Source organism: Aulostomus chinensis, chromosome 2, assembly GCF_037954235.1.
Source record: "Aulostomus chinensis isolate RoL2024-O1b breed Wild chromosome 2, RoL_Achi_v1.0, whole genome shotgun sequence".
Taxonomy (NCBI): Eukaryota; Metazoa; Chordata; class Actinopteri; order Syngnathiformes; family Aulostomidae; genus Aulostomus; species Aulostomus chinensis.
This window is the reverse complement of record NC_141321.1, coordinates 1,781,081-1,905,050: the sequence shown is the minus strand read 5'-3', so window position 1 is coordinate 1,905,050 and position 123,970 is coordinate 1,781,081. Positions and strand designations below refer to the sequence as shown.

The 123,970-nt window shown below is 44.7% G+C and overlaps 8 protein-coding genes across 13 annotated transcripts; 4 read left to right on the top strand and 4 right to left on the bottom strand.

The window, feature by feature from the left end:
• Nucleotides 1-3,269: 3,269 nt before the first annotated feature.
• znf414 (zinc finger protein 414) lies at nt 3,270-7,376 on the top strand. Its single transcript, XM_086222538.1, has 5 exons — nt 3,270-3,422; nt 3,583-3,693; nt 4,004-4,109; nt 4,177-4,712; nt 6,146-7,376. Exons 1-5 carry the CDS (start codon nt 3,272-3,274, stop codon nt 6,319-6,321), a joined length of 1,080 nt encoding a protein of 359 aa, XP_086078664.1. The 5' UTR covers nt 3,270-3,271; the 3' UTR covers nt 6,322-7,376.
• On the bottom strand, nt 6,870-14,146 carry mtch2 (mitochondrial carrier homolog 2). 2 transcript variants are annotated; one of them, XM_086222558.1, is made up of 14 exons: nt 13,829-14,146; nt 12,750-12,834; nt 11,810-11,916; nt 11,450-11,476; nt 10,566-10,622; nt 9,550-9,607; nt 9,407-9,458; nt 9,264-9,323; nt 8,913-9,006; nt 8,393-8,440; nt 8,229-8,296; nt 8,088-8,163; nt 7,644-7,748; nt 6,870-7,464 (listed from the first exon to the last, which is right to left on the bottom strand). In XM_086222558.1, the coding sequence occupies exons 1-13, from the start codon at nt 13,913-13,915 to the stop codon at nt 7,662-7,664; spliced, it is 906 nt and encodes a 301-aa protein (XP_086078684.1). In that variant the 5' UTR covers nt 13,916-14,146; the 3' UTR covers nt 6,870-7,464; nt 7,644-7,661. The 2 variants fall into 2 exon arrangements, with proteins under 2 accessions (XP_086078684.1, XP_086078677.1); XM_086222551.1 differs by having other exon boundaries at nt 6,870-7,748; nt 13,829-14,134.
• Nucleotides 14,147-17,847: 3,701 nt separating this feature from the next.
• LOC147268750 (hatching enzyme 1.2-like) lies at nt 17,848-22,644 on the bottom strand. Its single transcript, XM_086192158.1, has 8 exons — nt 22,611-22,644; nt 20,431-20,499; nt 20,198-20,353; nt 19,219-19,339; nt 18,955-19,133; nt 18,486-18,567; nt 18,072-18,196; nt 17,848-17,978 (listed from the first exon to the last, which is right to left on the bottom strand). Coding segments are annotated over exons 1-8 (768 nt in total). The 3' UTR covers nt 17,848-17,976.
• Nucleotides 22,645-24,420: 1,776 nt separating this feature from the next.
• On the top strand, nt 24,421-28,938 carry LOC147268749 (low choriolytic enzyme-like). Of its 2 annotated transcripts, XM_086222513.1 has the most exons (10): nt 24,421-24,512; nt 25,007-25,037; nt 25,145-25,210; nt 25,470-25,619; nt 26,551-26,668; nt 26,764-26,942; nt 27,167-27,248; nt 27,442-27,566; nt 28,426-28,483; nt 28,707-28,938. In XM_086222513.1, exons 1-10 carry the CDS (start codon nt 24,450-24,452, stop codon nt 28,732-28,734), a joined length of 900 nt encoding a protein of 299 aa, XP_086078639.1. In that variant the 5' UTR covers nt 24,421-24,449; the 3' UTR covers nt 28,735-28,938. The 2 variants fall into 2 exon arrangements, with proteins under 2 accessions (XP_086078639.1, XP_086078646.1); XM_086222520.1 differs by lacking the exons at nt 28,426-28,483; nt 28,707-28,938 and having other exon boundaries at nt 27,442-27,574.
• Nucleotides 28,939-29,973: 1,035 nt separating this feature from the next.
• LOC147268748 (hatching enzyme 1.2-like) lies at nt 29,974-35,423 on the top strand. Its single transcript, XM_086192146.1, has 8 exons — nt 29,974-30,051; nt 32,705-32,708; nt 32,794-32,865; nt 32,943-33,098; nt 33,957-34,077; nt 34,163-34,341; nt 34,729-34,810; nt 35,096-35,423. The coding sequence occupies exons 1-8, from the start codon at nt 29,974-29,976 to the stop codon at nt 35,421-35,423; spliced, it is 1,020 nt and encodes a 339-aa protein (XP_086048272.1).
• Nucleotides 35,424-43,291: 7,868 nt separating this feature from the next.
• Nucleotides 43,292-48,872, top strand: LOC147268747 (hatching enzyme 1.2-like). The gene is made up of 5 exons (XM_086222529.1): nt 43,292-43,725; nt 44,588-44,708; nt 46,791-46,969; nt 48,098-48,179; nt 48,740-48,872. The coding sequence occupies exons 1-5, from the start codon at nt 43,542-43,544 to the stop codon at nt 48,870-48,872; spliced, it is 699 nt and encodes a 232-aa protein (XP_086078655.1). The 5' UTR covers nt 43,292-43,541.
• A 1,102-nt stretch (nt 48,873-49,974) lies between these two features.
• Nucleotides 49,975-52,239, bottom strand: fadd (Fas (tnfrsf6)-associated via death domain). The gene is made up of 2 exons (XM_086192779.1): nt 51,821-52,239; nt 49,975-50,428 (listed from the first exon to the last, which is right to left on the bottom strand). Exons 1-2 carry the CDS (start codon nt 52,119-52,121, stop codon nt 50,142-50,144), a joined length of 588 nt encoding a protein of 195 aa, XP_086048905.1. The 5' UTR covers nt 52,122-52,239; the 3' UTR covers nt 49,975-50,141.
• Nucleotides 52,240-52,755: 516 nt separating this feature from the next.
• Nucleotides 52,756-119,254, bottom strand: ano1a (anoctamin 1, calcium activated chloride channel a). Of its 4 annotated transcripts, XR_015118998.1 has the most exons (27): nt 116,633-117,041; nt 99,259-99,398; nt 89,581-89,925; nt 86,769-86,867; nt 84,477-84,628; nt 82,465-82,519; nt 82,005-82,056; nt 81,176-81,231; nt 80,993-81,034; nt 77,844-77,908; nt 77,394-77,528; nt 75,912-76,072; nt 72,005-72,090; nt 70,768-70,779; nt 68,770-68,841; nt 67,597-67,671; nt 66,220-66,421; nt 65,418-65,529; nt 65,220-65,277; nt 64,607-64,707; nt 64,052-64,194; nt 62,286-62,438; nt 61,390-61,442; nt 61,117-61,301; nt 60,552-60,657; nt 57,378-59,911; nt 52,756-57,281 (listed from the first exon to the last, which is right to left on the bottom strand). XR_015118998.1 is itself a non-coding variant. In XM_086222504.1 (26 exons), the coding sequence occupies exons 2-26, from the start codon at nt 99,346-99,348 to the stop codon at nt 59,669-59,671; spliced, it is 2,853 nt and encodes a 950-aa protein (XP_086078630.1). In that variant the 5' UTR covers nt 99,349-99,398; nt 119,155-119,254; the 3' UTR covers nt 52,756-59,668. The 4 variants fall into 4 exon arrangements, 3 of the variants coding, with proteins under 3 accessions (XP_086078630.1, XP_086078614.1, XP_086078626.1); XM_086222504.1 differs by lacking the exon at nt 116,633-117,041 and adding an exon at nt 119,155-119,254 and having other exon boundaries at nt 52,756-59,911; XM_086222488.1 differs by having other exon boundaries at nt 52,756-59,911.
• Nucleotides 119,255-123,970: the final 4,716 nt, after the last annotated feature.

The window sequence follows — 123,970 nt, the reverse complement described above, 5'->3', positions numbered from 1 at the left end:
GTTACTGACTCCAGTGTTGGCTCACGTTTCTACTCTTAGAAAAATCTACACATCTGATCAGGTTCCAACTTGATCAGTGAGAACTAACAATTTCTACATCTTAACCAGTCGTTCCAGTGATGAAACTCTCAAGGTGCCACATCCACAAGCAGCCATCCTGGTGAATCCCATTCTCTGATGCTACGTGTGATGGTGAGAAAGACCTGATGAAATATTCAGCAGACTTTATCAGGAGGGTTGGACTCCATCGTCTCAAAGTTCAAGGAAATGATGGAATAATTGGGGCTCACAACAAGCACCAGGTAATAAATGTTGTTGTCATGTAGGACAACATCAGCAGCTGTGACAGCAAAGATGGGAAGCTGATGGGATGTGACATCAGCTGGGCTCATATTATGATGAGCAGCTGGAAATTCCTCATCTAATCAGTTGTCTTCCCTGTTCAAATCCAATCCATTTGATTGAAGCAGCACGACTGAAACAAACACAAGGGTTCCAAAGTGCAGTACAGCCAGATAAAAATACATGAAGTAACACAACGGAAGCACAATAAAACAATGAAGTCAGTAGGATGAAACAGAATGAAAGAAGATCAAACAAAAAGTCAAATCGATGAGATAAAAATAAAGAGAGAGAAAACACTGTACAATCAAATAAAAGCAAATAGAATCCATAAACTAAAAGGAAGTCAACCTCCTCCTGAGTGTTAAAAGCCAAGGAGAAGAGGTGGGTCTTTAGATGGGATTGAAGAACAGACAGAGAACAGGCCTGTCTGTCCTTTTTCCCTTCTTCCTCCCACTGCTAATCCTCCCATTCTTCCTTCTCATCAAACTCTTCCCACTACCCTCCTCCAGCTTCTCCTTCTCTCTCCTCCCACAGCTTCTCCCTTTTCACTCTCTCCTGCTCGACTCGTCCCCTCCCTCTTCTTTCTTTCCTGCTGCTCAACTCTTGTCCCTGCTCACCTTCCTCTTTCCCCTCCTCCACTACTCCTCCTCCTCGCATTCTTTCTTCGTTTTCCCTCCTCCTCCTTCCTCACATAAACAGTCGTGGTGGCCCTAACAGGTAGGATGGACTGGTCTAATTTCCTGCAGCCGGGAGGATATAAATGGCAGTCAGGGGCTTTTAATGTAATCTCTTTTTTGGTGTCTCCTCCCGAGAACGGCACTCATATTTAAAAGAAAATTTAAAGCCATTGCGGCCGATCCACCACACACCCTCAACCTCATCCTAACATGTAGAATTGAAGCTGAACATGTAGTTGTATTTCCTCAGGAGGTGCTTTTGTCTGACTGTTGAATTCGTACTAATCGACCAGTCCTCTTCACCCTGTACCTGCTTCCTCTAGGTCACATTATTAGGAAACACTTGATTAATTAATTAGGGCCTGAGCCAGAAGGTACTTCTGGCGAAGACCCTATTATGTTTGCTCGGCAGAGCAACACATTAGCAGCACTAAAAACACTAAAAACACACACTAAACAGTGTCCCAGGCCCCCCCAACACCCATGAGGCAACTGGGCCAGACGGCCCGGAGCCAGTTTTCACATACACACCCATTCAAAACCTGGTATTATACTGTTCTTGCTCTCAATGAGTGCGCGCTATATGCGCATAATGCGCATAACGCGCATAATCTAATTTGACCCCCTGAACATGCATGAAATTCGCTGAAATTTGGCACAATCGTTCGGTATGTCTCAACATTCACTAATCAAAAACAAAAACGCCACTAAAGTCTATAGCGCCACCTAGGGAGCCACACAAAAAAAAGATAATTTTTTTTAATTTCGCGCGCTATAACTCCTCACACAAAACTCCCACAGACATGGGACCAACACCGTTGGACTCGTCTCATCAAGACGAACAATTCTTACACTCTGACCCCTCACCTATCTCCAACAGAATGTCCACAAATTGGACAAAACTGTCAAAATCAGGACTTTTTTTACTCCCCGAACAAAATCTATCTCCTCCTAAACCGTAAATGCCAGGGCTTCCAAACTTTCACACATTACTCTCCCAACTGTGCTCTTCAAAAATCTTTAAAGGCTAATATACTACGCGCTCGGTTTGGATTTTATAAGCCCTCAAAGTGGGGGAGACACGTTTTACGCTTACAATGGAAGTCAATGGGGAGGCCGTGTCCTCTCATGGTACATACTCTCGAACAAATGCTTCTCACGTCTATACCATACATCGCACAGCTTTTAAAAACATATCACTGTATTCCTGACAAAAATCCCTACAAAAATATGGTATTTTGTGTTACTTTCCACCAACGTAGGCCGAGTTATTCAGCTTTTACACACTACATTTCTCTTAATCCTCCACTCTCTCCACTCTAGCACAGATCAAAGAAAGTGCAGCGGGGGAGGGGTTCTTAATGGGCCAGCTGGCAGCTCTGCTCTCAGCTCTGCTCTCAGCTCTGACAGAGATGGCAGAGATTTGTTTACTGTAGTCATGGAAACCACAATTGGCACTTCTCTGCCCTCATGTACATACTCTCAAACAAACACTTGTCGCTTCTAAATTAAAACACTCACACCTTCAGAAAACACACCATTGAATTCCTGAGAAAAAAACTCTACGAACTGATGTCTTTACATTACACTTTTGACCAACATATGCAGAGTTATGACTGTGTTTGTCAGTAAAACTGCCAAATCCTCCTCTACTCTCCACTCTGACAGAGATGGCAGAGAGCGAGCAGAGAAGGGAGGGGTTCTTAAAGGGCCAGCTGGCAGCTCTGCTCTCAGCTCTGCTCTCAGCTCTGACAGAGATGGCAGAGAGCGAGCAGAGAAGGGAGGGGCTCTTAAAGGGCCGGCTCTCAGCTCTGCACTCACACTGTGCAGCGCACTGAGGCTCGTATCTCCTAAACTACAAGGCCTAGGGATTTGCCGATTACACCGTTGGATTCGGGCCGGTGTCAAGGACGCGGCCGTAGGCCGCGCGGGGGCTCAGGCCCTAACAACGCTGCTTGCAGCTTTAATTTTCACTGTCATGCAGATGATATGCAGCTGTACTTATCGATCACTTCAGATTTGAATCTGAAACAAATAAGACCTCAAATGTCAAAATATATGTAGTGGTGAAAAGTGGAAAATGAATCATTTATTCAAAAAAATTATTGAAGTGAATCAAAATTATATTCAAACTGAAAGTTTTCAGTTTCAAATTTTATTTTTTCAAGTAAAAAACTTTTCTCCTCAATTTAGCTCCATACCTGAGCACCAGCCAGCAGGGTGAACGAACCCCGGGGCAGTGAAACTGCATGTCAATCGGCGACGAAGAAGAAGAAGAGCGCATGCGCTGTATTCATCGCATTGAGTTCCGTTCGGGTCGTCCAGGAGCCAGCGGGTCGCATCTCTTCACCATGTCCTGTGGCAGCAGCGTCCTGCCGACTGCTGAAACTGAACACGAAGGTTTTGTTTTAAGATTGAATATTTCAGATAGGCGCCATATGTGTACCATTTCCCGTCACTGTTTTCTAACACTCGCCTACCAGCCAGCACGCTAGCAGACATGCTAACTAGCCGTTGTATTAACATACGTGAGCACTAAGGTCCGGGTGGTCCGTTTCAGGTATCAAGAGGACACCGTGTCCGTTCCATGGTTGTAAGCGGGTCTACCCGGATGTGATCGCGCTGGAGAGGCACGTGAAGGACCATGAGATTCCCGCGCAGTCTCTTCCAGGTGATTCACCAACTGGCGTATCCTGGATATGCTACCCTCCCGACTCCCTTTCATCCCGATGTTCAATTATCTGAAAGCATCTCACGAGGGGCAGCTGTGTTATTCACACACACACACACACACACACCTCATTGATAGAACGCAATAATGTTGATTGGTCATTGTATTAAATGATCCTAAGAATCGTGAGTGTCAACCCTCTAATGGACCCGCAAGCCTGTTTGACCAGTAAAGTTCCCTGATGCGTTCAGAGGTGATGGAGTTGATGGCTGGTACCCGGGTCTGACAACAGATGTGTGCCCCTCCTCAGGGAAAGTCCTGCTGTGCTCCACCCTCGGCTGCAGTGGCTCCTTCCCCAACATGCAGAAGCTGATGGAACACATGAGGCACCACCACAAACCCAATATCTTCTTTCTGTGAGTTCCCAGCACAGATGTCCTGTTGCTTCGGGCTTCAGCTGTAACTCTGCTGCTTTCTGTGCAGGTGTGAGAACTGTCGCACAAAGTTGCGTTCCTACCGTGGCCTCCTGACTCACCTGCACACCTGTTCTAAGGTACCACGCGGCAAGACAAAGCCCAGTGACCTGCCTCAGTCAGCTGCTGTGACCAATCCCAACATGACCCCTGTGGCCATCAGTCAGAACTCACCGCAGCTGGATGCTGTGTCCACACCGCAGCAAGTGCCCTCTCATGTCCACAACCCAGACGGATCCTTTCCTGCTGCTGCTGCTCCACAACCTGATTGTTCGGCCCCCCCTGTCCTGACTGCACCCTGCTTCTTAAACCCAGAGACCACCTCTTCCCTCTCCACAGCTCCTCCGCACCTCACAGAGGCAGCCCTCCAGCCCCAGGTCAGGAACCCAGCCTCCAGTCTGTCTTCATCTCTGAGGCTGGAGGACACCCTCAATGCCCAGGGTCAGGCCCAGACCCAGACCGGAACCCTTGAGCCCTTCCTTCCTACTCCCACATCAGCTCCTCTCTCTCCGTCAGGGTCTGCAGTCATCTGGAGGAAGAACCAAGGTGAGCACGTCACTGTCCACTCAGGTGCTGAACTGAAAATGTTCATGACTTTCACAAGTTTGAATGTCAGCTGGACCTCCCCGCAGGTTGAGCCTCTTCTCAGAAACCATCATGGATCTTTAGTCCAGCAGTGAGACTGCAGATCAGTGGAGCTGATCAGTGAAACAGCCTGGAAGCTCCAGTAGCTTTAACAGTCATTTCAGCGAGATGTGCATGACATCATTGTTATGTCTCCTGCTTAAGTATCAGACAAACATAATAACAATGTGATTATCACGTCCCACCTGTTGTGAGGTGACGTCACTGTCGTGCCGCAGGTCAGCAGATCCCTACATAGCGAAGACGAGTTTTCTCCAACTGGTCCCCACCACTGAGCTGAAATCCCAGTGTCTAACTCTTGCTCGGGAATCTTCTCCAAACACCGATAGTTGTGCGTGACAGTGTTAATTTTGTCAAAAGAAACAAAAACGAAACATTTTCGTTGGCTACACTTTATTCCGTGACTAATTTGTGACGAGAACGTAAATACTCCCAAGTACTGACGACGAAAATTAAAACGAAATCGCTGTTCACTAAGAGCAGACGAGTAAAAACGTGAGGAAAAGGATGAGGGCGGCCGGCCGGACAATCGGGTTACAACCATCCTTAATGGCTTGATTTCTTTTTGTAACCAATTAATCATCTGAAAACAAATTTGACCTCTCAGTCCGACTTCTTGATTGGCGGGCCCCGACCCGCCCCGCCCTCCGCGGTGTTGCAGTGCACGTAGCGTGACGCAGAGACGCCGTGAAGACGAGCAGCAGACCTTCACCTGTGGCAGCAGCGTGGAAAGTTGGAGGAAAAAGACGAGCGGATTTACGGACGCATTTCTGTTATCATCCTGCCGAACTAAAGACGGAGTGTGTTGTTCCCGACAAGGATAGGGAGCGTTGTGGATTTAGGATTAGTGGAAAAAACACGACCAATTTAAAAAGACACCTGAAGGCCCGCCAACCCGCAGCTGGAGCTTTACTCTTGCGGCTTGTAAGTCAAACACAGAACATAAACAAGAACTTGCACTTTTTCGAACAGGCTTCTGACGTTTCATTATTATGATCTTTATCCTTATTAACAAGAGCAATGTGGTTCAATCTTAGTTTAAATGACTTAAAAATAGTTTAAAGTATGCTTTGAATGGAGTTTTTATGTAACATCACATATCCCTTTGCCAAATCTCAGTATAATAAAACGTATTGCTTCAGTCTAAAATGAGACTAAAACTAAAGACCCAAGACTAAATTTTAACTAAAACTGTTCTAAACTAAAAGACTAAGATGGGACTTGAACTAAATCCAGTCTTTCACGACTGACTTGAACTAACACAAAATTAAGAATTCTTGTCAAAATTAACACTGGTGCGTGATGCTAGTGTTTTCCTGTCATGTGGTGTGCAGGGATGGCCTGCAGCAGAAACGTCCTGTGGGAACACACAAAAGGTCGCTACACGTGTGTGCAGTGTGGTTACATGGTGACCAACCGCAAGGAGATGAATCAGCACATCAGCACCCACCACAGCGGCACCAAGCCTGCGGACGACGCTCACGTGGAGCGCAGGAACGACCACGCATGACGCAAATGTTCGGCGGTCCTCTGGATCAAGCCGGGGAAGGTGAAAGATGAGCGGATGAAGCTGCAATGTGAGGCGGCCAGCAGAAACCTCAGTACTGAAGGGTTTGTCCTCACTCAACAGCCTGAACCCACTCTCCTGCTTCCAGGGGACGACAGCGGGAGCTGTCCTGATGGATGCAAAAGGAGTGTTGACACTTTCCCTATGGTTACAATGCTGCTGCTCAAATAACGTCAGAAACCTCAGCTGATTAGAGCTGCACATCAGCGGGGGAGGGGCAACATCTGGACCAGAGTAACTTCAGAGAACATTTGCGTGAATGAAGAACCTCGTGTTATTTGTACCTGCTTCTATGTGTCAATAAATTGAAATTGTATGTTTGTGGCCTTTTTCAACGTAACAAGTCTGTTTGTTGGTTCTGCATCTTCCGACCAGTTCCATTTTCTTCATGTTCTCTCCAATTCTGTGTAGTGCCCCAGAAAAGCATGTCATCGATGAGCTACCAGCCTAATGTGAAAAGATGGAACGTTTGTCAAGAAGTGAAGGACACGCAGATTGATTCCTTTTATTGGAGAGATGGACATGTCAGCCAGCGACTTGTTGAACATCAAATCAAGCTCTAAGGGAAGAGAACGCGCGCGCACACAATCCTATGTATTAATTCATTTTTAGGTTGTTTTCAGGACATTAGCGTAGAGTTCCAACACGGCTGAGCCTTAAACCTTCAGTAGTCTCTTCCACATGCGTGCACCATCGTACATCAGATCAACATCTTTACAACATGGACAAGGTCAGGCGAGCAACTTCTATTAGGGTCAGTCGGAGCGAGTCAACACAAGCTCTTCTCTAGTCAGAGCGTGAGGTCAGTTCAGGCGCCTCTCCGTGCAAGAGCGCCGCAGTCTCTGCAGTTAGCATCACTAGCATTAATGAAGATGACAGCATGTGACCAGAGGTCCCACTCCACCATAAACATGTCAATTATGAGCCATCACCACATGCAGACTGCAGTGCAGTTTAAAAAAACATCCTAATGTGTGGAAGTAGAGTCACTGTTGATTTTGGGGTGGGGGGGGGGGGGGGCGGCGGCTCAACATGATCCGTCCTCCAGTTAATGTACATGAGGGTTTTCAAAGTTGCTGTTTCACTCTGTTAATAAAACAAAACTGCTGGAAATTAAATGGAACTAATTTGATTCACATGATGACTGGTTAAGAAAAAAAATCATAGGAAACAAGTGCATACAAAAAGATTGAAGTGCCAACAGTCTGACCCCCAGACCAGGCAATGGTGAGTGCTCATCTTTTTATTATCACAACTATGTTCACCTCAGTTCTCTTGGGGCTTCAAAAAAATCTCTTCTGATCAAGGGCGTATGTCTTTCCTGCTGGAAGGTTCCGGAGGAATAAACTGTTGCCTCGGCTCATGTTGCCCTGGAAAGATGAAAGAGACGCTTCAACACAGCGCTCACCTCCAGAGTTACAAAGGAGAGTCAGGGGTGTGGTAGCAGTGGTTCCCAGCATGTTAGCCCAACAGGAGAGTACTGGGAGCCTCATAGAGGTTTCACTAGCTCTGGAGCTTCACTGCTGCGTCAGCCTTGTTGATGAGGAGAACTAAACTCATCTGTGTCTCCGCTCAGCTTGTTAACTGTTAACGTCATTAAGGCTACAGGAACAAAGCCTGTGCTGTAGACATCAAACCATCTGATTGGTCTGGATCTAAAAATCATTCTGGAATAAAAATCAGATTGGCCTAGACTTCAGACCACGTACCTCTCTGCTTAGATGCCTCCAGCAGTCCACCCAGGTGGGGTATACTGATGCGTAGGGGGGGAGCCCTCCAGCCAACCTGAGGAGAACCCACATGTGAGTGAAGAGACACTTGTGGACCTAGTCAAGGCTTTGCCAACTCACCCGCAGTTATTGACCGCCATGAGGTTTGACACCAGAACAAAAGGGTACGTGAGCATGCTAGCGAAGAACTGGAAGAGAGAGCAGAGGGAGGGGAGGATGACTAATCCTTGGACACACGACCACACACACACACACACTTTACTGGCAAAAAGCAGGCCACTCACCCCTGTCATGGCCTGAGAGCAGTTCTTGATCTCTCCAGTGTGACTCATCTGTACAGGGGAACATGAAGGCCGTTAGTCCTGGACCCCCTGACCAAACCTCTGCCCCGCTACACCTTCACAGACTAGACCACACGCAGCACCACTCAGCGTCAGAGAAGCTTGAAGGTTGGTTTATCCACAAGTAGCTGACGACTCCTCCAGTTACCACAGATCACAGCAGGTGGTTGTGCACCTGTATGTGGTTTCTTGTGTGTGTTTGATTTAGTTTCATGCTCTTGTTTTGCTTGCATGCATCAAAGCCAACTAGCTGCTTCCATCAGCATGACAGCAGAGGAACGAACACACACACACACACACACACACACACACACACACACACACACACACACACACACACACTCACAGTAACAGAGACCAATACAAGTTTGAAAATCTTATTTATAATTTCAGATGATGGGTGTTTCAGCACTGAAGGATTCTTTTCCAGAGAGGAGGAAGGTGCATGCGAGCAGCAGCCTACCGAGTCATCGATGGCGTATGTATTGATGAGGTGAGCCAACAGGTTACAGATCCACAGTGACAGCACATCACCCAGCAGACGTGGAATTAAACCACTGGGAGAAAACAGAAGCAGAGTCATTTCTGAAATGGAGTCAATCATCCATGCCTCAAGTACTCCTGGCTCTGAGCGGTCCTGTACGGACAGCATTCAGACATGATGACGCTCCGCTGTACAGCTCAGCATGTGAGCTGATTTGGCTTCTTATCTTGAGACAAATGTACATGCTGCCTTCATGAGATGATCATTCAGCCTTCCAGCTAATCCATCAGAAATCTGGTATGATGAAGACAAAAGAGGAGTCAAACTTACGCAAAGAAGCCCAGAATGCCTTCCTCTCTGTAGACGGTGACGATGGAGTCAAAGACGCCGCTGAGAACAACACAAGAGCGTCTTAGTTGCTTTTCTTTTGGATGCTGAGAGCCACGAGGCAGGAGAACACATTCTCACTCTACCTGTATTTTGCTTCTCTTCCAATAAACTGGACCATACACCGCAGAGTGATCACTGGGAAACAAGAGAAGCAAATACAGAGTTGACATGTGGACAGAGAGTCAAAGCCCCTTCAAACCAACACGTAGGCAGAGTCCAGACGTACCATGAAAAGGATGTGTGACTATGGTGGCGCAGGAACGAGCGATCATCTCTTTGGTGGTCTGTGGAGACGAAGAAGACACCGAACCACTGAAGTGTCTCGTGCTAATCACCAGAACTAGCGTCAGGCATGCTGTAGCCTGAGAGACGATACTGCTAGAATGATATTTCTAGTTCAAGCAGCATTCTTTATATTCTTTATATTGATGATGCTCTTGTTGTGTTAACTGACACCTCAAAAGATCAAATTAGAGAATTTTATACTTCCGTCCAGGTGTGTCCCAGTCTGGTTGAGTTAATACTGCAAACTCCTGTTTGAAGGTTAGGTTGCTAATCGTAGCACATGCCCCTGTTATGAGGTCATGGAGGATTTTGAGCGACCCACTATGGGGACAAAGTTTGATGTGAAACGAGGGAGTTTATCAACCAGACTGGGACACACAGGACCAGTAACATGCTGAAGGGTGACTGACCTTTGACCTGGACCCACAGAGGGCGTTACAATGTGCTAATGGTTAGCACTGCACTGACTGACTAGCAGAAGGAGGAGCTGGGTTTCTCTCTGTCTGTCTCTGTACATCCTGGCTCCTGTAACCAAGAATTCTGAGCTAGCTTCTCGTACCTGAATGCAGCATGAGCTGCTAGCAGGAGTTTCATAACACTTACACAGCAGCAACACTCCAATATGAAAATGTTGCTTCATGGCATCCACACAAAACACAGAGAAAAATCATCACGTCAAAATAAATGAACATGAACTATGACTGAGTGACCTGGAGGCTTCTGGTGTCTATGTGTGGAAACGGAGTGTTGGACCAGGATCAACTTCCGAAGTATTTGTAGGCCTGCCTCTTACAGTGAACTCAGAGACACTTCCACCACTGGAAGACATGTCAGTCATCCCTCAAACGTTGAGCACGACAGCAGGTTTGGCTGGAGTCACTTCAACTGATGTGTTTGCTTGTTTTACTGAAGGTCATGTTGTCAGTGAGTGGTTGTACAGCCTAAACAGGGTCTTACCTCATTAACGACGTGCTGTAGGGAGCCCTCGGCGGCGTTCTGCTGGCCCCCCATCACCTGCACAACCACAATCAACCCATCAATCACGCTGACAACAGAGCCGCCAACTGATGTGTGTGAACGTGTCTCTTTGGATGAGGAGCTACTTTCTAAAAAGAACAACCCGGTCCCCATTATAACCCGAGCATCATTATAACACAATCCCCATTATAACCCCCCCCCCCCCCCCAATCATCTATATTTCACACCTGTCAAGTACAAACTAACAGACTCAGGTGCCTCTCACTGATCTGAGGTCAGCTCTCAGTCATAGAGCATAGAGCTCTTTGCCTCTGGGGACCAGGGGTACATTGGGACCTGGTCTTCAGGAGGCAGCTACACTTATAAAACTGCAGGAAAATCTTGGTCCTCAGAAAGCACCAGGAACAGGACCCTCAGCCTCAGACTCAAACCTGAGACCAGGTGCTTCATAACGGGAGGACGTTGGAGTTCCAGACCCAGCTTCTTGCTTGTAATTATATTAGATTTTTCTCTCAGACTTCTTGCTTCCTTTAAAACCAGTTTGTAAAAATCTATAATTACACAACAGATGGATTTACTGACAGCAGCGACTGGCTACTCACATGCTCTTGTCCCAGAAATAACTGCTGACAAAAACGTTCACTGCCAGTAGCCTGCTGATTAATCATAAACTGGTCGTTATATCTGGTGGGTGTCTGCTTCAAGCTACATGGTGTGACAGGCAGGACCAGCAGATGTAGCCCCCCCCCCCCCCCCCCCCGGGTCCTAATACACCACACACTGACAAACATGCATCCCTCACACATATCACATCCTCCCTATCTCCCATTTTTATATTCCAAACCATTAAAGTCCGAACTTACCTTAAGTGAGTCATTTTCCTGACATTTCTGTAAGAAAGTGAAATTAAATGTTAGAAAACAACAAAACTTGCCAGGCTCCAAAGATTTAGTACATCCAGATACACGTGTTTCTCCACACGTAAACTGTGTGTGTGAACAAGTCTCCTCCTAACAGGACAACATGGTGCAGCCGGATACACAACAAGATGTGACCAGGGGCTTATTCCAACTAGTGATCGAAGGTGCGGGACAGAGACACGGACGCAGCGGGTCAGGATAAATATTTCTCTCGGATCCTCACTCAACACTGTTGGTCAGCTAAGGGGGCCAGTGAGCGTGTACTGAAGAACCCAAACACACACTCACACACACCAGACCTACCTGCAGGACTTTGCTGTGCACCACGGTGCCGATGGTGCCAGCACAGAGCCTTGGACTGAGCCCTTTGAACAGACCCACTTTTCCATCGATCTTGATGATGTGTTTTGCTGAAATATCCAGAGAAACACACAGTTAGTCTGACCCTTGACCTCACCAGGAGCTTTCAGACACAACGACACAAACAAAACACATTTCTGTTTGTGTAGAGAGGGACGCTTGTTTGCTAGCTTTAATAAAGCCAGAGTCCAAACGAAAGCAGCTGACAATCAGGTCACTTTGAGGCCACTGGTAGCCAGCAGAGACGGGCTGCTGTCCTCTGGGACTGGACTGATTGACAGTCCGACACAGCTCAGAGTGAGGTGAGGGACCTCACAACACGCCTGACCCACCTGGACTCAAATCATAGCATCAGAGGAATCAAGATTTTTCTTTGGAGCCACTGAAGAGAGGAATCACCTCAGTCACCACACATTGGTGTGTTGCAGGATCTGGAGGAACCAAAACTATTTCTGCCCCGCAGAAGTGGAATGTATTCAACTGATGGTTCTTAAAGAGATACTTCACCCTAAAATGTATTTCATCTTTCAAGTACTCTCTAATAGAAGTATTGAGCTTGCTACGATGTATTTTTCTCTTCTTTCGGACTCCAGAACGGAGACTGACCGCTAACAACAGCTAACACTTGAAAGGAAGAACCACTTTAAGTAGCTCTGCTTAAAAGAACCAGAGCACCATCCTCAGAGCCTGTAGAGTCAAAATACCAGTAATGATCAAGAATCGATCTTCAACAGCCCAACCAGGTTTACAATTTAGAGTTAAATCTCTTTCTGGACTCCACACCTGGTCTGAGAATGTCTCATATTTGAATAAGCACTTGCTTTTCAGATCAATCCACACATGGGAACCTCTGCAGACTCTTCCTCCATGTTTGGAGTCTTACCATAGGTGAAGAGTCCAGGCAGCTGGTACACCTGCCTGCCAAACAGGTTTCTGCCCAGGGTGGGCGGGAGCGGCTCGTGTCCTACCTGACAACACACACGATAAGATCACACACCTGAACATCACTTGGGCTCTCTCTCTCTCTCACACACACACACACACAGTTCCCTTCTCTACCTGCCGTTTGAGAATCCGTGTTTCTTGTAATTTGAGATTGGTATCTTCAACATGAACCGACACAAAATAATCTACTAGGCTGTTTAAACATCTTCAAAGCTAAGAGGACGTTGGCTAATTAAATGATTTACATTAGCTCGTCAAAAACCGCAAGCGTTAGCTTGCAAGCTATTAAGTGGGCCAAAGGGCACCGAGCGGCCAGCGACACATCCGGGGTCTTCAGGAAGGGACTGAGCTAAAGAGCGCTTTAAGAGAGATAAATAATGGTAAAGTTCGAATCACGTCGGAGAGTCCAGTTAGCCCGGCCCTTGCACGAGTCACACGGGTCGACAGGGCAGTTAAGTGGACATGAATGAAGACGAGTGACAAACCCCGGCGGTGTGTGGAGGAGAAGCTAACGAGCAGCTGGCTAAACTTTCCCTCGTCCGTCTCCTCTTACAGAGAAAACGTAACACTTGTCCGACAGCGCGTCTCAGAGCGACATTAGTCATCTTCAAGAGGCAACATTCACCAATCACCAACTTGACGGCGCTATTAAACATCAACTTTCACACACAACTCGCTTCTGCCCACTTCGGAGTGTTTTGGTAGCAGAAGGTCATCGGGACAGCGCACCCTCGGATCATGTAGTCCATGTCATGATCGGAACACTGGCCGAAATGTTAATTAGGACGATGCTGAATCAAAGATGCGATGATAATAATTCATGACAGTTCCTGAACCGCGTTCCACGCCCTGAGCTCATTTACTAACAAGGGAGACAAGATTAAACTACATGTTCATCAATGGAGTTAAGCAGGGTTTTCCTAGCTGCTGGAGTCTGAAGTAGGCAGGCTAGCTAACAGCAACTGCAGCTCATTCCCCGGTACAGAACCGCCGCCTGGCCCGACCGTCCCCTCTTACCTGAACCAGTACTTTGATGTACATCAACGGGTGGGAGAGAACAGTGAGACCTGATCCGAGTAATACTTGGCCACACGTGTCCGCCATTTTTTTTTTTTTTACGGAGATAGAACAGACAGGAAGTTCTTTTCCTCTTCTGTCACAAGATATCGCGAGAAGGCCTTAGGCCGGAAGTACAACAGATACCTATACTATAGTTGCGTCCGAATTGCCAAGTGGCAACCTACGACCTACTGCCACGACGGAGGCTGTCCGAAACCACAACTGTCGTGAATTGCGACCTACTTAGCAACCTAAATTCCAGCCTAAATACGCTCACATTGTAGGTCGGTTCAGGTGCATCCTAGGGGCAACCTATTGCCCCCAATGCACCGCGGACTTCTTCCTCGTCCACTAAAAACTTGTGGACGCGCAAACTTGCGCCACCAACAGTCTCCCATTCTTATACAGCACCAACATTTACAGTTATTGTTGATGACTAAAGGCGTGTTCACACCAAACGCGACGTGGAGTGAACACACCTTTACAGGTGCGTTAATGTGCTGAATAGAGAATGAATGACGGATCCGCTCCGAGTGGAGTGCAGTACGACAGTCAAGCCAGCAGGTGGGGCTTTCGTTGGTGCTGTCTACCTAATTGCGATATCTGTGCTCTGCCAGCAGAGGTCGTGCTTCACCACCAATCTTTGAGGGTGTCTGAATTGTGCCGTGTACCAGGAGGTCGTAGGTTGCCACTTGGCAATTCGGACGCAGTTTATGGATACATACCCCGCAGATTTACGTCCCGCACACACACACTACAGGGGAGTAAAACAAGAACGTGTAAAAAGACCAGAACGTCTTTGTTTTGCAGAGTTCCTCAACCATTGCAGAGGCAGGAAACACAACGTAAAAAAACCCAACAACGGCCGGTATACTTTTAATCACCTGATAGTATTGTCTACGTGTGCAATGGAAACGCCCGACAGGGCAGAACGCAGCTACTTTCATTTAGTGGGTGAGCAGCAGACGATGATGCCCCCCCCCCACCCTACCCCGGGACATTCAGAGACGTGACCCTTCAGGTCCACACGGGACAGTTGGGTTTGAATCGCATCTTCCAGGAAAGCGACGCCTGAGTGGCCAACGGTATGTGGCCTTACAGTGGCCTGTAGCCGAGGTTGCTCTCCCCAGTAGGGCGATTTCCTTTTCCAAGTGCAGTTTAAGTTTTATTCGGAATCGGAGGAGAGGACGTCGAGTAAATACACCTTAATAAATTTTCTATATTATTTGGTGTTTATCATCTTTCTTTGTCTTTTTTTCCAGACATTCGCTTAATTTGTAATCATCAATGACGTGCACATGTGACTATTTGATTGTGGGCTTGAGGCGAGTACCGCAGGCTTCCACCAGATGGCAGTGATGTACCGTGAAAACAGTTTTCAAATTCAGTTCGAGAGCAGACGCAGAAAAGAGATCCTTGACTCGGAAGCCTTGGACACCTGCTCCACATTCTAAGAGATGAAGTTGTGTTATCCTCCAGCTGGATTACAACTCTGGTTTGTCGCCAGTTCTCAAGATTTTGGGATCTTTGCCTGCTTCTGTGATAAGAAGAACTGAGCCTTGCCTCACAGTGTTTGTTGTTGTTTCTTAGTCTCTTCAAAAGCTTTAAAAAACAGCACTTGACTGTCTTTTTTGTTGAAATGAGCTGTGAGGCCATCTGGACCTGGCAGATGGTCAAAGTTCAGGCCCTGCTTTGCTTTGAGCTGATTCTGCAATTTGAGGGACAAATTTTGTGAATTTTGTAAAAAGAAAATGTGAGAAGCTCGAGGAATAAAGATTGTTATAGATTGTTGGCTATTAGCTTTGGGTCAAAGTATTGATTATTGTTGATTACTTGTGCCCCCCTATTGTTTTTCACCTGACCGTCTTGTTTTTAAGTCAGAAAAGTTTGTCTCTCCTTCTTAAACCCATTTGGTTCTTGATTTGATTTGAGCCCCTTGTGTGCTCTGTGTAAACCCGAATCTGAATGAAACATCTATTAAAACAAAAATCCAAGGGAGATGAACTACGAGAATCATGAAATTACAATTTCAAGCATCTTACTTGAAACATAAGCACTTATAAAACCTTGAAAATATCCCATCAGCACTCGTGTTGCAGATGTCCAGCACCCATATGAAGTCTGCATAGGAGACTCTTATATCTGGACCAGCGTGCAGGTCCAATCAAGTTCCTGTACAGTATTTCTGTGTATATGCAGACAGTGGTTGTACTACTAATACAGTGAGTTGATGTTCTAGAATGTTCTGCATTGTTTCCACCTCCAGGTAGACCCTGTGAGTGAGTCCTGCAGTTTCAGCGTGACAGTCGTTTCACACGCAGCAGACGACGCGTCCAGTCAGAGAGGAAACGCTGGTTTGTTGCCATCAGGTGCTGTAATGAAGCTGCTGCAGTCAAAGTAGCTGCAGAAAGTTGATGGAGGCCAAAAGTAGTGGGTGATTTAGAGTTGATGAGTTCTCCTGATATTTTTATCGTCTGTCAAACAAAAATAATGCTTTTTTAAATATACATTTTAACATGTCTATTAATTGATGTCAAGGTGTATTATTGGTGCTATACCTATTTTATTTGATCATTTTCATCTTATGAAGTTGGCTTTTAACGAGGAGCTGAGAGTCAAATGTCTTTCCTCCTCACGTGACAGCAAGTGTGGTCGGACAATAAAGAATTCTTGATCTTTGAAACATGAACAATGATTCATATTTAATTGATGTCTTTTTGACAAACTATGTTTTCTTAGTTCTCACACTCGGACCATTGCTTTATTAATGCTTAGGTAAAATACATAATTGTATTTAATTTTCATCACAGAAATGCAAAATTTTGATGTATAATGTATATTGAAACATCAGTTAAGGTTATTATCTATCCGTCTATCTATCTATCTATCTATCTATCTATCTATCTATCTATCTATCTATCTATCTATCTATCTATCTGTCTGTCTATCTATCTATCCATCTATCTATCTATCTATCTATCTATCTATCTATCTATCTATCTATCTATCTATCTATCTATCTATCTATCTATCTGTCCATCTATCTATCTATCTGTCTATCTATCTATCTATCTATCTATCTATCTATCTATCTATCTATCTATCCATCCATCCATCTATCTATCTATCTATCTGTCTATCTATCTATCCATCTATCATCTATCTATCATCTATCTATCTATCTATCTATCTATCTATCTATCTATCTATCTATCTATCTGTCTATCTATCTATCTATCTATCTGTCTATCTATCTGTCTGTCTATATCTATCTATCTATCTATCTATCTATCTATCTATCTATCTATCTATCTATCTATCTATCTATCTATCTATGTGTGTGTACAAATATGTATCTCATGATTCCACTGAGCTTCACCCCTCAGTGGAGGGTTTTTGCTATTGTTGAGCTAACTTTGCTATTTTGCTATTCCAGCATTGGCAACAACTGCTGACACAACAAAACTGCATAAAACGGGACCCACGAGTGATAAAATGCTGTTGAGTTGATGTGCAGATGGATCAGCTCGATGCTGTCAGAATCCACATGTACACACGTGATTCATCCACCACATCGTGCTGCTTTCTCCAGCATATGCAGCCAGCGAGCACTGGCATGGACATCGACTCCATTTTCTTGAGTGACAGGACGGCTTCATTGTCTGTAGATGATGAAGACAGTCGCCTGTGTGCCTTCAGCATGGAGGTTTATAGACGAGTTCATCAGAACGATTTTCAGTGGTGACAAACTGATCCATGATCAGCCTCACTGATCCACAATCAGACTGAGGATCCAGACTCACGTTAGTGCTAAATTAATAAGTTCGCCACCACTAATTATCAACAGGAGGAAGACGTGCAGCCCATGACACTCTTGTGTCCTCCTCAAATCCCCCTACAGGCTCCTCATGAGTAACTGCATACACAAACACTGATACTCAATAACTTGCAGGAAAAACACATAAAAGGACGTGACTGTGGTGTCATACAATGAAAACTCAGTTTATTGTATGCTGAGTGAGTTCAGCTGCGTTGGTCTGGTGTCCAGTGAGGACGAGGAGGCGCTCTTCCTCTGGTCTGTCTGTCAGCAGGTCTGGACAGTCTTCCTCTGAGAGTGTGGACAGCACAGAGTGGTTCAGGTCAACACTGAGAGGAGCTGATGACTGGGAGATGCTGCTAATATGTTCAGGAGGACACTCACAGCACTTGTAGAGTGTGTTGAGCCTGGCGATGTCGTTGCGGCTCATCTCCTTAGCGTTGCCAAAGGACACGTTGGAGTTAGGAATGGGGACCATGGTGGGCTGGTTGTTCTTGGAGAAGGCATACCTACAAGCGGTCACACACACACACACACACACACACACACGCACGCGTGCGATAACAGCCCAGCACATCCTGCTCATAATGGCATTCAACATCATAACAGCAATGCTGCAGGTGAGCACTGATACTTCAGCACTGGTCTGACTGGGCCCAGCTGCAGTTGCAACTCTTAAACACTGGTTGGCGGCGAGGCTTCTTTGTGGCTGTGTTGAGTTCATGTCTCCAATCTTTATTATCACATAGGAGAGAAAATTCTTGAGCAGCCAGCTGAGTGGCTTGTCCTTGTTCTCACCTGTGGTACTGCATGACAGAGTTGTAGTCGTAGGGGGTGCCCTGGTTGAGGGTGGCGATCTTCCTGAAGTTGTGCTCCATTCCTCCAAAACAAAGAGAGAAAGTTCATGTTGGTTTGGTTTCAGGAGCTTTATATTCTAACTGCTGTCCAACAATTAGCTGCTTCAAACAATAGTTCAGTTAGACACAGAGGAAATAATAATTTGCAAAAAAGATGAAACTAACTGCATTTGAAAGTCTAGATTTCAGAATTTTACTTCAGCACAGGAACAGATGAATTAGCAAAGAAAAAAAGGGCTACAGAGGCAGGTTACTAGTCACACTGACAGCTAAGATGCTGATGCTGGGCATCTCATTTTAGTGTATTAGCTAATGGCTAAAGGCCTGTATATTAGCTTCATGTAGCTATTAGGGGAAACAGATGAGTCTGAGTGTGGTGGCTGGAGGCTATCAAGGAAGAGCTCTGTTACCAGACTGAACGTTCTGCAGCAGGACTTTGATGTGGTTGTCTCTGTCTGAGCGGGTCTGTTCATGGTTGAATCCCAGAGCGTGGAGCAGCTCGTGCTGGACTGTACCATGGTAGAGGCATCCTCTGCGGGCCAGGGACACCACCTGCTTACCGCCACGACGGCCGACGAAGGACCAGCATCTAGACAGGGTGAGAGGGACTTTGAGGAGCACTGAGGGCTGAGAAAGATTTCACCTCCAGCTCATCCTCTGCACCAGTCTCCTACCCGTCCTGAGACTCAATGCTCAGCCTGTCGCGGTCGCTGCTTCTGCTGGGCCTGAAGCGGATGCAGGAGAAGGAGGAGAAGGACTCCAGTCCACGGGTGATGATGGACTTCTCCCTGGAGGCTGGTGGGACAAGACACACATGCTTGATGCTGACACACTGGGCAAGAGTCTGTACAGAGCACCAACTGTAAAACCCAGTGATGAGGAACCTGAAGCTGACAGTCAAACAGGAATGATGTGTGCCTGCTGTGGTCAAACTACAAAGTTTTGAACATCAGCTTCCTGTACACCTTTGCCACTTACAGTCTTGCTGTTTGTTTCAAGCAGGCTACATAGGTGTGACTAACATTCCTTGGTTACCAAGGTTGAATGTCATGTGAAATCACTGGCATAGGTTATGGAAGACAGACGTATGTGAAGCCTACAAATCTACAACCGTTCATGTCGTTCTTCAGTTCAAACATGTGAAAACAAGTTGAACATCATGTTGCAACAGCAACGTCTGCTCAATCATCCTGCAGCAGCTGCTCCTTAGACTTCAGTCTCCCACTGTATTTGTGTCAACAACCAACAGTCAAATAGTGAGTTGCTAAATGTTGGAATTATGGGACAGAAGTGCCTCTGATTTCCTCATAAAAGCTAGTTCAGAGTGTTGAATACCAACACTTTATTCATATCACCGATTTGTGAAATCCAATGTTTTGTCTAAAATAAGTTACTTGACAATGTGTCTGACAAGGAAGTGATGTCAGGAGGCGTGGCCAGACTGCTGCTCCCATCTTGTTCTGTCCCACCCTCACAACCTTTAACCAGCCCATAAAGTTCTCCTGTGAGCTTCCCCTACTGGGGTGCTAACACTCGAGCACACCTCAACTGTCTGAACTGACAAATCATAAAGATTCTAGATATGAGTGTGATTGTGCTTTCAGCCTACGTGTGAGAATATCTGGCCCTTCCAGGCCTCCACCAGACACTTACAGAACTGCCCAGAGATGGAATAAGGAATGTAGACCTTCCCATCAGTCCACTTTCCCCACTTGCAGCTGCGGCTGGTGCAGGGGTCAGCGTTCCTCTCAGCATCACCGTCAATGGCGATGTCTCCTTCGATCAGGGCGGGTCCATCATCTGAACGCACTGAAACAGCCACCCTGTTTAGAGCCTGTTGGGCTGCTACTGATAATGTCATGAAGATGGAGAAGATGGGGACTCACCTAGATTCCTATTGGCTCTCTCCAGAAGTTCAGAGACTGAAAGCTCCCCTTGGTCCTCTGCAGCATCTTCTGCTCAGAGACAAACAATTCACCATTGCACTTGGCATAGAGAGACACGATAGTGGACAAATCACTAGAGTGATGGAGGACAGCATACCTGCCTGCTGGTGCAGCGTGGCGCCAGGAAGGAGAAAACAGACGGGGATGAGTAATACACAGCAACACACATTATTTAACTAAAAATTGAATTAAATTCTACTGTTTAATATTTATAATAACTTCTGACATTTAAAGAAAACACATTTTGAATTCAGCAGCTGTTAAAGTGGCACGTTTACCTTAAAACTGTTTTTCCATCAAGCTACAATCATGTGTGTTGTGGTCAAACCAACAACTGTGCAACATTTATACGTGACGGGGGGCTACCTGCTCATGGGCCCAGCAGCTGGCCGACAGCAGCAGCAGGGTCAGAGCTGATAGCCTGAAAACAGACGTACGAGCCATCTTTGCAGAGCTACAGGACATAGAGACAAACCAGAGGACTCATGCATGAGTGGGACCTGATATTTACTCCGAAGTCTCAAACACTGGAGGAAGCTGAACTCACCATAGATGTTCTGTGTGCAGCGGAGGTTTGGCTCCATGATTTATACCAGCTCCATCGGTCACCTACCCATATATGGACTATCAGACACCTGAGAGAACCCTAGAGGCAGCTGAACTTGCACACTTATTGGACACATAAGGTTCAAATGCATGCATGGGAAATACGTGTGGGAAAAGCACATTTGTAAAACAAAAACTGAACCGTCAGCATGAAGCGGTATGTCAGATAGAAGGGAGGCTGGGACGGCTTTATCAAGCGGTACTCCTGTCATGTGGTCACCACCACACTTAAACATACTACTGATAACATGTGTTTCAACAAATAATTATGCAATTAAATCTGAGTGCATTTGCATAAATTGAGAGAGGATAAATGCAAACACTGGATACCGATTTCTACATTTTGTTGACAAATTCAGGTCAAACGGAGGGATTGAGTGCAGTCTACTACTCAGAATAAAAGGAGGGAAGCGGCGTGTCAGACCTGGACCTTGATCTTGTGAGCTGATGGCCTATTTTAAAGTAGTCATGATGTGTAGGCTTATGAAAGAATAAAGAGGCAGGGTCACTATTTGGCCAGATGAGGCTTTGCTTTGCAACACGACTGCAGTTTTACCTCTCTAAGTAGTACACGCAAGTGATAATGCATTTACAATCATTTATTAATCCCTTATGAGGGCCGACTTATTGTAAAGAGGTACTGTAACAAGAAATTGTAATTAATGTTTACAACTGAGCTCCTGGAGTCGTCCTCCAGAGAACCTGTTCTCCCCAGTTACCTGAAGGTAGACGTCATCAGCTGCAGCTGCATCTCAATACAAATCAATCAGTGGATGACAGGAAACGTGCAGAAATGACCTGGTGTCTCTTCATAGTGGGACGTGTCTCAACAACAAGCCACAGACCCTTTATTTTGACACCTCTCACAGTGTGATGGCAAGTTGTTGCAACAGTGTGGCTCACACAACCTCCGTAGGCTGCACAACTACTGCACAACTACTGCACAACTACTGCATGGCCTGCAGCAATAAGAGACCAGACCTGAGGGTCTGAGGATAGAACACAAACCTTTGTTTGCTAACCCAACAGGCTTGGGGCTACAAGTCATCCCATGCTATTTTCATAAAGGTGTTGATCGACGCAGCCGTCGAGCTGCAGCAGAGGTGGTTCCAGGTCTGTGCAGGTTCACACTCGATGACATCATGCAGACTATATTTCTTTGTGTGATTCATTTGAGAGGGATGGATACAGTACAGATACAGACATGCTAAAACCAGCCATCAGATGCAAGTATCACAGTGTTTGTAGTGAATATAGCATTCACATGATTAGCAACACCCGTCCCAAGGTGACAGTTTAGTGGACAAATGTCCTTGAGTTGAATCCAGTGGAGGTCAGCCCCTCCAGTGGAGCTGCAGACCAGCACTCTCTTGAGGGTGGACTGCTGCTGACCCACATTCATCCCTCTCTTTTTCAACTTTCTTTTCCATTTAGTTAAAAAAAACCAGACAGAGAATACACTATCCAAGTTCAAGAACACTGGCAGGCTGAAGGTTTGACAGCGTGCTGCTCACCTTGGAGAGGTGGCTCCTCATGCTCAGAACCCATGACTCAGAACCCTGCAACACTGCCGGATAAGACCAAGCACACACATCCCCACAACCCCCCCCCCCCCCCGAACTGTGACTTAGTCAAAGCAGCAGAAGCTCTTCCACCATGTAAGACTCCTTATCAATGACGCTGGCTACTATAACCATGCAGTCTGTGCGTGTCCTCTAAATCTGTCTCTGTCCGAGTTCCTCTTCTTGCAAGACTTTGCAAGAGTGTGTGTAAAACCTTTGCTTGCCCACATTTAGAGAAGTCTCTCAAACACAACACGGTCTTGCAACTCTGATTTTGAACATGGAGGATTGCACAAATATACAACCAATAATGCAATCAAACAGGAGTCTGTAGCACTTTGGTGCGCTCACCATCAGATCTTTGGTGTGTGGAGACAGTTCAACGGACCCTTTGACACAGGGGAAATCTGAAGAAACAGTTGTCATCACACAGAACAATGAATCACACAGCGTCAAGGCATGGAAACGCTGGTTACTTGCAGCCATTAAACTCTGCGGGCACTGGGTCCGTTGACCTGTTTCTACACATCAGTAAAGCAGTACCATCAGCATGAAGACATCATCTGTTCAAATGCTCTCATACTGTAAAGGTTTTATAAGTGCTTATATTTCAAGTAAGATGCTCACACTGTCTGTCTACAAAACATTCCCTTGTTTTATTTTCAGAAAAATACTTAACATCTTTTCTAAAAATACACATGTATAACTTTTAAACGAGGTGGTCCTGATTCCACATGATTCTTCTAATTCTTTTAGCCCTCTTGGATGTTGGCTTCTATTACATAGCAGGAGTCCATTTTAATTTCCCTTCTTTTTGAATCACTCTGGAAGCTGGGTTCTGGAAATGGTTCCATAAAGGATATTATCAGGTACGATATTTGAGGAGCTTGTGCTTTTTGGTAGTTTAGTAATATATTTGTCAGTTTGGTTGACAGTTACATTGCAGATGAAGATTTGGCATCAAGACAAAAGTTCAGTTTGAGCATTGACATGCAGCAAAAGCGTCACAATGTTAAGCAGCAGAAATAATAATTCCCAGTAATCTTGTGTATGATAATACACCTCTGATGATGTCACTCGCATCCTTTTTACTATGTTTGACTCCTCCAACTAACACAGGCACACTTGAGTGTCGGTCCTCTACTTGTGATAAGACTTAATAACAACAACAACAACAACAACACGCTTTCACACATGTGAAAGAGCAGAATACTTCCAGCAGGTTTTGTCTCTGGAACCACAAAGACACAAGTGTCCTCAACTTTCAAAACCTGTCTCTGTTGCAGCAATAACGGTCGCCATGGGTGAAGCCATTTGAGTCAGTAGCTCTGTACTGAGCTGTGAGAGGATGCATCTAAGTACACAAGTACACTTTTAGACACTTGTACTGTCCCAAAGGTGACTGAATCCATTAACATACCACACTCAAATTACTGTTCCTTTTACTCCACTATATAAAGTTGGTAGATTTGAAATTTTAAATTAAAAAAGTGAACGACATGTAACAAAAGGTGGCATGTTTCTGTGAGTTGCTGCTGGTTCCATTAACGCAGATAATCGACACCTAATGAATGCTATAAACACAGAGCTCCTTTTATATACAGAATTGGGGTTATACTGGTTAAACTGGTGCTTCAACTTCAGTGAAGGAAGGAGTATTTCCTCCACCAGTGTTGTGAGCAATGTGCCATATTTGGACAAAACTGAGAGGGGTTTCCTGACTATATAAGCTCCAGCCCTCTGGTTTCAAAGGCATCATCTTGGTCGGCTGCAGCGCTCCTTCATCCAGCCATGATGCTCCAGGCTGCTGTGCTCAGCTTCCTCCTCTGCTCCGCCCACACCTCTCCTGTACAGGTAACAGTCAACAGATGCCTCGCTGCTGCCAGACGGAACAAATAAGTGGCGAAGTGCTTCAGAACGAGTGTGATTTAGTCTTCAGTTTTATACAATGCAAAAAAGGTGTCATCTGAAAATGAGGCAATATCTCCAGTACTTTCTCTGCAGTAATAGTATCTACAGTATTTTCTCAGTCATGTAATTCAGGGGGAGAAAAGACATCAAGAATCTTATTTGTCAAACCTCTGACTTTCGTTTTGTTCTGAAGTCCAACATTGAGCCTGGCTTGATCCGATTTCTAAATTTCTTGTCCTTCAAATCTAGTTACATTTGGGAATATTAGATTAGTTTATGCTTCATTTACACATTTAAACATCATTTCAGCAAACTTGCAATGAAAAACACAATGGTCTTGACCTTATCCACCTTGAGTGTCCGCCCCTCAACTGGCTGAACTCTGATGAAGCCACAGAGGCTCAATCCAACCTCTCTTTCTCTGTGTCCTTTTGCAGGATTCATTTGAGAAGAGTGAGGAATCCTCTGGTAGGACATCCCTGGCTTTCATGAAGCCAAAATTCATGTACTTGATGTGTAACAGTATCATATAGAGCTGCATGAGCTGACATTCAGAAACTGTGTGCGTTCCCCAGGCAACTCCATTGAGGACGATGATTTCAGCGTCTCCACGCTGATCGAGAAGGCCAATGTTAATCTCGGTAGGTTTGTGTCTTCACTGAGCAGATGAAGTAGATTCCTCACATTTCTCCTCATCTTTGGTGAAAGGATCATTTCATCCGTGAATACAGAGAACAAGACAGTCATACGTCATTCAACACTGAGAACTCATAAATGGAGTGTTATCAAACATAAAACTGAGCAGCAGTCAGGACCGCCTGCAGGGAGGATCAGCTGTCCTAGACCAGTGCAGACTTAGGATGACAAAGTGATGAAGCATTTTCACACGTCCTTCTGCAGGACAGAACCCGGATGACCCTCTGGTGTTTGGAGACATAGCAATGCCAACAGGCCTGCAGAACGCTGATCCCTGCACCTTGCGAGGCTGCCTGTGGCCTAAAGCCACTGATGGGAATGTCTATGTGCCGTACCGCATCTCCAGCCAGTACTGTAAGTCCAACTGAATCCATCAGACAATTCCAGTCATGCAGTAACTATAATTCACTATTCACATAGCCACAGTTCTACTACAGGTACACTCATACCAATAGTAGCCTAGAAGTGATGATGTAATTCTTATTATTGGATTAATCTACTAACCAGCATTAATAGCGTCTCCATAAACATATATGAGTAAACATGAACACCATTAGCAAATAATTACTAGAATTAGTAGTTAATTGTTACGTGTCAGTCAGTGCTACCTGATGTTGATTAATGGACTTTTCAAATTTTGTTGTATCAACAGTGATAATAAAGGCCAAAATCAAAATATATTGCTGTACACTAACATACTGAAAAGTAAAGAGGCTCCCTCTACTTCTTCTTCATGTGAAAGTGATAGTAGAGCAAGTGGCAATCATGTGACAACAGCAGCAATAGTTTTAGTATTGGTAATAGCAACAACAAGCACAGTCGCAGTCATACCTGTAGCAGTGGCTGTAACTGGCAGCTGATTTCTGATTCACATTTTTAAGTAAACTTTTCACACTTGTGTTTGACAAATAAGACTTGAACTAATTTGACTTTTGATAACTAGCTTCTTTATTCTTTCATATATTTATCTATTTGTATGGCAGCTTCAGTCCTCTGTGTTGTTTTATATTGGGTGTTGTATCTGCAGCCAGTGCATCACTTGGTTTTGAAAGGTCCAATATAGATACACACAATTTTACTGTCTTTATTTTTCTTTATTATACTTTACCAGTGTTAGAGATGGTCTACAGCACCTCTTGTATTATAATAATGATAACAACAACAAAAATAATAATAATAATAATAATAATAATAATAATGATTTGGGGAAGATCTGTTGACTCCTACTGACAGTCACAACTAGTAAACTCCACTGTTCACAGAATTTGTCTTATTTCCTTTCAAGCTTCTAGAGAGACAAACGCCATTGTTCAAGGTCTGCGGTCATTTGCTCAGTCCACCTGCATCCGCTTTACCCCCCATAACAGACAGAGGGACTTTGTGGATATCCAGTCTCGTGGAGGGTATGGACGGCACAGCACACCTGCATAGTCACAGGGTTCAATGCTGGATACACATTCCTGTTTGGTAACTGACGTTCCGCACTGCTCTGTTTCAGGTGTTTCTCATTTATCGGGCGGCGTGGTAGTGGTCAGGTAGTGTCTCTGAGTCGCCAGGGCTGTATTTTCCAGCACATCATCCAACATGAGATGCTCCACGCCCTGGGCTTCAACCACGAACAGACCCGGTCTGACAGGGACCAGCATGTGCAGATCCTGCTACAGAATGTAATTCGTGGTGAGATGTCTTAAACTGTCCTTGGTGGAGCAACAATAATAATAATGATGCTTTAAGATATAAAGGAAGACAAATTTACTATCAAGCCAACAAATATAAAACCAAATGAGTACTGTTTATGCATGTATATGTTGACTTCTATGATTATGAACCACTCACAACCAGGCTGACTGGCTAACTGTAACTGAAATGACAAAATAAACAAATAAGTTCATTATTTTCAGGAATGGAGTTCAATTTCCGGAGGATCCAGACGAGAAACCTTGACACTCCCTATGACTACAACTCCGTCATGCACTATGGAAGGTAAAAGGGATGCTGCTCAGATCTGCTGAATATCAGTGGTAAAACAGAACACTCATCAGATATCAGGGTCTCTTGCAGAGTTCTCCTGCAGATGCTGTGACCATTCAACACAAAAGATTCCATCTTTAGGAAAGCAAAGTTTTTTTTTACTGTAGCAGTGTCTTTAATTTTAAGCTGGGTCTTTGTCACACAGGTTTGCATTCTCCAGGAATAGGCAACCGACCATCATTCCCATCCCTAACAGGAACGTAGCCATCGGCAGAGCCACCCAAATGAGTCGGATAGACATCCTTCGGGTGAACCGCCTTTATGACTGCAGTAAGTAGTTCCTATCTATCTATCTATCTATCTATCTATCTATCTATCTATCTATCTATCTATCTATCTATCTATTAAGATACCTACATACTGAGCTACCTTTGTACTAATCCACCCGTCTATTAATCTAACTACGTTAGCTTAGTTTATTTAGCTAGTAATATACCCCAGCCACTAATGTACCTATTTAGCAAATACTTTACCTACCTACCTACCTTCTAAACTACCTTGCTAGCCACTAATCTATTTTGCAACTAATCTACCTACCAAGCAAATAATCTACCTACCTACCTACCTACCTACCTACCTACCTACCTACCTACCTACCTACCTCCCTCCTAATCTACCTGGTTCCTAATTTACCTACCTAGCAATTAATCTACCTACCTATCTTCTAATCTTCCTTGCTAGCTACTAATCCATTTAGCTACTAATCTACCTACATACCTTCTAAACTACCTTGCTAGCCACTACTAATCTACCAACCTAGCAAATAATCTATATACCTATCTACCTTCTAAACTACCTAGCTACTAATCTACCTACATACCTTCTAAACTACCTTGCTAGCTACTACTAATCTACCAACCTAGCAAATAATCTATCTACCTATCTACCTTCTAAACTACCTAGCTACTAATCTACCTAGCTACTAATTTACCTACCTAGCAAATAATCAACCTACCTACCTACCTACCTACCTACCTTCCAAACTACCTAGCTAGCTACTAATCTACTTAACTACTTATCTACCTACCCAGCAAATAATCCATCTACCTATCTGCCTTCTAAACTACCCAGCTAGCTTCTAACCTACTTTCCTGGTACAAGGCTTGTTCACTCTATGAGCTCGTTTCAGATTCCACCAGACGCAACTCCGTCCCCGAGCAAGAAAACTCTTTCCCCCAGAAATCAGAGTAAGTTACTAGTTCACACCATCATTGACATCATGAAAAGGTGAAATCAGGAGTTTCCATTTGAATCCACTGTGTAATAATAGTCCATTATGACTCAAGTTTATATATACTACTTTAATTAAAAGAAAGATCTAAAGAGCTTTTATCCTGTGTTTTCATGTTTCTGCACATATATTGCAGCGTGACTCATTGAAATGATTTTCCCTTTCCCCTCTTTTTTCAGGAGTGAGACCTCTACAGCTGTTAACTAACAAAAGTAAAAGAACGATAAAATGCCTTTCATGAATGAAGTTCTGAACTGCTTCAGTTGAATCAGATATTCTACTGATTTCTCGAGCTTTGTGTTCTCTTGCTGTTCCATATAACTTCCTGTGGACTGGAAGGAATGAATGAATAAACGTTCGTTTTCACATCCTGCATGAGTGCCTGTGTCAGATTCACCTCAATCATCTGTGCACCCACAAAGATCGGTGACCTCAGTGACAAGGGACCAAATATTTACATTCTTTTCAAGCTGATTTGTTACATAAACTTCTCAAGTCATAAACACACAAACACATACAAACACACCTATACACCTACCTACACATGTTGGTAGCCCTGCCTAGCTGGTAGCATGTGTGGTCTCTGTGGTAAATTAATCAATTAATCCAAGTAGATTTAAAGTTTATGTCTATTTACTGTTTAAACTAACAGGAAAATTTCTCTATTAAAATAAAAACTGAACTCCAATCAAATTACACAATAAAATCACAAAAAATGAGAAAAGTTGTCATAGACTTTGAATGATTTTACAAGTGTTAGCTCTGTTATATCGCTAAAACATTTTCATGTACTACTCTGTCGAACAGTTCTTCTGAGGAGAGTTTTCTGTTGTGTGTTGGATTTTGTGTGTTAAGCTTTAACAAAAAAAAAAAGCGTAATTTCTGAAATGGTGTCTTAGAATTGTCAAAAACCTAAAAAATGTATCGGACTGGAATGTCCCACTTTTTTGGCCACAATCTTTCATAAAAGATTATTGACTATCACTTGTACCAAATGTATGATTTTATTAATAATTACACAAAACAGCTGTTGTTTTATGTAAATAACATGTTGTGTATTTATTCTGACATCATGGAAAAAGATGATGTTTTCATGTTGTACTGTCGGAAGGTAAATATGGAACACATGTTCTTTTCCCACCACGAATGGCATTTCCCTGCTTCTGCCTCCATATGCAGCTGAGCAGTAAGGGACTGATAAGCTTATGAGTTCAGCGGATTCTTTAGGGTTCTCAGTACTCCGATTCTTCATAAATGACTTCACGTGAACATATATAAGTCAGTTGTCAGTTGCATGAGTTCACACCGTCAATCCAAGGTGAGTTCAGCTGTAAACCACAGCAGCAGAATGTCCAGTAAGTGTTGTTGACTGGCTTAGTGGGTGAAGATGTCAAAGTCGTTTCATGATCATGTGTCGCTTCTCTTTCCTCCTGCAGGTTTGGCAGAATGGCTCACATGTCAGTTTTCAGGTTCTCTGCTCTGCTTCTGCTGCTTCTGTCTGCCTGCTGCTGGGCTGACCAAGAGGTAGGAGCATCACAGTCTCCCACACCATCCACAGGAGGAACATGTCTGGGTGCATGTCCCCATGCTGTTCTCAGAGATGCTTCGTGTCCATCAAAATTGGTCTCTATGTCTAATCATCAGTTTTTATTAGTCATGGATATATTTTACATTTCTTCCAAACAAGAGCATGATTAGAAACACAAAAATAGCAAAGTTCTGTGGCTGATTTATAATTAATTTGCAATGACAAAATACTGTTCAGAAACTGAATGTTTAATCTTGACACCCAAAACATAAAGTAATTCTGTGTAAGGTAGGTTTTATTTGCTAACAAATTAAATTTCTGCTGTGACCCAGACAAACCTTAAGACCGGATGATTCCATCAGAAATGAAGAGACTCACTTACATGATGTTTCCTTAAAGGTGCTTTTGTCTCCTTGAGGACAGGACAGGATCAGCACAAGCAAAGCAACGAAGTCTGTGTGTGGTCCAGCGCAGCAGGACAGGTTACCCTATTACTTATGGGTCGGGGAACTTAATCATCTGTTATATAAACTGGTTGCCCAGCCCACCTGCTCGGGTCCACACTCTGCTGTTTCCCTATATCTGGAGTGTCTCATGACTCTTTACAGGTAGAGCAGGTCCAGTACCACACTCCTTCAATGAATTTACGCCCAACAATTCTCCATCAGCAGCACATCCTGCAACAGTGGTGAAGAAAACCTTCCTTTTAACAGGCAGGAATGTGGAGCAGATCCAGGCTCAATGGGGACAGCCTTCTGCTTTGACTTTGGGGGGAAAGAGAGCAGGAGAGCGGGGCAGAGACAAAGACAGATAATGGAGTGAGGACAGATATACAAAAGGAAAAAGAAGGACTGAAATAAAGAGGGAGAGAAAGGGAAGAGAATGCCGGACAGATGGGGACATGAGCAGGCGGTGCTACGGGTGGCCACTCGAGCCTCTTCAGGTCTGTAACCTCCTCCAGCAGCAGCATCAATCAGCAACTCAGAGGACTCCGTTCTCCCTTGTAAACTTAATTCTACAATTCTACAATTTCATTTACAATTCTACAATTTCATTTAGCAGACGCTTTTGTCCAAAGCGACGTACAACACAAGCAAGAATTTAGACTTAATTAAGGAAAAGTCCATAGGAAGCGCAAAAGTGCCTCAGTTGTGATTTGGTCACAGGTACTGCCATCTAGTGGCAGAAGAAGTGTCGCCCCCCCCCCTTTTTTTTTGACAAACATACAACATCACACAACACAGTTAGTGCTACATAATCACGAAGTGCTGGGTCTTGGACCCTCTGACTTACGCACATGAAACAATTCATTGAAGGAGTGTGGTACTGGACCTGCTCTACCTGTAAAGAGTCATGAGACACTCCAGATATAGGGAAACAGCAGAGTGTGGACCCGAGCAGGTGGGCTGGGCAACCAGTTTATATAACAGATGATTAAGTTCCCCGACCCATAAGTAATAGGGTAACCTGTCCTGCTGCGCTGGACCACACACAGACTTCGTTGCTTTGCTTGTGCTGATCCTGTCCTGTCCTCAAGGAGACAAAAGCACCTTTAAGGAAACATCATGTAAGTGAGTCTCTTCATTTCTGATGGAATCATCCGGTCTTAAGGTTTGTCTGGGTCACAGCAGAAATTTAATTTGTTAGCAAATAAAACCTACCTTACACAGAATTACTTTATGTTTGGGTGTCAAGATTAAACATTCAGTTTCTGAACAGTATTTTGTCATTGCAAATTAATTATAAATCAGCCACAGAACTTTGCTATTTTTGTGTTTCTAATCATGCTCTTGTTTGGAAGAAATGTAAAATATATCCATGACTAATAAAAACTGATGATTAGACATAGAGACCAATTTTGATGGACACGAAGCATCTCTGAGAACAGCATGGGGACATGCACCCAGACATGTTCGTAGCTAAACTTAAAAGTGAACATGTCGCTGGTTTTCTGACTGAAGAGTTCTTCTAAAACCACGTGCGTATCATCTCATTCACTGGCAGATACTAAACAGTTATAGTATAGGGGTTTCTGTGTCACTGCCCCACTGCTTTGCGCTATGGTGCCCCCCAGGGCTCAATTTTTGGTCCCATCCACTTCTACTCTATTTATTGCTGAATGTCTGACAACTATCTCCAGCTTAATGTGAACAAAAGTGTTTGACCCCCTCTTTATCTTAAGGCTCAGATAAATGAACCTCTACATACAAAACTAAACCGTTTGTACTACACATTTATCAGTGATGGAATATCAGCCAGATGTTTTATCTTGCCATTTCTCAACTATAGCAGCTCCATCTGCATGTCTCTCCTGTGACTCTTCTCTTTTCTCAGGCATGGTGAATTGTCACCCCAGGTTTTAGTGCATGCCTGGATAAAGCCGCTGTGAAATCTTCATTCCAATGATTTTATCTTCAGTTTTCAACTGCTTTTTTGTCTGTTTTATTGATTTAACATTCATATTTGTAAATCTCCCTGTTGCTGATCAATAAGTTGTATCATTTCCTTGTGACTTTATCCTTTTGTACTGTTTCATCTGTGTACATTTTAACTCCTTAAAAAGTGATATAGTAGTTTATTTCATGTCCTTGCTGTGTATTACTAATCCCCGTCTGTTTTCTCCTTCCTGGCGCCACGCTGCACCAGCAGGCAGGTATGCTGTCCTCCATCACTCTAGTGATTTGTCCACTATCGTGTCTCTCTATGCCAAGTGCAATGGTGAATTGTTTGTCTCTGAGCAGAAGATGCTGCAGAGGACCAAGGGGAGCTTTCAGTCTCTGAACTTCTGGAGAGAGCCAATAAGAATCTAGGTGAGTCCCCATCTTCTCCATCTTCATGACATTATCAGTAGCAGCCCTACAGGCTCTAAACAGGGTGGCTGTTTCAGTGCGTTCAGATGATGGACCCGCCCTGATCGAAGGAGACATCGCCATTGACGGTGATGCTGAGAGGAACGCTGACCCCTGCACCAGCCGCAGCTGCAAGTGGGGAAAGTGGACTGATGGGAAGGTCTACATTCCTTATTCCATCTCTGGGCAGTTCTGTAAGTGTCTGGTGGAGGCCTGGAAGGGCCAGATATTCTCACACGTAGGCTGAAAGCACAATCACACTCATATCTAGAATCTTTATGATTTGTCAGTTCAGACAGTTGAGGTGTGCTCGAGTGTTAGCACCCCAGTAGGGGAAGCTCACAGGAGAACTTTATGGGCTGGTTAAAGGTTGTGAGGGTGGGACAGAACAAGATGGGAGCAGCAGTCTGGCCACGCCTCCTGACATCACTTCCTTGTCAGACACATTGTCAAGTAACTTATTTTAGACAAAACATTGGATTTCACAAATCGGTGATATGAATAAAGTGTTGGCATTCAACACTCTGAACTAGCTTTTATGAGGAAATCAGAGGCACTTCTGTCCCATAATTCCAACATTTAGCAACTCACTATTTGACTGTTGGTTGTTGACACAAATACAGCGGGAGACTGAAGTCTAAGGAGCAGCTGCTGCAGGATGATTGAGCAGACGTTGCTGTTGCAACATGATGTTCAACTTGTTTTCACATGTTTGAACTGAAGAACGACATGAACGGTTGTAGATTTGAAGGCTTCACATACGTCTGTCTTCCATAACCTATGCCAGTGATTTCACATGACATTCAACCTTGGTAACCAAGGAATGTTAGTCACACCTATGTAGCCTGCTTGAAACAAACAGCAAGACTGTAAGTGGCAAAGGTGTACAGGAAGCTGATGTTCAAAACTTTGTAGTTTGACCACAGCAGGCACACATCATTCCTGTTTGACTGTCAGCTTCAGGTTCCTCATCACTGGGTTTTACAGTTGGTGCTCTGTACAGACTCTTGCCCAGTGTGTCAGCATCAAGCATGTGTGTCTTGTCCCACCAGCCTCCAGGGAGAAGTCCATCATCACCCGTGGACTGGAGTCCTTCTCCTCCTTCTCCTGCATCCGCTTCAGGCCCAGCAGAAGCAGCGACCGCGACTGGCTGAGCATTGAGTCTCAGGACGGGTAGGAGACTGGTGCAGAGGATGAGCTGGAGGTGAAATCTTTCTCAGCCCTCAGTGCTCCTCAAAGTCCCTCTCACCCTGTCTAGATGCTGGTCCTTCGTCGGCCGTCGTGGCGGTAAGCAGGTGGTGTCCCTGGCCCGCAGAGGATGCCTCTACCATGGTACAGTCCAGCACGAGCTGCTCCACGCTCTGGGATTCAACCATGAACAGACCCGCTCAGACAGAGACAACCACATCAAAGTCCTGCTGCAGAACGTTCAGTCTGGTAACAGAGCTCTTCCTTGATAGCCTCCAGCCACCACACTCAGACTCATCTGTTTCCCCTAATAGCTACATGAAGCTAATATACAGGCCTTTAGCCATTAGCTAATACACTAAAATGAGATGCCCAGCATCAGCATCTTAGCTGTCAGTGTGACTAGTAACCTGCCTCTGTAGCCCCTTTTTTCTTTGCTAATTCATCTGTTCCTGTGCTGAAGTAAAATTCTGAAATCTGGACTTTCAAATGCAGTTAGTTTCATCGTTTTTGCAAATTATTATTTCCTCTGTGTCTAACTGAACTATTGTTTGAAGCAGCTAATAGTTGGACAGCAGTTAGAATATAAAGCTCCTGAAACCAAACCAACATGAACTTTCTCTCTTTGTTTTGGAGGAATGGAGCACAACTTCAGGAAGATCGCCACCCTCAACCAGGGCACCCCCTACGACTACAACTCTGTCATGCAGTACCACAGGTGAGAACAAGGACAAGCCACTCAGCTGGCTGCTCAAGAATTTTCTCTCCTATGTGATAATAAAGATTGGAGACATGAACTCAACACAGCCACAAAGAAGCCTCGCCGCCAACCAGTGTTTAAGAGTTGCAACTGCAGCTGGGCCCAGTCAGACCAGTGCTGAAGTATCAGTGCTCACCTGCAGCATTGCTGTTATGATGTTGAATGCCATTATGAGCAGGATGTGCTGGGCTGTTATCGCACGCGTGCGTGTGTGTGTGTGTGTGTGTGTGTGACCGCTTGTAGGTACGCCTTCTCCAAGAACAACCAGCCCACCATGGTCCCCATTCCTAACTCCAACGTGTCCTTTGGCAACGCTAAGGAGATGAGCCGCAACGACATCGCCAGGCTCAACACACTCTACAAGTGCTGTGAGTGTCCTCCTGAACATATTAGCAGCATCTCCCAGTCATCAGCTCCTCTCAGTGTTGACCTGAACCACTCTGTGCTGTACACACTCTCAGAGGAAGACTGTCCAGACCTGCTGACAGACAGACCAGAGGAAGAGCGCCTCCTCGTCCTCACTGGACACCAGACCAACGCAGCTGAACTCACTCAGCATACAATAAACTGACTGACATGCAAGATTCTAGTCGTCAAGTTTCTCCTCTGTTTACACATTCTCAGGTCATCAACACAGGTGCTCCCACTTGAGGGGTGCCTCAGACATGTGCTCACCACTTCAGTTTAGATAAAAGAATATTTTCATACTGATAGATTGTGAGAGCATCCTTTCTGCTCTGTGAACTAGTGGGTTCATGTGGAATGGAGTGGTGCAAATTACGGGAAGAATGCAAAGCAAAATCCAAAAATGAGCAATAACTGAAAAAGGGTTTGAGCAGGAGGGAGAACGCCACCTACGTTCTGGTGGTGTGTTCACTCCTCCATCACCCTGTGTTGCAGATGTCACAGTGGAGAAATAGTGCTGTGTAAATACATATTCTAACGATGGCCACCCAATCATCATAGCCTGGTATCAGACAAGTGCCTTCATCAAAAACCCAAGCAAATTCTGTCCAAGCTATTTTAGTCTTCACTTCTTTATCTCTGTCCCTCTCTTTCCTTCTGTATATCTGTCTTCCTCCATTGTCTGTCTTTGTCTCTGCCCTGCTCTCCTGCTCTCTTACCCCCCAACTGGTCAAAGCAGAAGGCTGGTGGTGGTTTTCTGGAGGGACTGATATAGGACCAAGAAGTGCGGAAAAGGAAAAAAGTCTAGTCTACCGTTTTATCAGTGAGACGTCAGGGAGATATAGTTTAGTTGCACTCCTCTGCCTCCAGCCTCAGGCCACTTGATACAGTTCATCACCCTGCCCTTAGACCTGCATCTGGGGACATCTTTAGGACTCATCATGCTGGATGAAGTTGGTTGGCTGTCACTGGTAGTAAGAAAGAAGAAGCAGAGCATTTTATACATTAAAAACCACTTCTTGGCAGACTTCCTGGGCCCCTGATGTGTCTTTTTAGTCATCCATCATTGTCTCACTGCCGCAGGTCCCGTGACTATTTGGTTCTTGAAAACCATTTGGTTGATACTAAGATTGGCTAACTGGCTTTTAGATTTCATAACTTTCACCAGGGGAACAACCTGCAGACGTTCTTAAAACCAGACAAGCCTTAGCTTCAGTTTAAGTCTCTTTCTACTGTCATAGAGCACAGTGAGTGCATGTGCTTTCCCTGACTATATTTAATGTGTACACTGGATCATGTGTTTTTTTTTTTAATCTAATGCGCGCTGAGTATCGCTGCATTACATATTTTAATGTTCTAAAGTTTGATTTTCTTATGATGGTTCTATGTAATCAGAGTGTCCTTGTAAAAGAGAGCTTGGTCCCTGTGGTCTTGGCTGTTTAAATGAAGGTTGCATAACATACTGAAAATTGTGTAACTCCCCAGGTCACACTTCTTCAATGTGATTCACTATCAGTCATTTTTTAGTGATTAAAACCATCTTTTCCAAAATCAATGCAACAGAAGATGGTCGCAGTTGAAGTCACGTCTCTTTTGATTTCTCCTCAGTGCTGTTGAGTGTAGAATGTGGATTCCCTTGAAAAATTGAGATGAAAAGTTTGTTTGAGCTCAATAAAACTGTGACTTCTCTTAATGACGGTAAAGTGCTGCAAATTGAATCAATCAAAATCATCCATCCATTTATCCTGTTAAAGGTCATGGGGGGGGGGGGGGGGGGGGGCTGGAGCCTATCCCAGCAGCCTTTAGGCGAGAGGCGGGGTTCAACCTGGACAGGTCACCAGTCAATTCCAAGGCCAACATATATAGACAGACAACCACTCACACTCACAGCCACATCAGCCACACAATTTAGAGTCTGGATTAACCTGGTCCCCTCTTGTTGTCTTTGGACTGTGGGAGGAAGCTGGAGTACCAGAGAGAACCCACGCAGGAACAGGGAGAACATGGAGACTCCACAGAAAGACCCCGTGCTGGAGCCAGGGCTTGAACCTGGAACCTTCTTGCTGCAAGGCGACAGTGCTGACCACTGCACCACCGTACCGCCCCACTAAATTATCAGTAAGAGTCAAAATAATAGCAACATTTCCCTGATTGTGATTGGGAATCATCATAAAAGAATATTGTTCTTTGATGGTGTGATCACATGGTCTTAAGAGTGCAGCCCTTTCACGAAATCATCTCCAGGGAGGTGTAACAGGTTCCTTTCATCAATAGTCTGTGTGTGTGTGTGTGTGTGTGTGTGTGTGTGTGTGTGTGTGTGTGTGCGCGCGCGTTCGTGCGTGTGTGTGTGTGTGTGTGTGTGTGTGTGTGCGCGCGCGTTCGTGCGTGTGTGTGTGTGTGTGTGTGTGTGTGTGAGACATCTGGAAGTTGGGTGTGTAGTTGTGCATTTAGAATGGTGTTGAGAGGCAGAGTGTGTGTCCCTGCTGGATGGGTGGAGTCGTTGACACCAGCACGTTGAATGTGCCAAACTGATAAGACCATAGGAGGGTTTGTTTATCTGGTGACAGATGTTTCAAACTCAAAAGCTTTCAAGTCTCCAACGACAATTCAGTGCCAAAGAGGATCCAAGTTCATAAGATACCAGCTGGGTTTCCAGCCCCCAGCCCAGTCTAATTAGACCATCAGTGCCCCCCCCATTTTGAGAAGTTTTGGTAACACGTTGTGTGTATACATTACTGCTGTTATGTTTTCTCACCACACAAGTATCAGAGTCCTCCCACATCATTCTGCCACATAAGACTCAGACCCATATTTGTGAAATAATCAGCGGGGGCATTGCTACTGACTGGGTCATTGAAGGTGTCCATTTAGAACGGTGGATTCTCCACATGGAGAGTGAGTCCTGACCCCATGTGAAGGGCCAGAGAATCAGAGCAACAGGACTGGTTTTGCCTTCCCTCGACTGCACTGCTGTGATGGACAGAGGTTTGAGTCAGACGACCAAGCAGCTTCTCCTTTGGAGGGAGGCTGGCGTCTCCCTCAGGGATGAGGTGAGAAGTTCTATCCACCGTGAGGTTGTCAGAGTAGAATTGTTGCATCTCTGAGTCCAAAGGACCCAGTTGAGGTGGTTCAGGCTGGTCAGGATGCCACCTGGGCGCCTCCTGAGGGAGGTGTTCCAGGAACGTGCAACTATAGGACATGGGTCCACAACCCACGGCTCTGAAGCCGTATGAGGCTTTTTGATCCCTCTGCTGCAGCAGTAAATAATGAGGATTTTATTTAAAATATGTATTTTATTTTAATTCATAATTTTTTAAAATGTAATTCTAAATTTGAAGATTATGATGATCTTGTCACATAAAAACAACCTGTATTCAATTTCTTGTCGCACAAAATACTCGTTACAATCGCGGATATGCTTCACCCACCGGCATGCAATTCATTGAACCTTTCAAGCCCTGGTAGCCCAACAATGGATAAATTCAAGAAAAGAAAATATTCTGCAGAAATGTTTTTGTTGCATGTAGAAATAAAATTTTGTTTTCTCCATAGCAGTTCATTTGTTTCACAATAGTAACAAAACCGGGTTTTGTGGCTCCTGATGGTTTCTCCTCTATGGTTTTTCAGGTCCCAATGGCACTTTGAGTGTTTAAGGCTGCCGATCCTGAGCTAGGAGGGGACGGTGGTGGGGAAGACCCTGTCCCTCCACCTGGTCCAGGGAACACCACAGGTCAGGGAAAGAGGTTTGGGGTTCCTGCGGGAGCTGCTACCTCCACGAGCCAAATACAAGTTGATGGAAGATCTTAAAACTATACTCCTACATATACTTGTACTGCTACATGCAAGTATACTCTTGTATATACAAACATACAGTGACACACATTGTCTTGCATTTAAAACAGCACTTAACAGCACAGACACACAAACAAAAATTAAAAACACATTTTTCCATGAAGGCTCTTCCCACAGCTTCAGTCTCATTACTCCCAGGTTTATCAGAATGAGCTTATCAGAAGTTGTGTAAACCTGTTGATATCTAATATGGTCTTCAGAATATTGACCAGTGACCTTCACAAGGGGCGTGGCTTAGCACATAAGTAGAGCAAACCAACCACGCAGGACACAATGTATAACAGCGCTGACCTGTTCTTCGTTCGTCTTTGAAACTGAAGCCAGACACACACAAACTCTACCACTAAGTAACTGTGCCACCACTTCCAAACATGAGCGTCATCATCAGAAAAATTGGTGGCTACTTTCATTGAAGCTGTTTACGCGTGACCCCATCAGGTTACTGATGTTACCGGGTGCCGAGTGGTGGGAGGGGCCTCTCTGGTGTTACCAGGGTCCGTGGTTTCTTTGAGGATTGGTTCCTTCTTCTTGTTTCCATCACGTTGCTCTTCCCAGTGTTTCTAATGTATTTGCTGTCGTTAATTTGAAGAAGGTGTTTTCTTCATCTGTAGAGTGTTGAGCTCTCAGGGCCACCCTAGAAACCCATGGAACTTGGTTCACTATCAGTCTTGCCAACATGTACTCTGGGTTAGAGGTCTGATCCAGTTGGCCTGAACAAGAAACTTCAAACAAGAGGCATATATGAGTTCTAAATTGTGGAGTGGAACATCTCAGAGGTTTTGCCTGCTACGAAGGAGCACCCCTGAACCCCCCTGCAACATTCATGAGCCCAAATCACTCTAGCTCCACCCTCCCTACACGATTCACAAATACAGCTCTTGTCAAAAGTTTATCTCCACAACTTGTGGGGACACTGGACACCAAACAGTTACAGTGTTTGTGTGGTGGACAGGACAATGTGGAGGACGTGTGTCTTTATGGCAAGCAGGAAGTGGTCCTCAAAGTGTCAGCCCACCAGCCTTCCATTGCTGATGATGGACAATCCCTCTCACACCAGTGTGATCTTGTCCTGCGAAGCAGTCTCAGCTCCAACATCAACCCTGCTGGGTGTGGAGGCAGTGCGTGTAGCCATGATTACAGTAGATCACCGTTTATTAATGGCTGATGTTTAGTCAGGCATTTGTCAAACGAATGCATCATTCTTAATTCGTTGATCAATCAAGACATACTTGTAATTTGTAATTTTGGCTAATTTGCTACTCAGTATTTTAATTCTGGTAAAGGTTTGGACCTCAGTGTCCCGAACCACAGGCTCAAATTACAGGAACTTATCTGGACTGCAACTCAAATCCAGTTAAGTGCGGAGAGTCAGTGGCTGCTTGACAGCCACACAAGAAAACCTCTTGTAGGAAAACAGTAATCTATTCACTGTTTGAATGCGTTCTATTTATTTTTGGCCAAAGTGTGAATGAAACATGGATTTACAAAATAATCTGCTGTTGTTTCTCAGTTCTTGCGGCTTTCGTCCATCATTCACGTCCTGCCCTCCTCACCCAGAGTGTGTTACTGGAGTATATTCAGATTTGTGCCTTCCACCTGCCACCTCCCTCACATACCTGTGACAGATGTGACCTCTCTCATGGAGGCTCCAAGGGCTCAGAAGTTTCCATTGGCAGTGATGAAGGTGTTTTTGTGTGTTACATCACGTCAGTGATTAGCTCTAAGTCGCTGAAACAGTATAAAATCTCTCACAGGGTCAAACAAGACATTTGTTTCCTACTCAAGTTTTCAGGTAACCGTGTGTCAGCCCCTCAGCTGTCACTGCTGCCATGGCGCATGGACTGAATCTTCCTCCTCATCATCTTTCTCACCCTGTATTGCAGGTTAGTTGCCGCCATGTTGGTTTTCTCCTGGTCTCTTGTGGTCCTGCTGCTGGTGTCCCCCTCCTGGGCCAAGGTAAAGAGCCGGTTCAACTGCTGACACTGTCCTGAAGGTGGACATTGTGAACTACACATCCCTTGTGAAAATGACCAACTTGAAGTCCTAGAAATAATCTCGCACAAATGGTCATCTGGAAAATATTTTTTTAATTAAATAAAAAACAAATAAAACTGATATAATTCCAAGTAATGGAGAAGATTCTGCTTAATTGACCAGGTTATTTTATGTAGACTTATTTATATACAATATGCATTTATATACTGCAAAAACATCACTACTATAATATACTGTCAAACCTTTCAAGACTTTTAAAATTTATTTTGGTATTTTGTTAAAGAGACGCGAAAATTCCCATGATTGTTCGGTATTATTATTATTATCATAATTATTGTTATTATATTAATGTTTTATTATTATTATTATTATTATTATTATTATTATTATTATTATTATTATTATTATTATTATTATCATTTGTGACACTTTGTTATTCTTTTCCATGTCACTCTGGCTAAATACAGGAAGGTAAGGAAGACAGCATGTTATCCGAGGAAAATGATGTATATTTTGTGTTTATTTTGTTTCTTTTATATGTTGTATAACAGTTAAACGTTGCAAGTGGGCAGGCAGGTGCGCTGAGAGTCACGTCATGTTTTGCAGATGTTGTTTCACGTGATGAGGACAAAAACAGGGAACTTTCTGTTAGTGAGCTGCTGGAGCGAGCCAACCGAGACCGCAGTGAGTGACCCGCCCACCCCCACCCATCCTTCACCTGTTTGCAGGCTCTTCCTTTAGTTCATGAGTTCATCTACTGTAACTGCTGTGTGAACAGCTGACAGTAGGTACCTGACATCAAATCACAAAATAAGATAACAAGAGGAGAGTCATCAAGGGGTAGGAACAGAGTTAAGTCACGGTAAACACAAGTGTGTGTGTGTGTGTGTGTGTGTGTGGGGGGGGGCAGTGATCAAAGATGTCCTGTCAGATGTGCTTCAATGAAAATAATACCAATGTGTGTTTTGTAATATAATTTACTGACATACTAGGACAAGCCTCTTAAAGTCAGAACTGGAACCCCATTTCTATTTCTTTGAACCCGCCCACTCAGGTGGAGGCGGGCACTCGTGATGTGACATCACTATCCAAGCTCAGAGGAAAGCTCTCACACCTTATAGCAGGTCTTCTTTAACCATACACATCTTCATCTCTTCACCTTCTGCCATCGCCATCTTTTGTTTGACACCATCATAGCAACGGAGGAGGAGAGACTCGTTGTAGAGGTCAGGAAAAACCTGAGCTTTACCACTCACCAGCATCATAGAGTGTATGTTCATATGGTCACATTCTTGAGTGCTGGGGGTCTTCGACTGTGGTGCCAGTGTGTCTTCAACTTAAACTTTTAATCTGTCCGTTGGTTAATCAGGGAACGACTCTCACCTGAAGTTGTCTAGTCTCTGGTCTCATTTGTGCACGTTGAGCAGAAATGCTCCAGCACACATGATATTCAGGCTTGTGGGACATGGAAACTTGTGTCACACAGGTTTGTGGGTGTAGGAATAAGTCTTAAAATGCATAAATAAATAAATATAGTAGAAGGTCTGGTTCACTCGTCTCCACATCAGTGACGTGAAATCAGGTGTGTGTTTACCAGCAGCTGAAGATGTTTGAAGGTTCAGTTCTTCCATCAGATCCATCAGTAAATACCAGACTGAGTGTTTTCGCATTAAAAATGTGGCTTTGCTAACTAGAGTCTGAAGGAGCCTACAGAGGTCATGGAGGTCATTAAAGGTCATCAGGGGAAACATAAGAAGCCTGAAGCTTAGTTGTGGTGACCCTGAAGTCAGGTTAGGTGTAGTTCCTTCATAGGCTAATGTTAGCTTAGCACTCCTAACCATCACATTCAGGCTTCCAGCATCATCAAAGTGGTTCGTTAGTGAAGATGATCTTAATGAACTCAACCTGGAAAATCATCAACTTCTGTTCACCTCAGAGCTGATTTACTGATTCAATCACCCACAGTCACATGGAACACTCCCATTGGCTGCTGGTGGAGGAATGACGAATGACCACTTCCTGTTGGATGACAAACATACCTCACCCCTGACATGCTAACTTCCTGCTGGACTACATAATACCTCCCCCCTGACATGCTAACTTCCCGTTGGACTACATACATATCTCACCCCTGACATGCTAACTTCCCGTTGGACTACATACATATCTCACCCCTGACATGCTAACTTCCCGTTGGACTACATACATATCTCACCCCTGACATGCTAACTTCCCGTTGGACTACATACATATCTCACCCCTGACATGCTAACTTCCCGTTGGACTACATACATATCTCACCCCTGACATGCTAACTTCCCGTTGGACTACATACATATCTCACCCCTTACATGCTAACTTCCCGTTGGACTACATACATATCTCACCCCTGACGTGCTAACTTCCCGTTGGACTACATACATATCTCACCCCTGACATGCTAACTTCCTGTTGCACACCTTCTGCAGAGCCCGGCTTGGATGAGCCCATCCTGATTGGTGGAGATATCGCTATCAAATCAGAGGACAGGAACGCTGACCCCTGCACCTCCCAAGGCTGCCTGTGGGGGAAGTGGATGGACGGAAAGGTCTACATTCCTTACTACATTGCCAACCACTTCTGTAAGAGCTTCATACTGACTCCTTCACAAAATAACCTTCCATAGCATTTATTTCATAGCCCATATGCAGAGACTTCATTTATTTTGAAACATAAATTCTTTGTATGTTAAGATATTTATCCATCCATCCATTGTCTACCACTTATCCTGTTAAGGGTCGCGGGGGGGGGGGGGGGGTCTGGAGCCTATCTCAGCAGCCTTCAGGCAAGAGGCGGGGTTCACTCTGGATAGGTTGTCAATCCATCACAGGGCCAACACATACAGACAGACCATTCACACTCACAGTCACACCTACGGTCAATTATTCCATGAGTATGGATTAACCTCATCCCCTCTTGATGTCTTAGGACTGTGGGAGGAAGCTGGAGTACCAGAGAGAACCCACGCAGGGACAGGGAGAACATGCAGACTAACTGATAACTACTATAAAAACTATTTGGTGTTTGTATATATTTCTTGCTGAAATGATTTGATTATATTTGACAGCTTTATTCTAACCATACGGGCTCCTCCATTTTTTTAGGTATGTAAAGTACAGAAGTATCAGCAAGCTGGACACTCATTTTCAGTTGTAAACTTCTGTTATTCCTCAGTGGAAAGCCCCCACCATAGCACCTCTATTCTTTACCTGCTTAAGGGGAAAGGCCAGGGTCTTTGACCTGGGGTACATTCATATTTGTTTGGATCAAAATGATTGAAATGGACCAAATTGTTGGAAGTTCTTGTACGAACTGACGCTCTCAGATTCTTTCTGTCAGTGTCTGATAACCTCACTGAAATCAAGATATCATAATTGAAATCAACCAAGTGTAGCGTACATGAGGAAGCCTCCCACTGTCAGTGCCATGTATCTGCCCTGCCAGCATCCCGCGAGAAGTCCATCATCACTCGTGGACTGGAGTCCTTCTCTGCCGTCTCCTGCATCCGCTTCAGACCCTACCAGAGTGGTGATCATGAGTGGCTGAGCATCGAGTCCAGGGACGGGTAAGAGCCCAGTTGGCACCTTCAGCCAGCTTTGATACTCATAGAAAAACAAGTGCAGACAAGAACCACACAGGGTTCTCTAGCTCTTTTCGTCTGGGTTCGCAGTACCTCCCACATCTGCTTTCATTGGCTGCAGCTCTGTTTAAGTCACTGTGACAAGTCCTGAGTATCTAGCAGTGCTAGATGTCCACTTTTTGTCGCTGACGTCACATGTGACCTCCCAGTCCATTGTCTTCGAGCTGTTCACACCTCATTACTTTTATCGCAGCGTCGTTTGTGCCTCGCCTTGATTTGGGGGAGGGAATTCGGCGACGTCGATGCCTAAAATCGTGTAGTGTGAACTTGGCTTTAGAGGGTTATAGCTGAACATCTGTGCAAGTTCCGCTCACGATCCCATCAGAGGTTCTATGGGAACCCTTCTGGTTATAATGGTTTCAACAAAAACCCTCTCCAAAGGTTCTTCCTAGAAGATCTGGGGCCTGATTTCTAATCTTTCCACATTGACCCTGTTGGTTTTGATTCTTTTACATCATATTTTGTGCATGCATGTGTAAAAAACCTGTGCAAGTGTGGGGAGGGAAAGGGACTCCAATTCCACTAACACTGCGCAATAATTTTGAGAGGATTCTTCACAGTTGCCCAACAACGCCACCCTGGGAATTTCACCCAGAGAGTTTTATTTTTCTTACTAGGGGACAAGACACACAGGTAAGTTCCATTCATCGGCTGGAGATGTGGTTTGTGGTGTAAAAAATATATATATATTTTATTTAGAAATCAAGTTAAAATCAATCTGCAATCGGACATTCACATACACACCAAACAAAGGAAAAAAAAGGAAAATTGATCAGGGCAGAGACTTCGAGGGGGGGTGAGCGATTGTATCTGGGGGGAGTTCACCCAAATTAAAGAAGTCAAAAATAAGTCACTCACACACGCACACCAGGAAGTGACCGTCACCCGGGAAACACAGCACACAAAGAGGGGACACCACCACCAGTCACCGGCCTCTGACACTGAAACAAGAAAAACACAATTTAAGAGTTGCACTCAAAGCAAATGCAAAAATAATTCAATTGGTGGAAGGAGTTAAATCAAAATAGCCTATAGAAAGAATACAATTTTAATCATTCAAATACAGCCCAAAATAAATCAAAGCAAAATACCTAATTCAAAGAAAAAGCCACTCGAATGTTACCATCATCATATGCAGAGAGAGGGAGAAGGAAACCTACCACTCACAAACGGAGGGCAGAGTGCAGAGTGCAGAGTGCAGAGTGCAGAGAGCAGAGAGCAGAGAGCAGAGAGCAGAGAGCAGAGAGCAGAGAGCAGAGAGCAGCATGCACACCCACAGCCACTTCCACATGGAAATGTTACGAAGCAGGAAGGGCGAGGGAGGGGCCGTGTTAAATGTGGGCACCTGTTCTCTGATAGGCCGACAGGCCATCAAGGTGTGTTCAAAGAACCTTGGGTGCTATGCCTGCTGCCACAAAAGCATGATATAACTCACCAACACATCTAAGGAACATTCACTGCTGGGTCAACGCACGCTAGTTGATTCATGTTGACGAGGCACAAGTGACTGCAGTTGTGTCTGTGTGTGAAACGTGTGGAGAGAAGAGTTTACTGACCCAGCGTGAAAGAATGTGTAGAGAGCAGCAAGTGAAGCAGAGCTACACCTGGGGAAGTAATTTCTACTGTGGGTGAAGCAGTACTACACCAGGGGAAGCAGTACAACACCAGGGGAAGCTGTTCTAAATTAAATATACCGATACAGATACTTGATACTGGTCTCCCTGACACTCTAAGAGTGAACAGTATGGAGGGAAATCAATCTGTTCACATGTTCAGAGAGTGATGCTGCCTTCAAATGGGGTCCTGATTACAGTGACTGTGTCAAACACCCCCTGGTGGTTCTCTCCACCTCATAGGTGCAAATTTCTGACAACTCAGAGTTCACGAGTTGTGTGCACGTCCTGAATCGTCAACCTGTACCGAGGGTTCTCAAAGACTGAGTTCTATTGTTTTGACAGTAGGAAACTGGTTGCCTCCTTGTATGATTTTCTGTTCCTGCGTTGGCAGCTGCTACTCCTACGTGGGTCGTCAGGGTGGCAGTCAGACTGTATCTCTGAGCCGTCAGGGCTGCTTGTACCATGGCACCATCCAGCATGAGCTGCTCCACGCGCTCGGATTCAACCATGAACAGACTCGCTCAGACAGGGACAACCACATCAGGGTGAACTGGGACAACATCATCGAAGGTTTGACAGCAACTCCTCACCTCCACCATCCATGACGGCACTCACACACAGTTTCAGTGATTCCAGTGAAGCCTCTCTCTCTCTGTTGTAAGGTTCAATGTTAAGCACTCAGATGACAGTGGGGTGAATCTGCCCTAACCAGGCCGTCTAGCACTGACTAGTTACTGGGGTCTGATTCTGTTCCCAGTCTGTGGCTCTGAACACGTAAATTCCCACATGACTTCAGCTTGTCACAACACAATACTGCCACAGGGATGCCCCCCTCCCCACACTCACAGGCTTCAGGCAGACAGGGAATCAGAGAGAAGTGGGCTTTGACTCAAGGGGCCCTGTGAAAGTGTTTGGTATCGTGAGTTCCCTCCACTGGAACGATGCTGGAACACTGCAGGTGACTGGACAAACAGACAAGGTTTGAGCTGTGCTTGACTGTAACACCCTCATCTCCAGCATGGCTGTCACCTCACAAACTCTCTAATTTTACTGCGAGTCGGTGCCCTCAAGAAAAATTTCTGGAAACATTTTACCTAAGAACCAGGCAGCAATAGAACCGGCACAGAACATTTTTATGATTTGCGAGTGGGTGGGACAGCAGGATGAGGTAACTGCTGTATCCAGCGAACTCTCTGACTGAACCTGAACGATGACTCAACAAAGTTGGCTGATTTTCAAGTGGACACTTCAGTCTTTGGACAGCAGTTTGTTCTAAATCAATTTAAGCTCCAATGCGAACCACCATACAGCTCACATCACAGTTCATTTCATTTCCATCCAAAACAATAACACATCATGTACTTTTTTCTCATAATAGTTTCACACATTCCATGAAAAAACAGGGGAAAGAAGAAGAAAACCTTATAACACTTACAATTTATAGCTGTAGATCGAACAAGAGTGGGTTCATTTGATGTAAAACTTTGCAAAAGGAAACCTGAGTTGCCTCAAGTCTGCATCTACATTCAATGAAAGGGGGGCACATTATTCTTGAAGAAAAACCATCACGTTTTCTTCCCTCTTCAGACTGACCATTTAGCATCATGGAAGCCTGCTGATAGCAGCTCCTGCACTCCTTTGCTAATGTGTAGCTGAGTGTACAAGACGTAAAGGTTTGTGATTTTCTACCTTCCACAGGAATGGAGTACAATTTCTACAAGATCAACACTCTGAACCAGGGAACCCCTTACGACTACAACTCTGTCATGCAGTATGAAAAGTACGGCTCACTTCCTCTTTTGACTGATTTCCCTGTAACTTGATATATGCAGCCAGGACTGATCTGAGAGCAGCACTGGCGTGTGTCATGCTGAGGAGCCATGGCAGATGTGCTAGAGCACCATCATACCTGGTTGGGTTTTAAGATCAAAGCCTCTCATCCATGGCAGTGGGACTCAGACCAGCACTTCTACTGCAACTTTCGTGGTTTCACACAAGCTAATGCTACAATGCAACCGACAGGGAGCCAGCGACAGTTACACTTCCAGAGGAGCTCGGTGACACGTGACGGCATGTTGACAACAATAACAAGGATACAGTAGTTTTCATATGAGTGTTTGAAAGGCCTTGATTGCTAAGCTGAGTTTATCACCTGCTAGCTTCATATTTCGTGAACAGACATGCAAGTAGATTAGTCTTCCCTTCTTTCTCTTGGAGAAAAGTCTCATGAATATACGGCTCCATTATTAAATGATCGTTGAAGGTGGTTTTCTCTACGAGTCACCACAAGCTGAACGGAGGTGTGGTTACTTGAACTGTGGCTCTGCTGTGATGCTGCAGGTATGCCTTCTCCAAGAACAACCGTCCCACCATGGTCCCCATTCCCAACAGCAACGTGTCCTTCGGTCAGGCCACCCAGATGAGCAAGAATGACATCGACAGGCTGAACAGGCTCTACAAGTGCTGTGAGTAGACTCACTGGCTGCTGGACTGCTGACCTCACACCCCTCCTTTCTAAGGCAGAGTTGTCTGAACATGTCTGACAGACGCTGAAGATCCATGGGAAACATTCAGCTTTGTTCATACATCATTCCTGCATGACTCACTTTTAAAAACACGCATTTCCTCTGTAGAAGCTGCACACGACCTTTGACCTGGTGCCCTGATGACATCACAGCTCAGAAATGATGGAGATGGGAATGAGGACCAGATTTAAAGGATGCCAGTTTGTCCAGTCACAATAAACTGTGAAAAGACTTAAAAGCGAGTGTTCAATGAGAAAACCATCATGAATGAGAAACTTCATGCATTTTCATGCCACATTTGGCTCTGGGGATTATGGAGATATACAGAACTACTTTAAAATCCAAATAAACGACAGAAACGCTGCTGCTGGCGGCTGAGAGATGCTCTCTGGAACTAAACATTTAGGGCCGCACAGATCCTCTTAGTAGAATAGAATAGAATAGAACGACAATATGAAAATACATAATTTAACCTGCAGCAATTTTCAAATTGCAGGAAGGTGCACTATCTAATAAAAGGTATTCGTGTGTCAAATTATTTTTTTAAATGAAATATTATGGCATCGGACCATTTATACAGACACTGAAAAAATCTAAAATTACAGTTTAAAAATTCAGTTTAGAAAAAAATGGTTTGTTTTTGGAAGATCCTGAATTTTTCAGGTCTTTCCTCATTATAAATAAAGGAAATGTTACATATGGAAATTCTCACCTTGACGTATTTTTCAGGGACATTAAATAAAATCGTGCCATGCTGGGAATATCCACATTTTCTAAGGTATCGGCTGATATACATCATGCATGCCTAATAAAAGGAGCCAGTTGACTTTCACAGACTGGCGATGATGGGACCAAACTGGGAAGACTGGGGGACAACGATGAGTTGAAATGAACGCTGAAGTCGTTTACTGAAGGAAGAACACAACAGCCTGAACTGGACAGAGAGACACGGCGGCTCGCCACACGCAGGTACCAGGTGAGCTCCTCCGGGGCCCACTTATGCTCGCAATAAAAGTCAGCAGGGTCCTTTTCATGTTCATCTCTGAGTTACACTTGAACATGATCAATATGAGCTGACAGAGAAGAACAAATCAACAGGAACATTGATTTCTCTCTGATGACATTCAGGACACTGATTTATTGAACTCAACAAAAGAAACATTGCAGAAATGTTCCTGGTAGTTTATTTCTTGGTGGCACAGCTTCCTTCTAGAGTCTTATCTGCATGAAAAGCCACAACCTCTAAGTCTGTCTTCCACCTTATCTGCAGTGAGGTTGTGCTCACAGGCTCGCAGAGCATCCACCAGCTCCTTGGCTCGGGCCTCGGTTCCACGGCTCCGCCGCCACTCCTTCAGCAGCTCTTGCACCGTCTCCTCCAGATCGGTTGGATGCTTCCGAGCAATGGATTCCAGTTTGACTTCGTTTAATCCCAGTTTTCGGCCCAGTTTACGCCACTGCCTCCCCACATTCTCTGCAATTACATCTGTGGCAATTTGCAGTTTGGCTGAAGGAGGAAGAGGAAAAATGGAGGACAGACAAAAAGGTGATAAAGGTCAGTAGTGAGACAAGCAGCTCATGGTGCTGACGAGGGATGGGCTATGGCTAATTCAGGGGAAAAGAAGACTGTCCGACTTCTGGTCAGGACTCAGAACAATGTGGTTTAATTGTTATCACTACAGAGCTGATTCACAGAGTTAATCTGATAATTAGCAGCCTCTGACGAATAAACCACAGCTGCAAAGAAACCTGATTTTTGAACCAAGGGTTGATTAAATTAGGTACCAGTCAACTGATTTTTTTAGTCCTGTCTGAACAGGAGGATTTAATAAAAGGCCTAATAGATCACCTCTCATCAATCAATATTTACTAGATATGAATATAGAAAAAAAAACATATGGGAATGGAGGCTGGGGCTGGTATGTTACACCTCTATCCTGACTGATGGGTCACCGTGGTAACAACTTGTCAACCACAAGACAGATGGGGATTAACTTTATCGTCTCACAGGGCGGGATATTTGTCTTGTCTAATGGCCTGGGCTGCAGCCGCGAGAGGCGAAAGGATGACAATAAGATGCCAGACAGACAACTGATAATAAAGAGGATCAGTGCAGATAAATCCTGAGAGGTGAGCGTAGCAGCAGCCCCCCAACAATGATCACCGCAGCACAGGGAGCGAGCAGAGAAGCCTTGCCGGCAGGGCCACTGAACTCCAGGTGCATCAAGGGGCCGCAGCTGATGGTCCTCCTTTGACGCTCCAAAAATGTTGAGTAGTTCAGCGTGGAGGCGATGGGTGCACTCAAACACAGCAGTGGTCTGTTTATCAGCTCTACACCCATCAGCCAAAACATTAAAACCACTGGTAGGTTTCACTGATCGGCTACAACACAAATGGACTTGATGAGTCCATTCTGTCTACTGCCATTGTTACGGCTGTGGTTGGTGCTGCGGTTGATGGAAGCGTTGTAGCTCAGGCTGAGATCTGATGCTAGCACTTGTAAACCTGCATTCGTAGGAATACATGGACAAACTATGAACTGCAGCTGTCAGTCAAACCCTCCGGAGCTCAGCAGCACCACCAGCTAAAGCCTTTAAGATGACCATTAGTTAGGTCACTTCCTCCTCACGCACGTTCACTCGACTCTGAGGATCATGATCGTAGTGATGATCCTCGCCAGGTAAATCCGTCAGGGGTGTTAATGTTTGGCTGACGAGTGTAGCTGGAGGAGCGGAGTCGCCCCCTGCCGGCCACCGGGTGAAGGCTTCTCTGGGGCTCACGTCGCCTGCTGTGGTGGTCAGAGCCGGAGCTCCGTCTATCCGCCCTCGTTCTCTCGCATGATACCGTGTGGTACACGTTCCTCCGTGTCAGAGTCAGACGGTAGTCAGACGGTAGTCACCTCTCTCCGCCTCGTCCGGCGGCTGCTCGCTGACTGTCGAGAACTCCGCAAAATTCTTGAGCTTCTCCGACAGGTCCTGTCGCTTAATCTGACCGAGCAGCCCGGACAGGAAGTCGCAGTTTTCCGGGCCGAGCTGGTCTCGCTCAGTCAGAAGCTGGAAGAGCCTGGACCCGCTGTTGGTCCTCTCCAGCTCGCGCTTCCCGATCACGTGCTGACACAGGAACTTTAGCGAGTCCAGCTGCTCGGAGGACAGCTGGTTGGAGATCTCCAGCAAGACGAAGTTAAAGTGCTGCGAGCCCATCTCTCTCTCTCTCTCTCTCTCTCTCTCTCTCTCTCTCTCTCTCTCTCTCTCTCTCTCTCTCTCTCTCACACACACACACACACACACACACTTTTCGGCTTGGATACGCTCAACTTTTGCTTTCGTTTCCGTGTGTGTGTGAGGCAGTTTCGCCCCCTGCAGGTGACGCTGGGACCACTTCATGTCTCCTGGGTCCATTTAAATCTAGATCTCCGATGTTTGACGCGCGTGCATGTGTTTCAAATGTGGGGTAATTTATGTATCCTCCGCGTACTCCTGTAGAGGGGCAGGTACTATCATACACGGAACTCCATTTTTACAATATTTAAAGCTTCAGTGCTTGGTATTTGTCTCCCCCTCAGGAATTCAGAGTCATGCAACAACATGGTGACGTCATTGAGGGTCCGACCTGCCGTCCTGCACTCACAGACCGGCATAGATGTCATAACTATGTAAAGCTGGGTTACTGAGCTCTGTTTTCATATTCTGTGTTTGTTGCAGTTCTTTATTCATGGTGAGCAGCAGGAGGTGGAGCGTTGTACTTCAGCACAGGAGCTGAGTTCACCTGAGCAGCAAACCTGTACAGCTGGGAACGGGGCATTCCATTGCTTGGTCTGGTTTAAAAACTGACTGATCAGAATCATCCGGAGGCACAACCTCTTTTATTTATTTGCAGTCAAGAGTTGAAACAAAACAAGACAAGTCCTACATGCATTTGTTATGAAATGTTCCTTGACAAACAGGAGAGTAGATAGTAGCGCACCTCACACCCTGGAGTGTATTAGTGAATACAACATGGCAGCAGAGACAGAAGGACATTGGGTCATCTCACACACACACACACACACACACACACACACACACACACACACACACACACACACACACACACACACACACACACACACACACCATTAACAGGAACAATTGAGCTCAAAACAATTGTGACCTAATAAACACAAGGTAGTAACAGGGACATCTCTAGGTCCACATCGCTGGGTTCTTGTCAATTAAATAAAGAATGAAGGTTAAATAATATGATGTCTTTGCCACTGGGGAGGTGTCTCATTGAAGGGACCCTTAAAGGGGCTGCTAATCTAAAACTGAACATTCAGTCATTCTGGTGAGAGGTTGTTTTTTTTGTCCACAACAGCCCTGCTGGACTTTGACAAGTAAAGGTTCTGAAACCAAATCAATAGTCAGCAATTTTCAAAGATAAAAAACCAGAACAAATCTGAATAAATCACAGTTCATTGAAGCCATGATGCCATGTTTGTAGTCTCACTGAAACCATCCCCATGTTTGGAGGATGCAGCACCTTTTCCTGGGGAACTCCGGGAGTGTTCTCTTCACCCCATCCTCCATCAGCCTGTAGCACCGAGGTGATGGCTGAATGTTCATTTTAGGATGTACTGTCCCTTTAAATGCTCCTCGGCAAGACATTTTTATCTATAAGTGAAAATCTCACTGGAAATTACAAATGGAATTAAAGCTGCAAGCAGCGTTGTTAGGGCCTGAGCCCCCACGCGGCCTACGGCCGCGTCCTTGACACCGGCCCCAATCCAACGGTGTAATCGGCAAATCCCTAGGCCTTGTAGTTTAGAAGATACGAGCCTCAGTGCGCTGCACAGTGTGAGTGCAGAGCTGAGAGCCGGCCCTTTAAGAGCCCCTCCCTTCTCTGCTCGCTCTCTGCCATCTGTGTCAGAGTGGAGAGCAGAGGAGGATTTGACAGTTTAACTGTGAAACACAGTCATAACTCTGCATATGTTGGTCAAAAGTGTAATGTAAAGACATCAGTTCGTAGAGTTTTTTCTCAGGAATTCAATGGTGTGTTTTCTGAAGGTGTGAGTGTTTTAATTTAGAAGCGACAAGTGTTTGTTTGAGAGTATGTACATGAGGGCAGAGAAGTGCCAATTGTGGTTTCCATGACTACAGTAAACAAATCTCTGCCATCTCTGTCAGAGCTGAGAGCAGAGCTGAGAGCAGAGCTGCCAGCTGGCCCATTAAGTACCCCTCCCCCGCTGCACTCTTTGATCTGTGCTAGAGTGGAGAGAGTGGAGGATTAAGAGAAATGTAGTGTGTAAAAGCTGAATAACTCGGCCTACGTTGGTGGAAAGTAACACAAAATACCATATTTTTGTAGGGATTTTTGTCAGGAATACAGTGATATGTTTTTAAAAGCTGTGCGATGTATGGTATAGACGTGAGAAGCATTTGTTCGAGAGTATGTACCATGAGAGGACACGGCCTCCCCATTGACTTCCATTGTAAGCGTGAAACGTGTCTCCCCCACTTTGAGGGCTTATAAAATCCAAACCGAGCGCGTAGTATATTAGCCTTTAAAGATTTTTGAAGAGCACAGTTGGGAGAGTAATGTGTGAAAGTTTGGAAGCCCTGGCATTTACGGTTTAGGAGGAGATAGATTTTGTTCGGGGAGTAAAAAAAGTCCTGATTTTGACAGTTTTGTCCAATTTGTGGACATTCTGTTGGAGATAGGTGAGGGGTCAGAGTGTAAGAATTGTTCGTCTTGATGAGACGAGTCCAACGGTGTTGGTCCCATGTCTGTGGGAGTTTTGTGTGAGGAGTTATAGCGCGTGAAATTAAAAAAAATTAAAGCTGCAAGCAGCGTTGTTAGGGCCTGAGCCCCCGCGCGGCCTACGGCCGCGTCCTTGACACCGGCCCGAATCCAACGGTGTAATCGGCAAATCCCTAGGCCTTGTAGTTTAGGAGATACGAGCCTCAGTGCGCTGCACAGTGTGAGTGCAGAGCTGAGAGCCGGCCCTTTAAGAGCCCCTCCCTTCTCTGCTCGCTCTCTGCCATCTCTGTCAGAGCTGAGAGCAGAGCTGAGAGCAGAGCTGCCAGCTGGCCCTTTAAGAACCCCTCCCTTCTCTGCTCGCTCTCTGCCATCTCTGTCAGAGTGGAGAGTAGAGGAGGATTTGGCAGTTTTACTGACAAACACAGTCATAACTCTGCATATGTTGGTCAAAAGTGTAATGTAAAGACATCAGTTCGTAGAGTTTTTTTCTCAGGAATTCAATGGTGTGTTTTCTGAAGGTGTGAGTGTTTTAATTTAGAAGCGACAAGTGTTTGTTTGAGAGTATGTACATGAGGGCAGAGAAGTGCCAATTGTGGTTTCCATGACTACAGTAAACAAATCTCTGCCATCTCTGTCAGAGCTGAGAGCAGAGCTGAGAGCAGAGCTGCCAGCTGGCCCATTAAGAACCCCTCCCCCGCTGCACTTTCTTTGATCTGTGCTAGAGTGGAGAGAGTGGAGGATTAAGAGAAATGTAGTGTGTAAAAGCTGAATAACTCGGCCTACGTTGGTGGAAAGTAACACAAAATACCATATTTTTGTAGGGATTTTTGTCAGGAATACAGTGATATGTTTTTAAAAGCTGTGCGATGTATGGTATAGACGTGAGAAGCATTTGTTCGAGAGTATGTACCATGAGAGGACACGGCCTCCCCATTGACTTCCATTGTAAGCGTAAAACGTGTCTCCCCCACTTTGAGGGCTTATAAAATCCAAACCGAGCGCGTAGTATATTAGCCTTTAAAGATTTTTGAAGAGCACAGTTGGGAGAGTAATGTGTGAAAGTTTGGAAGCCCTGGCATTTACGGTTTAGGAGGAGATAGATTTTGTTCGGGGAGTAAAAAAAGTCCTGATTTTGACAGTTTTGTCCAATTTGTGGACATTCTGTTGGAGATAGGTGAGGGGTCAGAGTGTAAGAATTGTTCGTCTTGATGAGACGAGTCCAACGGTGTTGGTCCCATGTCTGTGGGAGTTTTGTGTGAGGAGTTATAGCGCGCGAAATTAAAAAAAATTATCTTTTTTTTGTGTGGCTCCCTAGGTGGCGCTATAGACTTTAGTGGCGTTTTTGTTTTTGATTAGTGAATGTTGAGACATACCGAACGATTGTGCCAAATTTCAGCGAATTTCATGCATGTTCAGGGGGTCAAATTAGATTATGCGCGTTATGCGCATTATGCGCATATAGCGCGCACTCATTGAGAGCAAGAACAGTATAATACCAGGTTTTGAATGGGTGTGTATGTGAAAACTGGCTCCGGGCCGTCTGGCCCAGTTGCCTCATGGGTGTTGGGGGGGCCTGGGACACTGTTTAGTGTGTGTTTTTAGTGTTTTTAGTGCTGCTAATGTGTTGCTCTGCCGAGCAAACATAATAGGGTCTTCGCCAGAAGTACCTTCTGGCTCAGGCCCTAATTATCTTTTTTTTGTGTGGCTCCCTAGGTGGCGCTATAGACTTTAGTGGCGTTTTTGTTTTTGATTAGTGAATGTTGAGACATACCGAACGATTGTGCCAAATTTCAGCGAATTTCATGCATGTTCAGGGGGTCAAATTAGATTATGCGCGTTATGCGCATTATGCGCATATAGCGCGCACTCATTGAGAGCAAGAACAGTATAATACCAGGTTTTGAATGGGTGTGTATGTGAAAACTGGCTCCGGGCCGTCTGGCCCAGTTGCCTCATGGGTGTTGGGGGGGCCTGGGACACTGTTTAGTGTGTGTTTTTAGTGTTTTTAGTGCTGCTAATGTGTTGCTCTGCCGAGCAAACATAATAGGGTCTTCGCCAGAAGTACCTTCTGGCTCAGGCCCTAATAATACATTCTATCAGTCCAGACTTAAACTTGGGGCTGTTCAATATATTTACATACCCAGTCACCTCTCCACACGCCTCTGCAGTTTGAAACATATATAATGAAATATTATTCAGTCTTTGTGCTTACATAGTTGAAGCTGCAGGTAAAAGGTAAATATAAGGCAAGATCATACTGAAACAAGGCTGCCTTCCTGGGCTCGACTGGTTCCCTTGTTGAAGTGTCTGAAAACTGCTCATCGGAAATCTTATAAGTGGAGTTTCCAGAAGACAATCAGTCAAGGTTCTGGATCCCAGGTGCAGCTGGAGAATCCAAGGCAGGGAAGGTGAGATGGCGCTGCCTGGCTCAGCAAGGTCACTGCAGTGAACAAGACACTGGCGCTGCTGTCCAGCCTCTACAAGTCAAAATGTAAAGTCTCTTTGAGTTACAATCCAGATAAAATGGGCAGGAAGCCTCCAGCCCAACAGCAGGATGCAGATGTGGCTGCGCTTGTAAGCGCACACAACTGTAAAGGCATGACGACTTGCACCCTTCAGAAACTCTGGGGAGAAAACAAACATAGTCCCTCTGGATCAGAACTGGTGGCCCATGAGAAGTGTGTGTTTTTCTTTTTCTGCTGATGCACTGACGTGTGTACCTGTGGGCCCCCCTGAGTGGGTGCCAAGCCAGGTCGCTAACACCTTTCAGAGGAAGCCTTGTTAAAATGGGATGGATGAGGGTTTGGCTTCACCCACAGGTGAGAACTGGAGCAGCTGACGTGGACCTGCGGCTCATTGGAACCCATAGAACATTGCCATTAAGACTAGATAAAGACATTATTTGCTAAAGTATTTGCTAGATATGCGTCCTTAATCCCTCTCCCTCCTGCAGGTAGTTCTGGTGTATGTAAGTGATGATACTACAGGGATGTGCCCCCCCCGGTGTTCACCAGGAGTGAAACATGCTACTTGTTGTGCCTCTAAACAGAGTACATTCATTGACTGAACCCTGACCTGTCAGCACGCTGGTGCAGCTAAAGATCCAAAACACCCCCCCACACACATGCGGTCCTCATGAGCTGCAGCAGAGAGGAGCCTTGGAGCAGCGCCTCTGCGTGTTGGTGCGTGGGATGGATGTCACACAACTGCACTCTGACCCTACTGATGATCAGTTGATGGACCTAAAGATCCTAAATGAGTAAGAGTTGAAACAGGCTGCTTCCTATCAAGCAGGGGTTTTCAAAGTGGGGCCCTGGGTCCTCCAGGGTCTTTGGCAAAATACGGTATAGTTTATTATTCTCTTTTCTTACAGTGCCCCTGGTTGCATTCAGAAGTCTTTTTAACAGCATTTCAATTTAGACATGACATTTGAAATACAGGGCTTTTGCAATTAAAAATATTGTAATTTCTATGTAATTTCCTGATGTATTCATTTTTCAAGTTCGTTTTCAGGCTTTGGCCTTTTTATCAAGGGTTCCAATAAATTCCTTAACAGCTCAGAGAGAAGAGATTATTGAAATACGAAAGAAACATTTACTGATCAGTTAGCAAAGGACTGAAATGGAAATAATTTAATCTTTACTGTTTTCTAAATTCATTAATTCTCTCTTGTGAAAGGTGCCAACAGAGAACCTGTTCTGACAGACAGAGACTCTGGCTCTGTCAGAACTGATTTAAAAAACCCAGTTTTGGAGTGTTTTCGAACATATTAACGGGTGAAATGACGGAGTGTAGCTGGTGATGAAGCCTGTTAACAGCTCTGGGCACTATCAAGTGTTCGGCTCATCTGTGTCCCTGCAGTATCATGCAGCTATTTTCAGCTGATGAGCGCCGCTGACACACGGATGCTGCCCACCCCTTAAAGGTCTGTTAGCAATTAGCTTGTGCCAAGGCATCCAGCAGCTGGAGAGCCGGGAATGTTGTCTCTGCATCATTAGCTGCCAGAAACAAGAATTCTTATAGTTCCCTGTTAGATGCATCAATAGTTATTGAAGAAACAAACTAATATAGAAGTTAATGATAAGTCAGACAATGTGTTTTTAGTCTTGAAAGGGGAAAAAAAAAAAAAACAATTTCTGTAGCTGCAGTGCTCCCGTAGGTCCAATTTGTAATCATGACTGTATCTTGATTCTCGGCAGGTGCAGCTGAAAGACTTCCAGTTTATTGGAATTAACAATAATGTGACTTGTGCTTCCAGGAATAATGCCTCTGAGCAGCGCTCTGCCCTTTTTCTGCTCAAAAAGAAACACAACTGAGCAAGATGGTGCTCTGACAAGAGAAGAGAAAGTCTGCTGGAACCATCCAAACAAGCAAAGCACAAGTGCTTCACCAAAATGCATGTTGAGAAAACGTAAGTTGATAAATTCTAGCACTTGTATAAAAAAAGGGAAAAAAAGAATTTATAGCTTGATATCAGGACAGAGGAGAGGGTCTCTGTGTGAGGAACTTTCCTCAGGAGGAAACTCCTGTGGACCGTTTGGACGGATCGACAGAGCCTGTCCTCCCATCCTGGTGGACTCACAGCAGGTATGTGCTTGCTCCTTGGGAAAGTCATTCACCTGGAGCTTCCAGTGGGGTTTGGCAGTGCCCCCTCAAATGTCTGGAATGGCTTGTTCCTTTCAAATACATCCAGTAAATAATAGAGATCACAGTCATTTGGCGGGTTATTGTCTGACTTGTGATTTATGGCTGAAACTGCATCAGAAAAGTGTTGCAAGGGAGCCTTTAAGGAGTAAATTCAAAGGTGAACACATTCATAAATGATCAGTTGATTCCTACAGATGTTTCCCAACAATGTGAATGCAGGAAAACCTTTGCAGTTACTGGATGACTTAATCGTTACCGGCAAGCTGCACGTGCTTGTTAACAGCTGATGAACCTATTTACAGTTTATTTCCAGGTTTGTATGTGCTTGTTGGAATTTCAACTTGCTTCCCCGGACATTGGCAGCTTAGTAGCAGTTTGCGTGTGACAGGGGCCGAGAGCGTGGCTGTGGTGGGCTTTGGGTGGCGGATGAGGGGGTAGTGCAGTTGTCTTGGTTGTGGTTGTCCCGTAAAGTGCGCCTCTTTCCCTGCTCCTCCTTCATGAAGAGCTCCACCATGAGGATCTTCTCCTTGTGGATCTGGAGGCTGATGTCCTTGGGAATGTCTGGGATCAGCCAGTCCACAAAGTCACTCATGAGCATCACCACGTTCTGCAGAAGAAATACAGAGGGCGTTAAAATCATACGTACAGGCAGAAAATACCAACCGAAAACAAACAAAGCAACAAACCGCATCCAACAACGTCCCACATTCAGAATCTTCACGGTTTGCTTCATTTTGTTTGGACAAATGAGAACAATGTAAGTGCACTGAGGCGTGGATGAAAACTCCGTCCCCAAAAATATCAGATTCCTCTTCCTATTCCTTTGATACGTTAAAGAACCTGTCACACCTGTCTCACCTATTCAAAACAGCTTGTCCCTTGTAGTGAATCAACTGGTTAATCGACTAAACCATAACAACTACCCACATGTGAAAGATTAAGAAAATATTGACACTCGCACAAAATACAAGCCCCTTAAGTAGGTTTGTGTAGTGTGAAACATTTTAGAACTTAGGAGCACTAAGAGACAGTAAATCTGTGAGTCATGGGTCATGAACCTTCCTGGTCCTGGAGCTGCAGGAGGTTTACTTGATGCATAAATAACAACACAATAGGATAATCAAGTAACAATACATAGGGCATCTGAACACCACTGGAGGCAGAGTGGCTGCATCGGTCACTCGTTACATAAAAGATAAATGACAAAATGAAATTATCATTTTGAAATTAAGGAAAATGCTTTGAACCTGAAAGACAATGACGAAGGCGAGTCGGGCTGCCAGGATGGCCCAGAACTCCTTGGAGAGCTCATATGGCGTGTTGGACCATGGCGGCTCTCTGTAGTCTTTATATCTGATACAGAAATGATGTTGGATTTATTTGGAAACACATCTCTTTATCTGTTAGTCAAGTGATAGGATATTACTTTGGCCCTGAGGGTCAGAAACACAATGACATTTAAGAAAATATGGCACCATTTCAGATTATGGAGGAGGTAGGTTTCTGGTTAGCATCAACTCAGTTTATTCAATGGACGCAGCTGGAGAAAGGCTCTAGACCATAATCTGCTGGGATTGGTTGTTCTTCTGCACAGGTGACCAATCACAAAGCATCATTTCTTGACTGGCATCACAGCAGCTTATACTCTGGAGTGTATCCATTGAATAAATGATGAACTGATCATTTTGGTTCTGTCCATTCACAAAAAAGTGTTGTCCTCCCAGAAGTGTTGGTGTGTTTAAGTGTGTTACTGACTGAATATTGTCCAAATTCAATAAGAACCCCTGAGAGGTCAGGTGCATCCGGCCGTACCTGCAGATAAGAACATCGTGGCCCAGGTGCATCGGGTTCACAGGGGCTGTACCGGGCTGGAAGTCACTGACGTTGAAGTAGGACAGAGAGTGATCGACGAAGCCGTGCATGCTGCCATCAGGGCTGTACACATACTGGTAGACAAGCCGCGGGATGAAGTCAGAAGTGAAGGAGATGACGAAGGCCTGGGGGTGGGGGGGAAATGCAGAGTTACCATCTAGAGTCTCCAGGAGGAGAAGGAATGAGCAGCAGCATCTGAGCTGTGAGACTCACATTGACTATGACTGCTACTTTGCTGAGGCCTCGCAAGAGGTTGTACCAGATACCTGCACACAGAGAGAAGAACGGTGAGTCACATCAGCCACCACTAGGGGGGGCAAGCACCCTGTATCACAAGAATACAGCACCATGCCTGTAAGAAGTGTGCCTTGGCCTAGTAATTATATACTGCAGTCGAATTTGATTTGAAACTTCATTCCATTGTGATTATGTGTTTATCAGAGTTCTTATTCAAGATGGCTGAAGTTGTTGAGGGTTGTGGTCTCCTTCTCACTCATCTGCCCTCGTTTCTGTTTGTCTCTCAGCACACCTGGAATCATGGACACCTTCCTGGAGGGGTGTGGTGTCCCTGGTTCACCTTTCCCTGCCTGCACATGCACCTGCCAAGTGTGTGATGGTTTTGGAGCGTCTTTTTGGTTTAAAAACTGATCCGATCAGAACCTCGTGAAGAACAAATACTGTCCTGACTTCTGGGTCCTGGTTCAGCCTGTCCACCACGTCCTGACATAGCTGAATAAACCATGGTGTGTGTGTGTATCTGCGTGAGTGTCCCTGTGTGTGTGTGTGTGTGAGTGTGTGCGCGCATCTGTGTGTGTGTGTGTGTATCTGTGTGTGAGTGTCCGTGTATGTGTGTGCGCGCATCTGTGAATGTGTGTGTGTGTGTGAGAAATCTCCATACCCTCTGGCTTGTATTCAAAAGGCTTTATGTTCAAGACACCTTTTACTGAGGAATCATATCCAGGTCATTGAACTTAGCAGCAGCATGGAGATGAGTCTTCCACAGTAGCTCTGAGGAAGGGTTCATTACTGTACTGAATGTCTAGTGATGTGGAGGGCCAAACACAGCATGTTTAGTGTGTGTGTGTGTGTGTGTGTAGGGGGACACTGACCAATATCTTTGGCTTTGGCTGCAATCGGCCTGCGGAGCTCCATCACAAACTTCTTGGCATCCAGGCGAATCTCAATGATGTTATTCAGAAGAGCGAAGAGTGGAGCGAGAGGGAAGGAGGCCACAAAGAGTGTCACCATCCCAAACTGGATGACTGATGACACGGACGACAGGAGAAATGACCACTTGTTACTCAGAACACAACAGGACATGTCAGCACATGACACATGAGATGGTGAAATAATGTGATTGTGTAAACTGAAACCATGTAGATTCTAAAAGGCATGGAGAATCAAGCTGACATGTTACAAAATTAGACTTCTGACAGATGGTTGTTTTCACTGGTAGTTGACCAATCACAGCTCATGTTCATGTTATGGTCTCCTACGGTGCCTCGAAAACCCCAACACAGATCCAATAGATCTGCTTTAATAAAAACAAAAACATTGATACATTAAAAGTAAAATGAGCAAACTTGAGATGTCGGCAGCTAAATGATGAGCGTGTCTCTTCACTTTTCCTCAGACGGATGCTGCCTCGTGTTGCACTTTGTCCCAAATAGCTGCTCACGCTTGAACAACAAGACCCATCTGATAAGCGAGTGGTTCAGCAGCTTTGTTTGGGAACCAGGGAGGAGGCTGTCAGCGCGACGGTCTCTTCAGCCTCTCACCTGCCTGTAAAGTTTATGATGGAATGCAGCGACCGGAGCTCAAGAAAACAGACTATTGACTGAGAAAACTGAAAGGACTGAAAGGATTCCCCCCTATAATGGAACATTTGTGTCATCTGTGTTCACACATTTAGATCCTTTGAGAGCAATACAAATAATTGAATAATAATCAAGTTCATTAAACTCATCACACTGATGAATGGCTGGAGGAAATGAATGGATTAGAAATGAAATGGGTTTTGATTTAATGGTGATGCAACTTGAGCTCCACAAAGATGGGCTTTAGTAACACTTTCATTTATTTCACATTTCTGATTTTCAATCAGATCACATTATGATCTAGACAGACTAGTGATGCAGGAGTCGTTCACCGTAGCACTGTGATTACCGGCGGCTGGGTCACAGGTAATGGTATAATACATCATCATAGGGGAACTCATCAATAACTTCCTGTCAAGTGTGAAAACAGTAAGCAGCTGTAACACACATGTTCTCCAGGCCACTGACAGACTCATTTTTCAGCACGAATGAGCAACGAGACGCTAACGGCAATGTAAAACGTACATTGTGGATGTGGGCAGCTTAGTGGGCTGGTCAGGGTGAAGGGTGGCTGATGTGGATGATGTCAGAGCTAAACCACACATCATTAACAAAGATGATTACATTGTAACGTGCGCACACGCACGCACACACACACACACACACACGCAGCTAGAGAGCCTAGCCATGTCATCAAATATTAGCTACATCGGTCCTTACTCTGGAAACAGTGCCTATTTTTTGGTTCATGTGTCACATTACAGGAGGCAGCGTGAGTGAAGAGTAACAGATGCAATGTTGTAAAGGACAAATATCTTTAAAACAAGACTGAGCAGAGCCGTTAGCCACCACTCCATGTCATCAACACCCTTACTAGTTAGTCTGATTCATTTAAGATTACTTAGATCCTTTCTCTTTCTAATCAAGTATCAACACACACAGTGGAGTTGTTGTATTAATATTACATATTTAGCTGGCCTTGTGTACTCCAATATGAACGCTACTGATGTGTATCTATCTCGTTGAAGCAGCCAGGAAGAGCAACAATATGGACTCACTCATTTCCATGTACTCTGGGCTGAGGCCCACGAAGGGACCCAGGAAGTGGTCCTTCTCATGTCGGTGCAAGGTTTTGTTCTGCTCCTCCTCTTGTTTTGTGTCCAACTCTGACTTTCTCTTGCGGAGCAGTTTCTTCAGCTTCCTGAACATGAAAACAAGCAACAATGGAGGGAGCACACTGACTCTCACTGCTACTGATCACCGTGTTCCTGTCAGGTCAGCTTTGAAATATCTTTTTATCATTTGTTGTATTCATGAAAATGAATTGAATCAAACATATCTTTGTCTTTCGCTTTGATTTTGATTCAAGCTGTAATAACCAAGATCAAGGAGTTGAACACAGTTTGTAAGAGTTGGATGAACTTCTAGTCGTCAGACAGACGTTAAGGCGATTCGTCTGTGTGGGTGGGTGGAACTGGCTCCTCCATAACTTCCCACATCATCGATGCTGATTGGCTGCACAGCCATTGTGTGTGTATGTATGTGTGTGTGTGTGTGTGTGTGTGTGTGTGTGTGTGTGAGTGTGTGTGTGTGTGTGTTCACTCTTCACTCACGGTATGCCAATCTCAAACAGGTTGTTCTGGATGAGCTGCTTGCCGAGCATGGTGATACACAGCTGAATGCACAGCTCCATCAGGCAGCCTGCATGGGCACACTAGAGCACACGAGGTCTTTCACTACATCGCTCATACCTGGTAACATCCACAACTGGTTTATGAGCCATTACTTTCAGCATGCTGGTAGTGACCCAGTTGAATGAGAGGCTGCCTGAAAATCTACATAATGGTTCACTTCAAAAACCTATTCATTTCATTATTAAGAGGTAAAACAACTATTTAATAAACTTTAAATTACTATCAATTATTCATTTATTGTCATTATTAATGCGGCTTATGATCTGCAGCTGAAAACTGGAAAAAAAAACCTACTGGCAAATGACTGAACCTTTTCCAACAACATAAAACATGTATTATAACAATCTATTTCTGTTTTTTTTAACAGTTTTAAACCTTTAACGGCAAAAGGGGTAAATTATTGTTAAACTATTCTTAAGACACAATGCACTGCTTCTGTTTTTCCTGTGGGACTTATTGAGAAAATCAAAAATAAAGTAATAAAAAGTATAGTTGAAAAAAGTGTCGTAAAGTTGGCAGAGTTGGGAATTACCTCCTCCATTCTGTAGGATCCGACTACATAGAGGTAGTTTCCTGGCCGTCCAACAAGCCTACCGAGCAAAAACAGTCACCATACACAGAACAAACACACCCGTCTGCATATCTGAATAACACATAACCTGCAGAATTGCATTCAAATAGTCTCAGATGAAAATGTTCATAAGTGAGCCGGGAGAGTTTCTTCTCTTACCTTCCTCTGAAAAAGGCCAAATAGACAATAGGTGTGAAGGCATTGACAAACTTCAAAATAAAAGTCTTGAAGATCAGGCGTTCTTCAAAGCTCTTGTCTGTCTTTGGAACCTCTGAAAAAGATGAGCGGTGGCAGTAGAGATTACTCCTTAATAAAGGCCAGCAGTACTGCAGTTACAACAGAGAGAACGTGAAGTTACTGCTGAAGATACTTGTTCACTTGTTCTTCCCTTCATGGGCCAGATTCTGATTCTTTCACTCATCTCTTCAGAATCTTTTTGTTGTCTGGCTCAAAATACTTTAAAACTTTACAGCATCTGTATTCTCTCCGTCAGCTGTTCCAGGCATTTATCTGTACAATGCATCTAAACCACTGATTCTTCTGAGCCTAGAAAGATGTCCAGTAACCCCTCAAAAGTAACAAAGTGCAGAGATGAAAGTTGTAGCATACATTGCTAGAAGCTGTAAAAACACAAAGTAGAATCATTTTCATCTCTCTTAAATTTGTTTAACCAAAAAACCCAAAGAAGCTTGTTATTACATGTTTCATTTAAAAAGTCCCCAAAGTGACAGTGAAGAACACAAATTATTCTGCCATGAAGCCACCATGGATTTAGCTGAGCAGTTGAACTACTTATAACTTCAAAGCTCTTGGTGAAATCAGAGCTCATCTATCCATGTTAAAAATGTGATGTGTCATCTTAAACTTTCTGTTGCTTGTTCTTCACCCAGGATGCATTGCATGCAGCTGCAGTGCAGGCGAGGCATCACACACGTCTGCTCGGCATGAGTAGGTTGCTCACCCAGCGTGGTCAGCCAGCGGGCGATGGAGCCGTAGATTTCGTCTAAGATGATGATCACGATGAGGTTGATGATGGCAGCTGTGGTTTTGACGGTAGCCCGAATGTTGGACCGCGCTGCAGGGTAGGTGCTCATGTGCAGGGCTGCCTTAATGCTAATCCGGTACAGGATGACCCCGAAAACAATGACAAACGTCACCGTGATCTGAGAGTAAGAAGAGAGACAAGAGCATCCAATCAGACACCGTGACCAAACTATGTGGAGTCCAGTGAGGGTAAAAAAATCACAGAAGCAGTCCTGATACTGAAGTAGTCACTGAATATCCCTCCAACATTTCCCCCTTAGTCTCATCATCGGGGTGAATGATCCTCCCAGGTTGCCCCCCTCAGGTGCGGGTCAGCTGATGGAAGCATCGGCCTGTATTTGCCTCTCATGTTCCATCTGTTACCAAGCCAAGTCCTCTGCTCTGTTTAAAATGCCGTCACACTCTCGGAAGGTCTGGAACTTCACCAGGATGAAACAGGATTCTGTCTCGAACAAACAACTGCGTGCTAGCTAGCTCACCCCTACTTGTCGTATGGCTCCATTTTCTAGATGTCTGGTGGCTGTCATTTCATATGATACGTGGTGTACACCCCCTCAGCCCTCAGTGAGCAGCAAATACATAAGAGAAAGCAGAAGTTCATCGTTTCACCTCCAACTCTGAGGCAAATGTAGGAAATGTCTTCACCCACTTGGAGCAGTGGTTTGCACTGTCGCCTCACAGCAAGAAGGGTTAATCCAGACTCTAAATTGACCGTTGGTGTGGGTGTGACTGTGAATGGTTGTCCGTCTATATGTGTTGGCACTGTGAAAGACTGGCGACCCGTCCAGGGTGAACCCCACCTCTCTCCTGAAGGCAGCTGGGATAGGCTCCAGCCCCCCCAACCATTAACAGAATAAGTGGTAGAAAATGAATGGATGGATGGATATAAGACAGCAGAGACCATCGTGGTTTCAACAGGACACAGGTCCACAGAGAGCAGAAAAGTTACCCAAGTGTTCTCTGACATTTATGTTTAAATGACAGATTATTTGTCAGAAGACAATATACATGAGCATAAAGCTCAACCTAAATGCTCTGGTTTTCCTACGTTTTTGACATCACTATTAAATCATATGGAAGTGTTGTGTCCACTGGTCTCACCATACGTCCTGATAGCCTATTGTCTCTAATGTCACTGAACTTGATCAGTCGCCTTCTCTTCTACATGAGAAATCTCCTCTATTAATACAAGGAAGTAGGACCACTTAAAGGGGGAAAAAATGCTATTATTTCCTCAAGTATACATATGTAATAGAAACAAAGGCTGATGATTTAACAGTGGAGGGTGACTCACCATGAGAGCCATCATGACCACTGTGGTCAAGTAAGCTGGCAGTCTGTCTGTGCATGTCAGCTTCACCTTCTCACCCTAAAACAAACACAAACACAAACACACACACACACAAAGTTATACATGATATTGCATCTCCAGCTGTGTGTTTAATATGGATGTTTATGTTGTCTTGTGTAGTTCTGTCAGTGTCTTTATGTCTTGGGCACACAGATGCGTACATTCCAAGCGTGCGCACACACACACACACACACACACACACTCTCTCTCTGTGTCTCTCTTGTGTCTCCAGTAGAGCACAGCTAATCCCCCCCCCCAGCTATCATGTCACATTCAACCCAACAGAGAACTGGGTCAGAACCTCGGGCGTCCTCTTGTGCATTTCATGACCAGGAAGACATATGACCTTCCCAGGAGACATCGCTCACATGCACATGCTCAAGAACCCGTCGGAATACGTAGACATTTTTGTTTAACCTCATACAATCATAAACTGTGCAGATGGCTGCTGCCCCCCCACCCTGGGGGTAGGAGGACCTACACACCAACAAACCATCAGAGAGCAACAGAGCTCTTGTAGCTTCACCTGTGGTGAGCTTTTCTACCTCCACCCTCAGTCTGTGAGGCATCAGTGTGCAGGAGGAGTCACTACAAGTCACCAGTTAGAGTCCACGACACGTGTGACAGACATGAGGAGGTACCAGCGACGAGGTGTGGCACGTTCTCTGATCAGCATATTTCGGCCTGCTGCTGTTTTTAGTCCTTTTCAGCATATTTTTAAATTAACATGCACAAGAGATGTTCCTATGTTGTCAAAGTTCCATTCATGTTGGAACCAGGATGTCTCTGGTGTTCTGAAGTGTTCTAAGGACCCTCAAAGCTACTATCTTCTTATTCATTTCACAGCTTTCAGGTCTGCTTGCTGGTCTTCTGAGCAGCGTGAGTCCAGCAGCTGACCGTCAATTCAGAGCATCCATGACACTAGACTGATTAATTTGATGAGATGGAAGAAGAGACCAGATCAGGGAGGTGCTATCATTTGCCTTTGATGGTTCCCAGAACAACTTGAATTACATAAAATCTTTATTTCATATCATTTTTAGCCTGTAGCCCACAGCTGCAGGACGCCTGCTGCAGGGGGAACAAGGTGCAACATTGCAGCTGAACCAGTTTTACCTTCAAGCTTGAATGTTCCTGTTTCATTGACTTTTGCATGACTCGGAATTCATACTCGGCTCGGTTGTGGTCCTGAAAGAGAAATGGGTTCAGATGTGACGGATAATATCACAGTAGTAAAGATCAGTGTAGTAAAGACAGACACTGGAGGCACAGCCTGTGCTGTGTTTCATGATGTGTTTAACATCAGCTACACTCTCAAGAAACATAAGTGTGATGAGTTAACCAACCATGACAGGATCAGGGCTAAAATGAAGACTGGTGGGGTGTGAGAATGAGCCATGATCCTCACAGCTGAACCCCAGGAAACTGTTTTCTTGGCTACAGTCTAGTCTGAGTTACTGGTAAACTGAGGGTCTTTACATGCCACACACTTCAAAATGTCAGTGCAAATGCTGTGTGTGTGTGTGTTGTCTACACTACAATCTGCAGTGAACCAAGGGGAATGTAAATCTGCCGGAGAGGAAACAGCACAACTACTAAAGAAATGTAAATGTGTTAGTGAACAGAGAAATAACAGACGGACAAAAGACTCAAAACAGGAAGACAGAGACTTTGGTCATGTGTTGTCAGGTAGAATACAAACACTAAAACCATTTCAAACCAAAAAAAATGGTTTTCAGAAGAGATGAACCATGAGATCCTGGGAGACGTTATTATGACCCCTACAGACCCCCATGGGCAGTGGTGTGTATGGGGGGTGGGGGCGACCATGGCCCAATTGTAGAAAAACACACTCTTAAGTGTCCTCTTGGGAGGCCAAACAGACTCTAAAATGTCCTCTTCGGCGGAACTTAGTGCCCTCTTCAGTGGCAAGACCGTGTTGTATGTACCTTTTTTTTTTCTTTTTGCTACTGCCCTTCAAAAAGTCTGTGCACACCAATGCCCACGGGTCCAGCGAGAACTGTCCAAAATTAAAACTCCAAAATGTTTTGGGAAGCCAAATGGACCACATGGTGTGTGGGCCTGGTGTGAGCCTTTCAAACAGCTTTGTAGAATCACCAGTTCTAGTCCAGGAGTTTCTTTCTGTCCTGCTGTTGTCTGTGTCTAATCTAGAGACTGAGACATGGCAGCAGGAAGGGTGTCAGTCCCAGATCCGGTACACTGACGTGGCTACGAACCTGATCCCACCACACTTAGGGCCTGAGAGGCTCAGTCCATAAATGATGTCAAAGCTTTTCAATACAAACTGGCAGGAGTGAATTGATATTGGAGATCATCAAAGTCACCAAATTCGTAGCTGGTGTTGTGCTGTCAGGAATCTAAAATCTGAAACTGAATTGAAACCGTAATATTAAGCAAGAACACGCTGGACTCAAAATGAAATCATGGTACTTTCAGCTCCCATGATTGATCGGCCAAATTAGAGGAATTGTTCCTGTTTTGAATGAGAATGAACAGCCGAAACACCGCAAAGTATTGAGTTTGGGCAATTGGTCACATCAAGGTCCGTCTACTCAGAGATTTTAATTTCACTACTAAAAAAACCCCCAAAACACAAGTTAACCAGGTTATATGGAACATTTCTTTCTATCTTTATTTATGGACAGTATGTTCTAATATCTCTTTATTTTTCAAGTTTATGTTACTTTATTGTCATGGTACAAAAATGTCTTGCTGAATTCAGCCATGAAGAGACAAAATAGTGCACACACAGCTGTTAGCCGTGGCGCTAGGTCTCTGTTGAACCAGCAATAATAATCAGGACAAGTAACAGAGGAGCGAAGAGAGCTGAGATGAGTTCTGAGTCAACAAGCCCTCCCGTCATTGTGTCTCCACCAGCAGACGACACAGCAGAGAGGCGGCAAGGGAGAAGGAGCAGGAGGACAGAGGTCAGAGACAGAGAGGACGCTGCGTGAAAGGACCGTAGCCAGACTGTTAGACACCTTTAGGGAGAAAAGGTAAGTGTGGCAACAATGGATCTGAAACAGGACATCAAGAGAAGAGGAAGGTAAGTTTTAATGTAAGAGATGCAAAAAACTAAAGATGGATCCAAACCTTGTGTTCCTCCTGCAAAATAAACCACACACAGACAGAGAGGAGAAGGTGTCAGTCACTGTCAGAGGAACATTTCCACGCCATCACAGAGGACACGATGGTAACACATTCAACATTCTTCTCTTTTGTTTCATTATCATCACACACTCAGTACTGATGTCGGTCTTTGATGTGTTTGCGGGGGAGGTTTTTCTGGGTGATGACTCAGACAGGAGTCACAGTCATGCACATTCTGACCTCGTGGTGCTAATTCTGCCGTGACTCAGGTTCGCAGCAGAACCTGCAGCCTCGCTGCTCCTTCTAAGACATAATTGATATGACTATGCATTTTCTGATATTGCTGCACACAGTCAAATTTGTTGAAAGGTGGATCCACAAACACTAATATCCAGTCAAAACAACACCACCAACTTTTACATTACCAGCTTTAATAACATCGTTAGCAAGTAGAACTGTAGAGGATCTCGTCAAGACGTGTGTCACAAACACACTCGTGTGTATTTCAATCTGTAGGTCGGGGCGACAAATCCACGGCCATATATAGACACTTCAACAGTAATGAAACATCCTATTAATAGAATGAATTAGGAATAAAAATCAAATTAAAAGAATGATGTTTTAGCTATAACTCCACATGGAACAGTGATAGGAATGAAGATGAGGGAATGACTATGTTTTCCTCCCCCAGCAGCTATTTGTCCGACTGGCTTCTCTAGGATGGTGTTGGGCCTGCAGAGACCTGCTACTCAGAACAAACATCATGTCTGCTAGGACTGTTGCTACATTCACCACACAGAACTGTTTCAAAGGTGTGTTCAGCACCAGTGCACAACAGCCAGTGCTGACAACAATGAAAGCAGACATGATGGGTAACCCTCCAATCACCAGTCTAGAGCTGATATCTCTAAAGCTCTGGATGAAAAAAGCAAAGCGTTTTAGTGTATTGCAGCATAGTAGGGGTTTCATATTCACTATTTTCAGCTTTCAATCAAAGTACAAATATAACTTTGTTCACGTCCTTAAAATTTTAGGAATACAAACTTTTAGGTTACAGGTCGTGTGACGGTTTAGTTTATTTTCTGTCTTGTGTAGCGATGTAAAAACCGTCAGCCCCTGAGAGCAGGAGGCAGTCTGCCCATCAACAAGCCTGACCGTACCTGGTGAGAGTGATAGCTGTAATCTCTCTGAATGGACATTTTTCAGCATTTCTAGCATCTCCAAGCTGGAGATATCTCACCTCCTCCTCCTCGCCGAAGCCTGTCAAGTCCCAGACGTAGTTCAGTCGCATCTGTCGTCTTTTCCAATGTTCCATGAAGAGAACCGCTGCACAAGCCAAGAAAAAACTCACGCTTAGAGGATGAACATAGAGGTACAAACATTAACAAGGAGAACCGTTGTTTGCTTGAACAAGTCCCAGTAGAACAACTTCATCCAAATACTCCCCTGTTTCTGACAGCAACTATCATTCATATCTGCTACGATGATCTTGCATGAATCTTAATGTCAGTTTTGGGACTTTTCCTCCACCTGATGTAGAGTTTCATTTTCTCATCCTTGTTGTTTCAGCATCAAACGTGTTGCCCCTGCAGAATCTGACTTACTGGTTATTGGAATGTCCCACCAGCACGGTGGTCAGGGTTTAATGCAACAGAGAAAATGCAGCAAGGTGTAGCCTTACCTGGCTCTCAGAGGAAATGACAGATGACTCTGATTGCTTGACTTCATGCCTCATGTTTATGTGACTGTTTACAACCTCTTTGCATCCTTTGTATGACTTTGTGTTAAAATATCCTTCAGTATGGCTGACAATATATTCCAAAACCTCTCCCTCCTCAAAATGTTCATACGGTTACGAATACATTTCTTCAAAATAGAGGAATAAGATCTTTGCATGCATATTCATCACTTGTCATTCATGGTTTCTGTCTTAAGTGTGAACTTTTTTAGTCTATATACCATTTGACTTTCACAGAATTTCCTGTGTTACAAATAACCCTGTAGTTTGTTCCATTTTGGAAAAGTATAAGTCTATTTCACTTTCTCCCTCAAGAACAGTTTGCTGTATCAGTAATTCATAGAAATTTATTAAATATTTGATTTGTTCCTGTGCACAATGATGAAGAAAGTCGATCTACAATGACGTACAAGTCAGTAGGCTGTTCAGACGGAGGTCACATTTGAGGTCAGACATGCTTAGAAGACCTCGTGAGGGAGGAGGCATCCCCACCAGATGCCCGAACCACCTCAACTGACTCTTCTTAACATGGAGGAGCAGTGGCTCTACTCTGAGCACCTCCCAAATGACTGAGCTTCTCACTCTATCTCTAAGGCAGAGCCCAGCCACCCTGCAGAGGAAACTCATTTTGGCTGCTTGTATTTGTGATCTTGTTCTTTCTGTCATTATCCAAAGCTCATGACCACAGGTGAAGGTTGGAATGTAGATTGGCCAGTAAATCAAGAGCTCCGCCTTTTGGCTAAACTCCCTCTTTACCACAATGGACTGGTTTAGCACCCGCATCACTGCAGACACCGCCCCAATCCACCTGTCAATCTCCCGCTCCATCCTACCCTCACTTGTGAACAAGATCCTGAGATACCTAAACTCCTCCACCTGAGGCAGGACCTCCCCCCTGACCCCAAGTCGGCAGGCCACCCTTTTACGGCTGAGGACTATTGGCCTCAGACTTGGAGGTGCTGATTCTCATCCCTGCCGCTTCACATTCAGCTGGGAACTGTCCCAGCAAGAGCTGGAGGTTGTGGCCTGATGGAGCTAAGAGGATCACATCATCCACAAAAGGCAGAGACAACATCCTCTCGCCACCAAACTAGACCCCCTCCACCACCCGGCTGTGCCTGGAAATTCGGTCCATAAAAGTTATGAACAGAACCGGTGACAAAGGGCAGCCTTGGTGGAGTCCAACTCTCACTGGGAACAAGTCCGACTTACAAACCAGACTCTCACTCCTCCGCTAGAGAGACTGAATGGCCCTTTGTAAGGGGCCATCCACCCCATACTCCCGGAGTACACCTCACAGGGTGCTCCTGGGAACATGGTCATAAGCCTTCCCCAAATCCACAAAGCATATGTGGACTGCCCCCCAACTCCCCTGCCCCTTCAAGCACCCTAGCGAAGATGAAGAGCTGATCCACGGTTCCACGGCTGGGACGAAAACCACAAAGCTCCTCCTCGATCTGAGGTTCAACTCTCGCCCTGAGCCTCCTCTCCAGTACCCTGGCATAGATCCTTGCAGGAAAGCTGAGGAGTGTGATCCCCTGATAGTTGGAACACACCCTCTGGTCCCCTTTCTTCAAGATGGGGACCACCACCCTGGTCTGCCACTCCAAAGGCACCGCCCCCGATGTCCACACAATGTTGCAGAGATGCGTCATCCAAGACAGCCCTACAAAATCCAGAACCTTGAGATACACAGGGTAGATCTCATCCACCCCCGGAGCTCTGCCACCGCAGAGTTGTTTCACCGCCTCGGCGACTTCTGCCCCAGAGATTACGAGTATCTGATTTCAGCAAAATCTAGAGTTGAGCATTTAGGCTTCTCGTGTGAACGTAGCTAACATGTCCCTATTAGTTAAACTATTTGATATCTTGGATGTCACCATTTAACTAGTCAACATTTTGAGTCTCTCATCTTAATTTATGCAGACAACTGCAGGCGTCTGGTTATCCTAGTGAGCTGAACCCATATTTGACTAGTTTACATGTCAGAGGTTCTGAACGTACTGTTTAAGTAGAGAAACTCTCAAGGCACACATTCATCTTGGAGAGCAAGTAGTGTTTCACCAGAAAAGCTGAAACACACCAGCACAACAGAACTGAGGCATGATAGATGACACACATCAGGTGACACCACGAGCACCAATAGGAAGAGTCGTGCTGCGGCAGAGGAGAGGGACAAGGGGACATGTCTGTGTGGATCATATAGCTCAGGATGCTCCTCAATCTCAACAGCTGATCTCTCCTCATCCACTGGGATGGTGACACCCAGTCAGCAGAGGACAGGAAACAGAGAGGAAGCCCTGCTACAAAGCTGCCGCACACAAAGAGCTTCAGTATTACACTGAACATACTACACTGATAACAACAGCTTCTTGAAGCATGACGCCACCAGGGGCTAGGCTAGCACTGCCAGGGTCTCGAATAGCAACACCAGGGCCTAGGTTGTCTCCGCCAGCGGCCAGGCTAACACCGCCAGCTTCTAGGCTAGCACTGCCAGGGTCAAGGCTATCACCACCAGGGGCTGGGCTATCACCACCAGGGCCTAGGCTACCACCACTAGAGGCTAAACTAGACCTACCAGGGTCTAGGCAAGCACCACCAGGGGCTAGGCTAGCACTGCCACGGTCTAGGATAGCACCATCTGGCCCAAGGAAAACACCACCAGGACCTACACTATCACTGCCAGGGGCGAGGCTAGCGATGCCAGGGTCTAGGCTATGACCACCAGGGCCTAGGCTAGCACTTCCCAGGGCTAGGCTAGCACTGCCAGGGGCTAGGCTAGCACCACTACCATTAATGCTAGCTCTGTCAGGCAGAGATGATTTAGATAGTCAAGACCAGGCTGATGGACAGAGTCCACCGACAGTTTCTGCCGCCCTCATAGTTGAGAGATTAAGTTGTCTCAACCATTTCCAAATATCGGAGCAAATTAGGCAACATATTGGGTGCTGACTGGTCTCATTTATCCGGACCCAAAGAGAACTGCACGGAGAAGGAGGAGGTCCTTGCAGGATGCAAGTGGGAATAAACATAAATACTAGTTTCATTTTAATGGAGGATTCTGAGATATGTGCACATGCTAATGTTTGATCTGACCGTGGAGTACAGAGGAAATATTTCCAGAAACAGCTCCCCGTTATCCATTTTCCTTCTCCTTCATCTAAACAGATAACACCTCGTGGTCTGGAGGCCTGCTGCTGCTAACAGATGGCAGCCTGGTTTGGCGGAACATCCGAGGAGGAGTGGACACATTTCACTCAGTGTGTCTCCACTCCTGCTACCTTTGCAGACTCGCAATATCACATTTCTAGTATTCATGGGATGCAATAGTTTAATTGTTCTATTCATCTCATGTTTATGGTGGGAGTTTGAGTGGTGAGTGTGTGCTTGGACGATTACGTGTCTTTACCCCAGAGGGCCATGAAGATAGAGAAGAAGACGGTTGCTGGGTTATCAAAGAGATGGCTGGCTCGGGCCGTACCACACGCCGACACCAGCTTCCAGTAGCTGCAGGCACTATCGCACAGTGGACACATGGTGACGTTGTTCCTGGGATCACAAATCTCCATACTGTCAAAAAAAGAGATGGAGTGTGGGGTGGAGGTTAACAAGTCAGAACAAAAGATTCAGGCTACACGCAAAATATTTGATGAGATAAACCCAGTTGGTGCTTGTGCAGCTTGTCCGTGTGCTGGCTGACTAAAGGCAGAACCAACATACTTTGCAAATTCGAAAACAACAAGTGCACTAACAACTAATCCAAAAGCCTAACAATGGAAGTGAGCAACACCAGAAGAAAGATGAGCTCATGATGCCCAAACACGAAAGTAAAAACACATTCATCATTTGTAACTGGGAGAAAGTAACCATCGTTAGTTAATGAACAAGGTTTCAGTCACTGTTGGCCTGAACAGGATTACATCATCACTGATCTGTACCAGGAGGATATTGGTCAGGAATGTCAGGCACACACAGACACACTTACTGTAATGGCAGGTGGAAGACCTGGAGTACATAAAATATTCACATGCTCTCATCACCCTGCAACATTTCTTGTTTTATGTTCAGCTGAAACACATCCATGTGCTGCTCACGCTCTGTGCCCGTGCAACTGCAGGGTGCTGAAATCCCCTCCTCCAATCCAGCAGGGGTGCAGCACCTTACGGAGTAAAACAACACCAGCCTGCTCTCCCTGTTAACATCCAAGGGGCGGTGTTTGTGTTTTCTGATAATTTGCTTGTTGCTGCTGAGTTGGAGCCATGCTGAGTCTGAAATGACAAGGTGTCCTCCATCTTTCTCTCATGGTGTTTCTCCATATTCTTCACACAGTGGTTTGACTTTGAGCAACAAGTAGCAGCTCATTGATTTACCACATTGCTCAGGATGAACTGGCAACCCCACCCTAGAAGAAGAATTATCGCCGAAGGTTTATTTTTATTTGTAGACAGTATAAAGCTGAAGGATCCATATTTGTTAAGCCTGAAATGATATTCAGTGGCAACACGCCAACACTTTGAGGATGTTTCCATGGATTATGAGGGTGGAGTCATTAAGTCTGGTGTTTACACACTAGTTTGATTCGATTAACTCATTCTGTCCAAAATTTGGATTCCTTGAACAAGGGGAATGAGATGTTTCATGAAAAATTAAACAAAAGGGAATACAGAATCTTGGAAAAATAAGTATCATGACACAAGACAAGGAGACAAAAACAGATCGAAAAAAGATTTTTGCTTTGTGTTTGGTACGGTGCTAAATCAATGGAATTAATGAATAATTTAACACCTCAAGAGACAGAAGGTTCATTTGGTAGTGGTCTCTTGCAATGTGTGTGTGTGTGTGTGTGTGTGTGTGTGTGTGTGTGCATGCACGTGTGTTTGTGTGTACCTACCTAGGTATGTTATCATCCACTGTGACACAGCCGTATAGGAACACAATTACACCCACGATGGCTGCAGGGATCAGCATCTGTGTGTACACCCCCAACCAGGCGAAATACAGGCCCACCTTCTCCCCAAAGTATTTCCTGTGGGGGAACACATCATCGATTCACTCTGACACCTTGGAATCTTAATTTCTGCCCCCTCGCAAATGACACCATCGTGACAATTACTGGGTCACGTTTCAGCCTCGTGCAGTCTCAGCAGATGATTATTGCCTCTGTGGAGCTGCATTACTGAGGCATCAATCTGTCTGCGAGGGTTCTTATCTGTAGCTCAGCCCGGTGTTTGGTGGGTTGGTGACGGTGACAAATGATGCGGTAAGAGCACATTGGAGAGACTGGCAAGCATGCGTGTAATTCACCTGAAGGGCAGGACAAGAGCACGGCTCTGGGTCTGACCTGATGAGTCCGATAGGCTGGTACTTGTAGAAGACGCTGTAGCTGGCCCACTCCTCGTACAGCAGCTGAGGAGAGACGAGGAACGATGACTGAACCATTCACCCCTTCATTTCTGTTTCCCCAAAATAAAACTAAACTGAATCAGAACAACTTCAATGCAACAGGGACAGAAACTCTCCATGTGTTGGTTTGAAGGATTTAAACCCAGTAGAACCCGGGGTGTGCAGTGGGTTACCAGACACCATATGGAGATTCAGATTAAGCAGAAGAACTACATAGGGATACTCTGAATTTCATATCATTTGCTGACGTGGGGGTACTACCTTTAAGTATTCAGGTACTTGTACCCTGTGGATTGGCAATGTGTGCATAAAGCAATCTTTTTTTTTTTTTACATTGAAGCCATAAGATATAACCAATACCCACAATGAAGTTATGTTACATCCACAAGATATGGCTCATTCCCCTAATTTGTCTATTTAATATTTTTGGACAAGTTATATCTTGTGGTCATGAATTAATTAAACTGAGGAACAAGTTAAAGTTTATGGTCTCAAATTCGCTTTCTTAAAGGAAAGTTACATATTTGGCCACAATTTTTGGGTCTCTCTATGCCCACAAAATATATAAATACATAAATAACAATGTCAATAAAAATCTATGGCCTCTCCAAAACATCAGCCTCTTAAAGAAATACCACTATTAGCTTATATGTTGACCAGTTGATCATTGATATCAAATATTTTTTAAGAGCAAAGCCAACTTTCGCCTGAAGTAATGATATCTTACGACATCAAAAGTGAGATGATCAATTAACAAAAAGAAAGAAAGAAGGAAGGACAGAGAAAAGAACGTGTTTCACAAAGCAGCTGCAGGAAATTCAAAGTTAGTGTCTTTTGTAACCTGTTTTGTTTGATTGAATATGAGAGAAGGAACAGAACCTCCTCACACCCAGAGACTCAGACCAGCTGAACACCTCATCCTCCTGTTTGTGTTCCTGCGTCTTTGTGTGAATGTGGACACAACTAAATTTATGAAGAGTGTGTGTGTGTGTACGTGTGCATGTATGTGCATGTGTGCGTGTGTGTGTTTTATTGTGCATGTATGTGCGTGTGTGCATGTGTGTGTGTGTGTGTGTGTTTTATTGAGCATCATGAGGTCAAACACATTTATATGCAAATCAGAACAGGAGGCTGTGATATGGTCACCGCCATCACCAGCATTACCCTGAAACAGCTGACTGGTTTGTTCTCTGCGCTCAGTTCCTACTACCAGGAACATAAATCACTTTGAAATGGTGGAACACTTTCACACACACACAAACACACCAACACACTTCATTCACAGCCAGAGCAGCGCCCTGCAAGGTGACAAATGCAGCCTTTTCATCACAAGACATAGGCCCAGAGGAGCGTTCATTAAAGCATGCGTTCAACCATAGAACGTCCATTTTCTCTCTCCTAAACATTTCTACATGGGACTAGTAGATCTGCATACATACATACTATACTTGAATGATGCTTGAGAACAACAAGGGGAGAATTAAGGCTGTTGCCTTAGCGACACAGCCTACAGTGTAATTACAGAGAGTGTTGGCAGGGGAGGAGACGACTTCAGGCTCGCCTTGAGCTCTGATTATCATTCCAGTTTTGCCTGGTTACTCTGACTCCTGTTCAGTTGGAGGCAATGGCTGAGGAGTGCAAATATAGTGGAAGTAACAAAGCATGATGGTTTTAAAGAGACACAACACTCACTGCAAGCTTTTGAATATAACTGTTGAATATTTAGTTCATTTCAGCAGAAGTAATAATTTGATACAGTGGTGCAGTGGTCAGCACTGTCGCCTCACAGCAAGAAGGTTCAGGGTTCGAGTCCCGGCTCGGGCACGGGATCTTTCTGTGTGGAGTCTCCATGTTCTCCCTGTTCCTGTGTGGGTTCTCTCTGGTACTCCAGCTTCCTCCACAGTCCAAAGACATCAAGAGGGGACGAGGCTGATTGATTCTCTAAATTGACCATAGGTGTGAATGGTTGTCTGTCTCTGTGTGTTGGCCCTGTGATGGACTGGTGACATGTCCAGGGTGAACCCTGAAGAGTGCTGAGAAAGGCTCCAGCCCCGCAAACCTTAACAGGATAGGCGGTGGACAATGGACGGATGGATGGATGGATAATAATTTCATAGTTAGTAATTATTCCATGAAGCAAGAAGAACATCCAGAGATTTACATTCTGTGGTAACATGAAAGAGAAAACGAGGGAACATCTTGCTGTTCCTAAGTTGAAACTTTTGATGAGTTAGAATGAAAACCCAGCTTTTCATGGTGTTGCAGGCCTGTATTGTTTACAGCGTGAAGGTTACCTGAACCTATCAGGTGTGTTTGAGGACGGAGCAGCTGGGCTCACTGTCTCCTCACCACAGCTGGATACATCAACAGGAGCAGCTGGGCTCACTGCCTCCACACCACAGCTGGATACATCAACTGGAGAAGCTGGGCTCACTGCCTCCCCACCACAACTGGATACATCAACAGGAGCAGCTGTGCTCACTGCCTCCCCACCACAGCTGGATACATTCTACAGGAGCAGCTGTGCTCGCCGCCTCCCCACCACAGCTGGATACATCAACAGGAGCAGCTGTGCTCGGCGCCTCCTCACCACAACTGGATACATCTACAGGAGCAGCTGGGCTCACCGCCTTCCTACCACAGCTGGATGCATCAACAGGAAACCTGGGCTCACTGCCTCCCCACCACAGCTGGATACATCTACAGGAGCAGCTGTGCTCACCGCCTTCCCACCACAGCTGGATACATCTACAGGAGCAGCTGTACTCGGCGCCTCCCCACCACAGCTGGATGCATCAACAGATGCAGCTGGGCTCACCGCCTCCCGACCACAGCTGGATGCATCTACAGGAGCAGCTGGGCTCGCCACCTCCCCACCACAACTGGATACATCTACAAGAGCAGCTGTGCTCGCCGTCTCCTCCTCACCACAACTGGATACATCTACAAGAGCAGCTGTGCTCGCCGTCTCCTCCTCACCACAACTGGATACAGCTACAGGAGCAGCTGGGGAGCTGGATGGAAAATCTCTCCACGAACTTAACACCAATTTGCTGATAGGGGTTTACACGAACTGTATTCTCTTACCTTTCTGTCATTTGGTTCTGCTGTCACTCCCTCGATGTCTCCCTGCACACACAAACACACATGCACACACACACACACACACACACACACACACACACACACACACACACACACACGGAAATAAATATGTCTTGAGCTTTTTGTTTAGGATGATTCTGCTGAGGTGCTGGCGCTCATACTCACGTCATGCAGTGGATACGCAGCAGTATAGACGCCGTTGGCTAGCAGACTGGTGATCCCTTAGAAAAGCAAGTGAAAAGGGATTATAATTATAATCCAAGACAAACTTTAAAAAAAATGAAGGACTCAGCAGAGGAGCTCAGGAGAAAAAAAACACCCAGAGACTTAAACCAAGACCACATGACAAGAAAGAGCCGATGGTGGCTTACAATTTTGGAAAAGCTTTTACTGTAGACGGGACTGTTGCCGGACCAGAGTCTCTCTGGGTGGAACACATATACTGACTCTAGCCCAGGTGGATGAGTGATTAAACATACAACCTCAGTTTTTTGGTTGTTTATTCATGTATAGTTAAAGGATTTGATGGTACATGAGGGAGGGTTTCCTGGGGGACGGACCACCAGACATGTTCGTATGGGCAGAACAGGAATCAACATTTTATCTAGTAAATTTGTGCATTTAGAGGTCAAATCAGTGATGCTGTGTCAAGCAGCCTGCAGCAGACATTTTGATAAAATTGTTCCTCATGTTGACAAGGAAGAGCTTCTATCTTCAAGCTGCCCAATTGAAGCTCCGCCCCCCCATCTTGCCACCTCATCAGCGGCACTCTCTCATTTCAGCACAACTAATCTGTAGAACATGTTACTTTGGGGCAGACCTGTTGAATATAGTCACAACACTATTGTTGTCAGCAGGATTCCACGACCACCTGGTCTTTTGACACATGGAGGAAGCCGTGACATTTTCATGCATTTCTCAGAAACATGAAGAACCTTGACTGTGCCCTGCTAGTTGCATGTTAATAAGTCCATCGTAGTAGGGAGTGTCTTACCCATGGTGTATTTGGCCCTGGTGCATCTTGTTCTTTTCAGTACCTCATAGACCTGAAACCACAACAAACAATAAAGGTCAAATGTGAGAATGGAGCCACCAGAGAGATGCACACAAAAGGAGATTTAGAGACGAGTGCTGAAGCTCAGATGGCAGCTGGGCACAGCTGAGGAGCTCCGTCCCACAGTTAGAGAAGCACACCAGTGTGTGTGTGTGTGTGTGTGTGTGTGTGTGTGTGTGTGTGTGTGTGTGTGTGTATAAATGCCGCAGCAGGACAGAAATGTTAGCTCTAGCTAGATGAAAGCATGGATCCACATTGAATCATTATAACCATAAAGATATCACCATCACACACACACACACACACACACACACACACACACACACACACACACACACACTGGGTCATTGAATCAAACCAGTGTTTGTGTTCTTTCACACGTTCAGGAATAAATACTTACTATGGAGCTCCTGGTCTTGCTGTCAAAGAACTTGTCCCTGTCAGACAGATTGAATCTGGAGGTGAAGAACAGAACAGAACCAGAGTCAGAGGAACCACAGAGCACCAACAAACGTCCCTGGGATTTTTTACTGGCTGGTGTTTCGCAGCAGTGTGGAAGCTTTATGTTCCATAGATGTCAGCCAGGTAGGGGGAACTGGAGTACAGCAGCAATAATACCTGTAGTTCACTGCAGCAGAGGCAGGGCTTAAGCCTCATTCTGCAACAGTGACTGACATCACTTGTAACGGTAACAGTGACCCCTCACATCGATCCACTGGATCACACTTTGCTTGCTCTGGATAGATAATGTGGATGATTAAAAATCAACCAGGTTTATGACAGGACAGAACCCTCGTCCTTGACGAGCTTGAAGGACTTATGGATGTGTACCATTAAAGAGTTGGGACGGTGTCCGACGTGAGCTCTCCATTGGTCCTCAATAGAAGTGTCCTCACTGATGACACTGACACACACAGGGGTGATACGATGATGACACATCTGACTTCCCAATCACAAAACACAGCGGCCCTGAAACCAGCGTGTCCTGTACCACCGTCTCCAGCAGAACCACAGATGTCTTTAAGTCTTCTGAGTCACAGTCAAAACACGGCATGGAACCAGCAACAAGTGTGTTCTTCTTGGAGCAGCTGATGTAGCCTGGGGGTCAAAGGTCAACTGAGGAGAGCTGACTTTCCTCTACAGGCTGACTCACATCTCCATCTCCGTCATGCTGTGCTTACACTAACTAAAGGGGGTTGTGAATGTGATGGACACATTTGGAGACATGGGATGTGAGCGGCTCAGGTGTCACACCAATAAAGATGTTACCGTCTCTGCTGCTCGGTCGTATTTATCGTTTGATCGTCTTCCTTTGAATGTGCTTCATCTGAGGTGTAACTTTCTTCTGGTTTAGTTTGGTATGATTTTATAAAAGTGAGTCTGTTGGTGTGAGGGTTTATTCCCTGTAGAAGTTAATATAGTCAAGCCCACGTGTAGGACCTGACAGGACCTGATCCTGTTAATGTGCTTTCAAAGGACACTACACTGTTATTTATAACTAGGATTCCTCTCAAGGAACCGGCATTGTGGGTTTCAAAACTACCAGAGCTCAAGTGTTGGAGAAGATGTGGAGGTGATCTTCTAGCTGTTAGTCAGAGCTGTAAATATAGCTGCCGGCTGCCCACACGCTCCTCCTTATACATCCCAGCAGGCGGACGTAGATGTGAAGACATTCCTCCTAGCTGGTTGGAGCCACTGGGACTGAACAGGAAGTACTGGTGAGGCCATCTTTTCTGTCTTTATGATCCTATTAGCCAGCTAAAAGCTTATTTTCTTATTTTCTAAATCCTGCAGGTAAAAATCTACCCCAAGGATCAGTTTTACACCGCGGTGGTGGTGGTTAGTCCCTGTGTGTCCCAGCTGCCAACTCCAACTTCACCTGTCAGAGGTGAACCAACAGTGACGAAGGAGCACAACTCTCACATCAGGCCTCTGATTCCTGACCCGTGGTTCAGTCAAAGACAACAGTGATGGTGATTGATTCCTGTGCACAACCACGTCACTCAAATAAAATTCTCATTCAATGATCTTTTTTTTTTTAGTTTTCACCAAGGGGTAAACTCAACACATACAAAAGAGCCTAATCACGAAGCTAATCTGGCTAGCATGCTAACAGACGTTTGGTAGAGCAGCATTCCTCGAGTGTCTTGTCCCACTTGAAATATTTAAATCCAAAATTCACTCTCCTCCTATTCTGGAACAAGTCTCAACTAGTTCCTGTGTGAAATACTTGTGGTAAACATGTTGCAATATTCACCAGTTTTTAATTTGTTTGAAGCTAATGTCTGTAACCTTGTAGTGTTCATATCACGTTGTGCTTTATGATGGGATTGAGCCAGAATCTGCGCATGTTACCAGATTGAGTTAATCCTGCTTCCCTCACTGACCGTACGTAGACAGAAACATACTCACAGGTGCTGCTTCTCTCTGGAGAATGGGTGAGAGAGGGGTTTGACACTTTTCAGACGGTTTTCTTCCACATTTGGATGGAGAGGGGCCGTGACTTTGTGAATGAACAGTCGGATCTTCTCCACCACGTTACTTCCTTGTTTCACATCGTAAACCTACAAGGGAGACGACAGAGAACACAAGCCTTTCTCTGAACTGACAGCCTCATCGACAGCTTCTACAAACACTTGAATAGCCTGCGACTTGACATTACTGCATTTAGAGAGCGGAACAAGCTTTGATTGACCAACTGTGTCATAAGGCTTGAAGGTGCCGCACATGACTGAAGATTTTCACTGATGCTGGTCACTGGACTAGATCCCTGCTGAACACCTTTACTCAACTCAAGAGGACTTTAGTCTGGAACCATTACAAACATCTTGAGCTCTGAGATTGTTCCATCCAATTAAACTGACCTGATGAATGTACGCGTAATCTGCAGCCGTTCCCTACATTAGAATGCTGCACTGCAACTTTTAAGCACAACCTACCTACCACGGTAGGTACAAGACATTGTTGGCTACTGGCTAAGGACAAGACAATATTATTTTTGTAAGCAATGAAGAAGCTGTTGTTGTTCAAGATTCCTGGTTGTGGTGGTGGTTGTGTGTGTGTGTGTGTCTGTGTGTGTGTGTGCATAGGTGCAGGAAGGAGGGTGCTATGTGTGCTGCAGCCCCCATTGTCATGGCACCACCACTGTGGACTAACATGATATTGTACTTAGGGGTGCAACAAAATAGTCAACTCACGAAATGATACAAAATACGAAACAGGGTTCACGATACAAAACACTCATGATATGAAATAAGGATTAAAGAAAATCAAAAATCAGAAAAGCAAAAATCAAGGGTTCTTTATTTTCTTCCTTAATATGCAGACGTACAGGTTTTTTTTTGTGTCAGTACAAAAAAAAATGCTCTTTGCTTTGAAAAAACAAAATATTTATTCTTATTATTTAGACTACAATCCAAATACAAACATTAAATTTACAATTAAAAAAGTGCTTTGTTGTTGTAAACAATGAGGACAACTACATTCTTGAATGCAAAGGAAACGTAAGGTAAATGTATTATTAAAAACTATTCACTCATCCTCAGGGCTGCAGTCTCATCTCCATCTATAATGTCTGACCTCAGCGAGCTGGAATATTGAGCCTTCAACAGGTCCTCATCCTTCTATCACGCTTGTAGTGCTCGCCACAGTCTGCGGTGTTGTGTACCGACATAGCTTGCTCACGGTTTTTTTTTTTTATATACAAAATTGTCTTGTTTTTTACATGGGGAGCCAAAATAAGTCCAAACAACCAGTTTGTTTGATGAAGGAGCGTCCGCTACTTGTTCGACCTCGTCTTCCTCCATTTAGAAATAATTGTTTCACTGCTTTTTCTTCTTCTATGGCGTTGCTACGGTGTTCTTCTTCTTCTTCTTGTAATATGTGTAAACAGTAGGTGAGCAGGTCAAAAATCATCAGTGTTATTGGTGTGAGGCGCTGCAAAAATGATGGGCAGTGTAGAAAATACGACCCGATCATTAATTATTCAAATATTTCGTTGATAAAAGACTAGCCTACTACTCAGGAAGTGCTGCTTTTATCACTTTATTCTGTAAATGACTTCCAACGTCCCTCGTTATTCAATGGCAGCTGTTTTTTTTTGTTTTAACCTTAAGCCTGCCTTTGTTCATGTTGATGTTGAGTTTGACCTGTGACTGTAGTCCCTCATTGTCCATGATTGATGATTGAAACGGACAGTGTTAACTCACGGTCTTATTCCTAATGTATTGAGTGTTCAAGCTACATGAAAATTTGACTTTTTCAATTTTTCATTCTTTTCATTCTATTTTTCATCCGATGCCTTTTAAATGGCAGCTGGTGGTGACAATGTAGGCTGACAATATTATGTGGAAAACGTCAGCCACAATATAATGACGCCATACATTTTCCAACCTAGCCCCCAGCACCCCTCGAATGAAACCACTTCCAGGGTGCCTCTGTGTGTGTGTGTGTGTGTGTGTGTGTGTGTATTTGTGTGTTTTGAGTCAATATTCAATATCTTTGATTTTGACGATTGATTGTTAACCAGATTGTGGTGAGGTTTCCTCCTTGTCGTCACAGGAGAGACGTTTCAATACACCACTTGACTGATTCCTCATTGACTCATGCAGTTTGCATTCACTCTGATGTCAGTCCCATTGTGGACCACCGTGTGCAGTGCGGCTGCTCGGTTAAGTGATTCAGTATTGGGAGGATGAAAGGTACCTTCTTTGTTGGCATCTTCAGCTTCATGAACTCAGCTTCCCGACACAGGACATTCCATGGAGCGTGGATCTTCAGAAAGCCAATTCCTGGGATCTTACTCTGAAATACAGGCGAGGTTTGACATGTAATGTTCCATAAAGCAACAAACAGCTCATTACACTCACAACATGAAATATATCGGGTCCTTTTTCACACTAAGCAGGACGAGATCGTCTGCTTGATGACACTCAACAATCCCTGCAGAACTCGGCTGCGGGTGGGCGGCCATCTGCCTCGACCAGTTGGGTTGGTATGTGAGACTCATAACATGAGATAAAGAATGAGAACACAGTGTGTGTGTGTGTGCGTGTGTGCGCGTGCGTGCGCGTATTTGTATTCTTTGACAGTCAGAGGAAAACCCTCGACTGATGTCCTGCCTTCTGGAGGAGATTGTCTCTGCAGCCTCGACTGTTATGTAAAAGCCCGCCCACACTGCCAGACTCTCTTCCCTCCTTTTAGCTCGGCACACTGACCCGTCTGGATACACGCAGCAAACCCAACTAGCTGGCTGATACACTCACTGGCCTCTTCATCAATTACTGTAACACAATCCAGGACAAGAGCTCCGCCCTCAGTTGTACTTTGATGTTATATAATGGCTTCAGTTTTGTTGCCAGAAAGGGAATATTTTTACTTGTATTGATTTTTGCATATTCCTGGTCAGTTTCTTGCTAAGATGTAAAATCAACACTTTTATCCAGCAGTTAGCAGAAACACCATGTTAAAAAAGCTGCCAATATCTCCAGAGTATTGATACGTGGATTGATCAGCTCTGATGATGTCACATGTGAGGTAAAACTCCCTCCAGTCTGTTAAACCGACCCAACAAGCAACAAGGACATGCACTCCTCTTGTTTTCTCCTAAACTGGGCCAAGCTACGAGAGTCAATATCACTTTGAAGTAACAGTCCATTTACTTGAGCATAGTGATGACCAGAACACCAAACCTGAACCTTGTCAACACTCCATCAATGGGCGATCTCGCCTCTGCTACTCTGTTACCTGTTATCATGTCTCACATGTTGAATCATGTTGCAGAACACAGCCTGGCAGGCAGAAAACATGCAGGAGTTTCTCATGTGAGTCGACCTTGATAATGAGATGGTGCAGTGGTTTGCACGGTGTCCTCTTGCGCCTACGCCGAGTCCTTCAGGTGCTCTTGAGTCCTCCCACAGACCCCCTGGGTCAGTCTGGGGACTCTGGTCATTTTCCCACACATTTCAAATCCACTTAAGTTGACAATTAAGGTCAACAACTTCTGTTATTACACAGGTTCACAAGTTGCAAAAATTCCTTTTCAGATCACATACAGATCAGCAGGCTCAATAATTTGGCTTGTCGTTGCAGTTCTAACCGGTGACTCAGAGTCAGCGCAGTTTGACTCCTCTACAGAAAAGTTCTAAAGAAAGTACAAGAACCATGGTTTCTCCAACAGACAGAGGAGCATCCATGGATGTACCAGGGGCCCACTGGAAACACCACATTAATGACACAAGAGCTGCAGGGAACATGAACTTGCAGACACACGTGTTCAGAGGAGAAGATTCCTGCTTCAAAGCCACATCAGACGGACGTGGAAGCAGTCGAAAAGCAACTAGCAGACTATTAGTCACCGGCATCGACAGTTTCTAGTCACATGTTTCTATCTGCACGCTTGAGGTTTATCTTCTCATACTGAAATATAAACTAACACTAAAGAGTCACTTAGCTGGCTGGACTGACTTTCTCTGTTGACCTATCAGCTTGCAAGGATTATAGCGTGCTTTCAGAGGAATTAGCACACATTAGTATTCTTCAGTTTTCTCTTTGATGGGTGGAACGGGTTACATGCTCCATGTTAAATAGCTTGTTTATGTTAACTATATTTTATTAGTTGGAGTCTGTTTGTGTTTGACACGTCATTATTTCCTGTTAACTCACACTGACCGAAGAATCCATTAAACTTTGATCCTAAATTTTATGTATATATATATATATATATATATATATATATATATATATATATATATATATATACACAGTAAAGTTCTATCCAGACAGAGATGAGGGCGGTCTCCTGGCTGTGGTGGAGGCCTGTGCTCTCCCAGTACTCTACCAGTTTTGTAGCCAGTGATGTAAAGGGCAACTCACTTTTCTGTGCTTATTAGAACACTACTCTTGGAGTGTGGAGCCTTCACCTGCCATGGTGATACCGACTGTCCCAGTGCTCTGTTCCTGCAGCGTTTAGCCTCAGCTCTGAGCACTGCGGTACGGTCATAGCTGAAGGGACTGGATCCCAAGACAAGTGTTGCTGCTCTAATGTCCACTTCACATGGTTCTGAAGGGTAAAAGTCCCCCTTAATGAAATTATTCCATTTTCCTGTCCTGATCATGTCATTAAGGATTGACATCATCTCCACCTGCACCCTCCTGCCGTCGGCCCTCTCATCATTTTCAGGATTTTTCAGAGTGATTCAGTCACTGCGGCTCAGCTGGCCAAGTTTAGTTCCATTTTTTTTAGGGTTCTTAATGGACAACATGTCAAGCTGAGCTGAAAACATGTCAAACGTGAATCAGAGCTGAGTTGCCATCTAACATTGATAGATGTACTTTGATTTTGTTGGCTCCTGATGAAATCTGCTAGCAACAGCTGTCTTTTCCACATCTTGGGTCAAAACCTTCCACTGTCATCACTGTGACCTTTGACAGGAGCATCAACAGTAAGAGTAAGACCAGGTTACAGAAACTACACATTCATTTATCGACAGTTTTCAAGCCCCTCCCTCCTCCTCACCCCTTCATCTTTCTCCAGCTCCAGGCCTGTCTCCAGAAGGTTCTCCTCAAACTCTTCCCGCCTGAAGCGCTTGTCATCCTCGTGGTAGTCAGCCCGTTGATCCTGGGCGGCGATCTCTGGATCTTCTTTGGGCTGAAGAGGCGCCCGGCTGCTCCTGGAGCTCAGGCTGCGGCGAAGACGGCGAACAAAGTTGTTGTCTGCAAATCTTGGGGACTTGTGGCGGACACTACTGGGTTTTTGTATGTGGTAAGTCAGCACATAGTCAACCCGCCGGCAGCCATCGGACAAGTATGGGCCCAACGGAGAAAATGGCTGTGAGCTGTCACCATAGAGAGATTTCATTGGCTATAAAGAAGACAGAAAGAAACACCCATTTAGATTTCTGTTAATGATAACACACACACATACATACACTCACACAAACACACACAAAAATACAAACACACACACAAAATGAATTCGGCAGCCTGTTCAACTGAAGGCAACAAGTTTGAGCAGAGACTTTATCAAGACAATCAGTCATGAAAACAAAGGGTGTAAGACACCCATGCTGCCACTCAACCCTTGAAGGCAGCAGCCTGTTCAGCTTGAGCTGAGACACACAGTTGACGTTCAATAAGACAGGGCAGATGAACCAGGCACTAGAGGTTCTTCTCAGGCTACACTGACTCTCTACAGATTCCCAATCTCAGGGAGATAATGACAGAGAGAGAAGGGCTGAAGCTGAGCTGAAGCAGGACATGATTGGTGTATCCTTGACAAGGAATTTTCTCTTCAGCCAAATTTTAACCTTGAAGTCCAAATGTTGTGAAAGAAGCAGTTGTGTTTCCTCCAGTTGTGTTTCTTCTGTATATAACAGTTACAAAATATTTGGTCATTTAAGTTAGAAGAAATGTCATGGGGTCAGGTGAAGACGCTGACTGAAGAGCAGCTTGGGTGGGGGTGGGGGCTGTTCCATACAGTACTTTAGGTGATTCATTTTCTTCAGCATGTTTATTTCATGCTGCTGCGCATAAACACACTCTCAGACCTGCAGTGTAACATTATTTACAGTCCTCTGAGAGTGAAGACACCTTAAGTCCCACGATCTGGTGGTCAGCAGGGACATGCAGCAAACATGTGCTGCTCCATGTTGTACAACGTGTCACTAAATACTGGATGGACCAGGAGCGTTTCTACAGGGATATGTGTCCTGCATCACAATCCATTTTTTATATTGTTATCCTTCACTCTTTTTTATTTGCTGCAAAGAGATGTTGCGTGTTAGAGTGTAACAACTTAAATGGAACAACGGGGAGTCTTGAGGAGGAATAGTAACACTTCAGCTGGATCTACAACTGCATTCTTTTAATTCCTAAATTAGGGAACACCGTAATAATGCTGCTGGTTTAACTGACAGAAATGGTGAGACTTGACATGATATGTGAGCAACATGCAGTTGCAGTTTGCTGGAAAAATGTCCCTGTGGAGAGCTTCAGTTTATCTTCTAAGTCAATTAGACGTTTTTGTTTGCTTTTCGTTGTCATTTGCATTCAATATACATGTATGATCCTTCTAATAAATGAACTGATTTTGTCCCGTAAGTCTTCCTGCATCCCAGAGGAGCGGGCTTTAACCATTTCTGGATTTATTTTCTGAGTGTGATTCAAAAAGACCTCTTCCTGTTTGCGCTGCTGAATGTAATCTTATGTGTTACAGTGACAAACTTCCGGGCCATGTGGCATAGCAGTGACGCAGACGCAGTTACACACACAAACATCCATCCTCAGGCTGCTGACGTCCTGTAGAAAAGGTTACTTTATATTTACTAGACGCATTCTCTGATTCATCTTTGTTCTGATGCAATGACATTTTCTGATATTTGGGAATTACGCCTACGGTAAAAGAAAATAAATAGAATGCATAAAAGTAAAATAACAATTACATCATAAATAATAATGAAAATATGTTCGCCTCAGCCCATCATACTGCAACCTGGAAAAACCTCCTTCAGTCAGCTGACTTCCCAAGATCACCGGTGTACAACAGGAGGTTCAAGGGTTACCGCCCCATGAAGCCCCTGGGACCTTGGGACCCTGAGGCCAAAGCTCCAAGCTGCTGGTTCAGCAGAAGAGGATTTCAAAATTTCCCACTCTGGTTCAATCCCCTCAACCTCCACAGGGATGCCATCTCCACCAGAGGTGAGCATTGACGCACATCTGAACAGGGACCTCCTCAGGATGTTCCCAGGTTACCTGCACCTCCTGTTGGGGCTTGCCAGGCCTCTCCACTGGCCTCCCCTGCCATCTGATCCAACTCACCACCAGATGGTGATCATTTGACAGCTCAGCCCCTCTCTTCATCTGAAAGTCCCAGACTTAACAGCCTCAGGTCTGATGATATGATAACAATATGAATCATTCTTACACTACCACATGGTGTTTTTTTTGTGGACAATCCACTACTCACAGATAAGTTCAGGAACAAGACACCACTTGGACTCAAACCAGTGGGGCCATTCCTCCCAATCATGGCCCTCCAAGTGTCTCCATAATTCTCCAACAGGACAAAAAAGAAAGTATGTACTAGAGAGTCTGTGGTGTTCACACCTGTCACACATAAATCACTTCATAAATAAGTCACTTAGTAAATAAGTGATTTGTAGTGTAATGTTGCATCCTTGTCCAGCAGTAGGATAAATAAATAAATGTGTTTGCAGGTGAGAATCTTGCCGGGGAGAATTGAGTACAAGCATTCGGTCTGTGTGTGACAGGTACTTGTACACATGCAGTTTTCCTACATTTGAGGGGTATTTATTGTGTCTATTGAATGCGGCAGCACCGACAGCTGTGAGCTGTCATGCCTAATTGGCAATTGCACAGCCAACCACCGGAGGGGCCCTCACTCATAAGAGGGGCGATTCCCTCCCTGCCCCATCTCTCTCTCTCTCGCTGCTCCTGACGGGTGACGTCATTTCCGCGCCGGATGTTTTGCTTCGGACAGGTAACGCGGCTTGTCTGCTCACCTGCTGCTTTTGGCTCACGTAGCATTGAGCTAATGATTGTGTATTGTACTGCAGAGCGGCCGATTTGGTGCCCTCCAGGCTCGTGTGTCACCTAAATGGCCTCCTGTGGTAAGTTTCTCCCTCTTTGCCTGTTATCGTTACTGATCATTAACGCGGCTAACTTTAGCCTGATTGTAGGTGGACGCTGGTAGCTGCGCGGTACTCTCTCCCTCTTCTGGTGTGCGTGTGTCCTAGTGGTCAATCCGCTAACTGATAGCCAGCCCTCAGCCAATGGTGTGCGAGTGACGGCAGCACCAGCAGAACGGGTCCGCGGCTTGAACTAAGCGACTAACGCACCATCTACGGAGGACTGCTGCTGCTTTGTCTCTATTACATTTTGTTTTTTATTGTTTTGTCTCCTTTATAGTTTGTTTCCTGCATTGTTTTGCCTCTGTTGTATTTTGCTTTCTGCATTTCCTTGTTTCTGTTTTCTTTTTGTTTTCTTTGCTTGCGCCAAGGTTTTATCATCCTTGTAACAATTTTAATGTAATGACTGAAATGTGGGGTTAGCCTCCCCCCCCATATTGTTTATTTCTGTTTTGTTATTTCTGGCTTAATTTGTTAATTTCTTGGGTTTTGCCATCTTGGTAGAACAGTGGGTTATTCTTTCAGCCTTTGCCTTTTATTTCTTTTGTTTGTAGTTTGTGTTGTGTAGTTTCTGATTTGTATAATTTTTGGATATTTGTTTGAATTTTGTTGCGACCCCACTAATTTCTTTTTGTTTCTCCTTAGTTGCTGAGGTCCGGTGGTGGTGGTGGTGACTTGGTGGCGGGGACCCCCCCCTCCCCCTTTTGTGTGTTGTGCTCCCCTGGGTTTGGGGTATCCTCAAAGTGTGTGTGTGTGTGATTGTCACTTGTGTCTAGGTGTTTATAATTTGGGATCCTCCGCATGAGTCGGTAGGCCACGCACCCCGGTAAGCCTCAGCTTTAAATTAGTTTCTCTCCTGACTTGCCCCTGTGTGAGTGGTGTTCTAGTATTTTAAATTGACTGTTAAAATCAAAAGCATGCTTGTTTCTACAGACGTGTCTCCTGCCTTGAGTAAACTTACTTGCGTGTCTTAACGGTGAATTTGAATGAAACCTATCTCCTGGGGCGAAACTCCCCTGGTGGCGTTGTCGGTTTAGCTTATTATCTGAACAAAAACTCTTGTACTTCATCACCCCCGTCTTGCCACATGTATCTGCCAGAAATGTTGCATTCTAGTGTTGCTAGAGCTACTGCAGTGCAGCTGTTGTGGGGTAGTGGGACTCCTTATGGAGCACTGCTGTAGTTCAAATACTTACTACTTTTCTTTTTTATCTTTTCTGAGGAATAATTATGTGAGTGATGCTCAGAAGATGCCTGTCTCCCTTCAGAAAGCATTAATTAGTTTTTTGTTTTTATGAATTTGCAGCCAGCGAGTCACTTCCTTGATAAGTTTACTTGTTTGGTGGAGTTGTGACAGGTGCAAATGGTTTGAATGTGCTCGCATATCAACTGACCTTTGTTGCTGTGCTTTGGTACCTTACCAGAGTATCTATCTGATTATAATAAAGGTTATAATTTTAGAAATACAATTCCTCTTGGTCAAACCTGCCTCACTGCTGTGTAACCAGCAGGCTGATATTATATGAGCAGTAAACCCATGTGGAGAAATTCCTAACAGTGTTCACAAACAGACACTGTTGACACAGTGATAACAGGACACTTTGAGGACAATTAACTTACAATCTGGGCAGGAGATCAGAGAGTCTGGTTTCAATAAAGCCACCAAAAACTGCTGGAATGGAAGTAGATTAGTGATTCATGCTTGCAGCTCAACCATGAATCATTAAACTAATATTTACAAGACAGATATGCCAACACCAACTCTTCATACAGTAGCAGTGTGTGTGTGTGAGTGTACGATATGCATTTTCACGAGACAAAGCCCCCCCCCCCCCCCACACACACACACATGCACCATGTTCATCCCTCTCTCAAAAGGAAGTAGTCATCACAGCAAAGGTCAGAGGTCACTTCTCAGAGGGCGCATGAGGATGTGGTGGTGTAGGCATCATTCACCAATAGGAACTCTTTTCTCAGTGAGCCACCAGGACATGAGGTTCTCCTCTCCTTTGGGCTTCCACAGGCACACAGCCACCCCCACATACATGTACACACTCACATACACAGAAACACACACACACACACGTATCACATAATAAGCTGGAGGCTGAGACAAATAAATCAATAACAGTTTTCACAGTAGCAGCCGACTCAGGAGCAGCTGGAACATTTCATTTTAGAACTATGAAGCGTTCAAATCTAAACCATCGATTCTAAGTAACGTATATCTAATGCAAGTCCAACATAGCTTAAAGTTAACAATAGCTTTGTTACTAATAACTGAACAGCCACTAAAATGAGAGATAGAAAAGCCTTGACTTGTGAGTTTTGTAGTGATGGATGTTGCATATGGACGTTCTCTAAACCATCAGTGGCAACATAATCCTTGAATCCACATGTGTTTATTTGTCTACCTTTAGCAAGACTGATGCACCTCCAGAGTCCTGGGTGATGCAAGGGAAGTGTGCTCGAAGAGAAAGAAGATAAATCAAATTTCCCAGGACGTTCAATGTATTGATCCATTCAATCTTTACTCTTGTTGTATAACTAAACAGACAGTGTCAGACCGATAATCCATATCAGTGGTTCATTAGTTCGTGCCCACGAACATGAAAACCAATGCGAGGCTGATGTAGTCCAGTAGATGCACAGGGACATGTAGGGGGGGTCATCTTGACCACACACTTCACTCTAAGGACTTCTTCAAACAACATTTGTCTGACTTTGTATTTTCAGTGCAAGTGTCAAACTCACACATCCTCATCTCAATGCAGGTCATCAGCAGCAGGCCACACACATAGCTGAGGAGCTCTAGGGAACACAACAGACCATCCAAACAATGCTCACAAGCTGACAAGATATTCCTTTCTTTTTTAACTAAGCTCGAGTCCATTATTCAAATACTCACTCTCACTCTCACTCTCTCTCTGGGGGACTGTGACTCAGGACCACATGACGGTTCCATCTCCAATATGGGGCCTCAATTTATGATGAAATGAAAATAAACATCCTAATACTGGCAGTATCCTTCATTCATTCATTAAGTCTCTATGTAATTTTGAATGTCAATTGAGAGCAAGTTGTAATTTAAAGTGACTTTGAGAGTAAATATCACATTAGAAAGTGTTACAAAAATAAGTATAAATATAATAGCAATAAAACTGAGTGCAATGTGCAGATCAGGGGAAAAAAACAAATGCAAGTACATTTAGAACAAAAGGATTTGAAATTTAAGTGAGAAGAAACTGCGGGTCATGTTAAAATTATTTGTGATCACAGATCTAATCTGACCAAAGAAACCAGTGTGTTGAGTTCTAAGGTGGATGGGAGGTTGTTCCATGTGTTGGGGGAAGAGAAACTGAAAGCCATCTTCCCAAGTTCAGTATAAAGTCTGGGGACGTTAAGTGAATTCCAGTTGCTGGACTCAGTGTGGTAAGATACAGAGGACCAGTACACTAGGATATAAGATGGGGGATCAACAACAATACTGTAGCTTGGTATATGAATGGATGGAAATGGCATCTTTCTGCTAAAGAGAAGAGAGAACTACCCAACATTAGTGTAAAGGACTCAGTGGTGAGAACCGTCACTGTCTCTTGGGAAGACTCTAGAGGCTGAGTGGTACACAGAGTCCTGTAGTTACCCACCAAGGAAGCAATGTTATTGATATAGACTGTGAATAGTACTGGGCCCAGAGTAAACCCGTGCAGGACACCTTTTCTGATCAACAAGAATTCTGACTGCACATGACATACTTTCACTATTCTGAATCTTTCTGACAAATAGCTCTTTGGGCCTTTGTGTCAAAACCAATGCTGTGTAACATTAGTAAAAGAAGCACAAGGTCAATCATATCAAATACCTTTGTTGGATCCACAAATAGAGCACTATACTAGATGGTACTATGCCAGCAACAGCACAGCCATGTGAGCTGCCACAGTTTAGAGAGTACAGCACAAGTGCAGGCACACAGCCACACAGGTACACATGTACAGTGGTCCTAGTCCTGGTCCTGGTACTGATGCAGGTGGAGCTGCAGGTACTAGTACTAGTACTGGTACTAGTACAGGTACTAGTGCTGCTGCAGGTACAGGTACTAGTGCTGGTAGTGCTGGTGCATGTACAGGTATTAATAGTGGCGCAACCACAGGTATTTGTATTGTACTGGTGCAGGTACAGTTACTACTGCTGGTGTAGGTACAGGTATTAATAGTGGTGCAACCACAGGTATTAGTACTGGTGTAGGTACAGGTATTAATAGTGGTGCAACCACAGGTATTAGTACTGGTGTAGGTACAGGTATTAATAGTGGTGCAACCACAGGTATTAGTACTGGTGTAGGTACAGGTATTAATAGTGGTGCAACCACAGGTATTAGTACTGGTGTAGGTACAGGTATTAATAGTGGTGCAACCACAGGTATTAGTACTGGTGTAGGTACAGGTATTAATAGTGGTGCAACCACAGGTATTAGTACTGGTGTAGGTACAGGTATTAATAGTGGTGCAACCACAGGTATTAGTACTGGTGTAGGTACAGGTATTAATAGTGGTGCAACCACAGGTATTAGTACTGGTGTAGGTACAGGTATTAATAGTGGTGCAACCACAGGTATTAGTACTGGTGTAGGTACAGGTATTAATAGTGGTGCAACCACAGGTATTAGTACTGGTGTAGGTACAGGTATTAATAATGGTGCAACCACAGGCATTTGTACTGGTGCAGGTACAGTTACTACTGATGGTGCAGGTATAGTTACTACCACTGGTCCGGGTACAGGGATGACTGCCGGTGCAGGTATAGTAACTACTGCTGGTGCAGGTACAGATACTACTGCTGGTACAGGCTAAGCAGCACCTCTGGTGAGCCCCATCTTGTCCGCAGGGGGAAGACAATTGATGTGTCAATGAATGTGTCAAAGGTCTTAAACTGGTGATATCAGTTGAGTCTGGAGTCCTTCAGTGAGGTTCAGGTCCCATTTGCAGTCACGCTACTAGAGAATGTGGTGAGGCTTGTGGCAGACAAGATCGCAGTGCATCTTGCATACTCGCTGTCCACTTCACCTTGGGATATGTGTTCAGGGCCACAGGTTTAAGTGAGACTGGGACGGATATAAATGGACCACAGAACAAAGGATTAGTGTATAATGTCTGTTATTCATTTCATTAATCAAGGTATTTATTTGGATCGGGACAATGAATGTCAATGGAGATCTGGGCAGCATACAAAGAAAATACACCAGATTGTAGTACTGCTGCTAGTTTTTATCTGTAGCAGTCAGTACTACAGAGAAATAAACCCTTACCTTCATTGTTGGAAAGGCTGTAAACTATAATGTTGCTCTATTGCACCCTCAAACATTTTTACATGGTGATTTAATGAGCACTGCAGCTTTTTAGGGGCTACAAACGTATTCATTACATGTTATAATGGTCCATGATGAAGAAAACGCTTCCATTAAAAGAGCCATGTTGACTATCCTTCAGTTCAGGTGGTAGTGGTACTTCAAGTCCTCCTCTCTTCACAGTTGGTTCATTGCTGCTTCAGATCATGATGCAAGAGCTTGGCTGCATTTAATTCTTTGAAAAAGCGACACTGGGTGATCATAAAAGCAAATACAGACACAATAGGGCATCTTTAGCTCAGGTCTGGCTGTGCTGCTACTGAGCAGAAGCTAAGACTTGATACTGGTCATTGTTTGTATGACAAATAACATACAAAAGATCAGAAGCCAATGCAGAGCTGAGCAGCCTGATCCAGAGAGCCCGTAAGGATCAGCACTGCAGTACGTGGAGCATTAAACAGACCTCTCGCTCTAAGAGACTGTGTCAAAGGTAGAACTTTTGTGTTTGTCCCCTTCATGTGCGATGCACTGACCTCACACTCACCGCTCACCATAACCCTCCACCAACACACGATGGACTTTTAAATCATTAAGTTTGCAAAAATAATGTATAAGCAGCTGGAGAGTGCAGATGTACCAGTATATTGACTGTTTTAAATGAATATCTTCCGCTGGTGATCTCAATGACAGCCTGCTTTTGATAGTATTTGTCAGAACTGCAGAGAAAAGACACAGGTGACTTGTGAAATTAACTCAAATAGAACAGGAAGCTAGCAGGGTGCTAGCAGAACCCTCAGGGAACCTTAGCCCTAACTCTCATGTAGTTAACATGTTATAAAGAGTTAGGGCACCATTAAATAAACCTATTTATGTTTGAAAAAGCAAATAAATTTGATATGGCATTCAAATATATACAGTTGATAATGAGATATGTTGCAGAATTGATCATTTTTGTAGTGATACACACTCACGAACAAATACACACATAAAATACACAGATAAAAACACATTCACACAAACAAACACACACACACACACACACACACACACACACACACACACACAGACAACAATGATTCTGATAATAATTGGTGGATTGATATTCGTGAGGGTCTGATTGGTGGTGGTGGACCAGGTTCTTGTGTTTAAATGGTTATATCTAGAGGCCACACATGATCACCCAGGGAAACATGGTGTGTCTTACTATGGATTCATCATTGCGGGGATTGGTGTTGACAAAGTCTTGGTTCTTTTCCTCGCCAGGGACCGGCAGATACTCATCCGTCCTCATCATCGTGCTGGGCCCCTCCTCCTGGGGGCTGGCTGAGTCCAGGGAGGGAGAACCTGGGAGAACCAGCAGACATGGATCAGACTTACAGAGAAGAGCAGTTCATTTGCATTAACACTGCAGGGAGGTTCAGAAGTTGTTCTACCTCCTGCCCAATGCATGCTTTGAATGACCATAGCAACACGAATGTAAAAGTATCAGTAGAAATAATAATAATAATGTAATGTCATATCACAGCAGCCCTGCAGACTCTGGCTGTCCAGACTGTTGTCCGATATCCTCTCCAAGGAAACAATCGACACTGTCATGTTCATTCAATCAAAACTTTATTTGTCCAGCAGTTTTCATACATACACAATCTAACACAAAAACACTTGAGATGCATGAGGAGGAATGTTCTGGTGTCAGGTGTGAACTTAGGTTCCACTGTTGAAGGCATGTTGGAGCAGGACCAGACCATTGTCTCCATGGTTACTGGAAGACGTCATGTTGTGTTCCATTATGAGCAGTTTCACTGTAACAACGCAATGTCCTGGTTTCTACGGGTTGCACCCAGATGGACTTAAGACTCTGAACTAGATGTGCTTTAGTGCTTTTGATGATCAAACCTGCCACTGTATGAAGTTGCCATCAAGAACGCCTGAAACGCCACTGACGCATCAACTGTTCAAAAATAATAAGCAAGCTATCTGAATCAATTCAGGCATTTATTAAACTCTGGAGTCGGTGAACATTGTGGTTGCTGTAGGTTTGACCGAGAGGAGCTGCCATCAACACCGTTTAATACAGATGGATCTTGGGTCGCCATTCGTTGTAGTGAGGGAATGTGGTGCAGCTGATTATTTAACAGTTTAGGTAACGTGGCTCCGTTGAGGGTCTCCGAGGGGTCCTCGGCACACTGAAGCTTGATTTCACTTTTATTTAAATGGTTGTGAAAGACCACAGCTAAGCATCTACATCTAAGCCAGTATGAGCTGAAGTGTAGTATGAAGGAATAATATTTCTTGAGGAAAATAGCTGGCTCGTCATCATCTAAGCTGCTAGCTGCTAGCTATGAATGTGGACTGTGTGGTGTTGCTGGAACCAAGAACAGAAACATTGCACATTGTCATTTAATTCATTGATGACTCACACCAAAACACTGCAGAGGAACACTTCAAGACCCTCAGGCGGCTTTGATTTCCTTTCATTTCAGTTAATCTGCACGCAGACATTTAGAGGCTGAGGAAGAACGTTAATCCCTAACAGTTTAATCACTCCAATCCAACACTGATATGACCAGCAGCTGCAGGCTTGTGTTTGTGCTGCATCATCTCAAGCACCATCACTGTCAGAGGCCAGAAATTCTCCGCAGCAGCTCACAAATATGTAGGTTTTGAAGATGTGACCTAAGTGTCAAAAAGGCACTTTGTCACATGTGATGGATGAAATGGCTCAAGGTTCATCCCGTCAATGTCATGAAACAGCTGTGACTGCCCGCATGGTTCGAGGTAACTTGAAGATGTAATGAAATAATAATAAGTTCAGTACCATGTTAAGAATTAGCAGTCTAGTTAATGAGCAGAAAACTTTTAAGAACCGCATAGTAGCTTTCAAAACCATACAAAATAGAAAAATATTGCTGAGCATTCATCCACTGCAAACCTGGAAAGTGACGTTGGTGAAGCCTTTGCTAGTTAATGGACAAAAACCTGCAAAGTCAGCAGTTGTGGTTCTTTTAATCTGCACGAGAAAACTACTGTGTGGCTGCAAATGGCATTGAGAGGTAGCTTGTGTAGAAATACCACCTTAAACCATTGATTTACTACAGCAGTAATATGTCTCAATGGGACCTTGCTCACTGTCGCGATCAATCCTAACAGATATCAATGATCAATAATCAATGGATAAGACTATTACAATGGAGGACAAAGGATAGAACAGAATGTTCAAATGCAAATGAGAACTGCAGATGACAAGACATCAAAATGTTTATATGATGATGGATGTTCATTTCTAACTCACCATATTTATTCTCCTCAACTGGCCAGATCACAACCCTGACGTAGGCTCCTGCTGGTGGTTATTTTCAGTACAGACAGATGTGCTGACTATCCTCTTCATTTGACTGATTGATCATTTGGTCCATTTTCCAGTTCAGAAAAGTGAAAATGTCTACTCTTGTTATCACTTGGTGGTATTTCATAACCTATAACACCATTCTAGCATAGGAGTCCCTGCAGCTCTCAGCAGATCTGTAGCTTGTTTTTGTGAGCTACATGTAGATCAAGGTGGTGTAATTAACTTATGGATGTTATGTGATGTAATTTCACCCGGCAGGACACGCCTCCCAAGTCACACTGAGTGGCTTGTGAGTGGCAGAACATTACAAAAAAATTACAAAACTGTGAGAAAAACCATCAATAATCAGATGAATTACATTCTGTTGGACTCCCCATTGGTCCTTCAAACAACTTAAAAGCAGGCACTGCAGCGGCTGTCGCTACTGGACGGTTTGTGTGACTTATCAAGTGAGGTGTTCACAAACTGCAGTGTAACAACAAACAAGAGGAAGAAGCTTCTCAGACTCAGACCCTTTTCTCTACCCGGACTCAAACACACGCATGGACACATAGTGAAGGGTGGTGATAGCACAGACGGCGATGAGTCTCTTTGTGTGTCTGTAGCACAGAAAACAGCAGAAGGCGTCTTCCAGTCAGACGTCTGGTTCACTCGATTGGCTGCCAAAGCAGTACATCAGGTTGGATTTCTTCAAAAGTTAACTCAGCCCCACGAACACGCTAACCCATTCAAATGCCTGAGCGAGATTGTGTCCTCAGTGCAGCAACTGACTGGTATGAATTCAGACATGTCATGATATCAATGAGTTAGCAGTGTTAGCTGTTATCCACTCTGGTTGCTATGACCATTATATTTGTCATTATTTAACTGCTAGCTGCCCCACGAGGCTTGATCTCCCCACAAGTCATCACATCCTCCAAGAGTCACATAAACACTACCACAACTTGCTGGTTCCACTGGATGACATCACTACAACTTTTGCTTGTGTGTGCTGTGCTGACTTGGTCTGGATGTGTACGCCAGAGGATGCACGATTCCTGACTCTCAAGGCCCTTTGGAGAAGGCTGGCTGCTGTCACCAAATACAAAACCAGTCTATAGCTTTTATTGCTTTTACTTACAGTATTTCAGTAGATGCCAAAGGCTTATTTGTATTACTGCACATAATGACTGTCCTCTCTGTGGACTCATGCGGGATTATACCCAAGCAGATGAACGAAAGGACAACAGCGGACACAATAGACTTGTCGAAACTACTTTTCTTTCCACCCACTTGAAGCAGATCTGCATCCACACAGGGAGTACCTGCATTGATTGTTTCAAAAATTAAAATAATCTGGAAAGAGTACTACTGATTGATGAACATGTGCTCTGCATGGTATAATGACAGTAAATTGGTGTGAATTGAAAGTGGTCTTGCACACAGCATCAACTCAGCTATCAGCTCGCCATAGTTTAGAAGATCATATGAGTCATAAGAGGTAGGAAATAAAAAAAACAAAAAACAAACTTAATAGAGTCTTCACCTGAATTACCTTCTGGCTCAGGCCCTAACAAGAAGAGATAGATTCTGATTCAAAATATGAGAACAGCAGCTTCTCTGGGAACTGGGGTCAGTCTGGGCATGTCCACACACAACCAACCACCTCTGATGACATTCAATCTGTACACACCCTCGCATAGTCTAGAGGACTTCAAGCCCCCCCACACACCCCACCCCACCCCATCTGAGGTCAGATTACTGACAACAGGAAAACTGTTCAATAAAACTTTTATTTGAGCTGAAAACAGACAGTTGGTCTCCATTACGTAGCTTCAAGCTAAGTATACTTGGCTGGCTCTTTCTGCATTCGAGAGTCACAAAAAAGTAACACAGGAGAGTATAACCTCTTTTCCAAGACACCAAATGGTGAGTATTTTAAAGGCAAAAGACAGTTTTGGGGTGAATTATCACTTTAACTTTACAGGCTAGAGTCAGATAGGTCATCATAATAATGATTCTTCTCACAGATGGTTGTTTTTGTTGAGAAGAAAAGAACAGCTGATGAAGTTTATGGGGCCACAATGTTATTAAATACAAAGACATCAAGTTTTGTATACGATGACCTGGATGAATGAGAACCTACACAGACACATCAAGTTTTATTCGACATTAATGATGGACACCTCAGTGGTGATAGTGACTCACTTCAGCTGAGGTGAGCAGGAAGAACCAGGGAAGAGAAGTTGCTTGTTTACAGTCCACAGATTCAAATACCTGAACCAAACGTGATTGTACATGTCTGGCATGTGGTGTTTAACCGTATACAATGTCTCAGTCCCATGCAAACAAACGTTCCATGAGAACAAAAACCTCCTGATACTCTGCCTAATGGCTTGGCGGAACGCCTAGACAGGAGGCACCCAGCACGAGTTTTGAGGTGTTTCCAGTGTCATCAAACATTTACCACTAGGATGAGTCTTTCCATCTGAAAGCTCAATGTGGCTCCACTCGAGGTTGGCATTTTATTTTTTACAGCCACATACATATACAAACCAGCATATTTGCATGTCTGAAGGCTAGAAATGGTGACAGAACCCCCAGCTTATGGTTTAATATCTCCACATCTTGCTGAACTACAGAAGTGACCTAGGAAGCTCAATACCTGCTGGAATATGAAGCATTAACGTTTATACAGACAACTGTTTTGCATGAATGTATATTCATGAACAGCCTCTCAACAAACAAATTCACATTCAGACTGTTTCCCTACAGTCATTCTGCCTCCCACCCAGGCATCAATCACAACAGAGGATCATAGCTATAACCACAGAAGAAGAAGTTAGGGATGGATTAGGATTTTTGAAAATTCATGACCAACTGAAATTTTTTTTATGACGAGTGCTTTGAGTTTTGCTGGTGAATCTTCAATAGATGGAGGGGTAAGATGGTCAGTCACTGTGTCTGTTTACCGGAAAGTTGATGTGTTTTATGGGGACAACAAGATTAGAGTTCATGTCCACATGTTGTTGGGAACATATTTGTAGGAGAACAGAACGATTGTGATGAGTAACAGAATGAAAAAGCGACAAAACATGGTTCAGCTGGTCATCGCCAGCACTTGTCAACTTATGCTACTGGTAGCTGCAATGCTACCTGGATTCACCTGTGCTGTGATTTCAGCTGCATTCACAGGTAAAACAAACACTCAAGAAAAAGAGCTTAGTTGCTGGAGGAGACAGAGAGTGACAGGCACCTATAACCGCAGAAACCTTAGAGGCAGCAGTGATGTTGTTAGGTACGCGTCCTGCGTCCCTGACACATTAAAATATGAAAGGACGCAGTAAATTCACTATCTGCATGTCCCAGGGACACACCTCATTTTTCCCATGAAAAACCATACATTGTGAACAACAACTTGTGTTTAAAATCACAGTAAGTAGCAAAAGAAACCTTGCCATCAGCGGACCTGACGAGCGCTGTTTCAACCCTTTGCGCATGAACTCAGCGCAGACATGATCCCCTTGAGTACATTATTGCGATGCTAGTTTAGCCGCTACAACAACAACTACTGCGGATTTCCTTTCAACAATTAAACTTCTTAGTAGCAAATAAATTCACGTGTCAACTATTATATGCTGTGTTCACTCGATGGTTTAAAGTCTAGGGGACGTGCTCTAACGAAATAAATAAAAATATCCCGGTGGTGGCTGTGTGGCAATAAAAAAAACAAAACACTATGAATGGTGAAAAAAACATTTTGAACATACCTGCTAATTATAGCCATATCTTACCTTACCGCCATTGAGAGAGTTTAACACTGCAATTTAAGCAATAGAAGAATATAAGAAATAGAAAGAAATACATTTTTTAATTGGGGACCCATTGAATTTCCCAGGGACCCACTCAAATCACCACCTGTGGGTCCCTGGGGTCTCACTATATTGAAAACCTATCAACATCTCTGAGGCAGTTGTAGGACCAGACATACACTTTGATAGTTTTCCTCCCATCAGCCTTCATGAGCTCAGTTAAATAATTTCCTCCTCTAAACCATCCACCTGTCTTCTAGACCCCATCCCAACTAAGCTGCTCAAAGACGCTCTACCCCTCGTTAGCACCTCCCTCTTAGATATGATCAATGTGTCGCTGTTATCTGGTTACGTCCCACAGTCCTTTAAGGTAGCAGAACTTAAACCCTTTCTCAAAAGAACAACCCAGGATCCAGAAGTTTTGGCCAACTATAGACCAATATCAAATGTTCCTTTTCTCTCCAAAATTCTGGAGAAAGCAGTTGCCAAACAGCTCTGTGACTTTCTCCACAGCAACAGCTTATTAGATGATTTCCAGTCAGGTTTCAGGGTTCATCATAGCACAGAAACAGCACTAGTCAGAGTTACCAATGACCTCCTACTAGCATCAGATGAGGGACTGGTCTCTGTGCTGGTCTTATTAGATCTTAGTGCAGCTTTTGATACCATTGATCACCATATCCTTCTGCAGAGACTGGAACATGTCATTGGCATTAAAGGAACTGCACTAAACTGGTTCAGGTCATATTTACTAGGTCGATCTCAGTTTGTACTCACTAATGATAATCCCTCTGAAAACACTACAGTCAGTTATGGTGTTCCACAAGGGTCTGTGCTGGACCAATCCTCTTCACCCTATACCTGCTTCCTCTAGGTCACATTATTAGGAAACACTTGATTAATTTTCACTGCTATGCAGGCGATACACAGCTGTACTTAACAATGCATCCACATGAAACAAATCAGCTGACTAAACTGGAGGCCTATCTAAAGGAGATAAAAACAAGGATGACCCAGGATTTCCTTTATTAAGTTCAAACAAAACTGAAGTTATTGTGCTGGGCCCAAAATACCTTAGAGCCACCCTATCTAATGAGATAGGTACCCTGGATGGCATCACCCTGGCCCCCAGCACTACTGTAAGGAACCTAGAAGTTCTCTTCCATCAGGATCTGTCCTTCAACTTCCACATTAAGCAAATTTCTAGGACTGCTTTCTTTCATTTATGAAACATTGCTAAGATCAGACACATCCTGTCTCAAAAAGATGGAGAAATACTAGTCCATGCTTTTGTCACTTCCAAGCTGGATTACTTCAATTCCCTTCTATCAGGCTGTACCAGTAGGTCCCTAAAGACTCTCCAGCTGGTCCAAAATGCTGCTGCCCGCGTGTTGACGAGAACTAGTAGAAGAGACCATGTCTCTCCTGTACCTGCTTCTCTGCATGGCTCCCTGTCAAATTCAGAATAGAATTCAAAATTCTCCTTCTAACATACAAAGTCCTCAACAATCAGGCACCTTCATATTTAACAGAGCTCATAGTCCCTTATTACCCAGCTAGAACCCTTCGCTCCCAGGATGCAGGGTTACTGGTGGTTCCTAGCGTTCCCAAGAGTAGAATGGGAGGCTAGAGCCTTCAGCTAACAAGCTCCCCTCCTGTGGAACCATCTCCCAGTTTCAGTTAGGGATGTGTTATGGTTATAAGTGAGTCATGATTTGAATGTTATGCATAAAAAAGACTAAACAGTAATAATTCATGGCAAATTTAAATCAATCGCTAACTTACTCCATCTTCAAGACAAAGTCTCTGAGCTGAGTTGAGTGGAATGCTAGTGCTGCAACCCACATGGAAGAGCAGCGGAAAAGTGGCAAGTACACAGAATGAGAGGGATAACGAGGAGGAAAAAAAAAAAAAGCAACAGTTACAACCAACGAGTAACAAAGGTCACAGCCCACGACCCTCCACCTCATCACTGGCACAAAGACTTTAAAATTGCTGGGCAAATTGGCGAGCCTGGTCAAAAGGACAAACTGACTTTTTCAAGTTCAGCATGGCAAATTGAGCATGGCCTAAGCAAGGGTTTTCCAGAACCAGACATTGTGGATGCAGTGATTAGGGCCATAGCACCTGGTATGCAGCTTCTCAGCTACTTGGAGAGCAAAGTGAACCTGACCCTACCAACATTGAGACGAATCCTTCGTTCGCATTACCAGGAGAAAAGTGCTACTGATCTCTATACACAGTTATATACAGTTGACTTCTGAGGTGCAGGGATTTAAGGAAACTCCCAAGACCTTCCTCATCTGCACCCTTGACCTGAGACAAAAGATCTTGTTTGCCTCACAGGAATCTGAGTCAGGTCTGCAATATGATCCTGGGCTAGTGAAAAGAATGTTTCTTCACACTGTGATAACTGGAGTGCAGAACGACAACATTGAGCGGGATCTTCAGCCCTTTTCAGAGCACGGTGACATCCCTGACGAACTGTTGCTTGAGAGAATGAACATTTCATGTGCCTATGAGATGGAAAGACAGATGAAAAAGAAAATGGCAGGGCAACAGAAACCTGCAACCGTTCACTCAGCACAGTTAAGTGATGTTCCTGTTGAAAAGAATGAAAAATCAACCACTCACCAAAATCCTAAAGCTTCCCCAGTCATTCTCTCCCAGCTTGAGGAAATCAAATCTGAGATGGCTCTGCTGAAAGATCTGAAAGTTGAAGTGTCGCAGAACAGACAGTCCATGCTGCAACCCCAACACGCGCCCTGACCACAACCACCAGCAGGCACATCATGGCACATCAGGACGGCAATTCCCAGGTCAGCCAATGCAGGAATTGTCACAAAGCTACTGGTCCAATGCAGGCCCCAGACACCGAGGCGGAACTGCCCAGTATCAGCAAAGATTTTCCCCACAACGCAGCTTCGCTCTGTCAAATTGCACACGAATAAGGAGATGTTTTGGCTGTCAACAGAGTGGCACTGAAGATTATTTTACACACTGTTGCAGGTGTGGCAGCAGCGAACATTTCCTTGCCGGATGTTGAGCAAGAGGACAGAGGCAGTTCGTAGGTGAGCCTTTAAATTGGGGAAGGTCACTTGCGTGGGACAGGGAGTGACCAACCACACAGTGAGGTCCCAGCAATGTGCACACTGTGGACAAAAGGAAGAAGAGGTGATGCTGAAACAGTGTGCATCTTGTAAAAATGTGCTTTACTGTTCTAGGCCATGCCAAGTTGATAACTGGGCTGAACACAGAAAACTCTGTAAATCCCCCTCATGCATGACTGCTTGTGCTACCTCAAAAGGAGAAAAACAGGCGAAGAGGGCCCCATTGGTGGGAGAGAAGCACATGGTTAGTTGCTTCATCGAGGGTCAAAGAAGTGAAGCTTTGTGGGACTCAGGCTCCCAAGTGACAATAATTGATGAGTCATGGAAAGAAGTGCACTTACCACACACTAAACTGAGAGACATTTCTGAAATTTTGGACGTGACACCGGCTCTTGATATAAAGGCAGCAAATGGGGAGAGCCTGCCATACACAGGTTGGGTTGAGATCTTTCAGGTTAGCTTCCGGGGCTGCATGCAAGACAAAAGTAATTGTTCCCACTCTTGTAATGGAGGGTAGCAAACTTGCTCAAACAATCACTGGCTTTAATGTCATTAAGATCATCATTGACAGTGAATTGAAAAGTTCAGATGCTACTCACAGGGAACAGCTGAGTGAAACAGTGAGGGCTGCATTCCCAGGCCACACAGAAACATTTGTAAAACAAGTGACAGCTGTTATTGAGCAGACTAATGAAAAGCAAGCAAATGAGTATGTTGTCAAAACAAAAAGGGAGAGAATCAACATACCCAAACACGTCAGTCCAAGCAAAGTGTCACGTCCACATGGACCCCCCCATGAGGATGCAATACTAATCTTCGAGCCTGATGTGAATCCTGGTTGGACGGATGGACTTGAAATGTGTGACATGCTTGTAGAGATAACCAGAGGCACCAAGAAATCCTCTATAACTGTAAGTGTGCAGAACCCGACAAATCATGACAAAGTGTTGGCAGGGAGAACTGTTATTGGGACCGTTCAGCATGTTCAGGCAGTCTACCCCGCTTCTGTGCGAGTCCCCTCCCACCACCACCAGTCTGTTTCGGATCCACCTGTAAACCTGAGTCCCCTCAGTGAGCCAGAGCAGGAGATAGTTCGCCAGATGTTAAGAGGGGAGTCTGCCTCCTTTTCAAGAACAGATGATGGTATTGGTTGCATAGAGAAATTACAACTTAGCATATCTCTGAAAGACACTGAGCCTGTGGCAAAAACATATCTCTCTGTATCTAAGCCACTGTACCAGGAAATGAAGGACTACCTGAGTGACCTCATCGCTCAGGGCTGGGTAGAGAAATCAAACTCCCCTTATGCTTCACCAGTTGTTTCTGTACGGAAAAAAGATGACAGTCTACGACTTTGTATTGACTACCGTGTAGTTAACAGGAAGGCACTTCCTGGCCGTCAGCCTATCACCAGAGTGCAGGATAAAATGGATGGCCTAGGAGGCAACTCATGGTTCTCTTCCCTAGATCAAGGGAAGGCTTACCATCAGGGATTCATGGCGAGGGAGAGCAGACCTCTGACTGCTTTTGTGACACCATGGGGTCTCTGTGAATGGATCAGGATCCCCTTCGGTCTTATGAACGCTCCAGCTGCCTTCCAGCGCTGTATGGAGGATTGTTTGGAAGGGCTGACCATGGGGTCTCTGTGAATGACATCTGTATCTCTTATCTAGACGACACCCTGGTCTTCAGCAGAGCTTTCGAGGATCATGTTACATGTGAGGACAGTGTTGCAGCGGCTACGTCAGCATGGAATAAAGTTAAAACCTCGGAAATGTGAACTGTTCAAACGTGAGGTCTGCTATTTGGGGCGCATCGTGTCAGTCGAGGGGAGTAAAATGGACCCTGCCGATACTGTAACGGTGAGAGCTTTGAAGGAGAAGAGGCCACAGACTGTGGGAGAATTGAGGACAGTCATGGGACTTTTAAGTTACTACCGACAGTACATTAGAGATTTCTCCCGCATTGCTGGCCCACTCTATGCTCTGACAGAATCAGACCCTGGACCAGACAAACACAAGGACAGTAATACAAGGACAAGAAAAGTGAATGGAAAGTTCAGAGGGGCACCTTCCCATAAGCCAATCATGTGGACTGATGAATATCAACTGATACTGGAGAGGTTGATTGACTGTCTGGTTGAGCCACCGATTCTTGGATTCCCAGACTTCAACAAATCATTCATCTTGCACACAGATGCTTCACACCGGGGTTTAGGTGCTGTTTTATATCAGGAACAGGAGAGTAAGCTACGTGTTATAGCCTACGCATCACGCACTCTGACCAAAGCAGAAAAGAACTATCATCTTCATTCAGGGAAACTTGAGTTTTTAGCTTTGAAGTGGGCTGTTACTGAGCGATTCAGAGACTATTTAATTGGCTCCTCCTGTATTGTACACACAGACAACAACCCACTCACGTATGTGTTGTCAACAGCTAAACTCAATGCAACAGGGCATAGGTGGGTTGCAGAATTGGCTGACTTTGTCCTGGTTATCAAGTATTGTCCTGGCAAAGACAACTGTGATGTTGATGGTCTTTCAAGGATGCCCTGAGACATAGAGACAATGATCAAGGAAAGCACTGAGGAAATGTACTCCCCTTCAGTACAAGCCACAGTGCAAGCTGTTGAAAGTGACGTTTCACACACAGTATGGTCCATGATAGCTTTAGAGTATGCAGAGGTGGGTGAAGATGCACCTATGCCATTTTCAAGATTTTCTATTTTTATATTCTATTTTTCTATTTCATTTTCTGTGCCATTTTTCAACATCGCTCATCCGGGATCGCTTCTTCTTGCCACACATGCTGCGAGAGATAGAGCACTATGTCACACAAAGCTGTACATGCCTGAAACAGAAATGGCCCTGTAGAGGGACAAGAGCCTCACTCGTGCCGATTGTCACCACTCAACAATTTGAGCTTGTATCCATTGACTTCTTGCATCTAGACAAGTACAGAGGTGCATAGGAATGCATATTGTTAGTAGTAGATCACTATACACGCTTTGCTCAAGCCTACGCTACAACCACAAAATCTGCCAAGACTGTTGCTGATAGAATATTTAATGATTATGCGCTGAAGTTTGGGTTCCCCCTGAGGATTCACCATGACCAGGGAGGTGAATTTGAGAATCAACTGGTTGCTCAGCTGTAGAAAAACTGTGGGGTCATGGGCTCTTGAACCACATCATATCACCTGCAAGGCAATGTTCAAGTGGAACGGCTAAACAGAACACTGCTACAAATGCTCAGGACTCTCACAGAGAAACAGAAGTCAAATTGGAAAGGGTATTGCCCAAGCTCATTTATGCCTATAACAGCACCAGAAGTGAAGTCACAGGTTTTTCACCCTTTTACCTCCTGTTTGGCAGCTCACCAAGACCACCTGTTGACTTGTTATTTGGTTTGACCCCTGAGACTGGAACTGCTGATCATCAATAGTACATGAAAAAGTGGAAACAACAGATGCAAGAGGCTTATGAGATCACGACAACAAATACAAAAAAAAAATGTGCTGAGAAGAGCAAGAGGAATCATGATAGAAAAGTCAGGAGTTCTGTCTTGCATGAGGGTGACCGTGTTCTTATTAGGAATATGACGCCTAGAGGGGGGACAGGAAAACTCAGGAATCACTGGGAAGATTGCATCCACAAAGTAATTTGTCAGGTGGGAAAAGACATGCCCATATATGAAGTGATACCTGAGCAAGGCAGAGCAAGAGGACGTAGGATTCTGCACCGTAACCTCCTGTTGCCTCATGACCATTTACCCCTAGAGATTCAGCTGAAACCAGCCAAAGTGCAAAGACAAATCACAGCTCAGGCTTGTCAAGGCAAGGCTCAAACAGATCAAACAGACCAAGAGGATGATAGTGATGATGATGACAATGGATGCTATCCACCTAGACATCAGCCTGTGCCACAGTCCCAAGTCTACACAGACAGGCAGGAAGTTGATGAAAGTATCACACAATTGGGGAAGGTTATTGAGCCTGAGTGTCAGGACATGCCACTTCAAGAGGAGCTTGCAGTGGAGGTAGGACAATCACCTGTTCAAAGTGAAGGTCACAGGGAGAATGAACAAAGGTGCCAGCGACCAGTTAGGGAACGGCGGCCCCCAAGAGTTTTGACATATGATCAGCTAGGCCAGTCCCAGTTGCTGTGGCACCATACTTCCAAAATAACATAATGTGCTACTATTCTCCAACATCCTGTGGGGCCATACAAGCAGCAAGTACATGGATAGCCCCAGTACTGCACTGGAATTTTCAGTCGATCAGTCCACAGTGCAGCTGAATGAAGAACACACACCGAGTGTTGGTGCACTTACGTACATACAAATACACTCATTGATGGACTGTTTCAAGAACTGAGTGTTGATACATGCACACATGCAGTCATGAATGGACTGAGGGGTAAGTAGAGTGCCAGTATACACGTGCCACACGTACTTCTGGACTGAATAAGCTGAGTGATTGTATACATTGTTGAATGATTGATCTGATGACACTATACACTACGTGAATGTTTCAAAACGTACTCATCTGTTGGTTGACATATCGGGGAAGACATCTGTGTTGAAGGGGAGCGTGTCATGGTTATAAGTGAGTCATGATTTGAATGTTTTGCATAAAAAAAGACTAAAGAGTAATAATTCATGGCAAATTTTGATCAAAATTTCATGATTGTTTATTTATCTCTGAGATGGTAATTCATAAAAACAGTAAAAAGAGATAATGATTCATTTGTTTGAGGGTAACTGTGTTAAAATGAGGATTGAGCATCTGCTCTGTGTTTGACTGCTTTTGCCTTGACGGTATCGGAGGAAAATACAGTAGTAATAACAGTTATAGTCAAGATAAAATAGTTTAATTTTATATTATTTTTTTTGTCAACAACTTTTACTTACCTGTTGTGAAAATACATTTGCACAAGTTATGCTTAAAACCTCAATTATATATATATATTTTTTTCTGTCAGTCTGTGGCGAATCTGCTGTACAGCGATTGGATGCTGATGATGTCTGTTCCTGTGTTGACAGTGTAGCGTGTAAAAGAACGGAAAGAAGGCTAATACACTGGATGACTGAAGGAAAAGCGTGTCTGACTCACTCATTCTTTTCCCCTCTTTCTATCATTTTCTCCAGTAGCGGGGCGTAACAGATGCAAACACCCTCTCTACCTTTAAGAGCAGACTTAAGACCTTCCTTTTTGATCAGGTTTATAGTTGGGCTGCTTAGGCTGGCCCTTAGATATGCTGCTATAGGCTTAGACTGCTGGGGGATCTCCCATGGTGCACTGGGCTTCTCTCTCCTCCTCTCTGTACTCCTGTACTCATATGTGTTACGAACTCGTCTTCTTCTCCGGAGCCTTCGGGCTCCCCTCATCCCAGATCCTGGGTGCTGCAGACCTGAAGAGGCTCAAGCTGCCACCTGTAGCCCAACCTGCTCAGGTCCCTGTCTGTCCATCAGTGTCTTTCTGTTTTTCTCCTTCTTTATCTATGTCCCTCTCTTTCCTTCTGCATATCTGTCTTTCTCCATTATCTGTCTTTGTCTCTGTCCCGCTCTCCTGCTCTCTTACCCTCCAACTTATCAAAGCAGAAGGCCGTCTCCATTGAGCCTGGATCTGCTCGACGTTCCTGCCTGTTAAAAGGAAGGTTTTCGTCGCCGCTATAGCAGGATGATGTGCTTGCTCATGGAGAATTGTTGGGTGACGAGAAGAAAAGGAATCTTGACACTGTTGCAGCGTCATAAAAATATACACTCTTATCATGCTGAGCCAATGTTGCTGGTGTCAGATGACCACATGTTTACACAGCCATCCATTCAGTTCAACCACAAATATTCATATCAGTGTGACAATCGTTGGTAACTCTTGGTTTGGTGGGACGGTACTGCAGGTGAGGGTCACACCCACCTCTCACATCATAATGGTTTTACAGTCAGCCCAATAAAGCCCCCCCCACCAGACTGAGGTCAGCCCACCACCTCAGGCTCAAATGTTGTGTGACTGGCATCTCTCCAGTCATTGGCCACCGCCACAGGTCTCTGTTGCCCATAAACAAGAGCTGCGTGATGCAATGTTTTCAAATACGAGAGATGGAGGACTGGATCACCCAGGAGATACAACTGGAGCTCCAGGTCATGTAAGGTGACGCTCTCGTCCCTGTCCATGCTAATTTAGCCAGGCTGCTGAGTCAGGGACACAGTCACTGAAGACCGGACAGAAATATACCAGGAGCTGACACCAAAATCTGAGTGGTGATGGGCAAGTGGACAATCTGAGCCAGCTGAAGTCAACCAAAGTTTGACTGTTTGACTGAGCTGGGACCTCCCCACAGGTAACTGGCTATTAGAGAGTGTGTGTGTGTGTGTGTGTGTGTGTGTGTGTGTGTGTGTGTGTGTGTGTGTGTGGGTGTGTGTGGGTGTGTGTGTGTGTGGGGTTGTGGGTGGCTGTCTTGGGGGCTGATGCTGGAGGTGGGAGAAAGAAGTTTCTGTCCAACCAAAAACTGATTGTACTGTAAGGACCAATGACATCAATACAGCAATTGCGATTTTCAACAGTAATACATGTGTGTTCCTGCTGCTATTATAATATTTTATTATAATACATCATGACTGGTGACCCGCGTATGTTATGGCAGCTCCATGTACTATGTTCAGCATTAGTGTGCAACTGCACCATTTTGCTGACACAGCTCTCATACAGTGGAACGAAATGGTTTTGACTGACTTTGTCCATTGAGTTACCAGCAGAATATGATTTACATTTACAATTTTAGCGTCACAACACATGCAGTATCGTATCGTATCAAAGCGTGCTGTCATATTGTGAGACTCCCATCAAGACCAAACCTTAGAAGAGGGTCTGGCGGAAATATGACGCCACCTCAGACAGGAAGCTGCAGACATGGCATGGCTGTGCAGAGGTCAGTGTGTTAGGATGAGAGGCCAACGTGCATGAGTCTAATATTATCACGTGAGGTGTGTTCTGGGAAATTATCACCGACAAATTACACACATGGCAGATACACACAGATGAAACTCATCGTCCCCAGCAATCAAACCATTATACACTAAATTCCCATGCAATTAATTATAACTCACACCCCCACTCACCCAGACAACAATGCATCAGTGGTTCATTACTTTCCTCCTGTAATCTACACCTGCAACTGCCACCAGTGAGGATGTTGATCAGGCAAAACGACGATTCAGCTAACCATGTGTTCAACATGTGCCCAAGTACACACGCATTTCCCCACGGACACATACAAAGGCAGGAGAGGGGACATCAGACTACACCAGGAAAATGACTTCCACATTTATAGGGTTTATGTGGGCCGGAAAGCCGGTGTCTCCATTATTATTATGGAATATTCCTGTCAAATCATCACAGAACGTATTTGACTGACGAGGCGACTGTAGGTCCCACGCGTGAGTCTCAGTCACGCTGCTGCTGCAGCTTTTATGGAAATGGATCTTTTCTTTTCAGGATCAAAGGAGGCAACTGGAAGCTGAATCTGTCTCGTTTGACTGAGGTACCTGCGACAGACGTAGGAGGAAACCACTCAGGTGTCAACACGCTCACCCCGTGACCTTATTCAAGTAAAGGCCATCAGACCATGCCATTGGCAGTGCAAGGTCTTAGTCTTGATGAGGTTATGCTGACGTATTGCAGTACATGTGGCCAGTGTTGTGTTTACTTTTTATTCTGCTGCCTCAAACTCCCTGAGTGAAGATAAACATGTATATAAATGTAAACATAAACAAACCTTTAATTCAGGTGGAATCCTCCAACACCTCCTGATGGAGATTTCCTGGCTGCTGGCTCTGTGAGCAAGACTCAAACAAGCAACAGCTGATGAGGAGAGACCACCTGCTGGCACTGATGCTCACTAATTCATCCTGCACACTGACGGATCCTGCAGCTTCTTCCGCTAACACACATCCCTTCTTACACACTCGAAACAAGTCAGCCAAAGTTGGAGCAACCACACAGGTATTTGTGATAAGTCGTGCTCGACTAGAAAGCTGATCTTGTAACAGCATCTTAACGAACCAAGTCCTGGGTAGCGGGGATGTAGGGGTCCTCCTTTCCTCCGCATGTCCCCGGGTATCAGTGCACCCATGTGCGTTAGAGTAACTGCCACCATCCCTCTCACCCATTAGAGGCGGTGGAAGCACATCTCTGATGTAGAATGTATTAAAGTGAGTGAACGCAGAGCGTTCCTGGTCTGACAAAATTCAGCGAGTGCGCCCCCCCCCCCCCCCCCCCCGCGTGCCTTCCATCTGTAAAGAGATCGATTTGGGAATGATGCGCTCTTACCCGGCTCCTCCGCACTATCGTGGTGGTTTAAGCCTCCAGCCGGCTCTTTTCCATCTCTCTGACGCTCCATCGGGCTTCTAAATGCGCTCAGCTACCTGCAGAGAACCTCACCAGCTCGAGTGTGCAGCCGCGCTTCGCAGCAGCGGTGGCGGCGGCGGCAGCATGTACGCGTCTGTGTGGCCGGAGGCTTCGTGCGCTGTTGCGTTCTTCTGAGGAGCTGACAGACTGCTGTCAAACTGTTGACGGCCGCGTCTGCCTGGTGAGGGGTTGGTGCGTTCAGAGCAGGAAGGAGGAGGTATTTCCAGACTCCGTTCGGTATGAAACGCGTCTCCTTGTATGAGGAGCAAATGGGATTATGCGCTCACAGATAGTGGAGCGTCAGAGAAACCCAGTATAAATAGTGCCAAATCGGTGTAAAATGGTGCTGCATTTGCGTACCACAGGAAAACAGAGGGTTGTGGCCTCTGCCTGAGCTGGTCCCCACTGAGAGCCAGATAAGATGGATTCAGATTAAAGTGAGACGAAGGTTCAGTTGACTACTGATGAAATGAACCACGGTTCCCGATGTTGCTGCTCGCTGGTTCATCTCACACAGTGGTGGGGTGTGGTGCTCGTGCACATTTTTACTGACAAGAAAACTAAGAAGAAATAATTCTGCCTTCAGTGAAAATTCTGATGACCTCGTTCTCTTATCAGGTCGAATAAAATTAAACCAATAAATCCATGATATATAATTCAATACACCATAAACAGAGACAAAGTGCCTTTGAGCAAGACACTGAATTACTCCTGATGATGTGGTGCGGTGCCTCCACCATCGGTTTGTGTGTGTGTGTATGTGTGTGTGTTTGAGAGAGAGAGAGAGAGAGAGAGAGAGAGAGAGAGAGAGAGAGAGAGAGATGAGTCTTCCTCATCTGCCTGGTCTGCTGAATGTTAGGATACATCGTGTTCTGAGTTTCCTACCTTTGCTGGTCTGCTAACGGTGTTACATTACATGAATCTTTTTTTTAAATTATATTTCATTTAGTCCATATTTCCCAGCCATGATTTCAGTTAGGATGTTGTAATAAAAGCAGGTATGACATTCAGTGTTCTTGATTGAATCTTTACATTTCAAAAGAAAGCAGAACTAATAAACAAAGAGCTACTAATCTTTTTCCTGGAGTGTGTCTGACTATCGCCACTGGGGAGGAGAGACCTCAACAGAGGGACTCATGGAGAACTTAAAAAGAACTATAAATATGTAGCAACCACTGGGATGCAGAGATGTGACGTCCCTCCCTGTCCGTCTCTAACCAGCCTCAGACGTCAAGCCTTGTTGTTTGTTCTGAAGGTCACAGTTTCACCTGTGACTCAGGTAACAGACGCAAATTTGATGAATATTTATTGTAAATACTGTATAATAATATATATATATAAATATATAAAAATATAATATATAAATATATATAATAAATCGTTATTTGTAGGGTATGATTTGTTACTTTCTCTCTCTCTCTCTCTCTCTCTCTCTCTCTCTCTCTCTGTTTCCTCTTTTCTTTGTCTCTGCTGATTTTTTGTGCTGATCTTCACTAACGTCCTTTGTCAAATAATCTATTATCAATCAAATGAATATCTTTTTCATGACGAGCCTCGTTTGAATACACAGAATTTCTCGATTGTCCTGACACGCAGCTGCAGAGTCTACCGCTGTCCTAATATTAGTGACCGTACTCCAGAATTGTAAACCCGCTGATTTCCGACGCTGCCTGAATGCAGCACAGTTCTCCAGCTCCAGCATCGGCGCTCCAGCTGGTTCCGCCCCCTCGCGCTGCGCTCTAGTAGGCGCGCGGTTATCAGAGCGCACGACCGAGCGCGTTAGCTGTCTCGAGACATCACGATGTCGAAACCGCCCCCCCCCCCCCCACATTGATACTACATCTGCTGATCAGTTGTGTCTCTAGAACATTGTCACGTTCTGAAACAAAATTCACAAACAACCACATGTGATGTGAGGGTCGTTACGGCTGCCGGCTGGATGGAACACCTGAACGTCCAGAACCGCGCCGACATGAACCGAACTCTCGGATCTCTACTGACTGACGTGATTATAAACCACCGTGAAATGATCATTAAAGTGAAACTGCAGCTCAAGAAGCCGAGCAGCACTGTTTAACAACAGAGAAGTCAAACAGCTGGTTGTTAACAGCGCAAATGAATGGAAGAAGAGACAGAGAGAGGTGGGTAGAGAGCGATAGAGAGAGGTAGAGAGAGGTAGAGAGAGATAGAGAGAGCAGGTCTATTATTTAGAAATGTAAATTATTATTTACCTTCTCCCGAGGTGAAGGAGTGCAGATAGAGAGGTAGAAGAGCCAGGTAAGAGTTCCCACTCACCTGCGTGCGGACAGGGTGGAGGAGGAAGTACTCCTCCCCAGGTAAAGACTCGCCTCCCACCCACGCCTCCCATCCACCCACCCACACACACACACACACACACACACACACACACACACACACACACACACACACAGCAGCAGCAGTACCTCTTTGAGCTCATGTAAGGTCGTACAAGAGCCCAGAGGTAAATAATCCACTGTAACCTGGAAGTTTCCTCCCGGATGTCTTCTTCTGTGGTCCTGTCTGGTGTCTTTGTGTCTGCTATCCTATCTTTAATGCTAGTGAGGCTACACAAGCAGTCTCAGGTGAGACAGACATTCCTGTCCAGGCATGTGAGGACCTGCAGCAGCCTGCAGGCTGGCCAGCAGCTTCCTTTTCTCAAGCAGCACAGAGGTCACAAATATAGTATTTCTACTCTCAAGCATCAATGATGCAGTATTTGTCCAGGCAGTGCAGTCCAACACCAGTCCAACACCACAAAGCTCCATGCCAGCTTCCTCAAAAGTCTTCTATATTTTTCAAAGTCTGTGTGAAACTCTTTCTGCATTCCTGTGATTTCAAACTCATCAGTTTCCAAATCACCAGATAGAAAAACACATGGCAAGTCAGAGATAATTAATTAGTTTGTGCTTAGTTACTTAGTCCCTTTTATTACAAACATAGATGAGCTATCAAACCTATTGATGAGCGTGAACCTCTTACAGCGAATAAGATTTCATTCAAATGCTTCTCATTTGTTTTGTAACCCACAATGTTCCCATATTACATCTGAAAAGCTCAAACACAAATAAGTCAGAATGCCCCAACACACACACACAAACACACACACACACACACACACACACACACATGCGCGCGCACACACACACACACACACATACACAGAAATAATCTTTGCTTTGCCCAGTAACATCAATATATTTTTGTGGCGTGTTAATGAATGAAAGGGGGACAAAGGCATTGGGGGTGGGGGCTGCTGAATGGAGAATGGAGGAGAGGAAGAAGATCAGGTGTGTGCTAGCAGGTGGCACGGTGGAGGCGTGGCCCTGCTCCTGAAACTCTAGCTTCACCATTTTCATTTACAGGCCAGTTACTAGGAAGTACTGACCGATATTTGAGATCAGATATCTAGCAACAATGTAAAATCTAAATCCAACTAACAAACAATCTCACAGTAACTTTGGACAACATTATTACTTTTTTATCATTTAGTATTTAGCATTATTGTAAGACATCACACAAAAATCCATAATTATCTCTGTTGAATCTTGTTCCTGCATTCTGATAAGTCTGCTAGCTTCTGCGTCACTGAGGTCAGACAACAAGAGGTGAAACTGAAGCCCAGCGGCAGGGTGGTGGGAGTACAGAGGAAGATCCTGAACGACAGGAGAGGCACTGTGGCGCTTCGGCACCATGGCGCCTCGGCACGAGTGACGCCATTGATGCGTTTGCAGGTGGATGTTTAGAGATGGATCTCAGCCAGACAAGTTTCTGCTAGCAGGCATGAATCTCTGCTGAGTGTGGAATTTTGCACTTGCAGTTGTATGTGAGGGACTTTCGGCTGCAGTCATGGCAATGTAGCTGTGCATGGTGGTGCAAATGGTCCTGGTGAACCCAAGACGAGTAAGAGAAATGGAGCGACACTATCAGATCAAGTTGAATCACCAATCTACTCGTAGTCCACAGCTGCAGTGTTTGCTCTGCTTGCGTCTTCACGCGGAGCAGCAAATGAAAGCCCGCGAGAGCTGTTTCCTACATATTTCCCAGATGGGTGTTGGAGTGGAGGCTGGTGCAGGTGAGGGCCTGAGCCGATGCCTCACCAGGGAAGAGACCGCTGCATTTGCATGAGCTGAGCTTAGTCAGGCTTTTATGTTTCTCAGTAACTCTGAGACTTCCATAGCCCTTGGTGTTGTTTTACTCACCACACCCAAACCCTCGACAGGACTCAGAGCAGGAAAGACGGCTGCTATCACTGAAATACAAGCCCTTTGTGTGGCCATGGCTTTCCCTTGTGTGTGTAACCTTGTGACAACAGTCGAGACACACTGCAGTGTGCATACATGAGGGAAACATGATGCTAATCAGCAGGCACCACAGAAGTAAATGATGAACCTGGGCTGTCATGTCCTGTCATTACTATAAACTCCTTCACAAAAGCTCTATTCACCTCCTCACCTGCCCATCAAGCCTTACCTGTGGAAATATGCGCCGCCTCACATACGCACTCTTATAACGTTGGCCCTGTCACCATTATAGTATGTAAAGTAAATTCCAGCTTATGAGTCATGTATGTCAACTAGTATTGAGGAGCTGCGTGGCCTCGTGGCTGCACCACAACATTCTACATTCATCGGCTCCAATTGTCGTTGCCATGTGACAACTCTGGATAAATGGCATCAAAATGAAAAAGAGTACTTGTTATGGTAAAGGCCATTTTAAAGGAGTTATCATGGCAAAATACACGAGTTCAAAATTACACTGAGCCTCATTCATTGGGAAAGTTTTCCTTTTGCAGTAAGGGAGTTTTTTGTCCTCACTAACTCAGGAAACAACAATTCATGACTTGCACCTTACCTACATTATAACCCTCATAATGGTCAATCACCCTTCAGGCTGGCACAGACTTTAAAGCATCTCGATAGATGTCAGGTGCCTGGAGTTATAATTGGCCGTCAGGCTTTGCTTCCTGTCTGTAAGACTAAATTGAGGGCTAAACATTCTCAGCGAGCGAAAGAACAAACGTGTGTGCAAGAGCAGGCCTCTAAAAAGGTCCACTATATGTCAGTGACAGATACCAGTATGAGCTGAATCAATGCAGCAAAACTGACTCCCTCAGATGAAACTGATGATTGGATGAAGGGGCATCATTTACAGAAATGTCAACCTGTATTTTGTTGTTATTTTAAAACTAGTTTTCCTCCATGCTAAATCTAAGGTTGTTTCTCCCATCTCACTGGATGTTCATTTCGCCAGGACAGAGATGGAGCTGTTGCAGTATACACGGTGCCATAGCTTCCCTGGTGCACTCTCCACTGCATGTGTGAGGACCAAAGGTCCAGTCTAAGCTCGTGTCAGTCTGTCTTCCCCAGTGGTGGAGGAAGTGGGTTTATGTTGCTAGCTACGTTGCTGGCGAGGCGTGCTAGCTAGCGTGTGTAGCTGCCTGGAAGACATTGATACCTGCTCAACAATTACTGGCTCAAATGTCTGTGGTGTTTTAACTTGAGGTGATGTCAGAGATGTGAGCTCCTGTGGGCAGACACAGCACTCAGAGTTTACAGTCCAGTTTAGAATTGTGTTACTTAATCTTAGGTTTTATCCCAGATTAAATGTTAAGTACATGCATTCTCAGCTGAAGAACAAAGACCACAACTGATCCTCATTGTCCAGGTGTTGTGTGTGAATGCAGCTTATTACTAGTAGATCTAAAGACTAAGGGACAGATCTTGAAGACATTTGGTGGTCAGAAGGATAATATGAAAGAATTATTTTTGTTATCCTATTTGAGGCCATTGGCAGGATATTAGTGTATTTTTCTACTAGGGATGCTCTCAAGACACATTAGACAACAACTACAAGACGAACAGCGACAGCAAAGGACACAACTAAAAACTGTTTGGCAAAAATACATTCAAATTTCATGTTTAAAATCTTTGACAAGTTTTCTGTCATTTGAAAGAATCGTTTCTACAAACACTCCCACGTCAGTCTGAGGGACAGCCATTCCTTATGGTGGTTACAAACATGGAGCTTGTGCCCCAAACTTCACCCTATTACACTCTGGGGAAATTACATAAATTGAAGCTCTGTTCTGCTGCAATGCAAAATGAGGTTCAAACATCCCGGGAATATTGAGAACAAAACAAAAGGAGAACATGTGGGAATGTGATTTTCTTCTATTTCATCTTCCCATCACATCTGTCTTCATATCTACAGGAATGTGTCAACGCTATGGTTATGGGTTGTTTTGGGTCAGGACCAAGGAACAAGGGCTTGGTGGTAAGAACTCCCATGCAGTCGGAGCGGGACCTCATACTGACACTGTAGAGGCCTTGCACTCGCGTCAAGAACCGGGACGATGAAAGCCTTCCTGTTTGACGACCACAGATGAGAACGTTCTGGCATGTACATGCTAACTGTCTGAGTGGAGGTGAGAGCTTCACCGCCTCTGCAGCTCAAATCTCACCACAGAACAAATGAGTGTTCTGATGGGAACGAGACTTGGACCAGTAACAGCAGCACTCTTCTTCTGTTTTTGCTTCTCCCAGAAACTTTCAGTCCCAAATGTGCTCTTGAGTGGACTGAGCTCATCTCAGCTGCTACAGCTCAAAAGATGCTTGCAAGCTCTTAATACCAGCAAGGATAACACTTCTTTATCCTTACCACAGCTCATCGTTTTCCTTCAGGTGTTACCCCTGCTAAAAACAGGAGTCAGTAATAATTTGAGGGAGATCACACATGTGGACACCTGACCACAACAGCGTCTCACAGCTTTCAGAAGAATTTTTCTGTGAAACATCAATCTCTGGGCCGAGGTTCCGATGTTTCAGAATCCCGAAAACACACATTCTCTATTCTACACATGGTAGACACATGGCAGGAAACAGGAGGCGTGTGTTTTCAAGAAATGAGGGTGTGTGTCTGCCTCTGTACATCAGAGGCAGTATCTGACATTTATCATCAGCTATGGTGTTCCCCAGTAGACTCAAATGAGTCTGTTGGATCAGGGACCCTGAGAGGTCTGAGGAGGACCTGTGCACCTGTACTAGATTACACCATTACTGGCAGTATTATGCAGTATTCTCTGTTGATCCTGGGATAGTTCAGGACTACAAAGACACCTCTTTGGTGAGTTTACGAGACACTGGAACAACACAATAGCCAGGATGGTCAGATGACAAAATCCTGGGATAGTTCCGATTTTGATACGCGATGTTATTTCCTTCCTGAATGTTTCATTGATGT

Excerpts from the sequence above, each read along its gene's own strand:
- znf414 (XM_086222538.1), top strand. The coding sequence starts at position 3,272 with ATGTCAATCGGCGACGAAGAAGAAGAAGAGCGCATGCGCTGTATTCAT. Across the intron at positions 4,110-4,176 it reads AAACCCAATATCTTCTTTCT|GTGTGAGAACTGTCGCACAA; the intron begins GTGAGTTCCCAG and ends CTTTCTGTGCAG. Across the intron at positions 4,713-6,145 it reads CATCTGGAGGAAGAACCAAG|GGATGGCCTGCAGCAGAAAC; the intron begins GTGAGCACGTCA and ends TGTGGTGTGCAG.
- LOC147268747 (XM_086222529.1), top strand. The coding sequence starts at position 43,542 with ATGCTAACTTCCTGTTGCACACCTTCTGCAGAGCCCGGCTTGGATGAG. Across the intron at positions 44,709-46,790 it reads AGCATCGAGTCCAGGGACGG|CTGCTACTCCTACGTGGGTC; the intron begins GTAAGAGCCCAG and ends CTGCGTTGGCAG. Across the intron at positions 46,970-48,097 it reads CTGGGACAACATCATCGAAG|GAATGGAGTACAATTTCTAC; the intron begins GTTTGACAGCAA and ends TACCTTCCACAG.
- fadd (XM_086192779.1), bottom strand. The coding sequence starts at position 52,121 with ATGGGCTCGCAGCACTTTAACTTCGTCTTGCTGGAGATCTCCAACCAG. Across the intron at positions 50,429-51,820 it reads GCCGGACGAGGCGGAGAGAG|CCAAACTGCAAATTGCCACA; the intron begins GTGACTACCGTC and ends TTCCTCCTTCAG.
- LOC147268748 (XM_086192146.1), top strand. The coding sequence starts at position 29,974 with ATGGCTCACATGTCAGTTTTCAGGTTCTCTGCTCTGCTTCTGCTGCTT. Across the intron at positions 34,342-34,728 it reads GCTGCAGAACGTTCAGTCTG|GAATGGAGCACAACTTCAGG; the intron begins GTAACAGAGCTC and ends TTTGTTTTGGAG. Across the intron at positions 34,811-35,095 it reads TCTGTCATGCAGTACCACAG|GTACGCCTTCTCCAAGAACA; the intron begins GTGAGAACAAGG and ends GACCGCTTGTAG.
- ano1a (XM_086222488.1), bottom strand. The coding sequence starts at position 116,702 with ATGGAGCGTCAGAGAGATGGAAAAGAGCCGGCTGGAGGCTTAAACCAC. Across the intron at positions 82,520-84,476 it reads TCCAGAGAGAAGCAGCACCT|ATTCAATCTGTCTGACAGGG; the intron begins GTGAGTATGTTT and ends CTTCACCTCCAG. Across the intron at positions 81,035-81,175 it reads CTGCGTATCCACTGCATGAC|GGAGACATCGAGGGAGTGAC; the intron begins GTGAGTATGAGC and ends TTGTGTGTGCAG.
- LOC147268749 (XM_086222513.1), top strand. The coding sequence starts at position 24,450 with ATGATGCTCCAGGCTGCTGTGCTCAGCTTCCTCCTCTGCTCCGCCCAC. Across the intron at positions 25,038-25,144 it reads GAAGAGTGAGGAATCCTCTG|GCAACTCCATTGAGGACGAT; the intron begins GTAGGACATCCC and ends TGCGTTCCCCAG. Across the intron at positions 27,249-27,441 it reads TCCGTCATGCACTATGGAAG|GTTTGCATTCTCCAGGAATA; the intron begins GTAAAAGGGATG and ends TTTGTCACACAG.
- LOC147268750 (XM_086192158.1), bottom strand. The coding sequence starts at position 22,644 with ATGGGTTCTGAGCATGAGGAGCCACCTCTCCAAG. Across the intron at positions 20,354-20,430 it reads GAGAGCCAATAGGAATCTAG|TGCGTTCAGATGATGGACCC; the intron begins GTGAGTCCCCAT and ends TGGCTGTTTCAG. Across the intron at positions 19,134-19,218 it reads AGCATTGAGTCTCAGGACGG|ATGCTGGTCCTTCGTCGGCC; the intron begins GTAGGAGACTGG and ends CACCCTGTCTAG.
- mtch2 (XM_086222558.1), bottom strand. The coding sequence starts at position 13,915 with ATGGCGGACACGTGTGGCCAAGTATTACTCGGATCAGGTCTCACTGTT. Across the intron at positions 10,623-11,449 it reads AGGAAAATGACTCACTTAAG|GTGATGGGGGGCCAGCAGAA; the intron begins GTAAGTTCGGAC and ends GTGGTTGTGCAG. Across the intron at positions 9,007-9,263 it reads GGCATTCTGGGCTTCTTTGC|TGGTTTAATTCCACGTCTGC; the intron begins GTAAGTTTGACT and ends GTTTTCTCCCAG.